Source organism: Oryzias latipes, chromosome 12, assembly GCF_053564925.1.
Source record: "Oryzias latipes strain Hd-rR chromosome 12, Olatipes_Hd-rR_3.1".
Classification (NCBI taxonomy): Eukaryota; Metazoa; Chordata; class Actinopteri; order Beloniformes; family Adrianichthyidae; genus Oryzias; species Oryzias latipes.
The window spans coordinates 33,928,003-34,072,181 of record NC_136248.1 but is presented as its reverse complement, the minus strand read 5'-3'; positions in this window follow the sequence as shown (position 1 = coordinate 34,072,181).

The window sequence follows — 144,179 nt, the reverse complement described above, 5'->3', positions numbered from 1 at the left end:
TCCTCCAGGATCACTACCAAAAGAGGCTGGAGAAACTTTTACAGGATCTCCCCGGTGATTTAACCCGAGATTGGAGGGAAGCCTTCATCGTGGCGACACGATGGGCTTGCAGAAATCTACCTCGGATCACGCAGGATGTTCTCGATCAGGCAGAGGCCCTGATCATCACCTGCAGATCAGACTCGGAGCGGCGAAGTCCAGCGGCTACGACACCACCCCCCGGCAGGGTCTGATAGCCGCCGGGGGCCGCGCACATCAGGAGGAAGAAAAAAGAGGACCCGTCAACCTGAGCGGGTCTCCATGAGCATTCAAGCTGAATGTTACGAGGCCACAAACCGATCAGTTGGAACTATGACGGACATGAGACCAGCTTGGCCTCCAGATGCAGTTCCAGCAGCCGCTGCCGAGAAGCAGCGTGGACCGCGAACGGCGACCCGCCGCAACCCCTTCGTGGCGCGTGAGGAATTTCTCCCTCAGATTGTGGGGATAACTTCACCCTCTGCTCCCAGACCGGCAGCACGGGCGCCACCTTCCCGAATTTCAGCACTGGACAGCTCCCAGGAGGAGGAAAGCTCCGATAGAGAGGAGAACCGCGGCGGGGAGGTTCTTCACGAGGAGGAGGAGGAGGAGTTCGATAATGAATACGACAGCGAGGAAGATGGGGATGAGGCGGACACGGACGCTGACCCCCCAGCTTCAGGTAGTTCGGGGCTGGATCATATTGTAAGGCCTGGAGGGTTGAAAGATGGGGTAAACAACAAAAAATTGAATGAGGGTATTGAAGGGCTAGAGGAATGATCTGGGGAGAGCGCACGCACACCACCAAAGAGGACCCAAATTCTTGGCCACAATGACAATTTATTCCGATGGAAAAAACATATGAATGGCCAAAAAGTTCCAGTTAAAAGACACTTAAAACAAGCATAAAATGCGTCTAAAAATTCTAGGCACGGATTAAAACAGTAAAACACGATAAAAATCCCAGGAACAGTTAAAAAGGATAAAAGAGACCTAAAAGTCCAAAGAACAGTTAAAACTGCTTTAAAAATGCAGCTCAAAGGGGGGAATCACTGATCCCAAACCAGGAGACGTCTCTCTTCCCCCGACGCTGTTCCGAGGATCCATCCAGTCATACACACAAAGACCTGGGGGGCGGGCTCCGTTCCGCCTCTGGGGTTTGTGACCGGCACTCCTCCGCGTCACCTCCAGCTGGCTCTCCTGGACACGCTGCAATCTGTGGAAACAGGCAAGCGGCAGCACGAAAAGCAATTCCTGATGCAGGCTGCCACTAGCCCTCCCACCTATTTCCACCAGTCTGCTGAAGCCCGTTCGGCTACTTACACACAGGCAGGGTCCCTGCCCTGCCCTTGCGTGTCGATCGCTCTGCAGACTGATGGTCCCAGCGCCCAGCGCTCTCAGAGTGTGTGTCCCGATCACAGCGAGTCTTCCCGACGTCTGGCGGTCCCGACGTCTGGCGGTCCCGGCGTCCCACTCGCGCCCCGCGTGCATGCGCCTGCTGTCGGTGTGCGACTGCCTTTGGCTTTCCTCCTCAGGACTTTTATAAGTCCCTCCTGATGAGGAGCAGGTGCGGTGGATCGGCGCGCTATGTTACAAGGGGGGTGTGTCCATAGAAAGCATGCAACAAACAGGTAGCACCACAAACATGCAAAAGAAAAACACCCTACAACATGCAATCCCCCCACATCATCACAATATTTCGGACAGCCCGGGTGTGACAGAATGCCAGGAGGACAGCGCATCTCCAGCTTCAGCGGAGGAACGCTGTATTACAGGGCTGGAGCTAGCAGGTGACGGTGCTGAGCCACCAGTAGCCCGTGTTGACTTACCTGCCCCAGAGCGGCAGGTTTTCAAGGTAAAGCGTCACCCTGAAACAAACAGAGAATTGATTGACTGGTTTCTGGAAGTGGAGAAAAGGTGTCTTATTGTTGGTGACTCAAATTTATCCAGAATCCCTGAATATTCCATCCCAGATCTACAGATTGAGAGGTGTCCAGGTGCTAATTTTCGCCACATGCAGGCTTTATTTGAGATAGCCCACGTTCCGTGGGATTTGGTGGTTCAGAATGTGGTCATTGCAGCCGGCATTAACGCCAAAGGTCAGAACATTAAAGAAACTGCAGTTAAACAGCTCCAGCGGGCTCTGAAGATGGCTAAACACAGATTTCCATCTGCTGTCATCTGGGTTCCCTTGGTTAATTTTTCTGGTAACTTATCTGCAATGGAGCAGAACAACATGAAACTACTAAATCAGCATATTAAAAAAAATATGAGACACATCCCCCTGCTGGAGGACTCACATTTTGCAACAGAAAAAGATGCAATTCACTGGACCGAGGACACGGCCAGAGCAATGTTGGAACATTGGAGGTATTTTTTAAAGTGGAATACCCACTAAGTCCATTCAGGGTAGAGTGTGTAAGGGGACAGCCCTTTATGGCCCCACAATATCATGGTTTTGACTGAAAAGTGATGCCCTGACAGAACAACAAGGTGACCTCCTCAAAAACGGTTTAACTTTTATTTCCATAGATAACTTTTTAAAAAAAATACAGACCCAAAACACAAGACTGTATTAATCATGTTTCCTGTTCTTTGTGGGATTAACATTTGGTGGGACAAACCGAAACTTTTGTTAGCACAAGAAAGTGACAACATAAATATAATATTGCTCATAATGGATAGGTGCATAACCCACTGGTGGAGCATTTTCTCATGACCCAGGGTTTTTCTTTATGGTGAACAGTGTGAGAGATTTTGTTATCATTGTTACTGTTATTATGGCTATTGTTCTTATTACTGTTTTATCTTTCTCTTTCGGCTTTTCCCATCAGGGGTCGCCACAGCGAATCATCGTCCTCCACCTCACTCTATCATGGACATCTTCTACCCTAACACCAGCCAACTTCATGTCCTCTGTTAAGACATCCATATATCTCCTCTTTGGCCGTCCTCTTGCCCTCCTGCCAGGCAGCTCCATCTCCAACATCCTTCTACCAATATATCCACTATCCCTCCTCTGAACATGTCCAAACCATCTCAGTCTGGCTTCTCTGACTTTGTCCCTAACACAGGCAACATGAGCCGTCCCTCTGATGTACTCGTTCCTTATCCTGTCTAACCTGGTCACTCCTAAGGAGAACCTCAACATCTTCATCTCCGCTACCTCCATCTCAGCCTCTTGTCTCTGTCTCACTGCTACCGTCTCTAACCCATAGAGCAGAGCAGGTCTCACCACTGTCTTGTACACCTTTCGTTTGAGTCTTGCTGACACTCTTCTGTCACACAACACTCCTGACACTTTCCTCCAACCGCTCCAACCTGCCTGCACTCGCCTCTTCACCTCTTTTCCACACTCCCCATCACACTGAACTGTTGACCCCAAGTACTTAAACTCCTGCACCTTCTTCACCTCAGTCCCCTGTAACCTAACGCTTCTACCTTGATCCCTTTCGTTCAGACACATGTATTCTGTCTTACTATGACTGACCTTCATGCCTCTTCTTTCCAGAGCAAACCTCCACCTCTCTAGCTGTTCCTCCACCTGCTCTCTACTCTCACTGCAAATTACAATGTCATCCGCAAACATCATTGTCCAGGGAGATTCCTGTCTTACCTCGTCTGTCAGCCTGTCCATCAGCATAGCAAACAAAAAAGGACTCAAAGCTGATCCTTGGTGTAGTCCCACCTCCACCTTGAACTCCTCTGTCTGACCTACAGCACATCTCACCACCGTCATACTTCTCTCATACATGTCCTGAACTACTCTGACATACTTCTCTGCCACTCCAGACAATCTCATACAGTACCACAGCTCCTCCCTCGGCACCCTGTCATACGCCTTCTCTAAATCTACGAACACACAATGCAGCTCCTTCTGACCATCTCTGTACTTTTCCATCAACATTCTCAAAGCAAAAATGGCATCAGTGGTGCTCTTACGGGGCATGAAACCATACTGCTGCTCACAAATCTCCACCTTCTTCCTAAGCCTGGCTTCCACTACTCTTTCCCACAGCTTCATTGTGTGCCTCATCAACTTTATTCCTCTATAGTTGCTGCAGTTCTGCGTGTCACCCTTGTTCTTAAAGATCGGAACCAGAACGCTTCTCCTCCATTCCTCGGGCATCTTCTCACTCTCTAAAATCCTATTGAACAACCTCGTTAGAAATTCCACTGCTGTCTCTCCTAAGCACTTCCATACCTCCACAGGTACGTCATCAGGACCAACGGCCTTTCCGCTCTTCATCCTTTTCAGAGCCTTCCTAACCTCATCCTTTCCAATCTCTGCTACTTCCTGCTCCACAACAACCACATCTTCCTCCCTTCTTTCCCTGTCATTTTCCACGTTCATCAGCTCCTCAAAATACTCCTTCCATCTTTTCTGTACACTCTCTTGGGTTGTTAGCACCTTTCCATCTCTGTCCTTAATCACCCTTATCTGTTGCACGTCCTTCCCATCTCTGTCTCTCTGTCTGGCTAGCCTGTACAAGTCCTTCTCTCCTTCCTTTGTGTCTAACCTGTCATATAGCTCATCGTAAGCTTTCTGTTTGGCCTTTGCCACCTCTCTCTTCACTTTACGCTGCGCTTCCTTGTACTCCTGTCTACCTTCCTCAGTCCTTTCTACATCCCACTTCTTTTTAGCCAACCTCTTCCTCTGGACGCATTCCTGTACTTCCTCATTCCACCACCAAGTCTCTTTACCGTCTTTCCTCTTTCCAGATGACACACCAAGCACCTTCCTACCTGTTTCCCTGATAACCTCTGCTGTAGTTTCCCAGTCCTCTGGAAGCTCATCCTGACCACCCAGGACCTGTCTCAACTTCTGCCTAAATTCCTCACAAGTTTCTTCATTCTGTAGCTTCCACCACTTGGTCTTCTTTTCTGTTTTCCCTCTCTTCTTCTTCCTGACCTCCAGAGTCATCTTACACACCACCATGCGGTGCTGTCTGGCTACACTCTCTCCTACCACCACTTTGCAGTCACTAACCTCTCTCAAATGACCTCGTCTACATAGGATGTAGTCCACCTGAGTACTCCTACCTCCACTTCTGTATGTCACTCTATGTTCCTCTCTCTTCTGGAAGTAAGTGTTGACTACAGCCATTTCCATCCTCTTCGCAAAGTCCACCGCCATCTGTCCTTCCAGATTCCTTTCCTTCACACCAAACCTGCCCATCACCTCCTCATCACCTCTGTTGCCCTCACCAACATGCCCATTAAAGTCTGCTCCAATAACAACTCTCTCTCCTCTGGGGATACTCTCTATGACCTCATCCAACTCACTCCAGAATCTCTCCTTCACTTCTAACTCACAGCCAACCTGTGGCGCATACCCACTGACTACATTCACCATCACCCCTTCAATTTCCAACTTTAGGCTCATCATCCTGTCTGAGACTCTTTTCACCTCTATAACCCTGTTTACAAACTCCCCCTTCAGAATCACTCCTACCCCGTTTCTCTTCCTATCAACACCATGATAGAACAGTTTGTATCCTCCTCCAATAGTACGTGCCTTGCTGCCCTTCCACCTTGTCTCCTGCACACACAGTACATCTACCTTCCTTCTCTCCATCATGTCTGCCAGCTCTCTGCCTTTCCCTGTCATTGTGCCAACGTTAAGAGTCCCTATTCTCAAACCTATGTTCCTGCCTTTTCCCTTCTCTCTCTGGTCACGGACCCTTCTGCCTCCCCTCTTTCTTCGACCAACAGTAGTCAAATTTCCACCGACACCCTGTAGGTTAACAGCATCGGTGGCGGTCGTTGTTAACCCGGGCCTCGACCGATCCGGTATGTCTAAAGTGGTGTGGATGATTCGCATAGTTATTTTGGCAATTTTTACGCCGGATGCCCTTCCTGACGCAACCCTCTCTATTTATCCGGGCTTGGGACCGGCACAGAGGCAACTGGCTTGCAACCCCTGTGGCTAGATTTTATTACTGTTTTATGATGATTATTATTATTACTTTAACCCTACCCCTGGTCCTGTTTCTAACCCTAACCTTTAGTTTAATCTGAACCCTAATCCCAACCCTTAATCAGTTATTAGATATTTAAATAATCTTAAACATAAAGCAATAACATGGTTGGAAGGAAAAGGTTTTGTTTCACGTGTCTTTTTGCCTGGTTAGCAGTATGCATGCAGGGGAGGGGCTTAGAACGCACAGGGCCCATGGCTCAGGACACGCAGGGCCCATGAGGCCGACGCGTGCTCCTTGGTAAGACAGTGTGAATAAAACAGCCACCTTTTGTCTCTCACTTCACTTTTACGCCTGTCCAGCCAAGTTGTAGCTGTTGTGGTGTGCATAGAGCCTGATGAAGGCAGAATTTGCCGAAACGCGTAGCGAGCACACTTTATTCTAATTTTGTATTGTTTATTTATTTATTTTTTTACATTTTTGTGAATAAAAACACTCATTTAAGTGGTTGTCCCGCTTTTTTCTTTTTTTCTTTTTTCAAAGTTTGCAAGTTTTTCTATTTTTGATTACATTCTTGCCTGGTGGAAAAACCGTAACACCTGCCATGCACTTCTACGACGGAGAGGAGGATGGAGGTGCTTGGACCACGGTGCGCTACGGGAGGAGACACTACAGAAATCCCCGTGCGCTCAGCTTTAATTACCGGGGCCGACCGGACCATAGGATGGACCGTGCATTTCCCGTCTCCGGCTGGAAGAGGGCGCCAAGGTTCCCAAATTTTGGCTGGAGTAGGGCTTCACCTTCAAATCCTAACTGGCCTGCGCCTCCTATGTACGACGGGTCCCGGCCTTATTTTCCACAGCCCCGCTCTTATGCAGCAGCGGTCCGGGGCTCACCTACCAGACGAGCGACAAGATTTGGACCCCCAGCAGATGTTAGGCAGGACCTCCGGCGACCTGCAGATGAAAGACGTGGACAGCTTATCCGCAAATTACATGCTGTAATTAAGATGGTGCATCACTTACAAAACGTGACCATCACGCCGGACAGACCAGAACCTCTGATGATCGCTCGCATAGTGGACTCATTAACCTCACTGATTAAACCCGCTGATCCCACGGATGATGTGTTAGACCTCATTGAGGGCAACGCAAAAAACTGGGGACAGAACACACTGCAGATCCTCCAGGATCACTACCAAAAGAGGCTGGAGAAACTTTTACAGGATCTCCCCGGTGATTTAACCCGAGATTGGAGGGAAGCCTTCATCGTGGCGACACGATGGGCTTGCAGAAATCTACCTCGGATCACGCAGGATGTTCTCGATCAGGCAGAGGCCCTGATCATCACCTGCAGATCAGACTCGGAGCGGCGAAGTCCAGCGGCTACGACACCACCCCCGGCAGGGTCTGATAGCCGCCGGGGGCCGCGCACATCAGGAGGAAGAAAAAAGAGGACCCGTCAACCTGAGCGGGTCTCCATGAGCATTCAAGCTGAATGTTACGAGGCCACAAACCGATCAGTTGGAACTATGACGGACATGAGACCAGCTTGGCCTCCAGATGCAGTTCCAGCAGCCGCTGCCGAGAAGCAGCGTGGACCGCGAACGGCGACCCGCCGCAACCCCTTCGTGGCGCGTGAGGAATTTCTCCCTCAGATTGTGGGGATAACTTCACCCTCTGCTCCCACACCGGCAGCACGGGCGCCACCTTCCCGAATTTCAGCACTGGACAGCTCCCAGGAGGAGGAAAGCTCCGATAGAGAGGAGAACCGCGGCGGGGAGGTTCTTCACGAGGAGGAGGAGGAGGAGGAGGAGTTCGATAATGAATACGACAGCGAGGAAGATGGGGATGAGGCGGACACGGACGCTGACCCCCCAGCTTCAGGTAGTTCGGGGCTGGATCATATTGTAAGGCCTGGAGGGTTGAAAGATGGGGTAAACAACAAAAAATTGAATGAGGGTATTGAAGGGCTAGAGGAATGATCTGGGGAGAGCGCACGCACACCACCAAATTGGACCCAAATTCTTGGCCACAATGACAATTTATTCCGATGGAAAAAAACATATGAATGGCCAAAAAGTTCCAGTTAAAAGACACTTAAAACAAGCATAAAATGCGTCTAAAAATTCTAGGCACGGATTAAAACAGTAAAACACGATAAAAATCCCAGGAACAGTTAAAAAGGATAAAAGAGACCTAAAAGTCCAAAGAACAGTTAAAACTGGTTTAAAAATGCAGCTCAAAGGGGGGAATCACTGATCCCAAACCAGGAGACGTCTCTCTTCCCCCGACGCTGTTCCGAGGATCCCTCCAGTCATACACACAAAGACCTGGGGGGCGGGCTCCGTTCCGCCTCTGGGGTTTGTGACCGGCACTCCTCCGCGTCACCTCCAGCTGGCTCTCCTGGACACGCTGGAATCTGTGGAAACAGGCAAGCGGCAGCACGAAAAGCAATTCCTGATGCAGGCTGCCACTAGCCCTCCCACCTATTTCCACCAGTCTGCTGAAGCCCGTTCGGCTACTTACACACAGGCAGGGTCCCTGCCCTGCCCTTGCGTGTCGATCGCTCTGCAGACTGATGGTCCCAGCGCCCAGCGCTCTCAGAGTGTGTGTCCCGATCACAGCGAGTCTTCCCGACGTCTGGCGGTCCCGACGTCTGGCGGTCCCGGCGTCCCACTCGCGCCCCGCGTGCATGCGCCTGCTGTCGGTGTGCGACTGCCTTTGGCTTTCCTCCTCAGGACTTTTATAAGTCCCTCCTGATGAGGAGCAGGTGTGGTGGATCGGCGCGCTATGTTACAAGGGGGGTGTGTCCATAGAAAGCATGCAACAAACAGGTAGCACCACAAACATGCAAAAGAAAAACACCCTACAACATGCAATCCCCCCACATCATCACAATATTTCGGACAGCCCGGGTGTGACAGAATGCCAGGAGGACAGCGCATCTCCAGCTTCAGCGGAGGAACGCTGTATTACAGGGCTGGAGCTAGCAGGTGACGGTGCTGAGCCACCAGTAGCCCGTGTTGACTTACCTGCCCCAGAGCGGCAGGTTTTCAAGGTAAAGCGTCACCCTGAAACAAACAGAGAATTGATTGACTGGTTTCTGGAAGTGGAGAAAAGGTGTCTTATTGTTGGTGACTCAAATTTATCCAGAATCCCTGAATATTCCATCCCAGATCTACAGATTGAGAGGTGTCCAGGTGCTAATTTTCGCCACATGCAGGCTTTATTTGAGATAGCCCACGTTCCGTGGGATTTGGTGGTTCAGAATGTGGTCATTGCAGCCGGCATTAACGCCAAAGGTCAGAACATTAAAGAAACTGCAGTTAAACAGCTCCAGCGGGCTCTGAAGATGGCTAAACACAGATTTCCATCTGCTGTCATCTGGGTTCCCTTGGTTAATTTTTCTGGTAACTTATCTGCAATGGAGCAGAACAACATGAAACTACTAAATCAGCATATTAAAAAAAAATATGAGACACATCCCCCTGCTGGAGGACTCGCATTTTGCAACAGAAAAAGATGCAATTCACTGGACCGAGGACACGGCCAGAGCAATGTTGGAACATTGGAGGTATTTTTTAAAGTGGAATACCCACTAAGTCCATTCAGGGTAGAGTGTGTAAGGGGACAGCCCTTTATGGCCCCACAATATCATGGTTTTGACTGAAAAGTGATGCCCTGACAGAACAACAAGGTGACCTCCTCAAAAACGGTTTAACTTTTATTTCCATAGATAACTTTTTAAAAAAAATACAGACCCAAAACACAAGACTGTATTGATCATGTTTCCTGTTCTTTGTGGGATTAACATTTGGTGGGACAAACCGAAACTTTTGTTAGCACAAGAAAGTGACAACATAAATATAATATTGCTCATAATGGATAGGTGCATAACCCACTGGTGGAGCATTTTCTCATGACCCAGGGTTTTTCTTTATGGTGAACAGTGTGAGAGATTTTGTTATCATTGTTACTGTTATTATGGCTATTGTTCTTATGGTTCTTATTACTGTTTTATGATGATTATTATTATTACTTTAACCCTACCCCTGGTCCTGTTTCTAACCCTAACCTTTAGTTTAATCTGAACCCTAATCCCAACCCTTAATCAGTTATTAGAAATTTAAATAATCTTAAACATAAAGCAATAACATGGTTGGAAGGAAAAGGTTTTGTTTCACGTGTCTTTTTGCCTGGTTAGCAGTATGCATGCAGGGGAGGGGCTTAGAACGCACAGGGCCCATGGCTCAGGACACGCAGGGCCCATGAGGCCGACGCGTGCTCCTTGGTAAGACAGTGTGAATAAAACAGCCACCTTTTGTCTCTCACTTCACTTTTACGCCTGTCCAGCCAAGTTGTAGCTGTTGTGGTGTGCATAGAGCCTGATGAAGGCAGAATTTGCCGAAACGCGTAGCGAGCACACTTTATTCTAATTTTGTATTGTTTATTTATTTTATTTTTTTACATTTTTGTGAATAAAAACACTCATTTAAGTGGTTGTCCCGCTTTTTTCTTTTTTTCTTTTTTCAAAGTTTGCAAGTTTTTCTATTTTTGATTACATTCTTGCCTGGTGGAAAAACCGTAACACCTGCCATGCACTTCTACGACGGAGAGGAGGATGGAGGTGCTTGGACCACGGTGCGCTACGGGAGGAGACACTACAGAAATCCCCGTGCGCTCAGCTTTAATTACCGGGGCCGACCGGACCATAGGATGGACCGTGCATTTCCCGTCTCCGGCTGGAAGAGGGCGCCAAGGTTCCCAAATTTTGGCTGGAGTAGGGCTTCACCTTCAAATCCTAACTGGCCTGCGCCTCTTATGTACGACGGGTCCCGGCCTTATTTTCCACAGCCCCGCTCTTATGCAGCAGCGGTCCGGGGCTCACCTACCAGACGAGCGACAAGATTTGGACCCCCAGCAGATGTTAGGCAGGACCTCCGGCGACCTGCAGATGAAAGACTTGGACAGCTTATCCGCAAATTACATGCTGTAATTAAGATGGTGCATCACTTACAAAAGGTGACCATCACGCCGGACAGACCAGAACCTCTGATGATCGCTCGCATAGTGGACTCATTAACCTCACTGATTAAACCCGCTGATCCCACGGATGATGTGTTAGACCTCATTGAGGGCAACGCAAAAAACTGGGGACAGAACACACTGCAGATCCTCCAGGATCACTACCAAAAGAGGCTGGAGAAACTTTTACAGGATCTCCCCGGTGATTTAACCCGAGATTGGAGGGAAGCCTTCATCGTGGCGACACGATGGGCTTGCAGAAATCTACCTCGGATCACGCAGGATGTTCTCGATCAGGCAGAGGCCCTGATCATCACCTGCAGATCAGACTCGGAGCGGCGAAGTCCAGCGGCTACGACACCACCCCCCGGCAGGGTCTGATAGCCGCCGGGGGCCGCGCACATCAGGAGGAAGAAAAAAGAGGACCCGTCAACCTGAGCGGGTCTCCATGAGCATTCAAGCTGAATGTTACGAGGCCACAAACCGATCAGTTGGAACTATGACGGACATGAGACCAGCTTGGCCTCCAGATGCAGTTCCAGCAGCCGCTGCCGAGAAGCAGCGTGGACCGCGAACGGCGACCCGCCGCAACCCCTTCGTGGCGCGTGAGGAATTTCTCCCTCAGATTGTGGGGATAACTTCACCCTCTGCTCCCAGACCGGCAGCACGGGCGCCACCTTCCCGAATTTCAGCACTGGACAGCTCCCAGGAGGAGGAAAGCTCCGATAGAGAGGAGAACCGCGGCGGGGAGGTTCTTCACGAGGAGGAGGAGGAGGAGGAGTTCGATAATGAATACGACAGCGAGGAAGATGGGGATGAGGCGGACACGGACGCTGACCCCCCAGCTTCAGGTAGTTCGGGGCTGGATCATATTGTAAGGCCTGGAGGGTTGAAAGATGGGGTAAACAACAAAAAATTGAATGAGGGTATTGAAGGGCTAGAGGAATGATCTGGGGAGAGCGCACGCACACCACCAAAGAGGACCTAAATTCTTGGCCACAATGACAATTTATTCCGATGGAAAAAAACATATGAATGGCCAAAAAGTTCCAGTTAAAAGACACTTAAAACAAGCATAAAATGCGTCTTAAAATTCTAGGCACGGATTAAAACAGTAAAACACGATAAAAATCCCAGGAACAGTTAAAAAGGATAAAAGAGACCTAAAAGTCCAAAGAACAGTTAAAACTGGTTTAAAAATGCAGCTCAAAGGGGGGAATCACTGATCCCAAACCAGGAGACGTCTCTCTTCCCCCGACGCTGTTCCGAGGATCCCTCCAGTCATACACACAAAGACCTGGGGGGCGGGCTCCGTTCCGCCTCTGGGGTTTGTGACCGGCACTCCTCCGCGTCACCTCCAGCTGGCTCTCCTGGACACGCTGGAATCTGTGGAAACAGGCAAGCGGCAGCACGAAAAGCAATTCCTGATGCAGGCTGCCACTAGCCCTCCCACCTATTTCCACCAGTCTGCTGAAGCCCGTTCGGCTACTTACACACAGGCAGGGTCCCTGCCCTGCCCTTGCGTGTCGATCGCTCTGCAGACTGATGGTCCCAGCGCCCAGCGCTCTCAGAGTGTGTGTCCCGATCACAGCGAGTCTTCCCGACGTCTGGCGGTCCCGGCGTCCCACTCGCGCCCCGCGTGCATGCGCCTGCTGTCGGTGTGCGACTGCCTTTGGCTTTCCTCCTCAGGACTTTTATAAGTCCCTCCTGATGAGGAGCAGGTGCGGTGGATCGGCGCGCTATGTTACAAGGGGGGTGTGTCCATAGAAAGCATGCAACAAACAGGTAGCACCACAAACATGCAAAAGAAAAACACCCTACAACATGCAATCCCCCCACATCATCACAATATTTCGGACAGCCCGGGTGTGACAGAATGCCAGGAGGACAGCGCATCTCCAGCTTCAGCGGAGGAACGCTGTATTACAGGGCTGGAGCTAGCAGGTGACGGTGCTGAGCCACCAGTAGCCCGTGTTGACTTACCTGCCCCAGAGCGGCAGGTTTTCAAGGTAAAGCGTCACCCTGAAACAAACACAGAATTGATTGACTGGTTTCTGGAAGTGGAGAAAAGGTGTCTTATTGTTGGTGACTCAAATTTATCCAGAATCCCTGAATATTCCATCCCAGATCTACAGATTGAGAGTTATCCAGGTGCTAATTTTCGCCACATGCAGGCTTTATTTGAGATAGCCCACGTTCCGTGGGATTTGGTGGTTCAGAATGTGGTCATTGCAGCCGGCATTAACGCCAAAGGTCAGAACATTAAAGAAACTGCAGTTAAACAGCTCCAGCGGGCTCTGAAGATGGCTAAACACAGATTTCCATCTGCTGCCATCTGGGTTCCCTTGGTTAATTTTTCTGGTAACTTATCTGCAATGGAGCAGAACAACATGAAACTACTAAATCAGCATATTAAAAAAAAAAAAAATGAGACACATCCCCCTGCTGGAGGACTCGCATTTTGCAACAGAAAAAGATGCAATTCACTGGACCGAGGACACGGCCAGAGCAATGTTGGAACATTGGAGGTATTTTTTAAAGTGGAATACCCACTAAGTCCATTCAGGGTAGAGTGTGTAAGGGGACAGCCCTTTATGGCCCCACAATATCATGGTTTTGACTGAAAAGTGATGCCCTGACAGAACAACAAGGTGACCTCCTCAAAAACGGTTTAACTTTTATTTCCATAGATAACTTTTTAAAAAAATACAGACCCAAAACACAAGACTGTATTAATCATGTTTCCTGTTCTTTGTGGGATTAACATTTGGTGGGACAAACCGAAACTTTTGTTAGCACAAGAAAGTGACAACATAAATATAATATTGCTCATAATGGATAGGTGCATAACCCACTGGTGGAGCATTTTCTCATGACCCAGGGTTTTTCTTTATGGTGAACAGTGTGAGAGATTTTGTTATCATTGTTACTGTTATTATGGCTATTGTTCTTATGGTTCTTATTACTGTTTTATGATGATTATTATTATTACTTTAACCCTACCCCTGGTCCTGTTTCTAACCCTAACCTTTAGTTTAATCTGAACCCTAATCCCAACCCTTAATCAGTTATTAGAAATTTAAATAATCTTAAACATAAAGCAATAACATGGTTGGAAGGAAAAGGTTTTGTTTCACGTGTCTTTTTGCCTGGTTAGCAGTATGCATGCAGGGGAGGGGCTTAGAACGCACAGGGCCCATGGCTCAGGACACGCAGGGCCCATGAGGCCGACGCGTGCTCCTTGGTAAGACAGTGTGAATAAAACAGCCACCTTTTGTCTCTCACTTCACTTTTACGCCTGTCCAGCCAAGTTGTAGCTGTTGTGGTGTGCATAGAGCCTGATGAAGGCAGAATTTGCCGAAACGCGTAGCGAGCACACTTTATTCTAATTTTGTATTGTTTATTTATTTATTTTTTTTACATTTTTGTGAATAAAAACACTCATTTAAGTGGTTGTCCCGCTTTTTTCTTTTTTCAAAGTTTGCAAGTTTTTCTATTTTTGATTACATTCTTGCCTGGTGGAAAAACCGTAACACCTGCCATGCACTTCTACGACGGAGAGGAGGATGGAGGTGCTTGGACCACGGTGCGCTACGGGAGGAGACACTACAGAAATCCCCGTGCGCTCAGCTTTAATTACCGGGGCCGACCGGACCATAGGATGGACCGTGCATTTCCCGTCTCCGGCTGGAAGAGGGCGCCAAGGTTCCCAAATTTTGGCTGGAGTAGGGCTTCACCTTCAAATCCTAACTGGCCTGCGCCTCCTATGTACGACGGGTCCCGGCCTTATTTTCCACAGCCCCGCTCTTATGCAGCAGCGGTCCGGGGCTCACCTACCAGACGAGCGACAAGATTTGGACCCCCAGCAGATATTAGGCAGGACCTCCGGCGACCTGCAGATGAAAGACTTGGACAGCTTATCCGCAAATTACATGCTGTAATTAAGATGGTGCATCACTTACAAAACGTGACCATCACGCCGGACAGACCAGAACCTCTGATGATCGCTCGCATAGTGGACTCATTAACCTCACTGATTAAACCCGCTGATCCCACGGATGATGTGTTAGACCTCATTGAGGGCAACGCAAAAAACTGGGGACAGAACACACTGCAGATCCTCCAGGATCACTACCAAAAGAGGCTGGAGAAACTTTTACAGGATCTCCCCGGTGATTTAACCCGAGATTGGAGGGAAGCCTTCATCGTGGCGACACGATGGGCTTGCAGAAATCTACCTCGGATCACGCAGGATGTTCTCGATCAGGCAGAGGCCCTGATCATCACCTGCAGATCAGACTCGGAGCGGCGAAGTCCAGCGGCTACGACACCACCCCCGGCAGGGTCTGATAGCCGCCGGGGGCCGCGCACATCAGGAGGAAGAAAAAAGAGGACCCGTCAACCTGAGCGGGTCTCCATGAGCATTCAAGCTGAATGTTACGAGGCCACAAACCGATCAGTTGGAACTATGACGGACATGAGACCAGCTTGGCCTCCAGATGCAGTTCCAGCAGCCGAGAAGCAGCGTGGACCGTGAACGGCGACCCGCCGCAACCCCTTCGTGGCGCGTGAGGAATTTCTCCCTCAGACTGTGGGGATAACTTCACCCTCTGCTCCCAGACCGGCAGCACGGGCGCCACCTTCCCGAATTTCAGCACTGGACAGCTCCCAGGAGGAGGAAAGCTCCGATAGAGAGGAGAACCGCGGCGGGGAGGTTCTTCACGAGGAGGAGGAGGAGGAGGAGTTCGATAATGAATACGACAGCGAGGAAGATGGGGATGAGGCGGACACGGACGCTGACCCCCCAGCTTCAGGTAGTTCGGGGCTGGATCATATTGTAAGGCCTGGAGGGTTGAAAGATGGGGTAAACAACAAAAAATTGAATGAGGGTATTGAAGGGCTAGAGGAATGATCTGGGGAGAGCGCACGCACACCACCAAAGAGGACCCAAATTCTTGGCCACAATGACAATTTATTCCGATGGAAAAAACATATGAATGGCCAAAAAGTTCCAGTTAAAAGACACTTAAAACAAGCATAAAATGCGTCTAAAAATTCTAGGCACGGATTAAAACAGTAAAACACGATAAAAATCCCAGGAACAGTTGAAAAAGGATAAAAGAGACCTAAAAGTCCAAAGAACAGTTAAAACTGCTTTAAAAATGCAGCTCAAAGGGGGGAATCACTGATCCCAAACCAGGAGACGTCTCTCTTCCCCCGACGCTGTTCCGAGGATCCCTCCAGTCATACACACAAAGACCTGGGGGGCGGGCTCCGTTCCGCCTCTGGGGTTTGTGACCGGCACTCCTCCGCGTCACCTCCAGCTGGCTCTCCTGGACACGCTGGAATCTGTGGAAACAGGCAAGCGGCAGCACGAAAAGCAATTCCTGATGCAGGCTGCCACTAGCCCTCCCACCTATTTCCACCAGTCTGCTGAAGCCCGTTCGGCTACTTACACACAGGCAGGGTCCCTGCCCTGCCCTTGCGTGTCGATCGCTCTGCAGACTGATGGTCCCAGCGCCCAGCGCTCTCAGAGTGTGTGTCCCGATCACAGCGAGTCTTCCCGACGTCTGGCGGTCCCGACGTCTGGCGGTCCCGACGTCCCACTCGCGCCCCGCGTGCATGCGCCTGCTGTCGGTGTGCGACTGCCTTTGGCTTTCCTCCTCAGGACTTTTATAAGTCCCTCCTGATGAGGAGCAGGTGCGGTGGATCGGCGCGCTATGTTACAAGGGGGGTGTGTCCATAGAAAGCATGCAACAAACAGGTAGCACCACAAACATGCAAAAGAAAAACACCCTACAACATGCAATCCCCCCACATCATCACAATATTTCGGACAGCCCGGGTGTGACAGAATGCCAGGAGGACAGCGCATCTCCAGCTTCAGCGGAGGAACGCTGTATTACAGGGCTGGAGCTAGCAGGTGACGGTGCTGAGCCACCAGTAGCCCGTGTTGACTTACCTGCCCCAGAGCGGCAGGTTTTCAAGGTAAAGCGTCACCCCGAAACAAACAGAGAATTGATTGACTGGTTTCTGGAAGTGGAGAAAAGGTGTCTTATTGTTGGTGACTCAAATTTATCCAGAATCCCTGAATATTCCATCCCAGATCTACAGATTGAGAGGTGTCCAGGTGCTAATTTTCGCCACATGCAGGCTTTATTTGAGATAGCCCACGTTCCGTGGGATTTGGTGGTTCAGAATGTGGTCATTGCAGCCGGCATTAACGCCAAAGGTCAGAACATTAAAGAAACTGCAGTTAAACAGCTCCAGCGGGCTCTGAAGATGGCTAAACACAGATTTCCATCTGCTGTCATCTGGGTTCCCTTGGTTAATTTTTCTGGTAACTTATCTGCAATGGAGCAGAACAACATGAAACTACTAAATCAGCATATTAAAAAAAAAAATGAGACACATCCCCCTGCTGGAGGACTCGCATTTTGCAACAGAAAAAGATGCAATTCACTGGACCGAGGACACGGCCAGAGCAATGTTGGAACATTGGAGGTATTTTTTAAAGTGGAATACCCACTAAGTCCATTCAGGGTAGAGTGTGTAAGGGGACAGCCCTTTATGGCCCCACAATATCATGGTTTTGACTGAAAAGTGATGCCCTGACAGAACAACAAGGTGACCTCCTCAAAAACGGTTTAACTTTTATTTCCATAGATAACTTTTTAAAAATATACAGACCCAAAACACAAGACTGTATTAATCATGTTTCCTGTTCTTTGTGGGATTAACATTTGGTGGGACAAACCGAAACTTTTGTTAGCACAAGAAAGTGACAACATAAATATAATATTGCTCATAATGGATAGGTGCATAGCCCACTGGTGGAGCATTTTCTCATGACCCAGGGTTTTTCTTTATGGTGAACAGTGTGAGAGATTTTGTTATCATTGTTACTGTTATTATGGCTATTGTTCTTATGGTTCTTATTACTGTTTTATGATGATTATTATTATTACTTTAACCCTACCCCTGGTCCTGTTTCTAACCCTAACCTTTAGTTTAATCTGAACCCTAATCCCAACCCTTAATCAGTTATTAGAAATTTAAATAATCTTAAACATAAAGCAATAACATGGTTGGAAGGAAAAGGTTTTGTTTCACGTGTCTTTTTGCCTGGTTAGCAGTATGCATGCAGGGGAGGGGCTTAGAACGCACAGGGCCCATGGCTCAGGACACGCAGGGCCCATGAGGCCGACGCGTGCTCCTTGGTAAGACAGTGTGAATAAAACAGCCACCTTTTGTCTCTCACTTCACTTTTACGCCTGTCCAGCCAAGTTGTAGCTGTTGTGGTGTGCATAGAGCCTGATGAAGGCAGAATTTGCCGAAACGCGTAGCGAGCACACTTTATTCTAATTTTGTATTGTTTATTTATTTATTTTTTTACATTTTTGTGAATAAAAACACTCATTTAAGTGGTTGTCCCGCTTTTTTCTTTTTTTCTTTTTTCAAAGTTTGCAAGTTTTTCTATTTTTGATTACATTCTTGCCTGGTGGAAAAACCGTAACACCTGCCATGCACTTCTACGACGGAGAGGAGGATGGAGGTGCTTGGACCACGGCGCGCTACGGGAGGAGACACTACAGAAATCCCCGTGAGCTCAGCTTTAATTACCGGGGCCGACCGGACCATAGGATGGACCGTGCATTTCCCGTCTCCGGCTGGAAGAGGGCGCCAAGGTTCCCAAATTTTGGCTGGAGTAGGGCTTCACCTTCAAATCCTAACTGGCCTGCGCCTCCTATGTACGACGGGTCCCGGCCTTATTTTCCACAGCCCCGCTCTTATGCAGCAGCGGTCCGGGGCTCACCTACCAGACGAGCGACAAGATTTGGACCCCCAGCAGATGTTAGGCAGGACCTCCGGCGACCTGCAGATGAAAGACTTGGACAGCTTATCCGCAAATTACATGCTGTAATTAAGATGGTGCATCACTTACAAAACGTGACCATCACGCCGGACAGACCAGAACCTCTGATGATCGCTCGCATAGTGGACTCATTAACCTCACTGATTAAACCCGCTGATCCCACGGATGATGTGTTAGACCTCATTGAGGGCAACGCAAAAAACTGGGGACAGAACACACTGCAGATCCTCCAGGATCACTACCAAAAGAGGCTGGAGAAACTTTTACAGGATCTCCCCGGTGATTTAACCCGAGATTGGAGGGAAGCCTTCATCGTGGCGACACGATGGGCTTGCAGAAATCTACCTCGGATCACGCAGGATGTTCTCGATCAGGCAGAGGCCCTGATCATCACCTGCAGATCAGACTCGGAGCGGCGAAGTCCAGCGGCTACGACACCACCCCCGGCAGGGTCTGATAGCCGCCGGGGGCCGCGCACATCAGGAGGAAGAAAAAAGAGGACCCGTCAACCTGAGCGGGTCTCCATGAGCATTCAAGCTGAATGTTACGAGGCCACAAACCGATCAGTTGGAACTATGACGGACATGAGACCAGCTTGGCCTCCAGATGCAGTTCCAGCAGCCGCTGCCGAGAAGCAGCGTGGACCGCGAACGGCGACCCGCCGCAACCCCTTCGTGGCGCGTGAGGAATTTCTCCCTCAGATTGTGGGGATAACTTCACCCTCTGCTCCCAGACCGGCAGCACGGGCGCCACCTTCCCGAATTTCAGCACTGGACAGCTCCCAGGAGGAGGAAAGCTCCGATAGAGAGGAGAACCGCGGCGGGGAGGTTCTTCACGAGGAGGAGGAGGAGGAGTTCGATAATGAATACGACAGCGAGGAAGATGGGGATGAGGCGGACACGGACGCTGACCCCCCAGCTTCAGGTAGTTCGGGGCTGGATCATATTGTAAGGCCTGGAGGGTTGAAAGATGGGGTAAACAACAAAAAATTGAATGAGGGTATTGAAGGGCTAGAGGAATGATCTGGGGAGAGCGCACGCACACCACCAAAGAGGACCCAAATTCTTGGCCACAATGACAATTTATTCCGATGGAAAAAACATATGAATGGCCAAAAAGTTCCAGTTAAAAGACACTTAAAACAAGCATAAAATGCGTCTAAAAATTCTAGGCACGGATTAAAACAGTAAAACACGATAAAAATCCCAGGAACAGTTGAAAAAGGATAAAAGAGACCTAAAAGTCCAAAGAACAGTTAAAACTGGTTTAAAAATGCAGCTCAAAGGGGGGAATCACTGATCCCAAACCAGGAGACGTCTCTCTTCCCCCGACGCTGTTCCGAGGATCCCTCCAGTCATACACACAAAGACCTGGGGGGCGGGCTCCGTTCCGCCTCTGGGGTTTGTGACCGGCACTCCTCCGCGTCACCTCCAGCTGGCTCTCCTGGACACGCTGGAATCTGTGGAAACAGGCAAGCGGCAGCACGAAAAGCAATTCCTGATGCAGGCTGCCACTAGCCCTCCCACCTATTTCCACCAGTCTGCTGAAGCCCGTTCGGCTACTTACACACAGGCAGGGTCCCTGCCCTGCCCTTGCGTGTCGATCGCTCTGCAGACTGATGGTCCCAGCGCCCAGCGCTCTCAGAGTGTGTGTCCCGATCACAGCGAGTCTTCCCGACGTCTGGCGGTCCCGACGTCTGGCGGTCCCGGCGTCCCACTCGCGCCCCGCGTGCATGCGCCTGCTGTCGGTGTGCGACTGCCTTTGGCTTTCCTCCTCAGGACTTTTATAAGTCCCTCCTGATGAGGAGCAGGTGCGGTGGATCGGCGCGCTATGTTACAAGGGGGGTGTGTCCATAGAAAGCATGCAACAAACAGGTAGCACCACAAACATGCAAAAGAAAAACACCCTACAACATGCAATCCCCCCACATCATCACAATATTTCGGACAGCCCGGGTGTGACAGAATGCCAGGAGGACAGCGCATCTCCAGCTTCAGCGGAGGAACGCTGTATTACAGGGCTGGAGCTAGCAGGTGACGGTGCTGAGCCACCAGTAGCCCGTGTTGACTTACCTGCCCCAGAGCGGCAGGTTTTCAAGGTAAAGCGTCACCCTGAAACAAACACAGAATTGATTGACTGGTTTCTGGAAGTGGAGAAAAGGTGTCTTATTGTTGGTGACTCAAATTTATCCAGAATCCCTGAATATTCCATCCCAGATCTACAGATTGAGAGTTATCCAGGTGCTAATTTTCGCCACATGCAGGCTTTATTTGAGATAGCCCACGTTCCGTGGGATTTGGTGGTTCAGAATGTGGTCATTGCAGCCGGCATTAACGCCAAAGGTCAGAACATTAAAGAAACTGCAGTTAAACAGCTCCAGCGGGCTCTGAAGATGGCTAAACACATATTTCCATCTGCTGTCATCTGGGTTCCCTTGGTTAATTTTTCTGGTAACTTATTTGCAATGGAGCAGAACAACATGAAACTACTAAATCAGCATATTAAAAAAAAAAATATGAGACACATCCCCCTGCTGGAGGACTCGCATTTTGCAACAGAAAAAGATGCAATTCACTGGACCGAGGACACGGCCAGAGCAATGTTGGAACATTGGAGGTATTTTTTAAAGTGGAATACCCACTAAGTCCATTCAGGGTAGAGTGTGTAAGGGGACAGCCCTTTATGGCCCCACAATATCATGGTTTTGACTGAAAAGTGATGCCCTGACAGAACAACAAGGTGACCTCCTCAAAAACGGTTTAACTTTTATTTCCATAGATAACTTTTTAAAAAAATACAGACCCAAAACACAAGACTGTATTAATCATGTTTCCTGTTCTTTGCGGGATTAACATTTGGTGGGACAAACCGAAACTTTTGTTAGCACAAGAAAGTGACAACATAAATATAATATTGCTCATAATGGATAGGTGCATAACCCACTGGTGGAGCATTTTCTCATGACCCAGGGTTTTTCTTTATGGTGAACAGTGTGAGAGATTTTGTTATCATTGTTACTGTTATTATGGCTATTGTTCTTATGGTTCTTATTACTGTTTTATGATGGTTATTATTATTACTTTAACCCTACCCCTGGTCCTGTTTCTAACCCTAACCTTTAGTTTAATCTGAACCCTAATCCCAACCCTTAATCAGTTATTAGAAATTTAAATAATCTTAAACATAAAGCAATAACATGGTTGGAAGGAAAAGGTTTTGTTTCACGTGTCTTTTTGCCTGGTTAGCAGTATGCATGCAGGGGAGGGGCTTAGAACGCACAGGGCCCATGGCTCAGGACACGCAGGGCCCATGAGGCCGACGCGTGCTCCTTGGTAAGACAGTGTGAATAAAACAGCCACCTTTTGTCTCTCACTTCACTTTTACGCCTGTCCAGCCAAGTTGTAGCTGTTGTGGTGTGCATAGAGCCTGATGAAGGCAGAATTTGCCGAAACGCGTAGCGAGCACACTTTATTCTAATTTTGTATCGTTTATTTATTTATTTTTTTACATTTTTGTGAATAAAAACACTCATTTAAGTGGTTGTCCCGCTTTTTTCTTTTTTTCTTTTTTCAAAGTTTGCAAGTTTTTCTATTTTTGATTACATTCTTGCCTGGTGGAAAACCGTAACACCTGCCATGCACTTCTACGACGGAGAGGAGGATGGAGGTGCTTGGACCACGGCGCGCTACGGGAGGAGACACTACAGAAATCCCCGTGCGCTCAGCTTTAATTACCGGGGCCGACCGGACCATAGGATGGACCGTGCATTTCCCGTCTCCGGCTGGAAGAGGGCGCCAAGGTTCCCAAATTTTGGCTGGAGTAGGGCTTCACCTTCAAATCCTAACTGGCCTGCGCCTCCTATGTACGACGGGTCCCGGCCTTATTTTCCACAGCCCCGCTCTTATGCAGCAGCGGTCCGGGGCTCACCTACCAGACGAGCGACAAGATTTGGACCCCCAGCAGATGTTAGGCAGGACCTCCGGCGACCTGCAGATGAAAGACTTGGACAGCTTATCCGCAAATTACATGCTGTAATTAAGATGGTGCATCACTTACAAAACGTGACCATCACGCCGGACAGACCAGAACCTCTGATGATCGCTCGCATAGTGGACTCATTAACCTCACTGATTAAACCCGCTGATCCCACGGATGATGTGTTAGACCTCATTGAGGGCAACGCAAAAAACTGGGGACAGAACACACTGCAGATCCTCCAGGATCACTACCAAAAGAGGCTGGAGAAACTTTTACAGGATCTCCCCGGTGATTTAACCCGAGATTGGAGGGAAGCCTTCATCGTGGCGACACGATGGGCTTGCAGAAATCTACCTCGGATCACGCAGGATGTTCTCGATCAGGCAGAGGCCCTGATCATCACCTGCAGATCAGACTCGGAGCGGCAAAGTCCAGCGGCTACGACACCACCCCCCGGCAGGGTCTGATAGCCGCCGGGGGCCGCGCACATCAGGAGGAAGAAAAAAGAGGACCCGTCAACCTGAGCGGGTCTCCATGAGCATTCAAGCTGAATGTTACGAGGCCACAAACCGATCAGTTGGAACTATGACGGACATGAGACCAGCTTGGCCTCCAGATGCAGTTCCAGCAGCCGCTGCCGAGAAGCAGCGTGGACCGCGAACGGCGACCCGCCGCAACCCCTTCGTGGCGCGTGAGGAATTTCTCCCTCAGATTGTGGGGATAACTTCACCCTCTGCTCCCAGACCGGCAGCACGGGCGCCACCTTCCCGAATTTCAGCACTGGACAGCTCCCAGGAGGAGGAAAGCTCCGATAGAGAGGAGAACCGCGGCGGGGAGGTTCTTCACGAGGAGGAGGAGGAGGAGGAGTTCGATAATGAATACGACAGCGAGGAAGATGGGGATGAGGCGGACACGGACGCTGACCCCCCAGCTTCAGGTAGTTCGGGGCTGGATCATATTGTAAGGCCTGGAGGGTTGAAAGATGGGGTAAACAACAAAAAATTGAATGAGGGTATTGAAGGGCTAGAGGAATGATCTGGGGAGAGCGCACGCACACCACCAAAGAGGACCCAAATTCTTGGCCACAATGACAATTTATTCCGATGGAAAAAACATATGAATGGCCAAAAAGTTCCAGTTAAAAGACACTTAAAACAAGCATAAAATGCGTCTAAAAATTCTAGGCACGGATTAAAACAGTAAAACACAATAAAAATCCCAGGAACAGTTAAAAAGGATAAAAGAGACCTAAAAGTCCAAAGAACAGTTAAAACTGGTTTAAAAATGCAGCTCAAAGGGGGGAATCACTGATCCCAAACCAGGAGACGTCTCTCTTCCCCCGACGCTGTTCCGAGGATCCCTCCAGTCATACACACAAAGACCTGGGGGGCGGGCTCCGTTCCGCCTCTGGGGTTTGTGACCGGCACTCCTCCGCGTCACCTCCAGCTGGCTCTCCTGGACACGCTGGAATCTGTGGAAACAGGCAAGCGGCAGCACGAAAAGCAATTCCTGATGCAGGCTGCCACTAGCCCTCCCACCTATTTCCACCAGTCTGCTGAAGCCCGTTCGGCTACTTACACACAGGCAGGGTCCCTGCCCTGCCCTTGCGTGTCGATTGCTCTGCAGACTGATGGTCCCAGCGCCCAGCGCTCTCAGAGTGTGTGTCCCGATCACAGCGAGTCTTACCGACGTCTGGCGGTCCCGACGTCTGGCGGTCCCGGCGTCCCACTCGCGCCCCGCGTGCATGCGCCTGCTGTCGGTGTGCGACTGCCTTTGGCTTTCCTCCTCAGGACTTTTATAAGTCCCTCCTGATGAGGAGCAGGTGCGGTGGATCGGCGCGCTATGTTACAAGGGGGGTGTGTCCATAGAAAGCATGCAACAAACAGGTAGCACCACAAACATGCAAAAGAAAAACACCCTACAACATGCAATCCCCCCACATCATCACAATATTTCGGACAGCCCGGGTGTGACAGAATGCCAGGAGGACAGCGCATCTCCAGCTTCAGCGGAGGAACGCTGTATTACAGGGCTGGAGCTAGCAGGTGACGGTGCTGAGCCACCAGTAGCCCGTGTTGACTTACCTGCCCCAGAGCGGCAGGTTTTCAAGGTAAAGCGTCACCCTGAAGCAAACACAGAATTGATTGACTGGTTTCTGGAAGTGGAGAAAAGGTGTCTTATTGTTGGTGACTCAAATTTATCCAGAATCCCTGAATATTCCATCCCAGATCTACAGATTGAGAGTTATCCAGGTGCTAATTTTCGCCACATGCAGGCTTTATTTGAGATAGCCCACGTTCCGTGTGATTTGGTGGTTCAGAATGTGGTCATTGCAGCCGGCATTAACGCCAAAGGTCAGAACATTAAAGAAACTGCAGTTAAACAGCTCCAGCGGGCTCTGAAGATGGCTAAACACAGATTTCCATCTGCTGTCATCTGGGTTCCCTTGGTTAATTTTTCTGGTAACTTATCTGCAATGGAGCAGAACAACATGAAACTACTAAATCAGCATATTAAAAAAAAAATATGAGACACATCCCCCTGCTGGAGGACTCGCATTTTGCAACAGAAAAAGATGCAATTCACTGGACCGAGGACACGGCCAGAGCAATGTTGGAACATTGGAGGTATTTTTTAAAGTGGAATACCCACTAAGTCCATTCAGGGTAGAGTGTGTAAGGGGACAGCCCTTTATGGCCCCACAATATCATGGTTTTGACTGAAAAGTGATGCCCTGACAGAACAACAAGGTGACCTCCTCAAAAACGGTTTAACTTTTATTTCCATAGATAACTTTTTAAAAAAATACAGACCCAAAACACAAGACTGTATTGATCATGTTTCCTGTTCTTTGTGGGATTAACATTTGGTGGGACAAACCGAAACTTTTGTTAGCACAAGAAAGTGACAACATAAATATAATATTGCTCATAATGGATAGGTGCATAACCCACTGGTGGAGCATTTTCTCATGACCCAGGGTTTTTCTTTATGGTGAACAGTGTGAGAGATTTTGTTATCATTGTTACTGTTATTATGGCTATTGTTCTTATGGTTCTTATTACTGTTTTATGATGATTATTATTATTACTTTAACCCTACCCCTGGTCCTGTTTCTAACCCTAACCTTTAGTTTAATCTGAACCCTAATCCCAACCCTTAATCAGTTATTAGAAATTTAAATAATCTTAAACATAAAGCAATAACATGGTTGGAAGGAAAAGGTTTTGTTTCACGTGTCTTTTTGCCTGGTTAGCAGTATGCATGCAGGGGAGGGGCTTAGAACGCACAGGGCCCATGGCTCAGGACACGCAGGGCCCATGAGGCCGACGCGTGCTCCTTGGTAAGACAGTGTGAATAAAACAGCCACCTTTTGTCTCTCACTTCACTTTTACGCCTGTCCAGCCAAGTTGTAGCTGTTGTGGTGTGCATAGAGCCTGATGAAGGCAGAATTTGCCGAAACGCGTAGCGAGCACACTTTATTCTAATTTTGTATTGTTTATTTATTTATTTTTTTTACATTTTTGTGAATAAAAACACTCATTTAAGTGGTTGTCCCGCTTTTTTCTTTTTTTTCTTTTTTCAAAGTTTGCAAGTTTTTCTATTTTTGATCACATTCTTGCCTGGTGGAAAAACCGTAACACCTGCCATGCACTTCTACGACGGAGAGGAGGATGGAGGTGCTTGGACCACGGTGCGCTACGGGAGGAGACACTACAGAAATCCCCGTGCGCTCAGCTTTAATTACCGGGGCCGACCGGACCATAGGATGGACCGTGCATTTCCCGTCTCCGGCTGGAAGAGGGCGCCAAGGTTCCCAAATTTTGGCTGGAGTAGGGCTTCACCTTCAAATCCTAACTGGCCTGCGCCTCCTATGTACGACGGGTCCCGGCCTTATTTTCCACAGCCCCGCTCTTATGCAGCAGCGGTCCGGGGCTCACCTACCAGACGAGCGACAAGATTTGGACCCCCAGCAGATGTTAGGCAGGACCTCCGGCGACCTGCAGATGTAAGACTTGGACAGCTTATCCGCAAATTACATGCTGTAATTAAGATGGTGCATCACTTACAAAACGTGACCATCACGCCGGACAGACCAGAACCTCTGATGATCGCTCGCATAGTGGACTCATTAACCTCACTGATTAAACCCGCTGATCCCACGGATGATGTGTTAGACCTCATTGAGGGCAACGCAAAAAACTGGGGACAGAACACACTGCAGATCCTCCAGGATCACTACCAAAAGAGGCTGGAGAAACTTTTACAGGATCTCCCCGGTGATTTAACCCGAGATTGGAGGGAAGCCTTCATCGTGGCGACACGATGGGCTTGCAGAAATCTACCTCGGATCACGCAGGATGTTCTCGATCAGGCAGAGGCCCTGATCATCACCTGCAGATCAGACTCGGAGCGGCGAAGTCCAGCGGCTACGACACCACCCCCGGCAGGGTCTGATAGCCGCCGGGGGCCGCGCACATCAGGAGGAAGAAAAAAGAGGACCCGTCAACCTGAGCGGGTCTCCATGAGCATTCAAGCTGAATGTTACGAGGCCACAAACCGATCAGTTGGAACTATGACGGACATGAGACCAGCTTGGCCTCCAGATGCAGTTCCAGCAGCCGCTGCCGAGAAGCAGCGTGGACCGCGAACGGCGACCCGCCGCAACCCCTTCGTGGCGCGTGAGGAATTTCTCCCTCAGATTGTGGGGATAACTTCACCCTCTGCTCCCAAACCGGCAGCACGGGCGCCACCTTCCCGAATTTCAGCACTGGACAGCTCCCAGGAGGAGGAAAGCTCCGATAGAGAGGAGAACCGCGGCGGGGAGGTTCTTCACGAGGAGGAGGAGGAGGAGGAGTTCGATAATGAATACGACAGCGAGGAAGATGGGGATGAGGCGGACACGGACGCTGACCCCCCCAGCTTCAGGTAGTTCGGGGCTGGATCATATTGTAAGGCCTGGAGGGTTGAAAGATGGGGTAAACAACAAAAAATTGAATGAGGGTATTGAAGGGCTAGAGGAATGATCTGGGGAGAGCGCACGCACACCACCAAAGAGGACCCAAATTCTTGGCCACAATGACAATTTATTCCGATGGAAAAAACATATGAATGGCCAAAAAGTTCCAGTTAAAAGACACTTAAAACAAGCATAAAATGCGTCTAAAAATTCTAGGCACGGATTAAAACAGTAAAACACGATAAAAATCCCAGGAACAGTTAAAAAGGATAAAAGAGACCTAAAAGTCCAAAGAACAGTTAAAACTGGTTTAAAAATGCAGCTCAAAGGGGGGAATCACTGATCCCAAACCAGGAGACGTCTCTCTTCCCCCGACGCTGTTCCGAGGATCCCTCCAGTCATACACACAAAGACCTGGGGGGCGGGCTCCGTTCCGCCTCTGGGGTTTGTGACCGGCACTCCTCCGCGTCACCTCCAGCTGGCTCTCCTGGACACGCTGGAATCTGTGGAAACAGGCAAGCGGCAGCACGAAAAGCAATTCCTGATGCAGGCTGCCACTAGCCCTCCCACCTATTTCCACCAGTCTGCTGAAGCCCGTTCGGCTACTTACACACAGGCAGGGTCCCTGCCCTGCCCTTGCGTGTCGATCGCTCTGCAGACTGATGGTCCCAGCGCCCAGCGCTCTCAGAGTGTGTGTCCCGATCACAGCGAGTCTTCCCGACGTCTGGCGGTCCCGACGTCTGGCGGTCCCGGCGTCCCACTCGCGCCCCGCGTGCATGCGCCTGCTGTCGGTGTGCGACTGCCTTTGGCTTTCCTCCTCAGGACTTTTATAAGTCCCTCCTGATGAGGAGCAGGTGCGGTGGATCGGCGCGCTATGTTACAAGGGGGGTGTGTCCATAGAAAGCATGCAACAAACAGGTAGCACCACAAACATGCAAAAGAAAAACACCCTACAACATGCAATCCCCCCACATCATCACAATATTTCGGACAGCCCGGGTGTGACAGAATGCCAGGAGGACAGCGCATCTCCAGCTTCAGCGGAGGAACGCTGTATTACAGGGCTGGAGCTAGCAGGTGACGGTGCTGAGCCACCAGTAGCCCGTGTTGACTTACCTGCCCCAGAGCGGCAGGTTTTCAAGGTAAAGCGTCACCCTGAAACAAACAGAGAATTGATTGACTGGTTTCTGGAAGTGGAGAAAAGGTGTCTTATTGTTGGTGACTCAAATTTATCCAGAATCCCTGCATATTCCATCCCAGATCTACAGATTGAGAGTTATCCAGGTGCTAATTTTCGCCACATGCAGGCTTTATTTGAGATAGCCCACGTTCCGTGGGATTTGGTGGTTCAGAATGTGGTCATTGCAGCCGGCATTAACGCCAAAGGTCAGAACATTAAAGAAACTGCAGTTAAACAGCTCCAGCGGGCTCTGAAGATGGCTAAACACAGATTTCCATCTGCTGTCATCTGGGTTCCCTTGGTTAATTTTTCTGGTAACTTATCTGCAATGGAGCAGAACAACATGAAACTACTAAATCAGCATATTAAAAAAAAAAAATGAGACACATCCCCCTGCTGGAGGACTCGCATTTTGCAACAGAAAAAGATGCAATTCACTGGACCGAGGACACGGCCAGAGCAATGTTGGAACATTGGAGGTATTTTTTAAAGTGGAATACCCACTAAGTCCATTCAGGGTAGAGTGTGTAAGGGGACAGCCCTTTATGGCCCCACAATATCATGGTTTTGACTGAAAAGTGATGCCCTGACAGAACAACAAGGTGACCTCCTCAAAAACGGTTTAACTTTTATTTCCATAGATAACTTTTTAAAAAAAATACAGACCCAAAACACAAGACTGTATTAATCATGTTTCCTGTTCTTTGTGGGATTAACATTTGGTGGGACAAACCGAAACTTTTGTTAGCACAAGAAAGTGACAACATAAATATAATATTGCTCATAATGGATAGGTGCATAGCCCACTGGTGGAGCATTTTCTCATGACCCAGGGTTTTTCTTTATGGTGAACAGTGTGAGAGATTTTGTTATCATTGTTACTGTTATTATGGCTATTGTTCTTATGGTTCTTATTACTGTTTTATGATGATTATTATTATTACTTTAACCCTACCCCTGGTCCTGTTTCTAACCCTAACCTTTAGTTTAATCTGAACCCTAATCCCAACCCTTAATCAGTTATTAGAAATTTAAATAATCTTAAACATAAAGCAATAACATGGTTGGAAGGAAAAGGTTTTGTTTCACGTGTCTTTTTGCCTGGTTAGCAGTATGCATGCAGGGGAGGGGCTTAGAACGCACAGGGCCCATGGCTCAGGACACGCAGGGCCCATGAGGCCGACGCGTGCTCCTTGGTAAGACAGTGTGAATAAAACAGCCACCTTTTGTCTCTCACTTCACTTTTACGCCTGTCCAGTCAAGTTGTAGCTGTTGTGGTGTGCATAGAGCCTGATGAAGGCAGAATTTGCCGAAACGCGTAGCGAGCACACTTTATTCTAATTTTGTATCGTTTATTTATTTATTTTTTTACGTTTTTGTGAATAAAAACACTCATTTAAGTGGTTGTCCCGCTTTTTTCTTTTTTTCTTTTTTCAAAGTTTGCAAGTTTTTCTATTTTTGATCACATTCTTGCCTGGTGGAAAACCGTAACACCTGCCATGCACTTCTACGACGGAGAGGAAGATGGAGGTGCTTGGACCACGGTGCGCTACGGGAGGAGACACTACAGAAATCCCCGTGCGCTCAGCTTTAATTACCGGGGCCGACAGGACCATAGGATGGACCGTGCATTTCCCGTCTCCGGCTGGAAGAGGGCGCCAAGGTTCCCAAATTTTGGCTGGAGTAGGGCTTCACCTTCAAATCCTAACTGGCCTGCGCCTCCTATGTACGACGGGTCCCGGCCTTATTTTCCACAGCCCCGCTCTTATGCAGCAGCGGTCCGGGGCTCACCTACCAGACGAGCGACAAGATTTGGACCCCCAGCAGATGTTAGGCAGGACCTCCGGCGACCTGCAGATGAAAGACTTGGACAGCTTATCCGCAAATTACATGCTGTAATTAAGATGGTGCATCACTTACAAAACGTGACCATCACGCCGGACAGACCAGAACCTCTGATGATCGCTCGCATAGTGGACTCATTAACCTCACTGATTAAACCCGCTGATCCCACGGATGATGTGTTAGACCTCATTGAGGGCAACGCAAAAAACTGGGGACAGAACACACTGCAGATCCTCCAGGATCACTACCAAAAGAGGCTGGAGAAACTTTTACAGGATCTCCCCGGTGATTTAACCCGAGATTGGAGGGAAGCCTTCATCGTGGCGACACGATGGGCTTGCAGAAATCTACCTCGGATCACGCAGGATGTTCTCGATCAGGCAGAGGCCCTGATCATCACCTGCAGATCAGACTCGGAGCGGCGAAGTCCAGCGGCTACGACACCACCCCCGGCAGGGTCTGATAGCCGCCGGGGGCCGCGCACATCAGGAGGAAGAAAAAAGAGGACCCGTCAACCTGAGCGGGTCTCCATGAGCATTCAAGCTGAATGTTACGAGGCCACAAACCGATCAGTTGGAACTATGACGGACATGAGACCAGCTTGGCCTCCAGATGCAGTTCCAGCAGCCGCTCCCGAGAAGCAGCGTGGACCGCGAACGGCGACCCGCCGCAACCCCTTCGTGGCACGTGAGGAATTTCTCCCTCAGATTGTGGGGATAACTTCCCCCTCTGCTCCCAGACCGGCAGCACGGGCGCCACCTTCCCGAATTTCAGCACTGGACAGCTCCCAGGAGGAGGAAAGCTCCGATAGAGAGGAGAACCGCGGCGGGGAGGTTCTTCACGAGGAGGAGGAGGAGTTCGATAATGAATACGTCAGCGAGGAAGATGGGGATGAGGCGGACACGGACGCTGACCCCCAGCTTCAGGTAGTTCGGGGCTGGATCATATTTCGGACAGCCCGGGTGTGACAGAATGCCAGGAGGACAGCGCATCTCCAGCTTCAGCGGAGGAACGCTGTATTACAGGGCTGGAGCTAGCAGGTGACGGTGCTGAGCCACCAGTAGCCCGTGTTGACTTACCTGCCCCAGAGCGGCAGGTTTTCAAGGTAAAGCGTCACCCTGAAACAAACAGAAAATTGATTGACTGGTTTCTGGAAGTGGAGAAAAGGTGTCTTATTGTTGGTGACTCAAGTTTATCCAGAATCCCTGAATATTCCATCCCAGATCTACAGATTGAGAGTTATCCAGGTGCTAATTTTCGCCACATGCAGGCTTTATTTGAGATAGCCCACGTTCCGTGGGATTTGGTGGTTCAGAATGTGGTCATTGCAGCCGGCATTAACGCCAAAGGTCAGAACATTAAAGAAACTGCAGTTAAACAGCTCCAGCGGGCTCTGAAGATGGCTAAACACAGATTTCCATCTGCTGTCATCTGGGTTCCCTTGGTTAATTTTTCTGGTAACTTATCTGCAATGGAGCAGAACAACATGAAACTACTAAATCAGCATATTAAAAAAAAAATATGAGACACATCCCCCTGCTGGAGGACTCGCATTTTGCAACAGAAAAAGATGCAATTCACTGGACCGAGGACACGGCCAGAGCAATGTTGGAACATTGGAGGTATTTTTTAAAGTGGAATACCCACTAAGTCCATTCAGGGTAGAGTGTGTAAGGGGACAGCCCTTTATGGCCCCACAATATCATGGTTTTGACTGAAAAGTGATGCCCTGACAGAACAACAAGGTGACCTCCTCAAAAACGGTTTAACTTTTATTTCCATAGATAACTTTTTAAAAAAATACAGACCCAAAACACAAGACTGTATTAATCATGTTTCCTGTTCTTTGCGGGATTAACATTTGGTGGGACAAACCGAAACTTTTGTTAGCACAAGAAAGTGACAACATAAATATAATATTGCTCATAATGGATAGGTGCATAACCCACTGGTGGAGCATTTTCTCATGACCCAGGGTTTTTCTTTATGGTGAACAGTGTGAGAGATTTTGTTATCATTGTTACTGTTATTATGGCTATTGTTCTTATGGTTCTTATTACTGTTTTATGATGATTATTATTATTACTTTAACCCTACCCCTGGTCCTGTTTCTAACCCTAACCTTTAGTTTAATCTGAACCCTAATCCCAACCCTTAATCAGTTATTAGAAATTTAAATAATCTTAAACATAAAGCAATAACATGGTTGGAAGGAAAAGGTTTTGTTTCACGTGTCTTTTTGCCTGGTTAGCAGTATGCATGCAGGGGAGGGGCTTAGAACGCACAGGGCCCATGGCTCAGGACACGCAGGGCCCATGAGGCCGACGCGTGCTCCTTGGTAAGACAGTGTGAATAAAACAGCCACCTTTTGTCTCTCACTTCGCTTTTACGCCTGTCCAGCCAAGTTGTAGCTGTTGTGGTGTGCATAGAGCCTGATGAAGGCAGAATTTGCCGAAACGCGTAGCGAGCACACTTTATTCTAATTTTGTATTGTTTATTTATTTATTTTTTTACATTTTTGTGAATAAAAACACTCATTTAAGTGGTTGTCCCGCTTTTTTCTTTTTTTCTTTTTTCAAAGTTTGCAAGTTTTTCTATTTTTGATTACATTCTTGCCTGGTGGAAAAACCGTAACACCTGCCATGCACTTCTACGACGGAGAGGAGGATGGAGGTGCTTGGACCACGGTGCGCTACGGGAGGAGACACTACAGAAATCCCCGTGCGCTCAGCTTTAATTACCGGGGCCGACCGGACCATAGGATGGACCGTGCATTTCCCGTCTCCGGCTGGAAGAGGGCGCCAAGGTTCCCAAATTTTGGCTGGAGTAGGGCTTCACCTTCAAATCCTAACTGGCCTGCGCCTCCTATGTACGACGGGTCCCGGCCTTATTTTCCACAGCCCCGCTCTTATGCAGCAGCGGTCCGGGGCTCACCTACCAGACGAGCGACAAGATTTGGACCCCCAGCAGATGTTAGGCAGGACCTCCGGCGACCTGCAGATGAAAGACTTGGACAGCTTATCCGCAAATTACATGCTGTAATTAAGATGGTGCATCACTTACAAAACGTGACCATCACGCCGGACAGACCAGAACCTCTGATGATCGCTCGCATAGTGGACTCATTAACCTCACTGATTAAACCCGCTGATCCCACGGATGATGTGTTAGACCTCATTGAGGGCAACGCAAAAAACTGGGGACAGAACACACTGCAGATCCTCCAGGATCACTACCAAAAGAGGCTGGACAAACTTTTACAGGATCTCCCCGGTGATTTAACCCGAGATTGGAGGGAAGCCTTCATCGTGGCGACACGATGGGCTTGCAGAAATCTACCTCGGATCACGCAGGATGTCCTCGATCAGGCAGAGGCCCTGATCATCACCTGCAGATCAGACTCGGAGCGGCGAAGTCCAGCGGCTAGGACACCACCCCCGGCAGGGTCTGATAGCCGCCGGGGGCCGCGCACATCAGGAGGAAGAAAAAAGAGGACCCGTCAACCTGAGCGGGTCTCCATGAGCATTCAAGCTGAATGTTACGAGGCCACAAACCGATCAGTTGGAACTATGACGGACATGAGACCAGCTTGGCCTCCAGATGCAGTTCCAGCAGCCGCTGCCGAGAAGCAGCGTGGACCGCGAACGGCGACCCGCCGCCACCCCTTCGTGGCGCGTGAGGAATTTCTCCCTCAGATTGTGGGGATAACTTCACCCTCTGCTCCCAGACCGGCAGCACGGGCGCCACCTTCCCGAATTTCAGCACTGGACAGCTCCCAGGAGGAGGAAAGCTCCGATAGAGAGGAGAACCGCGGCGGGGAGGTTCTTCACGAGGAGGAGGAGGAGGAGGAGTTCGATAATGAATACGACAGCGAGGAAGATGGGGATGAGGCGGACACGGACGCTGACCCCCCAGCTTCAGGTAGTTCGGGGCTGGATCATATTGTAAGGCCTGGAGGGTTGAAAGATGGGGTAAACAACAAAAAATTGAATGAGGGTATTGAAGGGCTAGAGGAATGATCTGGGGAGAGCGGACGCACACCACCAAAGAGGACCCAAATTCTTGGCCACAATGACAATTTATTCCGATGGAAAAAACATATGAATGGCCAAAAAGTTCCAGTTAAAAGACACTTAAAACAAGCATAAAATGCGTCTAAAAATTCTAGGCACGGATTAAAACAGTAAAACACGATAAAAATCCCAGGAACAGTTAAAAAGGATAAAAGAGACCTAAAAGTCCAAAGAACAGTTAAAACTGGTTTAAAAATGCAGCTCAAAGGGGGGAATCACTGATCCCAAACCAGGAGACGTCTCTCTTCCCCCGACGCTGTTCCGAGGATCCCTCCAGTCATACACACAAAGACCTGGGGGGCGGGCTCCGTTCCGCCTCTGGGGTTTGTGACCGGCACTCCTCCGCGTCACCTCCAGCTGGCTCTCCTGGACACGCTGGAATCTGTGGAAACAGGCAAGCGGCAGCACGAAAAGCAATTCCTGATGCAGGCTGCCACTAGCCCTCCCACCTATTTCCACCAGTCTGCTGAAGCCCGTTCGGCTACTTACACACAGGCAGGGTCCCTGCCCTGCCCTTGCGTGTCGATCGCTCTGCAGACTGATGGTCCCAGCGCCCAGCGCTCTCAGAGTGTGTGTCCCGATCACAGCGAGTCTTCCCGACGTCTGGCGGTCCCGGCGTCCCACTCGCGCCCCGCGTGCATGCGCCTGCTGTCGGTGTGCGACTGCCTTTGGCTTTCCTCCTCAGGACTTTTATAAGTCCCTCCTGATGAGGAGCAGGTGCGGTGGATCGGCGCGCTATGTTACAAGGGGGGTGTGTCCATAGAAAGCATGCAACAAACAGGTAGCACCACAAACATGCAAAAGAAAAACACCCTACAACATGCAATCCCCCCACATCATCACAATATTTCGGACAGCCCGGGTGTGACAGAATGCCAGGAGGACAGCGCATCTCCAGCTTCAGCGGAGGAACGCTGTATTACAGGGCTGGAGCTAGCAGGTGACGGTGCTGAGCCACCAGTAGCCCGTGTTGACTTACCTGCCCCAGAGCGGCAGGTTTTCAAGGTAAAGCGTCACCCTGAAACAAACACAGAATTGATTGACTGGTTTCTGGAAGTGGAGAAAAGGTGTCTTATTGTTGGTGACTCAAATTTATCCAGAATCCCTGAATATTCCATCCCAGATCTACAGATTGAGAGTTATCCAGGTGCTAATTTTCGCCACATGCAGGCTTTATTTGAGATAGCCCACATTCCGTGGGATTTGGTGGTTCAGAATGTGGTCATTGCAGCCGGCATTAACGCCAAAGGTCAGAACATTAAAGAAACTGCAGTTAAACAGCTCCAGCGGGCTCTGAAGATGGCTAAACACAGATTTCCATCTGCTGTCATCTGGGTTCCCTTGGTTAATTTTTCTGGTAACTTATCTGCAATGGAGCAGAACAACATGAAACTACTAAATCAGCATATTAAAAAAAAATATGAGACACATCCCCCTGCTGGAAGACTCGCATTTTGCAACAGAAAAAGATGCAATTCACTGGACCGAGGACACGGCCAGAGCAATGTTGGAACATTGGAGGTATTTTTTAAAGTGGAATACCCACTAAGTCCATTCAGGGTAGAGTGTGTAAGGGGACAGCCCTTTATGGCCCCACAATATCATGGTTTTGACTGAAAAGTGATGCCCTGACAGAACAACAAGGTGACCTCCTCAAAAACGGTTTAACTTTTATTTCCATAGATAACTTTTTAAAAAAATACAGACCCAAAACACAAGACTGTATTAATCATGTTTCCTGTTCTTTGCGGGATTAACATTTGGTGGGACAAACCGAAACTTTTGTTAGCACAAGAAAGTGACAACATAAATATAATATTGCTCATAATGGATAGGTGCATAACCCACTGGTGGAGCATTTTCTCATGACCCAGGGTTTTTCTTTATGGTAAACAGTGTGAGAGATTTTGTTATCATTGTTACTGTTATTATGGCTATTATTCTTATGGTTCTTATTACTGTTTTATGATGATTATTATTATTACTTTAATCCTACCCCTTGTCCTGTTTCCAACCCTAACCTTTAGTTTAATCTGAACCCTAATCCCAACCCTTAATCAGTTATTAGAAATTTAAATAATCTTAAACATAAAGCAATAACATGGTTGGAAGGAAAAGGTTTTGTTTCACGTGTCTTTTTGCCTGGTTAGCAGTATGCATGCAGGGGAGGGGCTTAGAACGCACAGGGCCCATGGCTCAGGACACGCAGGGCCCATGAGGCCGACGCGTGCTCCTTGGTAAGACAGTGTGAATAAAACAGCCACCTTTTGTCTCTCACTTCACTTTTACGCCTGTCCAGCCAAGTTGTAGCTGTTGTGGTGTGCATAGAGCCTGATGAAGGCAGAATTTGCCGAAACGCGTAGCGAGCACACTTTATTCTAATTTTGTATTGTTTATTTATTTATTTTTTTACATTTTTGTGAATAAAAACACTCATTTAAGTGGTTGTCCCTGTTGACAAATGGTATGACTCAGGAGATACCACTTGGACAGGTATGACTGTTTTGTAACTGTATCTGTTATTAGTGACCTGAAGGAGGCGCTGTTTTACTCTGGATGTTGGAGCAAGCTTTCTGTTCGGTCCTGTTAATAAAAGTCAAGCCGGTGAATGGCTAAAGAGAGACGTGGCTGCCCGTCGTAATTTCTTCATAATTATTCCGCTGCAGGTAGGCAAAAGGTGTAAGCCTACACTGAGGAACTAAACCTGCTAACAGGTTATGGGCCCAGAGACCGCAAGGAGCATTCTGAGAGTCTGACGACGGACACGTGCTATCGCAAGACGTCTGTTTGCTAACGCAAAGCAGGAATTAGCTGGGAGCTATCGCTAGCTTAGCTACGGACATAAAATGACGAACAGAACCAAGATTAAGTGGCCCACATTCGACGGGAGAGCAGAGGAGTATGAGCTCTGGGAAGAAAGGATGTTATGCTGCATGCACAGTGCAGGACTGAAGCAGACAATCCTGAATGAGCCTGCCGGTCCTCTGTCAGTGGAAGAACAAGCACGTGACAACAAGCTGAACGCTGATGCATATTGCGCGCTGGCGCCATTACTGGATAACACCAGCTTGGGACTGATATTCAGAGACACTAAAGACAAAGGCAGAGAGAGTCTCAAAGTGTTAAGAGAACACTACATCGGCAAAGGTAGGCCCCGGATTGTCTCCCTGTACATAACATTGACCTCACTGAAGAAAGCAGACACAGAGACTGTTACAGAGTATGTCATCAGAGCAGAGCAAATCATTACAGCGCTCAAGAGTGCAGGTGAAGCACCGAGTGAGGGACTGATGATGGCAATGATTATGAGGGGACTTCCAGAAAAATACAAGCCATTCACGCTGATGGTTACACATAGCTCTGCAGACATGAAGCTGGGAGAGTTCAAAGCCAAATTAAGGAACTTTGAGGCCTCTGAAGACATAGACCCCGTAGCAGATGAGACGGGAGAGAGAGTGCTGAAAGCCCGAGCGGCTCCAAAGAAAAAGAGCGGACCTTCAACGGACCTGGTTTGCTGGAGATGTGGAGAAAAGGGGCACAGAAAAGATGATTGCTCAAAGAAAGCTTGGTGTAGTTCATGCAAGAGCACAAGTCACACAGATAAAGCGTGCAGAAAGAAAGAACGTGGACGTGGCTCTCGGTGCGCTCGTGCTCAAGATGACTGCTGCGACAGCAGAAGCCATAAAGTGGATTGCAGGTGGGACGACACCAGGGGAGCTGCAGAAAAAGAAGACTTCACGTTTAAGACGGAGACGAAAGATGCCAGCAGAGCTGCACAGCAGATCCAGATAAAAGGCCTGGTCGTGGACACAGGTGCATCGTCCCACATTATTAACGACAGGAGCCGGTTCAAGAGTTTCGACAGCACCTTCAAGCCAGAGAGACACAGCATGGAGCTTGCAGACGGAAAGCGTACTTTTGGGTTGGCACAAGGCAGAGGGGATGCACAGGTATGTCTCCTGGACAGTAAAGGGCGCCGCTGTACAGTAACGTTGAAGAACGCCCTCTACATCCCCTCATTCCCACAAGAACTCTTCTCTGTGAAGTGTGCAACTGCTAATGGTGCCAAGGTACACTTTGATGAAGGTAAAGATGTTCTTGAGGTGCCTGATGGCACCAAATTTACCATTCATGTGTTTAAAAGGATGTACTACTTACAGACAGATTTTGGTGAAAATGATGTTTGTAATGTCAGTTATGATATCCAAACCTGGCACGAGATCATGGGTCACTGCAACTACGAAGACATACTGCGATTGCAGGATGTAACAGTCGGCATGCACATTAAAGGTGCAAAACGTAAGCCTGATAAAGAATGTGATGTATGCATAAAAGGAAAGTTCACCCGAACGAGAAACAGAAATCCAACTGACAAAGTTAAGACACAACTTGAACTTGTGAACACAGATCTAGCTGGTCCAGTAAACAATGAATCAATAGATGGTTTCAAGTATATGCAGTCTTTTACAGATGTGTATACAGGGGCTGTTTTTGTTTACTTCCTGAAAGCAAAAAGTGATGCAACTCAAGCCACTGAGAAGTTTCTGGCTGATGTAGCACCTTATGGTACTGTGAAATGCATTCGGTCAGACAATGGGACTGAGTTCACCAGTAAAGAGTTCCAGACGCTACTGAGGAAGAACAAAATCAGACATGAGATGTCCTGCCCATATTCCCCACACCAGAATGGGGTAGCAGAGAGGGAAGGGCGCACCCTTTTTGAGATGGCTCGGTGTAAGCTTATTGACAGTAATCTGCCTAAGAGCCTTTGGCATTATGCCATTCAGGAGGCAGCTTACACCAGGAATCGATGCTTTAATAAGCACACGGGTACTACCCCCTATACAGCTCTGACAGGTAAAAGGTGTGATCTGGCAAAGATGCATAAGTTTGGATCAGTGTGTTATGCCTACCAACAAGATAGGGGTAAACTAGACTCCAAGTGTGAAAAAGGGCTCTTCGTAGGACATGATAAAGGCAGTCCAGCTTTTCTGGTCTACTATCCCAGTACAGGGAAAGTACAAAAGCACAGACTGGTGAAATTCATCACAAAGACAACCTGTGAGAACGAGACCCAGACTCAGGAGCTAGATGTTGACTCCTTAGGAGACTGTGAGGAGAGAGAGGCACTGCAGCCCAGTTGCCCCATCACAGATGAACAGACAGATGATCTACAGTCACCAGAAAATGACGCAGAAGAACACCCTAGAGTGATGACACAGGTTTCGAGCAGTAGGAAATACCCCACCAGAGAACGTAAACCCCCGGGGTATCTGAAAGATTATATTCAGGGAGATGCCAAGGAGGAAGACAGTATGCTCACTAGCATAGACTACTGCTACCGAACAGTTTGTGGTGTGCCACTAACCTTTAAAGAAGCTATGTCATCGACAGAATCAGGAAAGTGGAAGAGAGCTATGGATGAAGAGATCAAATCCTTAGAGGATAATCAGACTTTTACCCTGACTACATTGCCAGAAGGCAGAAAGACAGTGGGAGGTAGGTGGGTGTACTCCATTAAGGAGAACAATGATGGACATGAACAATACAAGGCCAGATTTGTGGCTAAAGGATATAGTCAGAGGGCCGGGATTGATTTTGACGAGACATTCTCACCTACAGCTAATCTGACCAGTGTACGTGTTGTGATGCAGAAGGCAGCCCAAGACAACCTAACATTACACCAGATGGATGTCAAAACAGCTTATCTGCATGCACCCATCGATCGAGACATTTACATGGAGCAACCTGAAGGTTACGAAAAAGGGGAAGGAAACCTGGTGTGTAAGCTAAAAAAATCCATCTATGGTCTGAAACAGTCGGGGCGCAATTGGAATGAGATGCTTCACACATGTCTGACAGATAACAATTTTACTCAGAACCCAGCAGACCACTGTGTCTATACAAAAGAGTCGAAACAGGGAGAAAAGGTAATAATCGTCATCTGGGTGGATGATCTTATACTTGCAGCCAGTAACATCAAAAGTCTAAACCAGGTGAAGGCGTTACTTTCCACCAGGTTTAAGATGAAGGATCTTGGTCAATTAAAACACTTTCTAGGCATAGACTTCAGCCAATCTGATGGCTGTGTAAAAATGTCTCAAGAGAGGTATGTTGAAAAGATCCTGAAGCGCTTTGACATGCAGGAGTGTAGAACAAGGGAGACTCCATGTGACCAAAAGCTAAATTATTCGGAGGACGCACCTAAAATGGCAGATGTTAAAACATACAGAGAGGCTGTTGGCAGCCTTATCTATCTGGCCACCTGCACAAGACCTGATTTATGTTTTGTGGTAAGCAAACTCTCACAACATTTTGCTGATCCCACAGATGAGCATCGGGTTACAGTCAAACACGTTTTGCGTTACCTCAGAGGGACTGCTAACAAACAACTTTGTTTCCGAAAAAGCAGTGAGGGCCTGGGTCTTCAGGCATATAGCGACGCAGACTGGGGGGCAGACACCAGTGATAGGCGGAGTACGACCGGTTACTGCGTAACTATGAGCAAAGACAGCTCATTGATCTCGTGGAAGACCAAAAAGCAACCAACAGTAGCCCTATCTACTTGTGAAGCCGAGTACATGGCTCTCGCCCTAACAATACAGGAGTGTATCTATTTGGAACAGCTGCTGAAAGGCATGGATACACATGAGTATTTGAAATCTGTGGTTTATGAAGACAACCAGGGGACCATTGCACTTGTCAGAAACCCAGTGAACAGACAAAGATGCAAACACGTGGACATAAAATATCACTTTATCAGGTCCACCATAAGAGATGGGAAGATATCACTTGTCTACTGCCCCACAGAAGACATGGTCGCAGATGTTATGACTAAACCTGTCACTAAACTGAAGTTGATGAGGTTTTCACAGATCATGTTTGGTGAATAAGTGTTTTGACATTTAAGTGATTTGATTTGTTTATTTTTGTTTTGACAATGTTAATGTACAGTATACAAGTCATTCATAAGTGGGAGTGTTGACAAATGGTATGACTCAGGAGATACCACTTGGACAGGTATGACTGTTTTGTAACTGTATCTGTTATTAGTGACCTGAAGGAGGCGCTGTTTTACTCTGGATGTTGGAGCAAGCTTTCTGTTCGGTCCTGTTAATAAAAGTCAAGCCGGTGAATGGCTAAAGAGAGACGTGGCTGCCCGTCGTAATTTCTTCATAATTATTCCGCTGCAGGTAGGCAAAAGGTGTAAGCCTACACTGAGGAACTAAACCTGCTAACAGTCCCGCTTTTTTCTTTTTTTCTTTTTTCAAAGTTTGCAAGTTTTTCTATTTTTGATCACATTCTTGCCTGGTGGAAAAACCGTAACACCTGCCATGCACTTCTACGACGGAGAGGAGGATGGAGGTGCTTGGACCACGGTGCGCTACGGGAGGAGACACTACAGAAATCCCCGTGCGCTCAGCTTTAATTACCGGGGCCGACCGGACCATAGGATGGACCGTGCATTTCCCGTCTCCGGCTGGAAGAGGGCGCCAAGGTTCCCAAATTTTGGCTGGAGTAGGGCTTCACCTTCAAATCCTAACTGGCCTGCGCCTCCTATGTACGACGGGTCCCGGCCTTATTTTCCACAGCCCCGCTCTTATGCAGCAGCGGTCCGGGGCTCACCTACCAGACGAGCGACAAGATTTGGACCCCCAGCAGATGTTAGGCAGGACCTCCGGCGACCTGCAGATGAAAAACTTGGACAGCTTATCCGCAAATTACATGCTGTAATTAAGATGGTGCATCACTTACAAAACGTGACCATCACGCCGGACAGACCAGAACCTCTGATGATCGCTCGCATAGTGGACTCATTAACCTCACTGATTAAACCCGCTGATCCCACGGATGATGTGTAAGACCTCATTGAGGGCAACGCAAAAAACTGGGGACAGAACACACTGCAGATCCTCCAGGATCACTACCAAAAGAGGCTGGAGAAACTTTTACAGGATCTCCCCGGTGATTTAACCCGAGATTGGAGGGAAGCCTTCATCGTGGCGACACGATGGGCTTGCAGAAATCTACCTCGGATCACGCAGGATGTTCTCGATCAGGCAGAGGCCCTGATCATCACCTGCAGATCAGACTCGGAGCGGCAAAGTCCAGCGGCTACGACACCACCCCCGGCAGGGTGTGATAGCCGCCGGGGGCCGCGCACATCAGGAGGAAGAAAAAAGAGGACCCGTCAACCTGAGCGGGTCTCCATGAGCATTCAAGCTGAATGTTACGAGGCCACAAACCGATCAGTTGGAACTATGACGGACATGAGACCAGCTTGGCCTCCAGATGCAGTTCCAGCAGCCGCTGCCGAGAAGCAGCGTGGACCGCGAACGGCGACCCGCCGCAACCCCTTCGTGGCGCGTGAGGAATTTCTCCCTCAGATTGTGGGGATAACTTCACCCTCTGCTCCCACACCGGCAGCACGGGCGCCACCTTCCCGAATTTCAGCACTGGACAGCTCCCAGGAGGAGGAAAGCTCCGATAGAGAGGAGAACCGCGGCGGGGAGGTTCTTCACGAGGAGGAGGAGGAGTTCGATAATGAATACGACAGCGAAGAAGATGGGGATGAGGCGGACACGGACGCTGACCCCCCAGCTTCAGGTAGTTCGGGGCTGGATCATATTTCGGACAGCCCGGGTGTGACAGAATGCCAGGAGGACAGCGCATCTCCAGCTTCAGCGGAGGAACGCTGTATTACAGGGCTGGAGCTAGCAGGTGACGGTGCTGAGCCACCAGTAGCCCGTGTTGACTTACCTGCCCCAGAGCGGCAGGTTTTCAAGGTAAAGCGTCACCCTGAAACAAACACAGAATTGATTGACTGGTTTCTGGAAGTGGAGAAAAGGTGTCTTATTGTTGGTGACTCAAATTTATCCAGAATCCCTGAATATTCCATCCCAGATCTACAGTTTGAGAGTTATCCAGGTGCTAATTTTCGCCACATGCAGGCTTTATTTGAGATAGCCCACGTTCCGTGGGATTTGGTGGTTCAGAATGTGGTCATTGCAGCCGGCATTAACGCCAAAGGTCAGAACATTAAAGAAACTGCAGTTAAACAGCTCCAGCGGGCTCTGAAGATGGCTAAACACAGATTTCCATCTGCTGTCATCTGGGTTCCCTTGGTTAATTTTTCTGGTAACTTATCTGCAATGGAGCAGAACAACATGAAACTACTAAATCAGCATATTAAAAAAAAATATGAGACACATCCCCCTGCTGGAGGACTCGCATTTTGCAACAGAAAAAGATGCAATTCACTGGACCGAGGACACGGCCAGAGCAATGTTGGAACATTGGAGGTATTTTTTAAAGTGGAATACCCACTAAGTCCATTCAGGGTAGAGTGTGTAAGGGGACAGCCCTTTATGGCCCCACAATATCATGGTTTTGACTGAAAAGTGATGCCCTGACAGAACAACAAGGTGACCTCCTCAAAAACGGTTTAACTTTTATTTCCATAGATAACTTTTTAAAAAAATACAGACCCAAAACACAAGACTGTATTAATCATGTTTCCTGTTCTTTGTGGGATTAACATTTGGTGGGACAAACCGAAACTTTTGTTAGCACAAGAAAGTGACAACATAAATATAATATTGCTCATAATGGATAGGTGCATAACCCACTGGTGGAGCATTTTCTCATGACCCAGGGTTTTTCTTTATGGTGAACAGTGTGAGAGATTTTGTTATCATTGTTACTGTTATTATGGCTATTGTTCTTATGGTTCTTATTACTGTTTTATGATGATTATTATTATTACTTTAACCCTACCCCTGGTCCTGTTTCTAACCCTAACCTTTAGTTTAATCTGAACCCTAATCCCAACCCTTAATCAGTTATTAGAAATTTAAATAATCTTAAACATAAAGCAATAACATGGTTGGAAGGAAAAGGTTTTGTTTCACGTGTCTTTTTGCCTGGTTAGCAGTATGCATGCAGGGGAGGGGCTTAGAACGCACAGGGCCCATGGCTCAGGACACGCAGGGCCCATGAGGCCGACGCGTGCTCCTTGGTAAGACAGTGTGAATAAAACAGCCACCTTTTGTCTCTCACTTCACTTTTACGCCTGTCCAGCCAAGTTGTAGCTGTTGTGGTGTGCATAGAGCCTGATGAAGGCAGAATTTGCCGAAACGCGTAGCGAGCACACTTTATTCTAATTTTGTATTGTTTATTTATTTATTTTTTTTACATTTTTGTGAATAAAAACACTCATTTAAGTGGTTGTCCCGCTTTTTTCTTTTTTTCTTTTTTCAAAGTTTGCAAGTTTTTCTATTTTTGATTACATTATTGCCTGGTGGAAAAACCGTAACACCTGCCATGCACTTCTACGACGGAGAGGAGGATGGAGGTGCTTGGACCACGGTGCGCTACGGGAGGAGACACTACAGAAATCCCCGTGCGCTCAGCTTTAATTACCGGGGCCGACCGGACCATAGGATGGACCGTGCATTTCCCGTCTCCGGCTGGAAGAGGGCGCCAAGGTTCCCAAATTTTGGCTGGAGTAGGGCTTCACCTTCAAATCCTAACTGGCCTGCGCCTCCTATGTACGACGGGTCCCGGCCTTATTTTCCACAGCCCCGCTCTTATGCAGCAGCGGTCCGGGGCTCACCTACCAGACGAGCGACAAGATTTGGACCCCCAGCAGATGTTAGGCAGGACCTCCGGGGACCTGCAGATGAAAGACTTGGACAGCTTATCCGCAAATTACATGCTGTAATTAAGATGGTGCATCACTTACAAAACGTGACCATCACGCCGGACAGACCAGAACCTCTGATGATCGCTCGCATAGTGGACTCATTAACCTCATTGATTAAACCCGCTGATCCCACGGATGATGTGTTAGACCTCATTGAGGGCAACGCAAAAAACTGGGGACAGAACACACTGCAGATCCTCCAGGATCACTACCAAAAGAGGCTGGAGAAACTTTTACAGGATCTCCCCGGTGATTTAACCCGAGATTGGAGGGAAGCCTTCATCGTGGCGACACGATGGGCTTGCAGAAATCTACCTCGGATCACACAGGATGTTCTCGATCAGGCAGAGGCCCTGATCATCACCTGCAGATCAGACTCGGAGCGGCGAAGTCCAGCGGCTAGGACACCACCCCCGGCAGGGTCTGATAGCCGCCGGGGGCCGCGCACATCAGGAGGAAGAAAAAAGAGGACCCGTCAACCTGAGCGGGTCTCCATGAGCATTCAAGCTGAATGTTACGAGGCCACAAACCGATCAGTTGGAACTATGACGGACATGAGACCAGCTTGGCCTCCAGATGCAGTTCCAGCAGCCGCTGCCGAGAAGCAGCGTGGACCGCGAACGGCGACCCGCCGCAACCCCTTCGTGGCGCGTGAGGAATTTCTCCCTCAGATTGTGGGGATAACTTCACCCTCTGCTCCCAGACCGGCAGCACGGGCGCCACCTTCCCGAATTTCAGCACTGGACAGCTCCCAGGAGGAGGAAAGCTCCGATAGAGAGGAGAACCGCGGCGGGGAGGTTCTTCACGAGGAGGAGGAGGAGGAGGAGGAGTTCGATAATGAATACGACAGCGAGGAAGATGGGGATGAGGCGGACACGGACGCTGACCCCCCAGCTTCAGGTAGTTCGGGGCTGGATCATATTGTAAGGCCTGGAGGGTTGAAAGATGGGGTAAACAACAAAAAATTGAATGAGGGTATTGAAGGGCTAGAGGAATGATCTGGGGAGAGCGCACGCACACCACCAAAGAGGACCCAAATTCTTGGCCACAATGACAATTTATTCCGATGGAAAAAACATATGAATGGCCAAAAAGTTCCAGTTAAAAGACACTTAAAACAAGCATAAAATGCGTCTAAAAATTCTAGGCACGGATTAAAACAGTAAAACACGATAAAAATCCCAGGAACAGTTGAAAAAGGATAAAAGAGACCTAAAAGTCCAAAGAACAGTTAAAACTGGTTTAAAAATGCAGCTCAAAGGGGGGAATCACTGATCCCAAACCAGGAGACGTCTCTCTTCCCCCGACGCTGTTCCGAGGATCCCTCCAGTCATACACACAAAGACCTGGGGGGCGGGCTCCGTTCCGCCTCTGGGGTTTGTGACCGGCACTCCTCCGCGTCACCTCCAGCTGGCTCTCCTGGACACGCTGGAATCTGTGGAAACAGGCAAGCGGCAGCACGAAAAGCAATTCCTGATGCAGGCTGCCACTAGCCCTCCCACCTATTTCCACCAGTCTGCTGAAGCCCGTTCGGCTACTTACACACAGGCAGGGTCCCTGCCCTGCCCTTGCGTGTCGATCGCTCTGCAGACTGATGGTCCCAGCGCCCAGCGCTCTCAGAGTGTGTGTCCCGATCACAGCGAGTCTTCCCGACGTCTGGCGGTCCCGGCGTCCCACTCGCGCCCCGCGTGCATGCGCCTGCTGTCGGTGTGCGACTGCCTTTGGCTTTCCTCCTCAGGACTTTTATAAGTCCCTCCTGATGAGGAGCAGGTGCGGTGGATCGGCGCGCTATGTTACAAGGGGGGTGTGTCCATAGAAAGCATGCAACAAACAGGTAGCACCACAAACATGCAAAAGAAAAACACCCTACAACATGCAATCCCCCCACATCATCACAATATTTCGGACAGCCCGGGTGTGACAGAATGCCAGGAGGACAGCGCATCTCCAGCTTCAGCGGAGGAACGCTGTATTACAGGGCTGGAGCTAGCAGGTGACGGTGCTGAGCCACCAGTAGCCCGTGTTGACTTACCTGCCCCAGAGCGGCAGGTTTTCAAGGTAAAGCGTCACCCTGAAACAAACACAGAATTGATTGACTGGTTTCTGGAAGTGGAGAAAAGGTGTCTTATTGTTGGTGACTCAAATTTATCCAGAATCCCTGAATATTCCATCCCAGATCTACAGATTGAGAGGTGTCCAGGTGCTAATTTTCGCCACATGCAGGCTTTATTTGAGATAGCCCACGTTCCGTGGGATTTGGTGGTTCAGAATGTGGTCATTGCAGCCGGCATTAACGCCAAAGGTCAGAACATTAAAGAAACTGCAGTTAAACAGCTCCAGCGGGCTCTGAAGATGGCTAAACACAGATTTCCATCTGCTGTCATCTGGGTTCCCTTGGTTAATTTTTCTGGTAACTTATCTGCAATGGAGCAGAACAACATGAAACTACTTAATCAGCATATTAAAAAAAAATATGAGACACATCCCCCTGCTGGAGGACTCGCATTTTGCAACAGAAAAAGATGCAATTCACTGGACCGAGGACACGGCCAGAGCAATGTTGGAACATTGGAGGTATTTTTTAAAGTGGAATACCCACTAAGTCCATTCAGGGTAGAGTGTGTAAGGGGACAGCCCTTTATGGCCCCACAATATCATGGTTTTGACTGAAAAGTGATGCCCTGACAGAACAACAAGGTGACCTCCTCAAAAACGGTTTAACTTTTATTTCCATAGATAACTTTTTAAAAAAATACAGACCCAAAACACAAGACTGTATTAATCATGTTTCCTGTTCTTTGTGGGATTAACATTTGGTGGGACAAACCGAAACTTTTGTTAGCACAAGAAAGTGACAACATAAATATAATATTGCTCATAATGGATAGGTGCATAACCCACTGGTGGAGCATTTTCTCATGACCCAGGGTTTTTCTTTATGGTGAACAGTGTGAGAGATTTTGTTATCATTGTTACTGTTATTATGGCTATTGTTCTTATGGTTCTTATTACTGTTTTATGATGATTATTATTATTACTTTAACCCTACCCCTGGTCCTGTTTCTAACCCTAACCTTTAGTTTAATCTGAACCCTAATCCCAACCCTTAATCAGTTATTAGAAATTTAAATAATCTTAAACATAAAGCAATAACATGGTTGGAAGGAAAAGGTTTTGTTTCACGTGTCTTTTTGCCTGGTTAGCAGTATGCATGCAGGGGAGGGGCTTAGAACGCACAGGGCCCATGGCTCAGGACACGCAGGGCCCATGAGGCCGACGCGTGCTCCTTGGTAAGACAGTGTGAATAAAACAGCCACCTTTTGTCTCTCACTTCACTTTTACGCCTGTCCAGCCAAGTTGTAGCTGTTGTGGTGTGCATAGAGCCTGATGAAGGCAGAATTTGCCGAAACGCGTAGCGAGCACACTTTATTCTAATTTTGTATTGTTTATTTATTTATTTTTTTACATTTTTGTGAATAAAAACACTCATTCAAGTGGTTGTCCCGCTTTTTTCTTTTTTCAAAGTTTGCAAGTTTTTCTATTTTTGATTACATTCTTGCCTGGTGGAAAAACCGTAACACCTGCCATGCACTTCTACGACGGAGAGGAAGATGGAGGTGCTTGGACCACGGTGCGCTACGGGAGGAGACACTACAGAAATCCCCGTGCGCTCAGCTTTAATTACCGGGGCCGACCGGACCATAGGATGGACCGTGCATTTCCCGTCTCCGGCTGGAAGAGGGCGCCAAGGTTCCCAAATTTTGGCTGGAGTAGGGCTTCACCTTCAAATCCTAACTGGCCTGCGCCTCCTATGTACGACGGGTCCCGGCCTTATTTTCCACAGCCCCGCTCTTATGCAGCAGCGGTCCGGGGCTCACCTACCAGACGAGCGACAAGATTTGGACCCCCAGCAGATGTTAGGCAGGACCTCCGGCGACCTGCAGATGAAAGACTTGGACAGCTTATCCGCAAATTACATGCTGTAATTAAGATGGTGCATCACTTACAAAACGTGACCATCACGCCGGACAGACCAGAACCTCTGATGATCGCTCGCATAGTGGACTCATTAACCTCACTGATTAAACCCGCTGATCCCACGGATGATGTGTTAGACCTCATTGAGGGCAACGCAAAAAACTGGGGACAGAACACACTGCAGATCCTCCAGGATCACTACCAAAAGAGGCTGGAGAAACTTTTACAGGATCTCCCCGGTGATTTAACCCGAGATTGGAGGGAAGCCTTCATCGTGGCGACACGATGGGCTTGCAGAAATCTACCTCGGATCACGCAGGATGTTCTCGATCAGGCAGAGGCCCTGATCATCACCTGCAGATCAGACTCGGAGCGGCGAAGTCCAGCGGCTAGGACACAACCCCCGGCAGGGTCTGATAGCCGCCGGGGGCCGCGCACATCAGGAGGAAGAAAAAAGAGGACCCGTCAACCTGAGCGGGTCTCCATGAGCATTCAAGCTGAATGTTACGAGGCCACAAACCGATCAGTTGGAACTATGACGGACATGAGACCAGCTTGGCCTCCAGATGCAGTTCCAGCAGCCGCTGCCGAGAAGCAGCGTGGACCGCGAACGGCGACCCGCCGCAACCCCTTCGTGGCGCGTGAGGAATTTCTCCCTCAGACTGTGGGGATAACTTCACCCTCTGCTCCCAGACCGGCAGCACGGGCGCCACCTTCCCGAATTTCAGCACTGGACAGCTCCCAGGAGGAGGAAAGCTCCGATAGAGAGGAGAACCGCGGCGGGGAGGTTCTTCACGAGGAGGAGGAGGAGGAGTTCGATAATGAATACGACAGCGAGGAAGATGGGGATGAGGCGGACACGGACGCTGACCCCCCAGCTTCAGGTAGTTCGGGGCTGGATCATATTGTAAGGCCTGGAGGGTTGAAAGATGGGGTAAACAACAAAAAATTGAATGAGGGTATTGAAGGGCTAGAGGAATGATCTGGGGAGAGCGCACGCACACCACCAAAGAGGACCCAAATTCTTGGCCACAATGACAATTTATTCCGATGGAAAAAACATATGAATGGCCAAAAAGTTCCAGTTAAAAGACACTTAAAACAAGCATAAAATGCGTCTAAAAATTCTAGGCACGGATTAAAACAGTAAAACACGATAAAAATCCCAGGAACAGTTGAAAAAGGATAAAAGAGACCTAAAAGTCCAAAGAACAGTTAAAACTGCTTTAAAAATGCAGCTCAAAGGGGGGAATCACTGATCCCAAACCAGGAGACGTCTCTCTTCCCCCGACGCTGTTCCGAGGATCCCTCCAGTCATACACACAAAGACCTGGGGGGCGGGCTCCGTTCCGCCTCTGGGGTTTGTGACCGGCACTCCTCCGCGTCACCTCCAGCTGGCTCTCCTGGACACGCTGGAATCTGTGGAAACAGGCAAGCGGCAGCACGAAAAGCAATTCCTGATGCAGGCTGCCACTAGCCCTCCCACCTATTTCCACCAGTCTGCTGAAGCCCGTTCGGCTACTTACACACAGGCAGGGTCCCTGCCCTGCCCTTGCGTGTCGATCGCTCTGCAGACTGATGGTCCCAGCGCCCAGCGCTCTCAGAGTGTGTGTCCCGATCACAGCGAGTCTTCCCGACGTCTGGCGGTCCCGACGTCCGGCGGTCCCGGCGTCCCACTCGCGCCCCGCGTGCATGCGCCTGCTGTCGGTGTGCAACTGCCTTTGGCTTTCCTCCTCAGGACTTTTATAAGTCCCTCCTGATGAGGAGCAGGTGCGGTGGATCGGCGCGCTATGTTACAAGGGGGGTGTGTCCATAGAAAGCATGCAACAAACAGGTAGCACCACAAACATGCAAAAGAAAAACACCCTACAACATGCAATCCCCCCACATCATCACAATATTTCGGACAGCCCGGGTGTGACAGAATGCCAGGAGGACAGCGCATCTCCAGCTTCAGCGGAGGAACGCTGTATTACAGGGCTGGAGCTAGCAGGTGACGGTGCTGAGCCACCAGTAGCCCGTGTTGACTTACCTGCCCCAGAGCGGCAGGTTTTCAAGGTAAAGCGTCACCCTGAAACAAACACAGAATTGATTGACTGGTTTCTGGAAGTGGAGAAAAGGTGTCTTATTGTTGGTGACTCAAATTTATCCAGAATCCCTGAATATTCCATCACAGATCTACAGATTGAGAGTTATCCAGGTGCTAATTTTCGCCACATGCAGGCTTTATTTGAGATAGCCCACGTTCCGTGGGATTTGGTGGTTCAGAATGTGGTCATTGCAGCCGGCATTAACGCCAAAGGTCAGAACATTAAAGAAACTGCAGTTAAACAGCTCCAGCGGGCTCTGAAGATGGCTAAACACAGATTTCCATCTGCTGTCATTTGGGTTCCCTTGGTTAATTTTTCTGGTAACTTATCTGCAATGGAGCAGAACAACATGAAACTACTAAATCAGCATATTAAAAAAAAACATGAGACACATCCCCCTGCTGGAGGACTCGCATTTTGCAACAGAAAAAGATGCAATTCACTGGACCGAGGACACGGCCAGAGCAATGTTGGAACATTGGAGGTATTTTTTAAAGTGGAATACCCACTAAGTCCATTCAGGGTAGAGTGTGTAAGGGGACAGCCCTTTATGGCCCCACAATATCATGGTTTTGACTGAAAAGTGATGCCCTGACAGAACAACAAGGTGACCTCCTCAAAAACGGTTTCACTTTTATTTCCATAGATAACTTTTTAAAAAAATACAGACCCAAAACACAAGACTGTATTAATCATGTTTCCTGTTCTTTGTGGGATTAACATTTGGTGGGACAAACCGAAACTTTTGTTAGCACAAGAAAGTGACAACATAAATATAATATTGCTCATAATGGATAGGTGCATAACCCACTGGTGGAGCATTTTCTCATGACCCAGGGTTTTTCTTTATGGTGAACAGTGTGAGAGATTTTGTTATCATTGTTACTGTTATTATGGCTATTGTTCTTATGGTTCTTATTACTGTTTTATGATGATTATTATTATTACTTTAACCCTACCCCTGGTCCTGTTTCTAACCCTAACCTTTAGTTTAATCTGAACCCTAATCCCAACCCTTAATCAGTTATTAGAAATTTAAATAATCTTAAACATAAAGCAATAACATGGTTGGAAGGAAAAGGTTTTGTTTCACGTGTCTTTTTGCCTGGTTAGCAGTATGCATGCAGGGGAGGGGCTTAGAACGCACAGGGCCCATGGCTCAGGACACGCAGGGCCCATGAGGCCGACGCGTGCTCCTTGGTAAGACAGTGTGAATAAAACAGCCACCTTTTGTCTCTCACTTCACTTTTACGCCTGTCCAGCCAAGTTGTAGCTGTTGTGGTGTGCATAGAGCCTGATGAAGGCAGAATTTGCCGAAACGCGTAGCGAGCACACTTTATTCTAATTTTGTATTGTTTATTTTTTTTTTTTTACATTTTTGTGAATAAAAACACTCATTTAAGTGGTTGTCCCGCTTTTTTCTTTTTTCAAAGTTTGCAAGTTTTTCTATTTTTGATTACATTCTTGCCTGGTGGAAAAACCGTAACACCTGCCATGCACTTCTACGACGGAGAGGAGGATGGAGGTGCTTGGACCACGGTGCGCTACGGGAGGAGACACTACAGAAATCCCCGTGCGCTCAGCTTTAATTACCGGGGCCGACCGGACCATAGGATGGACCGTGCATTTCCCGTCTCCGGCTGGAAGAGGGCGCCAAGGTTCCCAAATTTTGGCTGGAGTAGGGCTTCACCTTCAAATCCTAACTGGCCTGCGCCTCCTATGTACGACGGGTCCCGGCCTTATTTTCCACAGCCCCGCTCTTATGCAGCAGCGGTCCGGGGCTCACCTACCAGACGAGCGACAAGATTTGGACCCCCAGCAGATGTTAGGCAGGACCTCCGGCGACCTGCAGATGAAAGACTTGGACAGCTTATCCGCAAATTACATGCTGTAATTAAGATGGTGCATCACTTACAAAACGTGACCATCACGCCGGACAGACCAGAACCTCTGATGATCGCTCGCATAGTGGACTCATTAACCTCACTGATTAAACCCGCTGATCCCACGGATGATGTGTTAGACCTCATTGAGGGCAACGCAAAAAACTGGGGACAGAACACACTGCAGATCCTCCAGGATCACTACCAAAAGAGGCTGGAGAAACTTTTACAGGATCTCCCCGGTGATTTAACCCAAGATTGGAGGGAAGCCTTCATCGTGGCGACACGATGGGCTTGCAGAAATCTACCTCGGATCACGCAGGATGTTCTCGATCAGGCAGAGGCCCTGATCATCACCTGCAGATCAGACTCGGAGCGGCGAAGTCCAGCGGCTACGACACCACCCCCCGGCAGGGTCTGATAGCCGCCGGGGGCCGCGCACATCAGGAGGAAGAAAAAAGAGGACCCGTCAACCTGAGCGGGTCTCCATGAGCATTCAAGCTGAATGTTACGAGGCCACAAACCGATCAGTTGGAACTATGACGGACATGACACCAGCTTGGCCTCCAGATGCAGTTCCAGCAGCCGCTGCCGAGAAGCAGCGTGGACCGCGAACGGCGACCCGCCGCCACCCCTTCGTGGCGCGTGAGGAATTTCTCCCTCAGATTGTGGGGATAACTTCACCCTCTGCTCCCAGACCGGCAGCACGGGCGCCACCTTCCCGAATTTCAGCACTGGACAGCTCCCAGGAGGAGGAAAGCTCCGATAGAGAGGAGAACCGCGGCGGGGAGGTTCTTCACGAGGAGGAGGAGGAGGAGTTCGATAATGAATACGACAGCGAGGAAGATGGGGATGAGGCGGACACGGACGCTGACCCCCCAGCTTCAGGTAGTTCGGGGCTGGATCATATTGTAAGGCCTGGAGGGTTGAAAGATGGGGTAAACAACAAAAAATTGAATGAGGGTATTGAAGGGCTAGAGGAATGATCTGGGGAGAGCGCACGCACACCACCAAAGAGGACCCAAATTCTTGGCCACAATGACAATTTATTCCGATGGAAAAAACATATGAATGGCCAAAAAGTTCCAGTTAAAAGACACTTAAAACAAGCATAAAATGCGTCTAAAAATTCTAGGCACGGATTAAAACAGTAAAACACGATAAAAATCCCAGGAACAGTTAAAAAGGATAAAAGAGACCTAAAAGTCCAAAGAACAGTTAAAACTGCTTTAAAAATGCAGCTCAAAGGGGGGAATCACTGATCCCAAACCAGGAGACGTCTCTCTTCCCCCGACGCTGTTCCGAGGATCCCTCCAGTCATACACACAAAGACCTGGGGGGCGGGCTCCGTTCCGCCTCTGGGGTTTGTGACCGGCACTCCTCCGCGTCACCTCCAGCTGGCTCTCCTGGACACGCTGGAATCTGTGGAAACAGGCAAGCGGCAGCACGAAAAGCAATTCCTGATGCAGGCTGCCACTAGCCCTCCCACCTATTTCCACCAGTCTGCTGAAGCCCGTTCGGCTACTTACACACAGGCAGGGTCCCTGCCCTGCCCTTGCGTGTCGATCGCTCTGCAGACTGATGGTCCCAGCGCCCAGCGCTCTCAGAGTGTGTGTCCCGATCACAGCGAGTCTTCCCGACGTCTGGCGGTCCCGGCGTCTGGCGGTCCCGGCGTCCCACTCGCGCCCCGCGTGCATGCGCCTGCTGTCGGTGTGCGACTGCCTTTGGCTTTCCTCCTCAGGACTTTTATAAGTCCCTCCTGATGAGGAGCAGGTGCGGTGGATCGGCGCGCTATGTTACAAGGGGGGTGTGTCCATAGAAAGCATGCAACAAACAGGTAGCACCACAAACATGCAAAAGAAAAACACCCTACAACATGCAATCCCCCCACATCATCACAATATTTCGGACAGCCCGGGTGTGACAGAATGCCAGGAGGACAGCGCATCTCCAGCTTCAGCGGAGGAACGCTGTATTACAGGGCTGGAGCTAGCAGGTGACGGTGCTGAGCCACCAGTAGCCCGTGTTGACTTACCTGCCCCAGAGCGGCAGGTTTTCAAGGTAAAGCGTCACCCTGAAACAAACAGAGAATTGATTGACTGGTTTCTGGAAGTGGAGAAAAGGTGTCTTATTGTTGGTGACTCAAATTTATCCAGAATCCCTGAATATTCCATCCCAGATCTACAGATTGAGAGTTATCCAGGTGCTAATTTTCGCCACATGCAGGCTTTATTTGAGATAGCCCACGTTCCGTGGGATTTGGTGGTTCAGAATGTGGTCATTGCAGCCGGCATTAACGCCAAAGGTCAGAACATTAAAGAAACTGCAGTTAAACAGCTCCAGCGGGCTCTGAAGATGGCTAAACACAGATTTCCATCTGCTGTCATCTGGGTTCCCTTGGTTAATTTTTCTGGTAACTTATCTGCAATGGAGCAGAACAACATGAAACTACTAAATCAGCATATTAAAAAAGAAATATGAGACACATCCCCCTGCTGGAGGACTCGCATTTTGCAACAGAAAAAGATGCAATTCACTGGACCGAGGACACGGCCAGAGCAATGTTGGAACATTGGAGGTATTTTTTAAAGTGGAATACCCACTAAGTCCATTCAGGGTAGAGTGTGTAAGGGGACAGCCCTTTATGGCCCCACAATATCATGGTTTTGACTGAAAAGTGATGCCCTGACAGAACAACAAGGTGACCTCCTCAAAAACGGTTTAACTTTTATTTCCATAGATAACTTTTTAAAAAAATACAGACCCAAAACACAAGACTGTATTAATCATGTTTCCTGTTCTTTGCGGGATTAACATTTGGTGGGACAAACCGAAACTTTTGTTAGCACAAGAAAGTGACAACATAAATATAATATTGCTCATAATGGATAGGTGCATAACCCACTGGTGGAGCATTTTCTCATGACCCAGGGTTTTTCTTTATGGTGAACAGTGTGAGAGATTTTGTTATCATTGTTACTGTTATTATGGCTATTGTTCTTATGGTTCTTATTACTGTTTTATGATGATTATTATTATTACTTTAACCCTACCCCTGGTCCTGTTTCTAACCCTAACCTTTAGTTTAATCTGAACCCTAATCCCAACCCTTAATCAGTTATTAGACATTTAAATAATCTTAAACATAAAGCAATAACATGGTTGGAAGGAAAAGGTTTTGTTTCACGTGTCTTTTTGCCTGGTTAGCAGTATGCATGCAGGGGAGGGGCTTAGAACGCACAGGGCCCATGGCTCAGGACACGCAGGGCCCATGAGGCCGACGCGTGCTCCTTGGTAAGACAGTGTGAATAAAACAGCCACCTTTTGTCTCTCACTTCACTTTTACGCCTGTCCAGCCAAGTTGTAGCTGTTGTGGTGTGCATAGAGCCTGATGAAGGCAGAATTTGCCGAAACGCGTAGCGAGCACACTTTATTCTAATTTTGTATTGTTTATTTATTTTTTTTTTTACATTTTTGTGAATAAAAACACTCATTTAAGTGGTTGTCCCGCTTTTTTCTTTTTTCAAAGTTTGCAAGTTTTTCTATTTTTGATTACATTCTTGCCTGGTGGAAAAACCGTAACACCTGCCATGCACTTCTACGACGGAGAGGAGGATGGAGGTGCTTGGACCACGGTGCGCTACGGGAGGAGACACTACAGAAATCCCCGTGCGCTCAGCTTTAATTACCGGGGCCGACCGGACCATAGGATGGACCGTGCATTTCCCGTCTCCGGCTGGAAGAGGGCGCCAAGGTTCCCAAATTTTGGCTGGAGTAGGGCTTCACCTTCAAATCCTAACTGGCCTGCGCCTCCTATGTACGACGGGTCCCGGCCTTATTTTCCACAGCCCCGCTCTTATGCAGCAGCGGTCCGGGGCTCACCTACCAGACGAGCGACAAGATTTGGACCCCCAGCAGATGTTAGGCAGGACCTCCGGCGACCTGCAGATGAAAGACTTGGACAGCTTATCCGCAAATTACATGCTGTAATTAAGATGGTGCATCACTTACAAAACGTGACCATCACGCCGGACAGACCAGAACCTCTGATGATCGCTCGCATAGTGGACTCATTAACCTCACTGATTAAACCCGCTGATCCCACGGATGATGTGTTAGACCTCATTGAGGGCAACGCAAAAAACTGGGGACAGAACACACTGCAGATCCTCCAGGATCACTACCAAAAGAGGCTGGAGAAACTTTTACAGGATCTCCCCGGTGATTTAACCCGAGATTGGAGGGAAGCCTTCATCGTGGCGACACGATGGGCTTGCAGAAATCTACCTCGGATCACGCAGGATGTTCTCGATCAGGCAGAGGCCCTGATCATCACCTGCAGATCAGACTCGGAGCGGCGAAGTCCAGCAGCTACGACACCACCCCCCGGCAGGGTCTGATAGCCGCCGGGGGCCGCGCACATCAGGAGGAAGAAAAAAGAGGACCCGTCAACCTGAGCGGGTCTCCATGAGCATTCAAGCTGAATGTTACGAGGCCACAAACCGATCAGTTGGAACTATGACGGACATGAGACCAGCTTGGCCTCCAGATGCAGTTCCAGCAGCCGCTGCCGAGAAGCAGCGTGGACCGCGAACGGCGACCCGCCGCAACCCCTTCGTGGCGCGTGAGGAATTTTTCCCTCAGATTGTGGGGATAACTTCACCCTCTGCTCCCAGACCGGCAGCACGGGCGCCACCTTCCCGAATTTCAGCACTGGACAGCTCCCAGGAGGAGGAAAGCTCCGATAGAGAGGAGAACCGCGGCGGGGAGGTTCTTCACGAGGAGGAGGAGGAGGAGGAGGAGTTCGATAATGAATACGACAGCGAGGAAGATGGGGATGAGGCGGACACGGACGCTGACCCCCCAGCTTCAGGTAGTTCGGGGCTGGATCATATTGTAAGGCCTGGAGGGTTGAAAGATGGGGTAAACAACAAAAAATTGAATGAGGGTATTGAAGGGCTAGAGGAATGATCTGGGGAGAGCGCACGCACACCACCAAAGAGGACCCAAATTCTTGGCCACAATGACAATTTATTCCGATGGAAAAAACATATGAATGGCCAAAAAGTTCCAGTTAAAAGACACTTAAAACAAGCATAAAATGCGTCTAAAAATTCTAGGCACGGATTAAAACAGTAAAACACGATAAAAATCCCAGGAACAGTTGAAAAAGGATAAAAGAGACCTAAAAGTCCAAAGAACAGTTAAAACTGGTTTAAAAATGCAGCTCAAAGGGGGGAATCACTGATCCCAAACCAGGAGACGTCTCTCTTCCCCCGACGCTGTTCCGAGGATCCCTCCAGTCATACACACAAAGACCAGGGGGGCGGGCTCCGTTCCGCCTCTGGGGTTTGTGACCGGCACTCCTCCGCGTCACCTCCAGCTGGCTCTCCTGGACACGCTGGAATCTGTGGAAACAGGCAAGCGGCAGCACGAAAAGCAATTCCTGATGCAGGCTGCCACTAGCCCTCCCACCTATTTCCACCAGTCTGCTGAAGCCCGTTCGGCTACTTACACACAGGCAGGGTCCCTGCCCTGCCCTTGCGTGTCGATCGCTCTGCAGACTGATGGTCCCAGCGCCCAGCGCTCTCAGAGTGTGTGTCCCGATCACAGCGAGTCTTCCCGACGTCTGGCGGTCCCGGCGTCCCACTCGCGCCCCGCGTGCATGCGCCTGCTGTCGGTGTGCGACTGCCTTTGGCTTTCCTCCTCAGGACTTTTATAAGTCCCTCCTGATGAGGAGCAGGTGCGGTGGATCGGCGCGCTATGTTACAAGGGGGGTGTGTCCATAGAAAGCATGCAACAAACAGGTAGCACCACAAACATGCAAAAGAAAAACACCCTACAACATGCAATCCCCCCACATCATCACAATATTTCGGACAGCCCGGGTGTGACAGAATGCCAGGAGGACAGCGCATCTCCAGCTTCAGCGGAGGAACGCTGTATTACAGGGCTGGAGCTAGCAGGTGACGGTGCTGAGCCACCAGTAGCCCGTGTTGACTTACCTGCCCCAGAGCGGCAGGTTTTCAAGGTAAAGCGTCACCCTGAAACAAACAGAGAATTGATTGACTGGTTTCTGGAAGTGGAGAAAAGGTGTCTTATTGTTGGTGACTCAAATTTATCCAGAATCCCTGAATATTCCATCCCAGATCTACAGATTGAGAGTTATCCAGGTGCTAATTTTCGCCACATGCAGGCTTTATTTGAGATAGCCCACGTTCCGTGGGATTTGGTGGTTCAGAATGTGGTCATTGCAGCCGGCATTAACGCCAAAGGTCAGAACATTAAAGAAACTGCAGTTAAACAGCTCCAGCGGGCTCTGAAGATGGCTAAACACAGATTTCCATCTGCTGTCATCTGGGTTCCCTTGGTTAATTTTTCTGGTAACTTATCTGCAATGGAGCAGAACAACATGAAACTACTAAATCAGCATATTAAAAAAAAAATATGAGACACATCCCCCTGCTGGAGGACTCGCATTTTGCAACAGAAAAAGATGCAATTCACTGGACCGAGGACACGGCCAGAGCAATGTTGGAACATTGGAGGTATTTTTTAAAGTGGAATACCCACTAAGTCCATTCAGGGTAGAGTGTGTAAGGGGACAGCCCTTTATGGCCCCACAATATCATGGTTTTGACTGAAAAGTGATGCCCTGACAGAACAACAAGGTGACCTCCTCAAAAACGGTTTAACTTTTATTTCCATAGATAACTTTTTAAAAAATACAGACCCAAAACACAAGACTGTATTAATCATGTTTCCTGTTCTTTGCGGGATTAACATTTGGTGGGACAAACCGAAACTTTTGTTAGCACAAGAAAGTGACAACATAAATATAATATTGCTCATAATGGATAGGTGCATAACCCACTGGTGGAGCATTTTCTCATGACCCAGGGTTTTTCTTTATGGTGAACAGTGTGAGAGATTTTGTTATCATTGTTACTGTTATTATGGCTATTGTTCTTATGGTTCTTATTACTGTTTTATGATGATTATTATTATTACTTTAACCCTACCCCTGGTCCTGTTTCTAACCCTAACCTTTAGTTTAATCTGAACCCTAATCCCAACCCTTAATCAGTTATTAGAAATTTAAATAATCTTAAACATAAAGCAATAACATGGTTGGAAGGAAAAGGTTTTGTTTCACGTGTCTTTTTGCCTGGTTAGCAGTATGCATGCAGGGGAGGGGCTTAGAACGCACAGGGCCCATGGCTCAGGACACGCAGGGCCCATGAGGCCGACGCGTGCTCCTTGGTAAGACAGTGTGAATAAAACAGCCACCTTTTGTCTCTCACTTCACTTTTACGCCTGTCCAGCCAAGTTGTAGCTGTTGTGGTGTGCATAGAGCCTGATGAAGGCAGAATTTGCCGAAACGCGTAGCGAGCACACTTTATTCTAATTTTGTATTGTTTATTTATTTATTTTTTTACATTTTTGTGAATAAAAACACTCATTTAAGTGGTTGTCCCGCTTTTTTCTTTTTTTCTTTTTTCAAAGTTTGCAAGTTTTTCTATTTTTGATTACATTCTTGCCTGGTGGAAAAACCGTAACACCTGCCATGCACTTCTACGACGGGGAGGAGGATGGAGGTGCTTGGACCACGGTGCGCTACGGGAGGAGACACTACAGAAATCCCAGTGCGCTCAGCTTTAATTACCGGGGCCGACCGGACCATAGGATGGACCGTGCATTTCCCGTCTCCGGCTGGAAGAGGGCGCCAAGGTTCCCAAATTTTGGCTGGAGTAGGGCTTCACCTTCAAATCCTAACTGGCCTGCGCCTCCTATGTACGACGGGTCCCGGCCTTATTTTCCACAGCCCCGCTCTTATGCAGCAGCGGTCCGGGGCTCACCTACCAGACGAGCGACAAGATTTGGACCCCCAGCAGATGTTAGGCAGGACCTCCGGCGACCTGCAGATGAAAGACTTGGACAGCTTATCCGCAAATTACATGCTGTAATTAAGATGGTGCATCACTTACAAAACGTGACCATCACGCCGGACAGACCAGAACCTCTGATGATCGCTCGCATAGTGGACTCATTAACCTCACTGATTAAACCCGCTGATCCCACGGATGATGTGTTAGACCTCATTGAGGGCAACGCAAAAAACTGGGGACAGAACACACTGCAGATCCTCCAGGATCACTACCAAAAGAGGCTGGAGAAACTTTTACAGGATCTCCCCGGTGATTTAACCCGAGATTGGAGGGAAGCCTTCATCGTGGCGACACGATGGGCTTGCAGAAATCTACCTCGGATCACGCAGGATGTTCTCGATCAGGCAGAGGCCCTGATCATCACCTGCAGATCAGACTCGGAGCGGCGAAGTCCAGCGGCTACGACACCACCCCCCGGCAGGGTCTGATAGCCGCCGGGGGCCGCGCACATCAGGAGGAAGAAAAAAGAGGACCCGTCAACCTGAGCGGGTCTCCATGAGCATTCAAGCTGAATGTTACGAGGCCACAAACCGATCAGTTGGAACTATGACGGACATGAGACCAGCTTGGCCTCCAGATGCAGTTCCAGCAGCCGCTGCCGAGAAGCAGCGTGGACCGCGAACGGCGACCCGCCGCCACCCCTTCGTGGCGCGTGAGGAATTTCTCCCTCAGATTGTGGGGATAACTTCACCCTCTGCTCCCAGACCGGCAGCACGGGCGCCACCTTCCCGAATTTCAGCACTGGACAGCTCCCAGGAGGAGGAAAGCTCCGATAGAGAGGAGAACCGCGGCGGGGAGGTTCTTCACGAGGAGGAGGAGGAGGAGTTCGATAATGAATACGACAGCGAGGAAGATGGGGATGAGGCGGACACGGACGCTGACCCCCCAGCTTCAGGTAGTTCGGGGCTGGATCATATTGTAAGGCCTGGAGGGTTGAAAGATGGGGTAAACAACAAAAAATTGAATGAGGGTATTGAAGGGCTAGAGGAATGATCTGGGGAGAGCGCACGCACACCACCAAAGAGGACCCAAATTCTTGGCCACAATGACAATTTATTCCGATGGAAAAAACATATGAATGGCCAAAAAGTTCCAGTTAAAAGACACTTAAAACAAGCATAAAATGCGTCTAAAAATTCTAGGCACGGATTAAAACAGTAAAACACGATAAAAATCCCAGGAACAGTTAAAAAGGATAAAAGAGACCTAAAAGTCCAAAGAACAGTTAAAACTGGTTTAAAAATGCAGCTCAAAGGGGGGAATCACTGATCCCAAACCAGGAGACGTCTCTCTTCCCCCGACGCTGTTCCGAGGATCCCTCCAGTCATACACACAAAGACCTGGGGGGCGGGCTCCGTTCCGCCTCTGGGGTTTGTGACCGGCACTCCTCCGCGTCACCTCCAGCTGGCTCTCCTGGACACGCTGGAATCTGTGGAAACAGGCAAGCGGCAGCACGAAAAGCAATTCCTGATGCAGGCTGCCACTAGCCCTCCCACCTATTTCCACCAGTCTGCTGAAGCCCGTTCGGCTACTTACACACAGGCAGGGTCCCTGCCCTGCCCTTGCGTGTCGATCGCTCTGCAGACTGATGGTCCCAGCGCCCAGCGCTCTCAGAGTGTGTGTCCCGATCACAGCGAGTCTTCCCGACGTCTGGCGGTCCCGACGTCTGGCGGTCCCGGCGTCCCACTCGCGCCCCGCGTGCATGCGCCTGCTGTCGGTGTGCGACTGCCTTTGGCTTTCCTCCTCAGGACTTTTATAAGTCCCTCCTGATGAGGAGCAGGTGCGGTGGATCGGCGCGCTATGTTACAAGGGGGGTGTGTCCATAGAAAGCATGCAACAAACAGGTAGCACCACAAACATGCAAAAGAAAAACACCCTACAACATGCAATCCCCCCACATCATCACAATATTTCGGACAGCCCGGGTGTGACAGAATGCCAGGAGGACAGCGCATCTCCAGCTTCAGCGGAGGAACGCTGTATTACAGGGCTGGAGCTAGCAGGTGACGGTGCTGAGCCACCAGTAGCCCGTGTTGACTTACCTGCCCCAGAGCGGCAGGTTTTCAAGGTAAAGCGTCACCCTGAAACAAACAGAGAATTGATTGACTGGTTTCTGGAAGTGGAGAAAAGGTGTCTTATTGTTGGTGACTCAAATTTATCCAGAATCCCTGAATATTCCATCCCAGATCTACAGATTGAGAGTTATCCAGGTGCTAATTTTCGCCACATGCAGGCTTTATTTGAGATAGCCCACGTTCCGTGGGATTTGGTGGTTCAGAATGTGGTCATTGCAGCCGGCATTAACGCCAAAGGTCAGAACATTAAAGAAACTGCAGTTAAACAGCTCCAGCGGGCTCTGAAGATGGCTAAACACAGATTTCCATCTGCTGTCATCTGGGTTCCCTTGGTTAATTTTTCTGGTAACTTATCTGCAATGGAGCAGAACAACATGAAACTACTAAATCAGCATATTAAAAAAGAAATATGAGACACATCCCCCTGCTGGAGGACTCGCATTTTGCAACAGAAAAAGATGCAATTCACTGGACCGAGGACACGGCCAGAGCAATGTTGGAACATTGGAGGTATTTTTTAAAGTGGAATACCCACTAAGTCCATTCAGGGTAGAGTGTGTAAGGGGACAGCCCTTTATGGCCCCACAATATCATGGTTTTGACTGAAAAGTGATGCCCTGACAGAACAACAAGGTGACCTCCTCAAAAACGGTTTAACTTTTATTTCCATAGATAACTTTTTAAAAAAATACAGACCCAAAACACAAGACTGTATTAATCATGTTTCCTGTTCTTTGCGGGATTAACATTTGGTGGGACAAACCGAAACTTTTGTTAGCACAAGAAAGTGACAACATAAATATAATATTGCTCATAATGGATAGGTGCATAACCCACTGGTGGAGCATTTTCTCATGACCCAGGGTTTTTCTTTATGGTGAACAGTGTGAGAGATTTTGTTATCATTGTTACTGTTATTATGGCTATTGTTCTTATGGTTCTTATTACTGTTTTATGATGATTATTATTATTACTTTAACCCTACCCCTGGTCCTGTTTCTAACCCTAACCTTTAGTTTAATCTGAACCCTAATCCCAACCCTTACTCAGTTATTAGAAATTTAAATAATCTTAAACATAAAGCAATAACATGGTTGGAAGGAAAAGGTTTTGTTTCACGTGTCTTTTTGCCTGGTTAGCAGTATGCATGCAGGGGAGGGGCTTAGAACGCACAGGGCCCATGGCTCAGGACACGCAGGGCCCATGAGGCCGACGCGTGCTCCTTGGTAAGACAGTGTGAATAAAACAGCCACCTTTTGTCTCTCACTTCACTTTTACGCCTGTCCAGCCAAGTTGTAGCAGTTGTGGTGTGCATAGAGCCTGATGAAGGCAGAATTTGCCGAAACGCGTAGCGAGCACACTTTATTCTAATTTTGTATTGTTTATTTATTTATTTTTTTACATTTTTGTGAATAAAAACACTCATTTAAGTGGTTGTCCCGCTTTTTTCTTTTTTTCTTTTTTCAAAGTTTGCAAGTTTTTCTATTTTTGATTACATTCTTGCCTGGTGGAAAAACCGTAACACCTGCCATGCACTTCTACGACGGAGAGGAGGATGGAGGTGCTTGGACCACGGCGCGCTACGGGAGGAGACACTACAGAAATCCCCGTGCGCTCAGCTTTAATTACCGGGGCCGACCGGACCATAGGATGGACCGTGCATTTCCCGTCTCCGGCTGGAAGAGGGCGCCAAGGTTCCCAAATTTTGGCTGGAGTAGGGCTTCACCTTCAAATCCTAACTGGCCTGCGCCTCCTATGTACGACGGGTCCCGGCCTTATTTTCCACAGCCCCGCTCTTATGCAGCAGCGGTCCGGGGCTCACCTACCAGACGAGCGACAAGATTTGGACCCCCAGCAGATGTTAGGCAGGACCTCCGGCGACCTGCAGATGAAAGACTTGGACAGCTTATCCGCAAATTACATGCTGTAATTAAGATGGTGCATCACTTACAAAACGTGACCATCACGCCGGACAGACCAGAACCTCTGATGATCGCTCGCATAGTGGACTCATTAACCTCACTGATTAAACCCGCTGATCCCACGGATGATGTGTTAGACCTCATTGAGGGCAACGCAAAAAACTGGGGACAGAACACACTGCAGATCCTCCAGGATCACTACCAAAAGAGGCTGGAGAAACTTTTACAGGATCTCCCCGGTGATTTAACCCGAGATTGGAGGGAAGCCTTCATCGTGGCGACACGATGGGCTTGCAGAAATCTACCTCGGATCACGCAGGATGTTCTCGATCAGGCAGAGGCCCTGATCATCACCTGCAGATCAGACTCGGAGCGGCGAAGTCCAGCGGCTACGACACCACCCCCCGGCAGGGTCTGATAGCCGCCGGGGGCCGCGCACATCAGGAGGAAGAAAAAAGAGGACCCGTCAACCTGAGCGGGTCTCCATGAGCATTCAAGCTGAATGTTACGAGGCCACAAACCGATCAGTTGGAACTATGACGGACATGAGACCAGCTTGGCCTCCAGATGCAGTTCCAGCAGCCGCTGCCGAGAAGCAGCGTGGACCGCGAACGGCGACCCGCCGCCACCCCTTCGTGGCGCGTGAGGAATTTCTCCCTCAGATTGTGGGGATAACTTCACCCTCTGCTCCCAGACCGGCAGCACGGGCGCCACCTTCCCGAATTTCAGCACTGGACAGCTCCCAGGAGGAGGAAAGCTCCGATAGAGAGGAGAACCGCGGCGGGGAGGTTCTTCACGAGGAGGAGGAGGAGGAGGAGTTCGATAATGAATACGACAGCGAGGAAGATGGGGATGAGGCGGACACGGACGCTGACCCCCCAGCTTCAGGTAGTTCGGGGCTGGATCATATTGTAAGGCCTGGAGGGTTGAAAGATGGGGTAAACAACAAAAAATTGAATGAGGGTATTGAAGGGCTAGAGGAATGATCTGGGGAGAGCGCACGCACACCACCAAAGAGGACCCAAATTCTTGGCCACAATGACAATTTATTCCGATGGAAAAAAACATATGAATGGCCAAAAAGTTCCAGTTAAAAGACACTTAAAACAAGCATAAAATGCGTCTAAAAATTCTAGGCACGGATTAAAACAGTAAAACACGATAAAAATCCCAGGAACAGTTGAAAAAGGATAAAAGAGACCTAAAAGTCCAAAGAACAGTTAAAACTGCTTTAAAAATGCAGCTCAAAGGGGGGAATCACTGATCCCAAACCAGGAGACGTCTCTCTTCCCCCGACGCTGTTCCGAGGATCCCTCCAGTCATACACACAAAGACCTGGGGGGCGGGCTCCGTTCCGCCTCTGGGGTTTGTGACCGGCACTCCTCCGCGTCACCTCCAGCTGGCTCTCCTGGACACGCTGGAATCTGTGGAAACAGGCAAGCGGCAGCACGAAAAGCAATTCCTGATGCAGGCTGCCACTAGCCCTCCCACCTATTTCCACCAGTCTGCTGAAGCCCGTTCGGCTACTTACACACAGGCAGGGTCCCTGCCCTGCCCTTGCGTGTCGATCGCTCTGCAGACTGATGGTCCCAGCGCCCAGCGCTCTCAGAGTGTGTGTCCCGATCACAGCGAGTCTTCCCGACGTCTGGCGGTCCCGGCGTCCCACTCGCGCCCCGCGTGCATGCGCCTGCTGTCGGTGTGCGACTGCCTTTGGCTTTCCTCCTCAGGACTTTTATAAGTCCCTCCTGATGAGGAGCAGGTGCGGTGGATCGGCGCGCTATGTTACAAGGGGGGTGTGTCCATAGAAAGCATGCAACAAACAGGTAGCACCACAAACATGCAAAAGAAAAACACCCTACAACATGCAATCCCCCCACATCATCACAATATTTCGGACAGCCCGGGTGTGACAGAATGCCAGGAGGACAGCGCATCTCCAGCTTCAGCGGAGGAACGCTGTATTACAGGGCTGGAGCTAGCAGGTGACGGTGCTGAGCCACCAGTAGCCCGTGTTGACTTACCTGCCCCAGAGCGGCAGGTTTTCAAGGTAAAGCGTCACCCTGAAACAAACAGAGAATTGATTGACTGGTTTCTGGAAGTGGAGAAAAGGTGTCTTATTGTTGGTGACTCAAATTTATCCAGAATCCCTGAATATTCCATCCCAGATCTACAGATTGAGAGGTGTCCAGGTGCTAATTTTCGCCACATGCAGGCTTTATTTGAGATAGCCCACGTTCCGTGGGATTTGGTGGTTCAGAATGTGGTCATTGCAGCCGGCATTAACGCCAAAGGTCAGAACATTAAAGAAACTGCAGTTAAACAGCTCCAGCGGGCTCTGAAGATGGCTAAACACAGATTTCCATCTGCTGTCATCTGGGTTCCCTTGGTTAATTTTTCTGGTAACTTATCTGCAATGGAGCAGAACAACATGAAACTACTAAATCAGCATATTAAAAAAAAAATATGAGACACATCCCCCTGCTGGAGGACTCGCATTTTGCAACAGAAAAAGATGCAATTCACTGGACCGAGGACACGGCCAGAGCAATGTTGGAACATTGGAGGTATTTTTTAAAGTGGAATACCCACTAAGTCCATTCAGGGTAGAGTGTGTAAGGGGACAGCCCTTTATGGCCCCACAATATCATGGTTTTGACTGAAAAGTGATGCCCTGACAGAACAACAAGGTGACCTCCTCAAAAACAGTTTAACTTTTATTTCCATAGATAACTTTTTAAAAAAATACAGACCCAAAACACAAGACTGTATTAATCATGTTTCCTGTTCTTTGCGGGATTAACATTTGGTGGGACAAACCGAAACTTTTGTTAGCACAAGAAAGTGACAACATAAATATAATATTGCTCATAATGGATAGGTGTATAACCCACTGGTGGAGCATTTTCTCATGACCCAGGGTTTTTCTTTATGGTGAACAGTGTGAGAGATTTTGTTATCATTGTTACTGTTATTATGGCTATTGTTCTTATGGTTCTTATTACTGTTTTATGATGATTATTATTATTACTTTAACCCTACCCCTGGTCCTGTTTCTAACCCTAACCTTTAGTTTAATCTGAACCCTAATCCCAACCCTTAATCAGTTATTAGAAATTTAAATAATCTTAAACATAAAGCAATAACATGGTTGGAAGGAAAAGGTTTTGTTTCACGTGTCTTTTTGCCTGGTTAGCAGTATGCATGCAGGGGAGGGGCTTAGAACGCACAGGGCCCATGGCTCAGGACACGCAGGGCCCATGAGGCCGACGCGTGCTCCTTGGTAAGACAGTGTGAATAAAACAGCCACCTTTTGTCTCTCACTTCACTTTTACGCCTGTCCAGCCAAGTTGTAGCTGTTGTGGTGTGCATAGAGCCTGATGAAGGCAGAATTTGCCGAAACGCGTAGCGAGCACACTTTATTCTAATTTTGTATTGTTTATTTATTTATTTTTTTACATTTTTGTGAATAAAAACACTCATTTAAGTGGTTGTCCCGCTTTTTTCTTTTTTTCTTTTTTCAAAGTTTGCAAGTTTTTCTATTTTTGATTACATTCTTGCCTGGTGGAAAAACCGTAACACCTGCCATGCACTTCTACGACGGAGAGGAGGATGGAGGTGCTTGGACCACGGTGCGCTACGGGAGGAGACACTACAGAAATCCCCGTGCGCTCAGCTTTAATTACCGGGGCCGACCGGACCATAGGATGGACCGTGCATTTCCCGTCTCCGGCTGGAAGAGGGCGCCAAGGTTCCCAAATTTTGGCTGGAGTAGGGCTTCACCTTCAAATCCTAACTGGCCTGCGCCTCCTATGTACGACGGGTCCCGGCCTTATTTTCCACAGCCCCGCTCTTATGCAGCAGCGGTCCGGGGCTCACCTACCAGACGAGCGACAAGATTTGGACCCCCAGCAGATGTTAGGCAGGACCTCCGGCGACCTGCAGATGAAAGACTTGGACAGCTTATCCGCAAATTACATGCTGTAATTAAGATGGTGCATCACTTACAAAACGTGACCATCACGCCGGACAGACCAGAACCTCTGATGATCGCTCGCATAGTGGACTCATTAACCTCACTGATTAAACCCGCTGATCCCACGGATGATGTGTTAGACCTCATTGAGGGCAACGCAAAAAACTGGGGACAGAACACACTGCAGATCCTCCAGGATCACTACCAAAAGAGGCTGGAGAAACTTTTACAGGATCTCCCCGGTGATTTAACCCGAGATTGGAGGGAAGCCTTCATCGTGGCGACACGATGGGCTTGCAGAAATCTACCTCGGATCACGCAGGATGTTCTCGATCAGGCAGAGGCCCTGATCATCACCTGCAGATCAGACTCGGAGCGGCGAAGTCCAGCGGCTACGACACCACCCCCCGGCAGGGTCTGATAGCCGCCGGGGGCCGCGCACATCAGGAGGAAGAAAAAAGAGGACCCGTCAACCTGAGCGGGTCTCCATGAGCATTCAAGCTGAATGTTACGAGGCCACAAACCGATCAGTTGGAACTATGACGGACATGAGACCAGCTTGGCCTCCAGATGCAGTTCCAGCAGCCGCTGCCGAGAAGCAGCGTGGACCGCGAACGGCGACCCGCCGCAACCCCTTCGTGGCGCGTGAGGAATTTCTCCCTCAGATTGTGGGGATAACTTCACCCTCTGCTCCCAGACCGGCAGCACGGGCGCCACCTTCCCGAATTTCAGCACTGGACAGCTCCCAGGAGGAGGAAAGCTCCGATAGAGAGGAGAACCGCGGCGGGGAGGTTCTTCACGAGGAGGAGGAGGAGGAGGAGTTCGATAATGAATACGACAGCGAGGAAGATGGGGATGAGGCGGACACGGACGCTGACCCCCCAGCTTCAGGTAGTTCGGGGCTGGATCATATTGTAAGGCCTGGAGGGTTGAAAGATGGGGTAAACAACAAAAAATTGAATGAGGGTATTGAAGGGCTAGAGGAATGATCTGGGGAGAGCGCACGCACACCACCAAAGAGGACCCAAATTCTTGGCCACAATGACAATTTATTCCGATGGAAAAAAACATATGAATGGCCAAAAAGTTCCAGTTAAAAGACACTTAAAACAAGCATAAAATGCGTCTAAAAATTCTAGGCACGGATTAAAACAGTAAAACACGATAAAAATCCCAGGAACAGTTGAAAAAGGATAAAAGAGACCTAAAAGTCCAAAGAACAGTTAAAACTGGTTTAAAAATGCAGCTCAAAGGGGGGAATCACTGATCCCAAACCAGGAGACGTCTCTCTTCCCCCGACGCTGTTCCGAGGATCCCTCCAGTCATACACACAAAGACCTGGGGGGCGGGCTCCGTTCCGCCTCTGGGGTTTGTGACCGGCACTCCTCCGCGTCACCTCCAGCTGGCTCTCCTGGACACGCTGGAATCTGTGGAAACAGGCAAGCGGCAGCACGAAAAGCAATTCCTGATGCAGGCTGCCACTAGCCCTCCCACCTATTTCCACCAGTCTGCTGAAGCCCGTTCGGCTACTTACACACAGGCAGGGTCCCTGCCCTGCCCTTGCGTGTCGATCGCTCTGCAGACTGATGGTCCCAGCGCCCAGCGCTCTCAGAGTGTGTGTCCCGATCACAGCGAGTCTTCCCGACGTCTGGCGGTCCCGGCGTCCCACTCGCGCCCCGCGTGCATGCGCCTGCTGTCGGTGTGCGACTGCCTTTGGCTTTCCTCCTCAGGACTTTTATAAGTCCCTCCTGATGAGGAGCAGGTGCGGTGGATCGGCGCGCTATGTTACAAGGGGGGTGTGTCCATAGAAAGCATGCAACAAACAGGTAGCACCACAAACATGCAAAAGAAAAACACCCTACAACATGCAATCCCCCCACATCATCACAATATTTCGGACAGCCCGGGTGTGACAGAATGCCAGGAGGACAGCGCATCTCCAGCTTCAGCGGAGGAACGCTGTATTACAGGGCTGGAGCTAGCAGGTGACGGTGCTGAGCCACCAGTAGCCCGTGTTGACTTACCTGCCCCAGAGCGGCAGGTTTTCAAGGTAAAGCGTCACCCTGAAACAAACACAGAATTGATTGACTGGTTTCTGGAAGTGGAGAAAAGGTGTCTTATTGTTGGTGACTCAAATTTATCCAGAATCCCTGAATATTCCATCCCAGATCTACAGATTGAGAGTTATCCAGGTGCTAATTTTCGCCACATGCAGGCTTTATTTGAGATAGCCCACGTTCCGTGGGATTTGGTGGTTCAGAATGTGGTCATTGCAGCCGGCATTAACGCCAAAGGTCAGAACATTAAAGAAACTGCAGTTAAACAGCTCCAGCGGGCTCTGAAGATGGCTAAACACAGATTTCCATCTGCTGTCATCTGGGTTCCCTTGGTTAATTTTTCTGGTAACTTATCTGCAATGGAGCAGAACAACATGAAACTACTAAATCAGCATATTAAAAAAAAAAATATGAGACACATCCCCCTGCTGGAGGACTCGCATTTTGCAACAGAAAAAGATGCAATTCACTGGACCGAGGACACGGCCAGAGCAATGTTGGAACATTGGAGGTATTTTTTAAAGTGGAATACCCACTAAGTCCATTCAGGGTAGAGTGTGTAAGGGGACAGCCCTTTATGGCCCCACAATATCATGGTTTTGACTGAAAAGTGATGCCCTGACAGAACAACAAGGTGACCTCCTCAAAAACGGTTTAACTTTTATTTCCATAGATAACTTTTTAAAAAAATCAGACCCAAAACACAAGACTGTATTAATCATGTTTCCTGTTCTTTGCGGGATTAACATTTGGTGGGACAAACCGAAACTTTTGTTAGCACAAGAAAGTGACAACATAAATATAATATTGCTCATAATGGATAGGTGCATAACTCACTGGTGGAGCATTTTCTCATGACCCAGGGTTTTTCTTTATGGTGAACAGTGTGAGAGATTTTGTTATCATTGTTACTGTTATTATGGCTATTGTTCTTATGGTTCTTATTACTGTTTTATGATGATTATTATTATTACTTTAACCCTACCCCTGGTCCTGTTTCTAACCCTAACCTTTAGTTTAATCTGAACCCTAATCCCAACCCTTAATCAGTTATTAGAAATTTAAATAATCTTAAACATAAAGCAATAACATGGTTGGAAGGAAAAGGTTTTGTTTCACGTGTCTTTTTGCCTGGTTAGCAGTATGCATGCAGGGGAGGGGCTTAGAACGCACAGGGCCCATGGCTCAGGACACGCAGGGCCCATGAGGCCGACGCGTGCTCCTCGGTAAGACAGTGTGAATAAAACAGCCACCTTTTGTCTCTCACTTCACTTTTACGCCTGTCCAGCCAAGTTGTAGCTGTTGTGGTGTGCATAGAGCCTGATGAAGGCAGAATTTGCCGAAACGCGTAGCGAGCACACTTTATTCTAATTTTGTATTGTTTATTTATTTATTTTTTTACATTTTTGTGAATAAAAACACTCATTTAAGTGGTTGTCCCGCTTTTTTCTTTTTTTCTTTTTTCAAAGTTTGCAAGTTTTTCTATTTTTGATTACATTCTTGCCTGGTGGAAAAACCGTAACACCTGCCATGCACTTCTACGACGGAGAGGAGGATGGAGGTGCTTGGACCACGGTGCGCTACGGGAGGAGACACTACAGAAATCCCCGTGCGCTCAGCTTTAATTACCGGGGCCGACCGGACCATAGGATGGACCGTGCATTTCCCGTCTCCGGCTGGAAGAGGGCGCCAAGGTTCCCAAATTTTGGCTGGAGTAGGGCTTCACCTTCAAATCCTAACTGGCCTGCGCCTCCTATGTACGACGGGTCCCGGCCTTATTTTCCACAGCCCCGCTCTTATGCAGCAGCGGTCCGGGGCTCACCTACCAGACGAGCGACAAGATTTGGACCCCCAGCAGATGTTAGGCAGGACCTCCGGCGACCTGCAGATGAAAGACTTGGACAGCTTATCCGCAAATTACATGCTGTAATTAAGATGGTGCATCACTTACAAAACGTGACCATCACGCCGGACAGACCAGAACCTCTGATGATCGCTCGCATAGTGGACTCATTAACCTCACTGATTAAACCCGCTGATCCCACGGATGATGTGTTAGACCTCATTGAGGGCAACGCAAAAAACTGGGGACAGAACACACTGCAGATCCTCCAGGATCACTACCAAAAGAGGCTGGAGAAACTTTTACAGGATCTCCCCGGTGATTTAACCCGAGATTGGAGGGAAGCCTTCATCGTGGCGACACGATGGGCTTGCAGAAATCTACCTCGGATCACGCAGGATGTTCTCGATCAGGCAGAGGCCCTGATCATCACCTGCAGATCAGACTCGGAGCGGCGAAGTCCAGCGGCTACGACACCATGCACCCCCCGGCAGGGTCTGATAGCCGCCGGGGGCCGCGCACATCAGGAGGAAGAAAAAAGAGGACCCGTCAACCTGAGCGGGTCTCCATGAGCATTCAAGCTGAATGTTACGAGGCCACAAACCGATCAGTTGGAACTATGACGGACATGAGACCAGTTTGGCCTCCAGATGCAGTTCCAGCAGCCGCTGCCGAGAAGCAGCGTGGACCGCGAACGGCGACCCGCCGCCACCCCTTCGTGGCGCGTGAGGAATTTCTCCCTCAGATTGTGGGGATAACTTCACCCTCTGCTCCCAGACCGGCAGCACGGGCGCCACCTTCCCGAATTTCAGCACTGGACAGCTCCCAGGAGGAGGAAAGCTCCGATAGAGAGGAGAACCGCGGCGGGGAGGTTCTTCACGAGGAGGAGGAGGAGGAGTTCGATAATGAATACGACAGCGAGGAAGATGGGGATGAGGCGGACACGGACGCTGACCCCCCAGCTTCAGGTAGTTCGGGGCTGGATCATATTTCGGACAGCCCGGGTGTGACAGAATGCCAGGAGGACAGCGCATCTCCAGCTTCAGCGGAGGAACGCTGTATTACAGGGCTGGAGCTAGCAGGTGACGGTGCTGAACCACCAGTAGCCCGTGTTGACTTACCTGCCCCAGAGCGGCAGGTTTTCAAGGTAAAGCGTCACCCTGAAACAAACACAGAATTGATTGACTGGTTTCTGGAAGTGGAGAAAAGGTGTCTTATTGTTGGTGACTCAAATTTATCCAGAATCCCTGAATATTCCATCCCAGATCTACAGATTGAGAGTTATCCAGGTGCTAATTTTCGCCACATGCAGGCTTTATTTGAGATAGCCCACGTTCCGTGGGATTTGGTGGTTCAGAATGTGGTCATTGCAGCCGGCATTAACGCCAAAGGTCAGAACATTAAAGAAACTGCAGTTAAACAGCTCCAGCGGGCTCTGAAGATGGCTAAACACAGATTTCCATCTGCTGTCATCTGGGTTCCCTTGGTTAATTTTTCTGGTAACTTATCTGCAATGGAGCAGAACAACATGAAACTACTAAATCAGCATATTAAAAAAAAATATGAGACACATCCCCCTGCTGGAGGACTCGCATTTTGCAACAGAAAAAGATGCAATTCACTGGACCGAAGACACGGCCAGAGCAATGTTGGAACATTGGAGGTATTTTTTAAAGTGGAATACCCACTAAGTCCATTCAGGGTAGAGTGTGTAAGGGGACAGCCCTTTATGGCCCCACAATATCATGGTTTTGACTGAAAAGTGATGCCCTGACAGAACAACAAGGTGACCTCCTCAAAAACGGTTTCACTTTTATTTCCATAAATAACTTTTTAAAAAAATACAGACCCAAAACACAAGACTGTATTGATCATGTTTCCTGTTCTTTGTGGGATTAACATTTGGTGGGACAAACCGAAACTTTTGTTAGCACAAGAAAGTGACAACATAAATATAATATTGCTCATAATGGATAGGTGCATAACCCACTGGTGGAGCATTTTCTCATGACCCAGGGTTTTTCTTTATGGTGAACAGTGTGAGAGATTTTGTTATCATTGTTAGTGTTATTATGGCTATTGTTCTTATGGTTCTTATTACTGTTTTATGATGATTATTATTATTACTTTAACCCTACCCCTGGTCCTGTTTCTAACCCTAACCTTTAGTTTAATCTGAACCCTAATCCCAACCCTTAATCAGTTATTAGAAATTTAAATAATCTTAAACATAAAGCAATAACATTGGAAGGAAAAGGTTTTGTTTCACGTGTCTTTTTGCCTGGTTAGCAGTATGCATGCAGGGGAGGGGCTTAGAACGCACAGGGCCCATGGCTCAGGACACGCAGGGCCCATGAGGCCGACGCGTGCTCCTTGGTAAGACAGTGTGAATAAAACAGCCACCTTTTGTCTCTCACTTCACTTTTACGCCTGTCCAGCCAAGTTGTAGCTGTTGTGGTGTGCATAGAGCCTGATGAAGGCAGAATTTGCCGAAACGCGTAGCGAGCACACTTTATTCTAATTTTGTATTGTTTATTTATTTATTTTTTTACATTTTTGTGAATAAAAACACTCATTTAAGTGGTTGTCCCGCTTTTTTCTTTTTTCAAAGTTTGCAAGTTTTTCTATTTTTGATTACATTCTTGCCTGGTGGAAAAACCGTAACACCTGCCATGCACTTCTACGACGGAGAGGAGGATGGAGGTGCTTGGACCACGGTGCGCTACGGGAGGAGACACTACAGAAATCCCCGTGCGCTCAGCTTTAATTACCGGGGCCGACCGGACCATAGGATGGACCGTGCATTTCCCGTCTCCGGCTGGAAGAGGGCGCCAAGGTTCCCAAATTTTGGCTGGAGTAGGGCTTCACCTTCAAATCCTAACTGGCCTGCGCCTCCTATGTACGACGGGTCCCGGCCTTATTTTCCACAGCCCCGCTCTTATGCAGCAGCGGTCCGGGGCTCACCTACCAGACGAGCGACAAGATTTGGACCCCCAGCAGATGTTAGGCAGGACCTCCGGCGACCTGCAGATGAAAGACTTGGACAGCTTATCCGCAAATTACATGCTGTAATTAAGATGGTGCATCACTTACAAAACGTGACCATCACGCCGGACAGACCAGAACCTCTGATGATCGCTCGCATAGTGGACTCATTAACCTCACTGATTAAACCCGCTGATCCCACGGATGATGTGTTAGACCTCATTGAGGGCAACGCAAAAAACTGGGGACAGAACACACTGCAGATCCTCCAGGATCACTACCAAAAGAGGCTGGAGAAACTTTTACAGGATCTCCCCGGTGATTTAACCCGAGATTGGAGGGAAGCCTTCATCGTGGCGACACGATGGGCTTGCAGAAATCTACCTCGGATCACGCAGGATGTTCTCGATCAGGCAGAGGCCCTGATCATCACCTGCAGATCAGACTCGGAGCGGCGAAGTCCAGCGGCTACGACACCATGCACCCCCCGGCAGGGTCTGATAGCCGCCGGGGGCCGCGCACATCAGGAGGAAGAAAAAAGAGGACCCGTCAACCTGAGCGGGTCTCCATGAGCATTCAAGCTGAATGTTACGAGGCCACAAACCGATCAGTTGGAACTATGACGGACATGAGACCAGCTTGGCCTCCAGATGCAGTTCCAGCAGCCGCTGCCGAGAAGCAGCGTGGACCGCGAACGGCGACCCGCCGCAACCCCTTCGTGGCGCGTGAGGAATTTCTCCCTCAGATTGTGGGGATAACTTCACCCTCTGCTCCCAGACCGGCAGCACGGGCGCCACCTTCCCGAATTTCAGCACTGGACAGCTCCCAGGAGGAGGAAAGCTCCGATAGAGAGGAGAACCGCGGCGGGGAGGTTCTTCACGAGGAGGAGGAGGAGGAGGAGTTCGATAATGAATACGACAGCGAGGAAGATGGGGATGAGGCGGACACGGACGCTGACCCCCCAGCTTCAGGTAGTTCGGGGCTGGATCATATTGTAAGGCCTGGAGGGTTGAAAGATGGGGTAAACAACAAAAAATTGAATGAGGGTATTGAAGGGCTAGAGGAATGATCTGGGGAGAGCGCACGCACACCACCAAAGAGGACCCAAATTCTTGGCCACAATGACAATTTATTCCGATGGAAAAAACATATGAATGGCCAAAAAGGAGTTCGATAATGAATACGACAGCGAGGAAGATGGGGATGAGGCGGACACGGACGCTGACCCCCCAGCTTCAGGTAGTTCGGGGCTGGATCATATTGTAAGGCCTGGAGGGTTGAAAGATGGGGTAAACAACAAAAAATTGAATGAGGGTATTGAAGGGCTAGAGGAATGATCTGGGGAGAGCGCACGCACACCACCAAAGAGGACCCAAATTCTTGGCCACAATGACAATTTATTCCGATGGAAAAAACATATGAATGGCCAAAAAGTTCCAGTTAAAAGACACTTAAAACAAGCATAAAATGCGTCTAAAAATTCTAGGCACGGATTAAAACAGTAAAACACGATAAAAATCCCAGGAACAGTTGAAAAAGGATAAAAGAGACCTAAAAGTCCAAAGAACAGTTAAAACTGGTTTAAAAATGCAGCTCAAAGGGGGGAATCACTGATCCCAAACCAGGAGACGTCTCTCTTCCCCCGACGCTGTTCCGAGGATCCCTCCAGTCATACACACAAAGACCTGGGGGGCGGGCTCCGTTCCGCCTCTGGGGTTTGTGACCGGCACTCCTCCGCGTCACCTCCAGCTGGCTCTCCTGGACACGCTGGAATCTGTGGAAACAGGCAAGCGGCAGCACGAAAAGCAATTCCTGATGCAGGCTGCCACTAGCCCTCCCACCTATTTCCACCAGTCTGCTGAAGCCCGTTCGGCTACTTACACACAGGCAGGGTCCCTGCCCTGCCCTTGCGTGTCGATCGCTCTGCAGACTGATGGTCCCAGCGCCCAGCGCTCTCAGAGTGTGTGTCCCGATCACAGCGAGTCTTCCCGACGTCTGGCGGTCCCGACGTCTGGCGGTCCCGGCGTCCCACTCGCGCCCCGCGTGCATGCGCCTGCTGTCGGTGTGCGACTGCCTTTGGCTTTCCTCCTCAGGACTTTTATAAGTCCCTCCTGATGAGGAGCAGGTGCGGTGGATCGGCGCGCTATGTTACAAGGGGGGTGTGTCCATAGAAAGCATGCAACAAACAGGTAGCACCACAAACATGCAAAAGAAAAACACCCTACAACATGCAATCCCCCCACATCATCACAATATTTCGGACAGCCCGGGTGTGACAGAATGCCAGGAGGACAGCGCATCTCCAGCTTCAGCGGAGGAACGCTGTATTACAGGGCTGGAGCTAGCAGGTGACGGTGCTGAGCCACCAGTAGCCCGTGTTGACTTACCTGCCCCAGAGCGGCAGGTTTTCAAGGTAAAGCGTCACCCTGAAACAAACAGAGAATTGATTGACTGGTTTCTGGAAGTGGAGAAAAGGTGTCTTATTGTTGGTGACTCAAATTTATCCAGAATCCCTGAATATTCCATCCCAGATCTACAGATTGAGAGTTATCCAGGTGCTAATTTTCGCCACATGCAGGCTTTATTTGAGATAGCCCACGTTCCGTGGGATTTGGTGGTTCAGAATGTGGTCATTGCAGCCGGCATTAACGCCAAAGGTCAGAACATTAAAGAAACTGCAGTTAAACAGCTCCAGCGGGCTCTGAAGATGGCTAAACACAGATTTCCATCTGCTGTCATCTGGGTTCCCTTGGTTAATTTTTCTGGTAACTTATCTGCAATGGAGCAGAACAACATGAAAGCGTTTAATATGCTGTAAATCAGCATATTAAAAAAAAAATATGAGACACATCCCCCTGCTGGAGGACTCGCATTTTGCAACAGAAAAAGATGCAATTCACTGGACCGAGGACACGGCCAGAGCAATGTTGGAACATTGGAGGTATTTTTTAAAGTGGAATACCCACTAAGTCCATTCAGGGTAGAGTGTGTAAGGGGACAGCCCTTTATGGCCCCACAATATCATGGTTTTGACTGAAAAGTGATGCCCTGACAGAACAACAAGGTGACCTCCTCAAAAACGGTTTAACTTTTATTTCCATAGATAACTTTTTAAAAAAATACAGACCCAAAACACAAGACTGTATTGATCATGTTTCCTGTTCTTTGTGGGATTAACATTTGGTGGGACAAACCGAAACTTTTGTTAGCACAAGAAAGTGACAACATAAATATAATATTGCTCATAATGGATAGGTGCATAACCCACTGGTGGAGCATTTTCTCATGACCCAGGGTTTTTCTTTATGGTGAACAGTGTGAGAGATTTTGTTATCATTGTTACTGTTATTATGGCTATTGTTCTTATGGTTCTTATTACTGTTTTATGATGATTATTATTATTACTTTAACCCTACCCCTGGTCCTGTTTCTAACCCTAACCTTTAGTTTAATCTGAACCCTAATCCCAACCCTTAATCAGTTATTAGACATTTAAATAATCTTAAACATAAAGCAATAACATGGTTGGAAGGAAAAGGTTTTGTTTCACGTGTCTTTTTGCCTGGTTAGCAGTATGCATGCAGGGGAGGGGCTTAGAACGCACAGGGCCCATGGCTCAGGACACGCAGGGCCCATGAGGCCGACGCGTGCTCCTTGGTAAGACAGTGTGAATAAAACAGCCACCTTTTGTCTCTCACTTCACTTTTACGCCTGTCCAGCCAAGTTGTAGCTGTTGTGGTGTGCATAGAGCCTGATGAAGGCAGAATTTGCCGAAACGCGTAGCGAGCACACTTTATTCTAATTTTGTATTGTTTATTTATTTATTTTTTTACATTTTTGTGAATAAAAACACTCATTTAAGTGGTTGTCCCGCTTTTTTCTTTTTTCAAAGTTTGCAAGTTTTTCTATTTTTGATTACATTCTTGCCTGGTGGAAAAACCGTAACACCTGCCATGCACTTCTACGACGGAGAGGAGGATGGAGGTGCTTGGACCACGGTGCGCTACGGGAGGAGACACTACAGAAATCCCCGTGCGCTCAGCTTTAATTACCGGGGCCGACCGGACCATAGGATGGACCGTGCATTTCCCGTCTCCGGCTGGAAGAGGGCGCCAAGGTTCCCAAATTTTGGCTGGAGTAGGGCTTCACCTTCAAATCCTAACTGGCCTGCGCCTCCTATGTACGACGGGTCCCGGCCTTATTTTCCACAGCCCCGCTCTTATGCAGCAGCGGTCCGGGGCTCACCTACCAGACGAGCGACAAGATTTGGACCCCCAGCAGATGTTAGGCAGGACCTCCGGCGACCTGCAGATGAAAGACTTGGACAGCTTATCCGCAAATTACATGCTGTAATTAAGATGGTGCATCACTTACAAAACGTGACCATCACGCCGGACAGACCAGAACCTCTGATGATCGCTCGCATAGTGGACTCATTAACCTCACTGATTAAACCCGCTGATCCCACGGATGATGTGTTAGACCTCATTGAGGGCAACGCAAAAAACTGGGGACAGAACACACTGCAGATCCTCCAGGATCACTACCAAAAGAGGCTGGAGAAACTTTTACAGGATCTCCCCGGTGATTTAACCCGAGATTGGAGGGAAGCCTTCATCGTGGCGACACGATGGGCTTGCAGAAATCTACCTCGGATCACGCAGGATGTTCTCGATCAGGCAGAGGCCCTGATCATCACCTGCAGATCAGACTCGGAGCGGCGAAGTCCAGCGGCTACGACACCACCCCCCGGCAGGGTCTGATAGCCGCCGGGGGCCGCGCACATCAGGAGGAAGAAAAAAGAGGACCCGTCAACCTGAGCGGGTCTCCATGAGCATTCAAGCTGAATGTTACGAGGCCACAAACCGATCAGTTGGAACTATGACGGACATGAGACCAGCTTGGCCTCCAGATGCAGTTCCAGCAGCCGCTGCCGAGAAGCAGCGTGGACCGCGAACGGCGACCCGCCGCAACCCCTTCGTGGCGCGTGAGGAATTTCTCCCTCAGATTGTGGGGATAACTTCACCCTCTGCTCCCAGACCGGCAGCACGGGCGCCACCTTCCCGAATTTCAGCACTGGACAGCTCCCAGGAGGAGGAAAGCTCCGATAGAGAGGAGAACCGCGGCGGGGAGGTTCTTCACGAGGAGGAGGAGGAGGAGGAGTTCGATAATGAATACGACAGCGAGGAAGATGGGGATGAGGCGGACACGGACGCTGACCCCCCAGCTTCAGGTAGTTCGGGGCTGGATCATATTGTAAGGCCTGGAGGGTTGAAAGATGGGGTAAACAACAAAAAATTGAATGAGGGTATTGAAGGGCTAGAGGAATGATCTGGGGAGAGCGCACGCACACCACCAAAGAGGACCCAAATTCTTGGCCACAATGACAATTTATTCCGATGGAAAAAACATATGAATGGCCAAAAAGTTCCAGTTAAAAGACACTTAAAACAAGCATAAAATGCGTCTAAAAATTCTAGGCACGGATTAAAACAGTAAAACACGATAAAAATCCCAGGAACAGTTGAAAAAGGATAAAAGAGACCTAAAAGTCCAAAGAACAGTTAAAACTGCTTTAAAAATGCCGCTCAAAGGGGGGAATCACTGATCCCAAACCAGGAGACGTCTCTCTTCCCCCGACGCTGTTCCGAGGATCCCTCCAGTCATACACACAAAGACCTGGGGGGCGGGCTCCGTTCCGCCTCTGGGGTTTGTGACCGGCACTCCTCCGCGTCACCTCCAGCTGGCTCTCCTGGACACGCTGGAATCTGTGGAAACAGGCAAGCGGCAGCACGAAAAGCAATTCCTGATGCAGGCTGCCACTAGCCCTCCCACCTATTTCCACCAGTCTGCTGAAGCCCGTTCGGCTACTTACACACAGGCAGGGTCCCTGCCCTGCCCTTGCGTGTCGATCGCTCTGCAGACTGATGGTCCCAGCGCCCAGCGCTCTCAGAGTGTGTGTCCCGATCACAGCGAGTCTTCCCGACGTCTGGCGGTCCCGACGTCTGGCGGTCCCGGCGTCCCACTCGCGCCCCGCGTGCATGCGCCTGCTGTCGGTGTGCGACTGCCTTTGGCTTTCCTCCTCAGGACTTTTATAAGTCCCTCCTGATGAGGAGCAGGTGCGGTGGATCGGCGCGCTATGTTACAAGGGGGGTGTGTCCATAGAAAGCATGCAACAAACAGGTAGCACCACAAACATGCAAAAGAAAAACACCCTACAACATGCAATCCCCCCACATCATCACAATATTTCGGACAGCCCGGGTGTGACAGAATGCCAGGAGGACAGCGCATCTCCAGCTTCAGCGGAGGAACGCTGTATTACAGGGCTGGAGCTAGCAGGTGACGGTGCTGAGCCACCAGTAGCCCGTGTTGACTTACCTGCCCCAGAGCGGCAGGTTTTCAAGGCAAAGCGTCACCCTGAAACAAACAGAGAATTGATTGACTGGTTTCTGGAAGTGGAGAAAAGGTGTCTTATTGTTGGTGACTCAAATTTATCCAGAATCCCTGAATATTCCATCCCAGATCTACAGATTGAGAGTTATCCAGGTGCTAATTTTCGCCACATGCAGGCTTTATTTGAGATAGCCCACGTTCCGTGGGATTTGGTGGTTCAGAATGTGGTCATTGCAGCCGGCATTAACGCCAAAGGTCAGAACATTAAAGAAACTGCAGTTAAACAGCTCCAGCGGGCTCTGAAGATGGCTAAACACAGATTTCCATCTGCTGTCATCTGGGTTCCCTTGGTTAATTTTTCTGGTAACTTATCTGCAATGGAGCAGAACAACATGAAACTACTAAATCAGCATATTAAAAAAAAAATATGAGACACATCCCCCTGCTGGAGGACTCGCATTTTGCAACAGAAAAAGATGCAATTCACTGGACCGAGGACACGGCCAGAGCAATGTTGGAACATTGGAGGTATTTTTTAAAGTGGAATACCCACTAAGTCCATTCAGGGTAGAGTGTGTAAGGGGACAGCCCTTTATGGCCCCACAATATCATGGTTTTGACTGAAAAGTGATGCCCTGACAGAACAACAAGGTGACCTCCTCAAAAACGGTTTAACTTTTATTTCCATAGATAACTTTTTAAAAAAATACAGACCCAAAACACAAGACTGTATTAATCATGTTTCCTGTTCTTTGTGGGATTAACATTTGGTGGGACAAACCGAAACTTTTGTTAGCACAAGAAAGTGACAACATAAAAATAATATTGCTCATAATGGATAGGTGCATAACCCACTGGTGGAGCATTTTCTCATGACCCAGGGTTTTTCTTTATGGTGAACAGTGTGAGAGATTTTGTTATCATTGTTACTGTTATTATGGCTATTGTTCTTATGGTTCTTATTACTGTTTTATGATGATTATTATTATTACTTTAACCCTACCCCTGGTCCTGTTTCTAACCCTAACCTTTAGTTTAATCTGAACCCTAATCCCAACCCTTAATCAGTTATTAGAAATTTAAATAATCTTAAACATAAAGCAATAACATGGTTGGAAGGAAAAGGTTTTGTTTCACGTGTCTTTTTGCCTGGTTAGCAGTATGCATGCAGGGGAGGGGCTTAGAACGCACAGGGCCCATGGCTCAGGACACGCAGGGCCCATGAGGCCGACGCGTGCTCCTTGGTAAGACAGTGTGAAGAAAACAGCCACCTTTTGTCTCTCACTTCACTTTTACGCCTGTCCAGCCAAGTTGTAGCTGTTGTGGTGTGCATAGAGCCTGATGAAGGCAGAATTTGCCGAAACGCGTAGCGAGCACACTTTATTCTAATTTTGTATTGTTTATTTATTTTTTTTTTTACATTTTTGTGAATAAAAACACTCATTTAAGTGGTTGTCCCGCTTTTTTCTTTTTTTCTTTTTTCAAAGTTTGCAAGTTTTTCTATTTTTGATTACATTCTTGCCTGGTGGAAAAACCGTAACACCTGCCATGCACTTCTACGACGGAGAGGAGGATGGAGGTGCTTGGACCACGGTGCGCTACGGGAGGAGACACTACAGAAATCCCCGTGCGCTCAGCTTTAATTACCGGGGCCGACCGGACCATAGGATGGACCGTGCATTTCCCGTCTCCGGCTGGAAGAGGGCGCCAAGGTTCCCAAATTTTGGCTGGAGTAGGGCTTCACCTTCAAATCCTAACTGGCCTGCGCCTCCTATGTACGACGGGTCCCGGCCTTATTTTCCACAGCCCCGCTCTTATGCAGCAGCGGTCCGGGGCTCACCTACCAGACGAGCGACAAGATTTGGACCCCCAGCAGATGTTAGGCAGGACCTCCGGCGACCTGCAGATGAAAGACTTGGACAGCTTATCCGCAAATTACATGCTGTAATTAAGATGGTGCATCACTTACAAAACGTGACCATCACGCCGGACAGACCAGAACCTCTGATGATCGCTCGCATAGTGGACTCATTAACCTCACTGATTAAACCCGCTGATCCCACGGATGATGTGTTAGACCTCATTGAGGGCAACGCAAAAAACTGGGGACAGAACACACTGCAGATCCTCCAGGATCACTACCAAAAGAGGCTGGACAAACTTTTACAGGATCTCCCCGGTGATTTAACCCGAGATTGGAGGGAAGCCTTCATCGTGGCGACACGATGGGCTTGCAGAAATCTACCTCGGATCACGCAGGATGTTCTCGATCAGGCAGAGGCCCTGATCATCACCTGCAGATCAGACTCGGAGCGGCGAAGTCCAGCGGCTACGACACCACCCCCCGGCAGGGTCTGATAGCCGCCGGGGGCCGCGCACATCAGGAGGAAGAAAAAAGAGGACCCGTCAACCTGAGCGGGTCTCCATGAGCATTCAAGCTGAATGTTACGAGGCCACAAACCGATCAGTTGGAACTATGACGGACATGACACCAGCTTGGCCTCCAGATGCAGTTCCAGCAGCCGCTGCCGAGAAGCAGCGTGGACCGCGAACGGCGACCCGCCGCAACCCCTTCGTGGCGCGTGAGGAATTTCTCCCTCAGATTGTGGGGATAACTTCACCCTCTGCTCCCAGACCGGCAGCACGGGCGCCACCTTCCCGAATTTCAGCACTGGACAGCTCCCAGGAGGAGGAAAGCTCCGATAGAGAGGAGAACCGCGGCGGGGAGGTTCTTCACGAGGAGGAGGAGGAGGAGGAGTTCGATAATGAATACGACAGCGAGGAAGATGGGGATGAGGCGGACACGGACGCTGACCCCCCAGCTTCAGGTAGTTCGGGGCTGGATCATATTGTAAGGCCTGGAGGGTTGAAAGATGGGGTAAACAACAAAAAATTGAATGAGGGTATTGAAGGGCTAGAGGAATGATCTGGGGAGAGCGCACGCACACCACCAAAGAGGACCCAAATTCTTGGCCACAATGACAATTTATTCCGATGGAAAAAACATATGAATGGCCAAAAAGTTCCAGTTAAAAGACACTTAAAACAAGCATAAAATGCGTCTAAAAATTCTAGGCACGGATTAAAACAGTAAAACACGATAAAAATCCCAGGAACAGTTGAAAATGGATAAAAGAGACCTAAAAATCCAAAGAACAGTTAAAACTGGTTTAAAAATGCAGCTCAAAGGGGGGAATCACTGATCCCAAACCAGGAGACGTCTCTCTTCCCCCGACGCTGTTCCGAGGATCCCTCCAGTCATACACACAAAGACCTGGGGGGCGGGCTCCGTTCCGCCTCTGGGGTTTGTGACCGGCACTCCTCCGCGTCACCTCCAGCTGGCTCTCCTGGACACGCTGGAATCTGTGGAAACAGGCAAGCGGCAGCACGAAAAGCAATTCCTGATGCAGGCTGCCACTAGCCCTCCCACCTATTTCCACCAGTCTGCTGAAGCCCGTTCGGCTACTTACACACAGGCAGGGTCCCTGCCCTGCCCTTGCGTGTCGATCGCTCTGCAGACTGATGGTCCCAGCGCCCAGCGCTCTCAGAGTGTGTGTCCCGATCACAGCGAGTCTTCCCGACGTCTGGCGGTCCCGACGTCTGGCGGTCCCGGCGTCCCACTCGCGCCCCGCGTGCATGCGCCTGCTGTCGGTGTGCGACTGCCTTTGGCTTTCCTCCTCAGGACTTTTATAAGTCCCTCCTGATGAGGAGCAGGTGCGGTGGATCGGCGCGCTATGTTACAAGGGGGGTGTGTCCATAGAAAGCATGCAACAAACAGGTAGCACCACAAACATGCAAAAGAAAAACACCCTACAACATGCAATCCCCCCACATCATCACAATATTTCGGACAGCCCGGGTGTGACAGAATGCCAGGAGGACAGCGCATCTCCAGCTTCAGCGGAGGAACGCTGTATTACAGGGCTGGAGCTAGCAGGTGACGGTGCTGAGCCACCAGTAGCCCGTGTTGACTTACCTGCCCCAGAGCGGCAGGTTTTCAAGGTAAAGCGTCACCCTGAAACAAACACAGAATTGATTGACTGGTTTCTGGAAGTGGAGAAAAGGTGTCTTATTGTTGGTGACTCAAATTTATCCAGAATCCCTGAATATTCCATCCCAGATCTACAGATTGAGAGTTATCCAGGTGCTAATTTTCGCCACATGCAGGCTTTATTTGAGATAGCCCACGTTCCGTGGGATTTGGTGGTTCAGAATGTGGTCATTGCAGCCGGCATTAACGCCAAAGGTCAGAACATTAAAGAAACTGCAGTTAAACAGCTCCAGCGGGCTCTGAAGATGGCTAAACACAGATTTCCATCTGCTGTCATCTGGGTTCCCTTGGTTAATTTTTCTGGTAACTTATCTGCAATGGAGCAGAACAACATGAAAGCGTTTAATATGCTGTAAATCAGCATATTAAAAAAAAAAAAATATGAGACACATCCCCCTGCTGGAGGACTCGCATTTTGCAACAGAAAAAGATGCAATTCACTGGACCGAGGCCACGGCCAGAGCAATGTTGGAACATTGGAGGTATTTTTTAAAGTGGAATACCCACTAAGTCCATTCAGGGTAGAGTGTGTAAGGGGACAGCCCTTTATGGCCCCACAATATCATGGTTTTGACTGAAAAGTGATGCCCTGACAGAACAACAAGGTGACCTCCTCAAAAACGGTTTAACTTTTATTTCCATAGATAACTTTTTAAAAAAATACAGACCCAAAACACAAGACTGTATTAATCATGTTTCCTGTTCTTTGCGGGATTAACATTTGGTGGGACAAACCGAAACTTTTGTTAGCACAAGAAAGTGACAACATAAATATAATATTGCTCATAATGGATAGGTGCATAACCCACTGGTGGAGCATTTTCTCATGACCCAGGGTTTTTCTTTATGGTGAACAGTGTGAGAGATTTTGTTATCATTGTTACTGTTATTATGGCTATTGTTCTTATGGTTCTTATTACAGTTTTATGATGATTATTATTATTACTTTAACCCTACCCCTGGTCCTGTTTCTAACCCTAACCTTTAGTTTAATCTGAACCCTAATCCCAACCCTTAATCAGTTATTAGAAATTTAAATAATCTTAAACATAAAGCAATAACATGGAAGGAAAAGGTTTTGTTTCAGGTGTCTTTTTGCCTGGTTAGCAGTATGCATGCAGGGGAGGGGCTTAGAACGCACAGGGCCCATGGCTCAGGACACGCAGGGCCCATGAGGCCGACGCGTGCTCCTTGGTAAGACAGTGTGAATAAAACAGCCACCTTTTGTCTCTCACTTCACTTTTACGCCTGTCCAGCCAAGTTGTAGCTGTTGTGGTGTGCATAGAGCCTGATGAAGGCAGAATTTGCCGAAACGCGTAGCGAGCACACTTTATTCTAATTTTGTATTGTTTATTTATTTATTTTTTTACATTTTTGTGAATAAAAACACTCATTTAAGTGGTTGTCCCGCTTTTTTCTTTTTTTCTTTTTTCAAAGTTTGCAAGTTTTTCTATTTTTGATTACATTCTTGCCTGGTGGAAAAACCGTAACACCTGCCATGCACTTCTACGACGGAGAGGAGGATGGAGGTGCTTGGACCACGGTGCGCTACGGGAGGAGACACTACAGAAATCCCCGTGCGCTCAGCTTTAATTACCGGGGCCGACCGGACCATAGGATGGACCGTGCATTTCCCGTCTCCGGCTGGAAGAGGGCGCCAAGGTTCCCAAATTTTGGCTGGAGTAGGGCTTCACCTTCAAATCCTAACTGGCCTGCGCCTCCTATGTACGACGGGTCCCGGCCTTATTTTCCACAGCCCCGCTCTTATGCAGCAGCGGTCCGGGGCTCACCTACCAGACGAGCGACAAGATTTGGACCCCCAGCAGATGTTAGGCAGGACCTCCGGCGACCTGCAGATGAAAGACTTGGACAGCTTATCCGCAAATTACATGCTGTAATTAAGATGGTGCATCACTTACAAAACGTGACCATCACGCCGGACAGACCAGAACCTCTGATGATCGCTCGCATAGTGGACTCATTAACCTCACTGATTAAACCCGCTGATCCCACGGATGATGTGTTAGACCTCATTGAGGGCAACGCAAAAAACTGGGGACAGAACACACTGCAGATCCTCCAGGATCACTACCAAAAGAGGCTGGAGAAACTTTTACAGGATCTCCCCGGTGATTTAACCCGAGATTGGAGGGAAGCCTTCATCGTGGCGACACGATGGGCTTGCAGAAATCTACCTCGGATCACGCAGGATGTTCTCGATCAGGCAGAGGCCCTGATCATCACCTGCAGATCAGACTCGGAGCGGCGAAGTCCAGCGGCTACGACACCACCCCCCGGCAGGGTCTGATAGCCGCCGGGGGCCGCGCACATCAGGAGGAAGAAAAAAGAGGACCCGTCAACCTGAGCGGGTCTCCATGAGCATTCAAGCTGAATGTTACGAGGCCACAAACCGATCAGTTGGAACTATGACGGACATGAGACCAGCTTGGCCTCCAGATGCAGTTCCAGCAGCCGCTGCCGAGAAGCAGCGTGGACCGCGAACGGCGACCCGCCGCAACCCCTTCGTGGCGCGTGAGGAATTTCTCCCTCAGATTGTGGGGATAACTTCACCCTCTGCTCCCAGACCGGCAGCACGGGCGCCACCTTCCCGAATTTCAGCACTGGACAGCTCCCAGGAGGAGGAAAGCTCCGATAGAGAGGAGAACCGCGGCGGGGAGGTTCTTCACGAGGAGGAGGAGGAGGAGGAGTTCGATAATGAATACGACAGCGAGGAAGATGGGGATGAGGCGGACACGGACGCTGACCCCCCAGCTTCAGGTAGTTCGGGGCTGGATCATATTGTAAGGCCTGGAGGGTTGAAAGATGGGGTAAACAACAAAAAATTGAATGAGGGTATTGAAGGGCTAGAGGAATGATCTGGGGAGAGCGCACGCACACCACCAAAGAGGACCCAAATTCTTGGCCACAATGACAATTTATTCCGATGGAAAAAACATATGAATGGCCAAAAAGTTCCAGTTAAAAGACACTTAAAACAAGCATAAAATGCGTCTAAAAATTCTAGGCACGGATTAAAACAGTAAAACACGATAAAAATCCCAGGAACAGTTGAAAAAGGATAAAAGAGACCTAAAAGTCCAAAGAACAGTTAAAACTGCTTTAAAAATGCCGCTCAAAGGGGGGAATCACTGATCCCAAACCAGGAGACGTCTCTCTTCCCCCGACGCTGTTCCGAGGATCCCTCCAGTCATACACACAAAGACCTGGGGGGCGGGCTCCGTTCCGCCTCTGGGGTTTGTGACCGGCACTCCTCCGCGTCACCTCCAGCTGGCTCTCCTGGACACGCTGGAATCTGTGGAAACAGGCAAGCGGCAGCACGAAAAGCAATTCCTGATGCAGGCTGCCACTAGCCCTCCCACCTATTTCCACCAGTCTGCTGAAGCCCGTTCGGCTACTTACACACAGGCAGGGTCCCTGCCCTGCCCTTGCGTGTCGATCGCTCTGCAGACTGATGGTCCCAGCGCCCAGCGCTCTCAGAGTGTGTGTCCCGATCACAGCGAGTCTTCCCGACGTCTGGCGGTCCCGACGTCTGGCGGTCCCGGCGTCCCACTCGCGCCCCGCGTGCATGCGCCTGCTGTCGGTGTGCGACTGCCTTTGGCTTTCCTCCTCAGGACTTTTATAAGTCCCTCCTGATGAGGAGCAGGTGCGGTGGATCGGCGCGCTATGTTACAAGGGGGGTGTGTCCATAGAAAGCATGCAACAAACAGGTAGCACCACAAACATGCAAAAGAAAAACACCCTACAACATGCAATCCCCCCACATCATCACAATATTTCGGACAGCCCGGGTGTGACAGAATGCCAGGAGGACAGCGCATCTCCAGCTTCAGCGGAGGAACGCTGTATTACAGGGCTGGAGCTAGCAGGTGACGGTGCTGAGCCACCAGTAGCCCGTGTTGACTTACCTGCCCCAGAGCGGCAGGTTTTCAAGGCAAAGCGTCACCCTGAAACAAACAGAGAATTGATTGACTGGTTTCTGGAAGTGGAGAAAAGGTGTCTTATTGTTGGTGACTCAAATTTATCCAGAATCCCTGAATATTCCATCCCAGATCTACAGATTGAGAGTTATCCAGGTGCTAATTTTCGCCACATGCAGGCTTTATTTGAGATAGCCCACGTTCCGTGGGATTTGGTGGTTCAGAATGTGGTCATTGCAGCCGGCATTAACGCCAAAGGTCAGAACATTAAAGAAACTGCAGTTAAACAGCTCCAGCGGGCTCTGAAGATGGCTAAACACAGATTTCCATCTGCTGTCATCTGGGTTCCCTTGGTTAATTTTTCTGGTAACTTATCTGCAATGGAGCAGAACAACATGAAACTACTAAATCAGCATATTAAAAAAAAAATATGAGACACATCCCCCTGCTGGAGGACTCGCATTTTGCAACAGAAAAAGATGCAATTCACTGGACCGAGGACACGGCCAGAGCAATGTTGGAACATTGGAGGTATTTTTTAAAGTGGAATACCCACTAAGTCCATTCAGGGTAGAGTGTGTAAGGGGACAGCCCTTTATGGCCCCACAATATCATGGTTTTGACTGAAAAGTGATGCCCTGACAGAACAACAAGGTGACCTCCTCAAAAACGGTTTAACTTTTATTTCCATAGATAACTTTTTAAAAAAATACAGACCCAAAACACAAGACTGTATTAATCATGTTTCCTGTTCTTTGTGGGATTAACATTTGGTGGGACAAACCGAAACTTTTGTTAGCACAAGAAAGTGACAACATAAATATAATATTGCTCATAATGGATAGGTGCATAACCCACTGGTGGAGCATTTTCTCATGACCCAGGGTTTTTCTTTATGGTGAACAGTGTGAGAGATTTTGTTATCATTGTTACTGTTATTATGGCTATTGTTCTTATGGTTCTTATTACAGTTTTATGATGATTATTATTATTACTTTAACCCTACCCCTGGTCCTGTTTCTAACCCCCTTTAGTTTAATCTGAACCCTAATCCCAACCCTTAATCAGTTATTAGAAATTTAAATAATCTTAAACATAAAGCAATAACATGGAAGGAAAAGGTTTTGTTTCAGGTGTCTTTTTGCCTGGTTAGCAGTATGCATGCAGGGGAGGGGCTTAGAACGCACAGGGCCCATGGCTCAGGACACGCAGGGCCCATGAGGCCGACGCGTGCTCCTTGGTAAGACAGTGTGAATAAAACAGCCACCTTTTGTCTCTCACTTCACTTTTACGCCTGTCCAGCCAAGTTGTAGCTGTTGTGGTGTGCATAGAGCCTGATGAAGGCAGAATTTGCCGAAACGCGTAGCGAGCACACTTTATTCTAATTTTGTATTGTTTATTTATTTTTTTTTTTACATTTTTGTGAATAAAAACACTCATTTAAGTGGTTGTCCCGCTTTTTTCTTTTTTTCTTTTTTCAAAGTTTGCAAGTTTTTCTATTTTTGATTACATTCTTGCCTGGTGGAAAAACCGTAACACCTGCCATGCACTTCTACGACGGAGAGGAGGATGGAGGTGCTTGGACCACGGTGCGCTACGGGAGGAGACACTACAGAAATCCCCGTGCGCTCAGCTTTAATTACCGGGGCCGACCGGACCATAGGATGGACCGTGCATTTCCCGTCTCCGGCTGGAAGAGGGCGCCAAGGTTCCCAAATTTTGGCTGGAGTAGGGCTTCACCTTCAAATCCTAACTGGCCTGCGCCTCCTATGTACGACGGGTCCCGGCCTTATTTTCCACAGCCCCGCTCTTATGCAGCAGCGGTCCGGGGCTCACCTACCAGACGAGCGACAAGATTTGGACCCCCAGCAGATGTTAGGCAGGACCTCCGGCGACCTGCAGATGAAAGACTTGGACAGCTTATCCGCAAATTACATGCTGTAATTAAGATGGTGCATCACTTACAAAACATGACCATCACGCCGGACAGACCAGAACCTCTGATGATCGCTCGCATAGTGGACTCATTAACCTCACTGATTAAACCCGCTGATCCCACGGATGATGTGTTAGACCTCATTGAGGGCAACGCAAAAAACTGGGGACAGAACACACTGCAGATCCTCCAGGATCACTACCAAAAGAGGCTGGACAAACTTTTACAGGATCTCCCCGGTGATTTAACCCGAGATTGGAGGGAAGCCTTCATCGTGGCGACACGATGGGCTTGCAGAAATCTACCTCGGATCACGCAGGATGTTCTCGATCAGGCAGAGGCCCTGATCATCACCTGCAGATCAGACTCGGAGCGGCGAAGTCCAGCGGCTACGACACCACCCCCCGGCAGGGTCTGATAGCCGCCGGGGGCCGCGCACATCAGGAGGAAGAAAAAAGAGGACCCGTCAACCTGAGCGGGTCTCCATGAGCATTCAAGCTGAATGTTACGAGGCCACAAACCGATCAGTTGGAACTATGACGGACATGAGACCAGCTTGGCCTCCAGATGCAGTTCCAGCAGCCGCTGCCGAGAAGCAGCGTGGACCGCGAACGGCGACCCGCCGCAACCCCTTCGTGGCGCGTGAGGAATTTCTCCCTCAGATTGTGGGGATAACTTCACCCTCTGCTCCCAGACCGGCAGCACGGGCGCCACCTTCCCGAATTTCAGCACTGGACAGCTCCCAGGAGGAGGAAAGCTCCGATAGAGAGGAGAACCGCGGCGGGGAGGTTCTTCACGAGGAGGAGGAGGAGGAGGAGTTCGATAATGAATACGACAGCGAGGAAGATGGGGATGAGGCGGACACGGACGCTGACCCCCCAGCTTCAGGTAGTTCGGGGCTGGATCATATTGTAAGGCCTGGAGGGTTGAAAGATGGGGTAAACAACAAAAAATTGAATGAGGGTATTGAAGGGCTAGAGGAATGATCTGGGGAGAGCGCACGCACACCACCAAAGAGGACCCAAATTCTTGGCCACAATGACAATTTATTCCGATGGAAAAAAACATATGAATGGCCAAAAAGTTCCAGTTAAAAGACACTTAAAACAAGCATAAAATGCGTCTAAAAATTCTAGGCACGGATTAAAACAGTAAAACACGATAAAAATCCCAGGAACAGTTAAAAAGGATAAAAGAGACCTAAAAGTCCAAAGAACAGTTAAAACTGGTTTAAAAATGCAGCTCAAAGGGGGGAATCACTGATCCCAAACCAGGAGACGTCTCTCTTCCCCCGACGCTGTTCCGAGGATCCCTCCAGTCATACACACAAAGACCTGGGGGGCGGGCTCCGTTCCGCCTCTGGGGTTTGTGACCGGCACTCCTCCGCGTCACCTCCAGCTGGCTCTCCTGGACACGCTGGAATCTGTGGAAACAGGCAAGCGGCAGCACGAAAAGCAATTCCTGATGCAGGCTGCCACTAGCCCTCCCACCTATTTCCACCAGTCTGCTGAAGCCCGTTCGGCTACTTACACACAGGCAGGGTCCCTGCCCTGCCCTTGCGTGTCGATCGCTCTGCAGACTGATGGTCCCAGCGCCCAGCGCTCTCAGAGTGTGTGTCCCGATCACAGCGAGTCTTCCCGACGTCTGGCGGTCCCGGCGTCCCACTCGCGCCCCGCGTGCATGCGCCTGCTGTCGGTGTGCGACTGCCTTTGGCTTTCCTCCTCAGGACTTTTATAAGTCCCTCCTGATGAGGAGCAGGTGCGGTGGATCGGCGCGCTATGTTACAAGGGGGGTGTGTCCATAGAAAGCATGCAACAAACAGGTAGCACCACAAACATGCAAAAGAAAAACACCCTACAACATGCAATCCCCCCACATCATCACAATATTTCGGACAGCCCGGGTGTGACAGAATGCCAGGAGGACAGCGCATCTCCAGCTTCAGCGGAGGAACGCTGTATTACAGGGCTGGAGCTAGCAGGTGACGGTGCTGAGCCACCAGTAGCCCGTGTTGACTTACCTGCCCCAGAGCGGCAGGTTTTCAAGGTAAAGCGTCACCCTGAAACAAACAGAAAATTGATTGACTGGTTTCTGGAAGTGGAGAAAAGGTGTCTTATTGTTGGTGACTCAAATTTATCCAGAATCCCTGAATATTCCATCCCAGATCTACAGATTGAGAGTTATCCAGGTGCTAATTTTCGCCACATGCAGGCTTTATTTGAGATAGCCCACGTTCCGTGGGATTTGGTGGTTCAGAATGTGGTCATTGCAGCCGGCATTAACGCCAAAGGTCAGAACATTAAAGAAACTGCAGTTAAACAGCTCCAGCGGGCTCTGAAGATGGCTAAACACAGATTTCCATCTGCTGTCATCTGGGTTCCCTTGGTTAATTTTTCTGGTAACTTATCTGCAATGGAGCAGAACAACATGAAACTACTAAATCAGCATATTAAAAAAAAAATATGAGACACATCCCCCTGCTGGAGGACTCGCATTTTGCAACAGAAAAAGATGCAATTCACTGGACCGAGGACACGGCCAGAGCAATGTTGGAACATTGGAGGTATTTTTTAAAGTGGAATACCCACTAAGTCCATTCAGGGTAGAGTGTGTAAGGGGACAGCCCTTTATGGCCCCACAATATCATGGTTTTGACTGAAAAGTGATGCCCTGACAGAACAACAAGGTGACCTCCTCTAAAACGGTTTAACTTTTATTTCCATAGATAACTTTTTAAAAAAATACAGACCCAAAACACAAGACTGTATTAATCATGTTTCCTGTTCTTTGCGGGATTAACATTTGGTGGGACAAACCGAATCTTTTGTTAGCACAAGAAAGTGACAACATAAATATAATATTGCTCATAATGGATAGGTGCATAACCCACTGGTGGAGCATTTTCTCATGACCCAGGGTTTTTCTTTATGGTGAACAGTGTGAGAGATTTTGTTATCATTGTTACTGTTATTATGGCTATTGTTCTTATGGTTCTTATTACTGTTTCATGATGATTATTATTATTACTTTAACCCTACCCCTGGTCCTGTTTCTAACCCTAACCTTTAGTTTAATCTGAACCCTAATCCCAACCCTTAATCAGTTATTAGACATTTAAATAATCTTAAACATAAAGCAATAACATGGTTGGAAGGAAAAGGTTTTGTTTCACGTGTCTTTTTGCCTGGTTAGCAGTATGCATGCAGGGGAGGGGCTTAGAACGCACAGGGCCCATGGCTCAGGACACGCAGGGCCCATGAGGCCGACGCGTGCTCCTTGGTAAGACAGTGTGAATAAAACAGCCACCTTTTGTCTCTCACTTCACTTTTACGCCTGTCCAGCCAAGTTGTAGCTGTTGTGGTGTGCATAGAGCCTGATGAAGGCAGAATTTGCCGAAACGCGTAGCGAGCACACTTTATTCTAATTTTGTATTGTTTATTTATTTATTTTTTTACATTTTTGTGAATAAAAACACTCATTTAAGTGGTTGTCCCGCTTTTTTCTTTTTTTCTTTTTTCAAAGTTTGCAAGTTTTTCTATTTTTGATTACATTCTTGCCTGGTGGAAAAACCGTAACACCTGCCATGCACTTCTACGACGGAGAGGAGGATGGAGGTGCTTGGACCACGGCGCGCTACGGGAGGAGACACTACAGAAATCCCCGTGCGCTCAGCTTTAATTTTCGGGGCCAACCGGACCATAGGATGGACCGTGCATTTCCCGTCTCCGGCTGGAAGAGGGCGCCAAGGTTCCCAAATTTTGGCTGGAGTAGGGCTTCACCTTCAAATCCTAACTGGCCTGCGCCTCCTATGTACGACGGGTCCCGGCCTTATTTTCCACAGCCCCGCTCTTATGCAGCAGCGGTCCGGGGCTCACCTACCAGACGAGCGACAAGATTTGGACCCCCAGCAGATGTTAGGCAGGACCTCCGGTTACCTGCAGATGAAAGACTTGGACAGCTTATCCGCAAATTACATGCTGTAATTAAGATGGTGCATCACTTACAAAACGTGACCATCACGCCGGACAGACCAGAACCTCTGATGATCGCTCGCATAGTGGACTCATTAACCTCACTGATTAAACCCGCTGATCCCACGGATGATGTGTTAGACCTCATTGAGGGCAACGCAAAAAACTGGGGACAGAACACACTGCAGATCCTCCAGGATCACTACCAAAAGAGGCTGGAGAAACTTTTACAGGATCTCCCCGGTGATTTAACCCGAGATTGGAGGGAAGCCTTCATCGTGGCGACACGATGGGCTTGCAGAAATCTACCTCGGATCACGCAGGATGTTCTCGATCAGGCAGAGGCCCTGATCATCACCTGCAGATCAGACTCGGAGCGGCGAAGTCCAGCGGCTAGGACACCACCCCCGGCAGGGTCTGATAGCCGCCGGGGGCCGCGCACATCAGGAGGAAGAAAAAAGAGGACCCGTCAACCTGAGCGGGTCTCCATGAGCATTCAAGCTGAATGTTACGAGGCCACAAACCGATCAGTTGGAACTATGACGGACATGAGACCAGCTTGGCCTCCAGATGCAGTTCCAGCAGCCGCTGCCGAGAAGCAGCGTGGACCGCGAACGGCGACCCGCCGCAACCCCTTCGTGGCGCGTGAGGAATTTCTCCCTCAGATTGTGGGGATAACTTCACCCTCTGCTCCCAGACCGGCAGCACGGGCGCCACCTTCCCGAATTTCAGCACTGGACAGCTCCCAGGAGGAGGAAAGCTCCGATAGAGAGGAGAACCGCGGCGGGGAGGTTCTTCACGAGGAGGAGGAGGAGGAGGAGTTCGATAATGAATACGACAGCGAGGAAGATGGGGATGAGGCGGACACGGACGCTGACCCCCCAGCTTCAGGTAGTTCGGGGCTGGATCATATTGTAAGGCCTGGAGGGTTGAAAGATGGGGTAAACAACAAAAAATTGAATGAGGGTATTGAAGGGCTAGAGGAATGATCTGGGGAGAGCGCACGCACACCACCAAAGAGGACCCAAATTCTTGGCCACAATGACAATTTATTCCGATGGAAAAAAACATATGAATGGCCAAAAAGTTCCAGTTAAAAGACACTTAAAACAAGCATAAAATGCGTCTAAAAATTCTAGGCACGGATTAAAACAGTAAAACACGATAAAAATCCCAGGAACAGTTGAAAAAGGATAAAAGAGACCTAAAAGTCCAAAGAACAGTTAAAACTGCTTTAAAAATGCAGCTCAAAGGGGGGAATCACTGATCCCAAACCAGGAGACGTCTCTCTTCCCCCGACGCTGTTCCGAGGATCCCTCCAGTCATACACACAAAGACCTGGGGGGCGGGCTCCGTTCCGCCTCTGGGGTTTGTGACCGGCACTCCTCCGCGTCACCTCCAGCTGGCTCTCCTGGACACGCTGGAATCTGTGGAAACAGGCAAGCGGCAGCACGAAAAGCAATTCCTGATGCAGGCTGCCACTAGCCCTCCCACCTATTTCCACCAGTCTGCTGAAGCCCGTTCGGCTACTTACACACAGGCAGGGTCCCTGCCCTGCCCTTGCGTGTCGATCGCTCTGCAGACTGATGGTCCCAGCGCCCAGCGCTCTCAGAGTGTGTGTCCCGATCACAGCGAGTCTTCCCGACGTCTGGCGGTCCCGACGTCTGGCGGTCCCGGCGTCCCACTCGCACCCCGCGTGCATGCGCCTGCTGTCGGTGTGCGACTGCCTTTGGCTTTCCTCCTCAGGACTTTTATAAGTCCCTCCTGATGAGGAGCAGGTGCGGTGGATCGGCGCGCTATGTTACAAGGGGGGTGTGTCCATAGAAAGCATGCAACAAACAGGTAGCACCACAAACATGCAAAAGAAAAACACCCTACAACATGCAATCCCCCCACATCATCACAATATTTCGGACAGCCCGGGTGTGACAGAATGCCAGGAGGACAGCGCATCTCCAGCTTCAGCGGAGGAACGCTGTATTACAGGGCTGGAGCTAGCAGGTGACGGTGCTGAGCCACCAGTAGCCCGTGTTGACTTACCTGCCCCAGAGCGGCAGGTTTTCAAGGTAAAGCGTCACCCTGAAACAAACAGAGAATTGATTGACTGGTTTCTGGAAGTGGAGAAAAGGTGTCTTATTGTTGGTGACTCAAATTTATCCAGAATCCCTGAATATTCCATCCCAGATCTACAGATTGAGAGGTGTCCAGGTGCTAATTTTCGCCACATGCAGGCTTTATTTGAGATAGCCCACGTTCCGTGGGATTTGGTGGTTCAGAATGTGGTCATTGCAGCCGGCATTAACGCCAAAGGTCAGAACATTAAAGAAACTGCAGTTAAACAGCTCCAGCGGGCTCTGAAGATGGCTAAACACAGATTTCCATCTGCTGTCATCTGGGTTCCCTTGGTTAATTTTTCTGGTAACTTATCTGCAATGGAGCAGAACAACATGAAACTACTAAATCAGCATATTAAAAAAAAAATATGAGACGCATCCCCCTGCTGGAGGACTCGCATTTTGCAACAGAAAAAGATGCAATTCACTGGACCGAGGACACGGCCAGAGCAATGTTGGAACATTGGAGGTATTTTTTAAAGTGGAATACCCACTAAGTATATACCACCAGATGCTAATGGTAACTCGGCACTGGGACTCCTGCATAGCACGATTAGCAGCAACCAAGACAAATATCCTGAGGCTGTGCACATCATTGCCGGGGACTTTAACCATGCTGAATTAAAATCTGTGTTCCCGATGTTCCATCAGCATGTGAAATGCGCCACCAGAGGGGAAAAAACATTAGACAAAGTTTACTCCAACATAAAACATGGCTACAGAGCTATACAGCTCCCACACCTGGGCCAGTCAGACCACATTTCCCTGCTCCTAGCCCCTGCATATACCCCCCTCAGGAAACGGGCTCCCACCAAAAGAAAGACTATTAAAACTTGGCCCGAAGGTGCCTCCCACCAGCTGCAGGACTGCTTTGAAAGAACAAATTGGGAGATTTTCGACCACCCAGACCTGGAGGAGCACACAGCAGCAGTCCTGTGCTATATCAACCATTGCACAGACACTGTTACTGTGGAAAAGCACATCCGAGTGTATCCAAACCAAAAACCCTGGATGACCAGAGAGGTCCAGCGACTGCTGCGGGAGAGGAACACAGCCTTCAGGTCCGGTGACAGGAACCTGTACAGCTCTGCCAGAGCAAACCTGAAGAGAGGCATCCGACAGGCCAAAATAGACTACAAGCAAAAAATGGAAGACAACCTCAAAACAAACAACACACGGCAGGTTTGGCAAGGGATCCAACATCTAACCAACTACAGACCAAACCTTGCTGCTGTTGATGGGAACCCTTCACTGGCAGAGGAGCTTAACCTCTTCTTTGCCCGCTTCGAGGTGGAGCCACCAGAGACAGCTGCATTACAGGCATCAGCGAACAACGGCCCCTCCCTCAGGGTAGAGGAACATGAGGTGAGGCGCACGCTGAGGTCTGTGAACCCGAGGAAGGCTGTCGGACCTGATGGCATCACTGGACAGGTGCTGAAGGACTGTGCAGACCAGCTGGCGGGGGTCTTTACTAAGATCTTCAATCGTTCCTTACATCAGTCCATTGTCCCACCCTGCCTCAAATCCTCAACTATTGTCCCTCTGCCCAAAACATCCACAATCACAGGCCTCAAGGACTATAGACCCGTCGCCTTGACCCCGATCATCACAAAATGCCTTGAGAAACTGGTACGCAACCACATTACCTCATGCCTTCCATCAACACTTGACAGCTACCAGTTTGCATACAGGGCGAACAGGTCCACAGAAGATGCCATCACCACCACTCTCCACACTGCTTTGCCCCATCTGGAGCAACCGGGGAACTACGTGAGGCTGCTGTTTGTGGATTTCAGTTCCGCCTTTAACACCATCCTCCCTCACAGACTTGTTTCCAAACTGGAGGCCCTCGGACTCCCCACCTCCACATGCCTCTGGATTTTGGACTTCTTGACAGCCCGCCCCCAGAGGGTTAGAGTAGGGTCCCACACGTCGACAGCTCTCACCCTCAGTACCGGCTCCCCACAGGGTTGTGTGCTGAGCCCCCTGCTCTACACCCTCTACACACAAGACTGCACCTCCACCCACCCCAGCAATACCATCATTAAGTTTGCAGACGACACCACAGTAGTGGGGCTCATCTCTGGGAATGATGAGTCCGCTTACCGGGACGAGGTGGAGCGGCTCTGTGTCTGGTGTGAAAAAAACAATCTAATCCTCAACACAACAAAAACCAAGGAAATGGTGGTGGACTACAGGAGGAAAAAAACTGTCATTCAGCCACTGTCTATTGGTGGGGATTGTGTGGAGAGGGTGGCTGCTTTCAAGCTCCTGGGCGTCACCATTGAGCAGGACCTGACCTGGAGCGCCAACACCACTGCTCTGGTGAAGAAGGCCCAGCAGAGACTGTACTTTGTCAGGCTTTTAAAGAAAAACAAACTGAGTGAGAAACTGCTGGTGTCCTTCTACCGCTGCTCAATAGAGAGCATTTTAACGTACTGTGTCTGTGCCTGGTTTGCCAGTTGCACAGCTGCGGCTAGGACAGCTCTCCAGAGAGTCGCCACGAGAGCCCAGAAGATCATCGGCTGCCCTCTCCCATCCCTGGAAGAACTGTACAGTTCCCGCTGCCTAAAAAAGGCTCAAAACATTCTGCTGGATCCATCACACCCCGGTCATTCCCAGTTTGAACTGCTGCCTTCAGGCAGGAGATACAGAACAATTAAAACAAGGACAAACAGATTAAAAAACAGCTTCTATCCGAGAGCCACCGTGGCCTTAAACGCTGCTAAGTAAAGTTTATTTATTAGGGAAGTGTGCAATAACCGGAGAAGGTGTAACCTCCTTTTATATTTTGTTGTATATTTTTTAACATATCTTTTTCTTATATTGTCTTATTTCACAGTTTTTAGTTTTCTACTCTTACTTGACTTTTTATTCCACCGGAAAAAAATTGCACTGTAATTTCGTTGTACATGTACAATGACAAATAAAGATATTTCATTTCATATTTCATTTCAAGTCCATTCAGGGTAGAGTGTGTAAGGGGACAGCCCTTTATGGCCCCACAATATCATGGTTTTGACTGAAAAGTGATGCCCTGACAGAACAACAAGGTGACCTCCTCAAAAACGGTTTAACTTTTATTTCCATAGATAACTTTTTAAAAAAATACAGACCCAAAACACAAGACTGTATTAATCATGTTTCCTGTTCTTTGTGGGATTAACATTTGGTGGGACAAACCGAAACTTTTGTTAGCACAAGAAAGTGACAACATAAATATAATATTGCTCATAATGGATAGGTGCATAACCCACTGGTGGAGCATTTTCTCATGACCCAGGGTTTTTCTTTATGGTGAACAGTGTGAGAGATTTTGTTATCATTGTTACTGTTATTATGGCTATTGTTCTTATGGTTCTTATTACTGTTTTATGATGATTATTATTATTACTTTAACCGTACCCCTGGTCCTGTTTCTAACCCTAACCTTTAGTTTAATCTGAACCCTAATCCCAACCCTTAATCAGTTATTAGAAATTTAAATAATCTTAAACATAAAGCAATAACATGGTTGGAAGGAAAAGGTTTTGTTTCACGTGTCTTTTTGCCTGGTTAGCAGTATGCATGCAGGGGAGGGGCTTAGAACGCACAGGGCCCATGGCTCAGGACACGCAGGGCCCATGAGGCCGACGCGTGCTCCTTGGTAAGACAGTGTGAATAAAACAGCCACCTTTTGTCTCTCACTTCACTTTTACGCCTGTGCAGCCAAGTTGTAGCTGTTGTGGTGTGCATAGAGCCTGATGAAGGCAGAATTTGCCGAAACGCGTAGCGAGCACACTTTATTCTAATTTTGTATTGTTTTTTTATTTATTTTTTTACATTTTTGTGAATAAAAAAACTCATTTAAGTGGTTGTCCCGCTTTTCTCTTTTTTTCTTTTTTTCTTTTTTCAAAGTTTGCAAGTTTTTCTATTTTTGATCACATTCTTGCCTGGTGGAAAACCGTAACACCTGCCATGCACTTCTACGACGGAGAGGAAGATGGAGGTGCTTGGACCACGGTGCGCTACGGGAGGAGACACTACAGAAATCCCCGTGCGCTCAGCTTTAATTACCGGGGCCGACCGGACCATAGGATGGACCGTGCATTTCCCGTCTCCGGCTGGAAGAGGGCGCCAAGGTTCCCAAATTTTGGCTGGAGTAGGGCTTCACCTTCAAATCCTAACTGGCCTGCGCCTCCTATGTACGACGGGTCCCGGCCTTATTTTCCACAGCCCCGCTCTTATGCAGCAGCGGTCCGGGGCTCACCTACCAGACGAGCGACAAGATTTGGACCCCCAGCAGATGTTAGGCAGGACCTCCGGCGACCTGCAGATGAAAGACTTGGACAGCTTATCCGCAAATTACATGCTGTAATTAAGATGGTGCATCACTTACAAAACGTGACCATCACGCCGGACAGACCAGAACCTCTGATGATCGCTCGCATAGTGGACTCATTAACCTCACTGATTAAACCCGCTGATCCCACGGATGATGTGTTAGACTTCATTGAGGGCAACGCAAAAAACTGGGGACAGAACACACTGCAGATCCTCCAGGATCACTACCAAAAGAGGCTGGAGAAACTTTTACAGGATCTCCCCGGTGATTTAACCCGAGATTGGAGGGAAGCCTTCATTGTGGCGACACGATGGGCTTGCAGAAATCTACCTCGGATCACGCAGGATGTTCTCGATCAGGCAGAGGCCCTGATCATCACCTGCAGATCAGAGTCGGAGCGGCAAAGTCCAGCGGCTACGACACCACCCCCGGCAGGGTGTGATAGCCGCCGGGGGCCGCGCACATCAGGAGGAAGAAAAAAGAGGACCCGTCAACCTGAGCGGGTCTCCATGAGCATTCAAGCTGAATGTTACGAGGCCACAAACCGATCAGTTGGAACTATGACGGACATGAGACCAGCTTGGCCTCCAGATGCAGTTCCAGCAGCCGCTCCCGAGAAGCAGCGTGGACCGCGAACGGCGACCCGCCGCAACCCCTTCGTGGCGCGTGAGGAATTTCTCCCTCAGATTGTGGGGATAACTTCACCCTCTGCTCCCAGACCGGCAGCACGGGCGCCACCTTCCCGAATTTCAGCACTGGACAGCTCCCAGGAGGAGGAAAGCTCCGATAGAGAGGAGAACCGCGGCGGGGAGGTTCTTCACGAGGAGGAGGAGGAGTTCGATAATGAATACGACAGCGAGGAAGATGGGGATGAGGCGGACACGGACGCTGACCCCCCAGCTTCAGGTAGTTCGGGGCTGGATCATATTTCGGACAGCCCGGGTGTGACAGAATGCCAGGAGGACAGCGCATCTCCAGCTTCAGCGGAGGAACGCTGTATTACAGGGCTGGAGCTAGCAGGTGACGGTGCTGAGCCACCAGTAGCCCGTGTTGACTTACCTGCCCCAGAGCGGCAGGTTTTCAAGGTAAAGCGTCACCCTGAAACAAACAGAAAATTGATTGACTGGTTTCTGGAAGTGGAGAAAAGGTGTCTTATTGTTGGTGACTCAAATTTATCCAGAATCCCTGAATATTCCATCCCAGATCTACAGATTGAGAGTTATCCAGGTGCTAATTTTCGCCACATGCAGGCTTTATTTGAGATAGCCCACGTTCCGTGTGATTTGGTGGTTCAGAATGTGGTCATTGCAGCCGGCATTAACGCCAAAGGTCAGAACATTAAAGAAACTGCAGTTAAACAGCTCCAGCGGGCTCTGAAGATGGCTAAACACAGATTTCCATCTGCTGTCATCTGGGTTCCCTTGGTTAATTTTTCTGGTAACTTATCTGCAATGGAGCAGAACAACATGAAACTACTAAATCAGCATATTAAAAAAAAAAAATATGAGACACATCCCCCTGCTGGAGGACTCGCATTTTGCAACAGAAAAAGATGCAATTCACTGGACCGAGGACACGGCCAGAGCAATGTTGGAACATTGGAGGTATTTTTTAAAGTGGAATACCCACTAAGTCCATTCAGGGTAGAGTGTGTAAGGGGACAGCCCTTTATGGCCCCACAATATCATGGTTTTGACTGAAAAGTGATGCCCTGACAGAACAACAAGGTGACCTCCTCAAAAACGGCTTAACTTTTATTTCCATAGATAACTTTTAAAAAAAATCAGACCCAAAACACAAGACTGTATTAATCATGTTTCCTGTTCTTTGTGGGATTAACATTTGGTGGGACAAACCGAAACTTTTGTTAGCACAAGAAAGTGACAACATAAATATAATATTGCTCATAATGGATAGGTGCATAACCCACTGGTGGAGCATTTTCTCATGACCCAGGGTTTTTCTTTATGGTGAACAGTGTGAAAGATTTTGTTATCATTGTTACTGTTATTATGGCTATTGTTCTTATGGTTCTTATTACAGTTTTATGATGATTATTATTATTACTTTAACCCTACCCCTGGTCCTGTTTCTAACCCTAACCTTTAGTTTAATCTGAACCTTAATCCCAACCCTTAATCAGTTATTAGAAATTTAAATAATCTTAAACATAAAGCAATAACATGGTTGGAAGGAAAAGGTTTTGTTTCACGTGTCTTTTTGCCTGGTTAGCAGTATGCATGCAGGGGAGGGGCTTAGAACGCACAGGGCCCATGGCTCAGGACACGCAGGGCCCATGAGGCCGACGCGTGCTCCTTGGTAAGACAGTGTGAATAAAACAGCCACCTTTTGTCTCTCACTTCACTTTTACGCCTGTCCAGCCAAGTTGTAGCTGTTGTGGTGTGCATAGAGCCTGATGAAGGCAGAATTTGCCGAAACGCGTAGCGAGCACACTTTATTCTAATTTTGTATTGTTTATTTATTTATTTTTTTACATTTTTGTGAATAAAAACACTCATTTAAGTGGTTGTCCCGCTTTTTTCTTTTTTTCTTTTTTCAAAGTTTGCAAGTTTTTCTATTTTTGATTACATTCTTGCCTGGTGGAAAAACCGTAACACCTGCCATGCACTTCTACGACGGAGAGGAGGATGGAGGTGCTTGGACCACGGTGCGCTACGGGAGGAGACACTACAGAAATCCCCGTGCGCTCAGCTTTAATTACCGGGGCCGACCGGACCATAGGATGGACCGTGCATTTCCCGTCTCCGGCTGGAAGAGGGCGCCAAGGTTCCCAAATTTTGGCTGGAGTAGGGCTTCACCTTCAAATCCTAACTGGCCTGCGCCTCCTATGTACGACGGGTCCCGGCCTTATTTTCCACAGCCCCGCTCTTATGCAGCAGCGGTCCGGGGCTCACCTACCAGACGAGCGACAAGATTTGGACCCCCAGCAGATGTTAGGCAGGACCTCCGGCGACCTGCAGATGAAAGACTTGGACAGCTTATCCGCAAATTACATGCTGTAATTAAGATGGTGCATCACTTACAAAACGTGACCATCACGCCGGACAGACCAGAACCTCTGATGATCGCTCGCATAGTGGACTCATTAACCTCACTGATTAAACCCGCTGATCCCACGGATGATGTGTTAGACCTCATTGAGGGCAACGCAAAAAACTGGGGACAGAACACACTGCAGATCCTCCAGGATCACTACCAAAAGAGGCTGGAGAAACTTTTACAGGATCTCCCCGGTGATTTAACCCGAGATTGGAGGGAAGCCTTCATCGTGGCGACACGATGGGCTTGCAGAAATCTACCTCGGATCACGCAGGATGTTCTCGATCAGGCAGAGGCCCTGATCATCACCTGCAGATCAGACTCGGAGCGGCGAAGTCCAGCGGCTACGACACCACCCCCCGGCAGGGTCTGATAGCCGCCGGGGGCCGCGCACATCAGGAGGAAGAAAAAAGAGGACCCGTCAACCTGAGCGGGTCTCCATGAGCATTCAAGCTGAATGTTACGAGGCCACAAACCGATCAGTTGGAACTATGACGGACATGAGACCAGCTTGGCCTCCAGATGCAGTTCCAGCAGCCGCTGCCGAGAAGCAGCGTGGACCGCGAACGGCGACCCGCCGCAACCCCTTCGTGGCGCGTGAGGAATTTCTCCCTCAGATTGTGGGGATAACTTCACCCTCTGCTCCCAGACCGGCAGCACGGGCGCCACCTTCCCGAATTTCAGCACTGGACAGCTCCCAGGAGGAGGAAAGCTCCGATAGAGAGGAGAACCGCGGCGGGGAGGTTCTTCACGAGGAGGAGGAGGAGGAGGAGTTCGATAATGAATACGACAGCGAGGAAGATGGGGATGAGGCGGACACGGACGCTGACCCCCCAGCTTCAGGTAGTTCGGGGCTGGATCATATTGTAAGGCCTGGAGGGTTGAAAGATGGGGTAAACAACAAAAAATTGAATGAGGGTATTGAAGGGCTAGAGGAATGATCTGGGGAGAGCGCACGCACACCACCAAAGAGGACCCAAATTCTTGGCCACAATGACAATTTATTCCGATGGAAAAAAACATATGAATGGCCAAAAAGTTCCAGTTAAAAGACACTTAAAACAAGCATAAAATGCGTCTAAAAATTCTAGGCACGGATTAAAACAGTAAAACACGATAAAAATCCCAGGAACAGTTAAAAAGGATAAAAGAGACCTAAAAGTCCAAAGAACAGTTAAAACTGGTTTAAAAATGCAGCTCAAAGGGGGGAATCACTGATCCCAAACCAGGAGACGTCTCTCTTCCCCCGACGCTGTTCCGAGGATCCCTCCAGTCATACACACAAAGACCTGGGGGGCGGGCTCCGTTCCGCCTCTGGGGTTTGTGACCGGCACTCCTCCGCGTCACCTCCAGCTGGCTCTCCTGGACACGCTGGAATCTGTGGAAACAGGCAAGCGGCAGCACGAAAAGCAATTCCTGATGCAGGCTGCCACAAGCCCTCCCACCTATTTCCACCAGTCTGCTGAAGCCCGTTCGGCTACTTACACACAGGCAGGGTCCCTGCCCTGCCCTTGCGTGTCGATCGCTCTGCAGACTGATGGTCCCAGCGCCCAGCGCTCTCAGAGTGTGTGTCCCGATCACAGCGAGTCTTCCCGACGTCTGGCGGTCCCGGCGTCCCACTCGCGCCCCGCGTGCATGCGCCTGCTGTCGGTGTGCGACTGCCTTTGGCTTTCCTCCTCAGGACTTTTATAAGTCCCTCCTGATGAGGAGCAGGTGCGGTGGATCGGCGCGCTATGTTACAAGGGGGGTGTGTCCATAGAAAGCATGCAACAAACAGGTAGCACCACAAACATGCAAAAGAAAAACACCCTACAACATGCAATCCCCCCACATCATCACAATATTTCGGACAGCCCGGGTGTGACAGAATGCCAGGAGGACAGCGCATCTCCAGCTTCAGCGGAGGAACGCTGTATTACAGGGCTGGAGCTAGCAGGTGACGGTGCTGAGCCACCAGTAGCCCGTGTTGACTTACCTGCCCCAGAGCGGCAGGTTTTCAAGGTAAAGCGTCACCCTGAAACAAACAGAGAATTGATTGACTGGTTTCTGGAAGTGGAGAAAAGGTGTCTTATTGTTGGTGACTCAAATTTATCCAGAATCCCTGAATATTCCATCCCAGATCTACAGATTGAGAGTTATCCAGGTGCTAATTTTCGCCACATGCAGGCTTTATTTGAGATAGCCCACGTTCCGTGGGATTTGGTGGTTCAGAATGTGGTCATTGCAGCCGGCATTAACGCCAAAGGTCAGAACATTAAAGAAACTGCAGTTAAACAGCTCCAGCGGGCTCTGAAGATGGCTAAACACAGATTTCCATCTGCTGTCATCTGGGTTCCCTTGGTTAATTTTTCTGGTAACTTATCTGCAATGGAGCAGAACAACATGAAACTACTAAATCAGCATATTAAAAAAGAAATATGAGACACATCCCCCTGCTGGAGGACTCGCATTTTGCAACAGAAAAAGATGCAATTCACTGGACCGAGGACACGGCCAGAGCAATGTTGGAACATTGGAGGTATTTTTTAAAGTGGAATACCCACTAAGTCCATTCAGGGTAGAGTGTGTAAGGGGACAGCCCTTTATGGCCCCACAATATCATGGTTTTGACTGAAAAGTGATGCCCTGACAGAACAACAAGGTGACCTCCTCAAAAACGGTTTAACTTTTATTTCCATAGATATCTTTTTAAAAAAATACAGACCCAAAACACAAGACTGTATTAATCATGTTTCCTGTTCTTTGTGGGATTAACATTTGGTGGGACAAACCGAAACTTTTGTTAGCACAAGAAAGTGACAACATAAATATAATATTGCTCATAATGGATAGGTGCATAACCCACTGGTGGAGCATTTTCTCATGACCCAGGGTTTTTCTTTATGGTGAACAGTGTGAGAGATTTTGTTATCATTGTTACTGTTATTATGGCTATTGTTCTTATGGTTCTTATTACTGTTTTATGATGATTATTATTATTACTTTAACCCTACCCCTGGTCCTGTTTCTAACCCTAACCTTTAGTTTGATCTGAACCCTAATCCCAACCCTTAATCAGTTATTAGACATTTAAATAATCTTAAACATAAAGCAATAACATGGTTGGAAGGAAAAGGTTTTGTTTCACGTGTCTTTTTGCCTGGTTAGCAGTATGCATGCAGGGGAGGGGCTTAGAACGCACAGGGCCCATGGCTCAGGACACGCAGGGCCCATGAGGCCGACGCGTGCTCCTTGGTAAGACAGTGTGAATAAAACAGCCACCTTTTGTCTCTCACTTCACTTTTACGCCTGTCCAGCCAAGTTGTAGCTGTTGTGGTGTGCATAGAGCCTGATGAAGGCAGAATTTGCCGAAACGCGTAGCGAGCACACTTTATTCTAATTTTGTATTGTTTATTTATTTATTTTTTTACATTTTTGTGAATAAAAACACTCATTTAAGTGGTTGTCCCGCTTTTTTCTTTTTTTCTTTTTTCAAAGTTTGCAAGTTTTTCTATTTTTGATTACATTCTTGCCTGGTGGAAAAACCGTAACACCTGCCATGCACTTCTACGACGGAGAGGAGGATGGAGGTGCTTGGACCACGGTGCGCTACGGGAGGAGACACTACAGAAATCCCCGTGCGCTCAGCTTTAATTACCGGGGCCGACCGGACCATAGGATGGACCGTGCATTTCCCGTCTCCGGCTGGAAGAGGGCGCCAAGGTTCCCAAATTTTGGCTGGAGTAGGGCTTCACCTTCAAATCCTAACTGGCCTGCGCCTCCTATGTACGACGGGTCCCGGCCTTATTTTCCACAGCCCCGCTCTTATGCAGCAGCGGTCCGGGGCTCACCTACCAGACGAGCGACAAGATTTGGACCCCCAGCAGATGTTAGGCAGGACCTCCGGCGACCTGCAGATGAAAGACTTGGACAGCTTATCCGCAAATTACATGCTGTAATTAAGATGGTGCATCACTTACAAAACGTGACCATCACGCCGGACAGACCAGAACCTCTGATGATCGCTCGCATAGTGGACTCATTAACCTCACTGATTAAACCCGCTGATCCCACGGATGATGTGTTAGACCTCATTGAGGGCAACGCAAAAAACTGGGGACAGAACACACTGCAGATCCTCCAGGATCACTACCAAAAGAGGCTGGAGAAACTTTTACAGGATCTCCCCGGTGATTTAACCCGAGATTGGAGGGAAGCCTTCATCGTGGCGACACGATGGGCTTGCAGAAATCTACCTCGGATCACGCAGGATGTTCTCGATCAGGCAGAGGCCCTGATCATCACCTGCAGATCAGACTCGGAGCGGCGAAGTCCAGCGGCTACGACACCACCCCCCGGCAGGGTCTGATAGCCGCCGGGGGCCGCGCACATCAGGAGGAAGAAAAAAGAGGACCCGTCAACCTGAGCGGGTCTCCATGAGCATTCAAGCTGAATGTTACGAGGCCACAAACCGATCAGTTGGAACTATGACGGACATGAGACCAGCTTGGCCTCCAGATGCAGTTCCAGCAGCCGCTGCCGAGAAGCAGCGTGGACCGCGAACGGCGACCCGCCGCAACCCCTTCGTGGCGCGTGAGGAATTTCTCCCTCAGATTGTGGGGATAACTTCACCCTCTGCTCCCAGACCGGCAGCACGGGCGCCACCTTCCCGAATTTCAGCACTGGACAGCTCCCAGGAGGAGGAAAGCTCCGATAGAGAGGAGAACCGCGGCGGGGAGGTTCTTCACGAGGAGGAGGAGGAGTTCGATAATGAATACGACAGCGAGGAAGATGGGGATGAGGCGGACACGGACGCTGACCCCCCCAGCTTCAGGTAGTTCGGGGCTGGATCATATTTCGGACAGCCCGGGTGTGACAGAATGCCAGGAGGACAGCGCATCTCCAGCTTCAGCGGAGGAACACTGTATTACAGGGCTGGAGCTAGCAGGTGACGGTGCTGAGCCACCAGTAGCCCGTGTTGACTTACCTGCCCCAGAGCGGCAGGTTTTCAAGGTAAAGCGTCACCCTGAAACAAACAGAAAATTGATTGACTGGTTTCTGGAAGTGGAGAAAAGGTGTCTTATTGTTGGTGACTCAAATTTATCCAGAATCCCTGAATATTCCATCCCAGATCTACAGATTGAGAGTTATCCAGGTGCTAATTTTCGCCACATGCAGGCTTTATTTGAGATAGCCCACGTTCCGTGGGATTTGGTGGTTCAGAATGTGGTCATTGCAGCCGGCATTAACGCCAAAGGTCAGAACATTAAAGAAACTGCAGTTAAACAGCTCCAGCGGGCTCTGAAGATGGCTAAACACAGATTTCCATCTGTTGTCATCTGGGTTCCCTTGGTTAATTTTTCTGGTAACTTATCTGCAATGGAGCAGAACAACATGAAACTACTAAATCAGCATATTAAAAAAAATATGAGACACATCCCCCTGCTGGAGGACTCGCATTTTGCAACAGAAAAAGATGCAATTCACTGGACCGAGGACACGGCCAGAGCAATGTTGGAACATTGGAGGTATTTTTTAAAGTGGAATACCCACTAAGTCCATTCAGGGTAGAGTGTGTAAGGGGACAGCCCTTTATGGCCCCACAATATCATGGTTTTGACTGAAAAGTGATGCCCTGACAGAACAACAAGGTGACCTCCTCAAAAACGGTTTAACTTTTATTTCCATAGATAACTTTTTAAAAAAATCAGACCCAAAACACAAGACTGTATTAATCATGTTTCCTGTTCTTTGCGGGATTAACATTTGGTGGGACAAACCGAAACTTTTGTTAGCACAAGAAAGTGACACCATAAATATAATATTGCTCATAATGGATAGGTGCATAACCCACTGGTGGAGCATTTTCTCATGACCCAGGGTTTTTCTTTATGGTGAACAGTGTGAGAGATTTTGTTATCATTGTTACTGTTATTATGGCTATTGTTCTTATGGTTCTTATTACTGTTTTATGATGATTATTATTATTACTTTAACCCTACCCCTGGTCCTGTTTCTAACCCTAACTTTTAGTTTAATTTGAACCCTAATCCCAACCCTTAATCAGTTATTAGACATTTAAATAATCTTAAACATAAAGCAATAACATGGTTGGAAGGAAAAGGTTTTGTTTCACGTGTCTTTTTGCCTGGTTAGCAGTATGCATGCAGGGGAGGGGCTTAGAACGCACAGGGCCCATGGCTCAGGACACGCAGGGCCCATGAGGCCGACGCGTGCTCCTTGGTAAGACAGTGTGAATAAAACAGCCACCTTTTGTCTCTCACTTCACTTTTACGCCTGTCCAGCCAAGTTGTAGCTGTTGTGGTGTGCATAGAGCCTGATGAAGGCAGAATTTGCCGAAACGCGTAGCGAGCACACTTTATTCCAATTTTGTATTGTTTATTTATTTATTTTTTTACATTTTTGTGAATAAAAACACTCATTTAAGTGGTTGTCCCGCTTTTTTCTTTTTTTCTTTTTTCAAAGTTTGCAAGTTTTTCTATTTTTGATTACATTCTTGCCTGGTGGAAAAACCGTAACACCTGCCATGCACTTCTACGACGGAGAGGAGGATGGAGGTGCTTGGACCACGGTGCGCTACGGGAGGAGACACTACAGAAATCCCCGTGCGCTCAGCTTTAATTACCGGGGCCGACCGGACCATAGGATGGACCGTGCATTTCCCGTCTCCGGCTGGAAGAGGGCGCCAAGGTTCCCAAATTTTGGCTGGAGTAGGGCTTCACCTTCAAATCCTAACTGGCCTGCGCCTCCTATGTACGACGGGTCCCGGCCTTATTTTCCACAGCCCCGCTCTTATGCAGCAGCGGTCCGGGGTTCACCTACCAGACGAGCGACAAGATTTGGACCCCCAGCAGATGTTAGGCAGGACCTCCGGCGACCTGCAGATGAAAGACTTGGACAGCTTATCCGCAAATTACATGCTGTAATTAAGATGGTGCATCACTTACAAAACGTGACCATCACGCCGGACAGACCAGAACCTCTGATGATCGCTCGCATAGTGGACTCATTAACCTCACTGATTAAACCCGCTGATCCCACGGATGATGTGTTAGACCTCATTGAGGGCAACGCAAAAAACTGGGGACAGAACACACTGCAGATCCTCCAGGATCACTACCAAAAGAGGCTGGAGAAACTTTTACAGGATCTCCCCGGTGATTTAACCCGAGATTGGAGGGAAGCCTTCATCGTGGCGACACGATGGGCTTGCAGAAATCTACCTCGGATCACGCAGGATGTCCTCGATCAGGCAGAGGCCCTGATCATCACCTGCAGATCAGACTCGGAGCGGCGAAGTCCAGCGGCTAGGACACCACCCCCGGCAGGGTCTGATAGCCGCCGGGGGCCGCGCACATCAGGAGGAAGAAAAAAGAGGACCCGTCAACCTGAGCGGGTCTCCATGAGCATTCAAGCTGAATGTTACGAGGCCACAAACCGATCAGTTGGAACTATGACGGACATGAGACCAGCTTGGCCTCCAGATGCAGTTCCAGCAGCCGCTGCCGAGAAGCAGCGTGGACCGCGAACGGCGACCCGCCGCAACCCCTTCGTGGCGCGTGAGGAATTTCTCCCTCAGATTGTGGGGATAACTTCACCCTCTGCTCCCAGACCGGCAGCACGGGCGCCACCTTCCCGAATTTCAGCACTGGACAGCTCCCAGGAGGAGGAAAGCTCCGATAGAGAGGAGAACCGCGGCGGGGAGGTTCTTCACGAGGAGGAGGAGTTCGATAATGAATACGACAGCGAGGAAGATGGGGATGAGGCGGACACGGACGCTGACCCCCCAGCTTCAGGTAGTTCGGGGCTGGATCATATTGTAAGGCCTGGAGGGTTGAAAGATGGGGTAAACAACAAAAAATTGAATGAGGGTATTGAAGGGCTAGAGGAATGATCTGGGGAGAGCGCACGCACACCACCAAAGAGGACCCAAATTCTTGGCCACAATGACAATTTATTCCGATGGAAAAAACATATGAATGGCCAAAAAGTTCCAGTTAAAAGACACTTAAAACAAGCATAAAATGCGTCTAAAAATTCTAGGCACGGATTAAAACAGTTATTATTATTATTATTATTTACCAAGGCTGTGTCCCACCAAGGTGGGGTAGCCTAGACAAGGCACACAATGTTAGCTCCCTCTGTCTCTTCCCCAAACCCTCCTCCTTCAGTGCGTGAGTGCGTGTGTGCGTATGTGCGTGCGACTGGTCTGAGATCTGGTCTAAGCCACACCACACTGCACCAGGGTCAGCTGCACAGCCCAGTGTGGGCACCTCCACTGCAGGGCCTCAGCCAAGGCTGGTTTCCCCTTGCCGCTTCATCCCAAGACCAGACCTCTACCACACCCATCCATTCATCCATACACAAACTCTCTCCACCCATCCCTGTCCTGAGCAGCCTCTCTCCCCTGCACCACAGTCATCCCTCTTGCATTCAACGCTCTTTTTACACCCTCTGTCCATCCCATTCGCGGTCTTCCTCTCATTCTCACTCCACTCACATCAGATTCATATACCTTTTTCACCAATCGCTCCCTTTCCATTCTTTCAACATGTCCAAACCATCCCAGTGCCTTTTGCTCTGCTCTTTCAGCCAACTCTCGCGTCACACCAGTTCTCTCTCGGATAACTTCATTTCTCATACGATCCATACGCGTCACACCACACATACTCCTCAAACATCTCATCTCAAGTACATTCAGCTTCCTCTTTTCCGCCACTTTCAGACTCCATGTTTCAGCCCCATATAACGCTGCAGGCACCACCACACCCTCATACAATCTCCTTTTTGCATCCTTTCCCAGTGATCTACATTCAAACACTCTCTTCATTCCCCCCCATATCTTTCGTACTTCATTCATTCTAAACTCTACCTCTCCCCCCATTCCACCATCCACACAGACACACGACCCTAAATACTGAAAACACTCTACCTCTTCCAACAACTCCCCATTTAATGCCACATTCAATCTGCGTTCACCCTTTAACCTCGTACACCTCATCACCTTACTCTTTTCCACATTCACTCTCAACTTCCTTCTGTCGCACACCCTTCCAAACTCCTCAACCAGACGTCCCAAGTTCTCTTCTGAGTCAGCCACTAGTGCAGTATCATCTGCAAACAGCAACTGATTCACACTCCATTCACTGCCGTCAGTATTTATCATGCTCACACCCGTACCCGACACCCTTTCATTCACCTCTTTTACCACACCATCCATATACACGTTAAACAACCACGGAGACATCACGCATCCCTGACGCAGACCAACCCTCACAGGAAACCACTCACTCATGCTATTTCCCACTCTCACACACGCTCTACTGTGTCTATAGAAACTCTTCACACCTTCCAACAATCTACCATCAATACCATACATACTCAACACCACCCACAACGCCTCTCTATCAATCCTATCATACGCCTTCTCTAAATCCATGAATGCCCAAAACACCTCCCTCCCCTTAGCCAAAAACTTTTTACACACCTGTCTCACAACAAACACCTGATCCACACACCCTCTACCTCTCCTGAAACCACACTGCTCTTCACCAATCATACACTCAGTTCCCTCCACTACCCTATTAATCAGCACTCTCCCATATACTTTGCCTACAACACTCAACAGACTAATACCCCTAAAACTACCACATTCATACTTATCACCCTTACCCTTGTACAGGGGAACCACACACGCACTCATCCAATCAAGCGGCACCTGCCCATTTGCAAAACACACATTCAACAATCTCACTAACCACTCAATCACGATCGCTCCACCACACTTCAGGCATTCCCCAGCACACCCATCCACACCTGCAGCCTTTCCTACTTTCAACTTTCCCACAGCTTGCTCAACTTCCTCTCCTGTAATCAACGTTTCATTCAACTCTCCCAATACATTCAGTCTACTTTCCCTTCCATCCATCCCAATCACAGCATCCCGATCTTCCTCCACATTCAGCAGCCTCTCGAAATACTCTGCCCATCTTTTTCTTACTGCATTCCCCTCATTCAACATCCTTCCATCCTCTGTTTTCACTTTCTCCTCCCTCCCCGACACTCCCTTTCGCACCCTCTTCACCTCCTTCCAAAACATTTTCTTGTTTTCTCGAAAATTATCAGTCAACTGTCTGCCCCACCTTTCGTCCGCAGCCGCTCTTGCCTCACGCACAGCTCTCTTAGCCTCCCTTTTCTTCTCCTTATAACACTCATATGACTCCCTGTCCTTTCTCTGTAGCCATACTTCGTACGCACATCTCTTCTCAGCTACAGCCAACCTTACATCCTCGCACCACCATTCACTTCCCTTTCTTAGACCACCCCCAACACGTCTCACACCACACACTTCCTCTGCACTTCCAACCACTGCACTTTTGAACTGTTGCCATTCTTCCTCCACTCCAACAACCATTTGCTCCTTCACCATATTCCACTTGCCACCTAATTCCTTCTGATACTCACACATTTTCTCTCTGTTCTTCAAAACACTCACTCTCAGAACTTTTCTTGCCTCCCCACTCTTTCTCGATCTCACCCATGGCATACCCACACGCAACCTTCCTTCCACCAAATAGTGATCAGACATACCTCCACACTCTCCCCTCCTCACACTTACATCTAGCAATCTACTACATGCAACCTTTGAAACCACCACATAATCCATCAGTGCTTTGTCAATCACTCTTCCACCACTCTGCCTCACCCACGTATACTTATGGATCTCTTTCTTTCTGAACCATGTATTCCCAATCACCATCTCTCTTTCAGTGCACATTCCTATCAGTCTCTCACCATTATCATTCTTTCCAGGAACACCATGCCCGCCAACAACACCCTCAATTTTCTCATCACCCACTCTAGCATTCAGATCTCCCATCAGCACTACATTCACATTTGCTCCAAATCCTTGCAAGCACTCATCCAAGTCGTTCCAGAAGGTCACTCTCTCCTCTTCATTCCTCTCACTGCCAGGACCATATGCACTCACGAACACCCACAGCTCCTTCCGAAATTTCGCTTTCACCCATATCAGTCTTGGTGAAACCTCCTTCCATTCAACCACACATCGTCTCACCTCACAGCTCACCAGCAAAGCCACACCTTCTCTTGCTCTCCCGCTCTCTACACCAGACATTCTCCCACTCACACTTCCAAACACACACTCACCCTTCCCTTTCATCTTTGTCTCACTCAGTGCTAACACGCTCATTCCCCTCCTTTCAAACATCCTTCCAATCAGATCTCTTTTGCTTCCGTCTGTACTACACCCCCGCACATTCAACGACCCAATCTTAAGGGTTTGGGGAGGTAATCTCCCCTTCCCAACTCTACCCTGTCCGTATTTAGGAATGTAGTTACAGGGGAGAGGATTCCCAGTCCTCTCGCTCCGTCCCTTTTAGTCGCCTTTTACGACACGCAGGGAATACGTTGGTAGTATTCTTTATGACCCCCCCTAACCACAGGGCGATCACGGATTAAAACAGTAAAACACGATAAAAATCCCAGGAACAGTTGAAAAAGGATAAAAGAGACCTAAAAGTCCAAAGAACAGTTAAAACTGCTTTAAAAATGCAGCTCAAAGGGGGGAATCACTGATCCCAAACCAGGAGACGTCTCTCTTCCCCCGACGCTGTTCCGAGGATCCCTCCAGTCACGCACACAAAGACCTGGGGGGCGGGCTCCGTTCCGCCTCTGGGGTTTGTGACCGGCACTCCTCCGCGTCACCTCCAGCTGGCTCTCCTGGACACGCTGGAATCTGTGGAAACAGGCAAGCGGCAGCACGAAAAGCAATTCCTGATGCAGGCTGCCACTAGCCCTCCCACCTATTTCCACCAGTCTGCTGAAGCCCGTTCGGCTACTTACACACAGGCAGGGTCCCTGCCCTGCCCTTGCGTGTCGATCGCTCTGCAGACTGATGGTCCCAGCGCCCAGCGCTCTCAGAGTGTGTGTCCCGATCACAGCGAGTCTTCCCGACGTCTGGCGGTCCCGGCGTCCCACTCGCGCCCCGCGTGCATGCGCCTGCTGTCGGTGTGCGACTGCCTTTGGCTTTCCTCCTCAGGACTTTTATAAGTCCCTCCTGATGAGGAGCAGGTGTGGTGGATCGGCGCGCTATGTTACAAGGGGGGTGTGTCCATAGAAAGCATGCAACAAACAGGTAGCACCACAAACATGCAAAAGAAAAACACCCTACAACATGCAATCCCCCCACATCATCACAATATTTCGGACAGCCCGGGTGTGACAGAATGCCAGGAGGACAGCGCATCTCCAGCTTCAGCGGAGGAACGCTGTATTACAGGGCTGGAGCTAGCAGGTGACGGTGCTGAGCCACCAGTAGCCCGTGTTGACTTACCTGCCCCAGAGCGGCAGGTTTTCAAGGTAAAGCGTCACCCTGAAACAAACAGAGAATTGATTGACTGGTTTCTGGAAGTGGAGAAAAGGTGTCTTATTGTTGGTGACTCAAATTTATCCAGAATCCCTGAATATTCCATCACAGATCTACAGATTGAGAGTTATCCAGGTGCTAATTTTCGCCACATGCAGGCTTTATTTGAGATAGCCCACGTTCCGTGGGATTTGGTGGTTCAGAATGTGGTCATTGCAGCCGGCATTAACGCCAAAGGTCAGAACATTAAAGAAACTGCAGTTAAACAGCTCCAGCGGGCTCTGAAGATGGCTAAACACAGATTTCCATCTGCTGTCATCTGGGTTCCCTTGGTTAATTTTTCTGGTAACTTATCTGCAATGGAGCAGAACAACATGAAACTACTAAATCAGCATATTAAAAAAGAAATATGAGACACATCCCCCTGCTGGAGGACTCGCATTTTGCAACAGAAAAAGATGCAATTCACTGGACCGAGGACACGGCCAGAGCAATGTTGGAACATTGGAGGTATTTTTTAAAGTGGAATACCCACTAAGTCCATTCAGGGTAGAGTGTGTAAGGGGACAGCCCTTTATGGCCCCACAATATCATGGTTTTGACTGAAAAGTGATGCCCTGACAGAACAACAAGGTGACCTCCTCAAAAACGGTTTAACTTTTATTTCCATAGATAACTTTTTAAAAAAATACAGACCCAAAACACAAGACTGTATTGATCATGTTTCCTGTTCTTTGTGGGATTAACATTTGGTGGGACAAACCGAAACTTTTGTTAGCACAAGAAAGTGACAACATAAATATAATATTGCTCATAATGGATAGGTGCATAACCCACTGGTGGAGCATTTTCTCATGACCCAGGGTTTTTCTTTATGGTGAACAGTGTGAGAGATTTTGTTATCATTGTTACTGTTATTATGGCTATTGTTCTTATGGTTCTTATTACTGTTTTATGATGATTATTATTATTACTTTAACCCTACCCCTGGTCCTGTTTCTAACCCTAACCTTTAGTTTAATCTGAACCCTAATCCCAACCCTTAATCAGTTATTAGAAATTGAAATAATCTTAAACATAAAGCAATAACATGGTTGGAAGGAAAAGGTTTTGTTTCACGTGTCTTTTTGCCTGGTTAGCAGTATGCATGCAGGGGAGGGGCTTAGAACGCACAGGGCCCATGGCTCAGGACACGCAGGGCCCATGAGGCCGACGCGTGCTCCTTGGTAAGACAGTGTGAATAAAACAGCCACCTTTTGTCTCTCACTTCACTTTTACGCCTGTCCAGCCAAGTTGTAGATGTTGTGGTGTGCATAGAGCCTGATGAAGGCAGAATTTGCCGAAACGCGTAGCGAGCACACTTTATTCTAATTTTGTATTGTTTATTTATTTATTTTTTTACATTTTTGTGAATAAAAACACTCATTTAAGTGGTTGTCCCGCTTTTTTCTTTTTTTCTTTTTTCAAAGTTTGCAAGTTTTTCTATTTTTGATTACATTCTTGCCTGGTGGAAATAATAATAATAATAATAATAATACATTTTATTTATAAGGCGCCTTTCTGGGCACTCAAGGTCGCCCCACAGCATGTATACAGTATAAAATACAATAAACACTTAAAACAACAACAACAATTTAAATAAATACAAAATTAAATAAAAAATATAAAAACGTGAAAAGGTTAATGTTAAAGTGAATAGGCCATTTGGAAAAGATGAGTTTTTAGCTTTGATTTGAAATGTGGGAGTGTGTCAGTGTTGCGGAGGTCAGGGGGGAGTGAGTTCCAAAGCTGGGGAGCAGAGCAACTGAATGCCCGGCTCCCCATGGTGACAAGACGGGCAGAAGGGACAGAAAACTGGATAGAAGAAGAGGAGCGGAGGGAGCGAGCAGGTATGGAAACATGAAGGAGGTCAGAGAGATATGGAGGTGCAAGGTTGTGAAAGGCTTTGAATGTGTAGAGCAAGATTTTGTATTGAATGCGGAATGGGATGGGTAGCCAGTGAAGCTGTTGAAGAATAGGTGTGATATGGTTGATGGGAGTGCGTGTGATGATGCGTGTGATGATACGAGCTGCTGAATTCTGAACCATTATGGAGGGTTTTTTGTGGGAGACCAAATAGAAGAGAGTTACAATAGTCCAGGCGGGAAGTAACAAGACTATGTACCAGTACAGCAGTGGAGAAAACCGTAACACCTGCCATGCACTTCTACGACGGAGAGGAGGATGGAGGTGCTTGGACCACGGTGCGCTACGGGAGGAGACACTACAGAAATCCCCGTGCGCTCAGCTTTAATTACCGGGGCCGACCGGACCATAGGATGGACCGTGCATTTCCCGTCTCCGGCTGGAAGAGGGCGCCAAGGTTCCCAAATTTTGGCTGGAGTAGGGCTTCACCTTCAAATCCTAACTGGCCTGCGCCTCCTATGTACGACGGGTCCCGGCCTTATTTTCCACAGCCCCGCTCTTATGCAGCAGCGGTCCGGGGTTCACCTACCAGACGAGCGACAAGATTTGGACCCCCAGCAGATGTTAGGCAGGACCTCCGGCGACCTGCAGATGAAAGACTTGGACAGCTTATCCGCAAATTACATGCTGTAATTAAGATGGTGCATCACTTACAAAACGTGACCATCACGCCGGACAGACCAGAACCTCTGATGATCGCTCGCATAGTGGACTCATTAACCTCACTGATTAAACCCGCTGATCCCACGGATGATGTGTTAGACCTCATTGAGGGCAACGCAAAAAACTGGGGACAGAACACACTGCAGATCCTCCAGGATCACTACCAAAAGAGGCTGGAGAAACTTTTACAGGATCTCCCCGGTGATTTAACCCGAGATTGGAGGGAAGCCTTCATCGTGGCGACACGATGGGCTTGCAGAAATCTACCTCGGATCACGCAGGATGTTCTCGATCAGGCAGAGGCCCTGATCATCACCTGCAGATCAGACTCGGAGCGGCGAAGTCCAGCGGCTACGACACCACCCCCCGGCAGGGTCTGATAGCCGCCGGGGGCCGCGCACATCAGGAGGAAGAAAAAAGAGGACCCGTCAACCTGAGCGGGTCTCCATGAGCATTCAAGCTGAATGTTACGAGGCCACAAACCGATCAGTTGGAACTATGACGGACATGAGACCAGCTTGGCCTCCAGATGCAGTTCCAGCAGCCGCTGCCGAGAAGCAGCGTGGACCGCGAACGGCGACCCGCCGCAACCCCTTCGTGGCGCGTGAGGAATTTCTCCCTCAGATTGTGGGGATAACTTCACCCTCTGCTCCCAGACCGGCAGCACGGGCGCCACCTTCCCGAATTTCAGCACTGGACAGCTCCCAGGAGGAGGAAAGCTCCGATAGAGAGGAGAACCGCGGCGGGGAGGTTCTTCACGAGGAGGAGGAGGAGGAGTTCGATAATGAATACGACAGCGAAGAAGATGGGGATGAGGCGGACACGGACGCTGACCCCCCAGCTTCAGGTAGTTCGGGGCTGGATCATATTGTAAGGCCTGGAGGGTTGAAAGATGGGGTAAACAACAAAAAATTGAATGAGGGTATTGAAGGGCTAGAGGAATGATCTGGGGAGAGCGCACGCACACCACCAAAGAGGACCCAAATTCTTGGCCACAATGACAATTTATTCCGATGGAAAAAACATATGAATGGCCAAAAAGTTCCAGTTAAAAGACACTTAAAACAAGCATAAAATGCGTCTAAAAATTCTAGGCACGGATTAAAACAGTAAAACACGATAAAAATCCCAGGAACAGTTGAAAAAGGATAAAAGAGACCTAAAAGTCCAAAGAACAGTTAAAACTGCTTTAAAAATGCAGCTCAAAGGGGGGAATCACTGATCCCAAACCAGGAGACGTCTCTCTTCCCCCGACGCTGTTCCGAGGATCCCTCCAGTCATACACACAAAGACCTGGGGGGCGGGCTCCGTTCCGCCTCTGGGGTTTGTGACCGGCACTCCTCCGCGTCACCTCCAGCTGGCTCTCCTGGACACGCTGGAATCTGTGGAAACAGGCAAGCGGCAGCACGAAAAGCAATTCCTGATGCAGGCTGCCACTAGCCCTCCCACCTATTTCCACCAGTCTGCTGAAGCCCGTTCGGCTACTTACACACAGGCAGGGTCCCTGCCCTGCCCTTGCGTGTCGATCGCTCTGCAGACTGATGGTCCCAGCGCCCAGCGCTCTCAGAGTGTGTGTCCCGATCACAGCGAGTCTTCCCGACGTCTGGCGGTCCCGACGTCTGGCGGTCCCGGCGTCCCACTCGCGCCCCGCGTGCATGCGCCTGCTGTCGGTGTGCGACTGCCTTTGGCTTTCCTCCTCAGGACTTTTATAAGTCCCTCCTGATGAGGAGCAGGTGCGGTGGATCGGCGCGCTATGTTACAAGGGGGGTGTGTCCATAGAAAGCATGCAACAAACAGGTAGCACCACAAACATGCAAAAGAAAAACACCCTACAACATGCAATCCCCCCACATCATCACAATATTTCGGACAGCCCGGGTGTGACAGAATGCCAGGAGGACAGCGCATCTCCAGCTTCAGCGGAGGAACGCTGTATTACAGGGCTGGAGCTAGCAGGTGACGGTGCTGAGCCACCAGTAGCCCGTGTTGACTTACCTGCCCCAGAGCGGCAGGTTTTCAAGGTAAAGCGTCACCCTGAAACAAACACAGAATTGATTGACTGGTTTCTGGAAGTGGAGAAAAGGTGTCTTATTGTTGGTGACTCAAATTTATCCAGAATCCCTGAATATTCCATCCCAGATCTACAGATTGAGAGTTATCCAGGTGCTAATTTTCGCCACATGCAGGCTTTATTTGAGATAGCCCACGTTCCGTGGGATTTGGTGGTTCAGAATGTGGTCATTGCAGCCGGCATTAACGCCAAAGGTCAGAACATTAAAGAAACTGCAGTTAAACAGCTCCAGCGGGCTCTGAAGATGGCTAAACACAGATTTCCATCTGCTGTCATCTGGGTTCCCTTGGTTAATTTTTCTGGTAACTTATCTGCAATGGAGCAGAACAACATGAAACTACTAAATCAGCATATTAAAAAAAAAAAAATGAGACACATCCCCCTGCTGGAGGACTCGCATTTTGCAACAGAAAAAGATGCAATTCACTGGACCGAGGACACGGCCAGAGCAATGTTGGAACATTGGAGGTATTTTTTAAAGTGGAATACCCACTAAGTCCATTCAGGGTAGAGTGTGTAAGGGGACAGCCCTTTATGGCCCCACAATATCATGGTTTTGACTGAAAAGTGATGCCCTGACAGAACAACAAGGTGACCTCCTCAAAAACGGTTTAACTTTTATTTCCATAGATAACTTTTTAAAAAAATACAGACCCAAAACACAAGACTGTATTAATCATGTTTCCTGTTCTTTGTGGGATTAACATTTGGTGGGACAAACCGAAACTTTTGTTAGCACAAGAAAGTGACAACATAAATATAATATTGCTCATAATGGATAGGTGCATAACCCACTGGTGGAGCATTTTCTCATGACCCAGGGTTTTTTCTTTATGGTGAACAGTGTGAGAGATTTTGTTATCATTGTTACTGTTATTATGGCTATTGTTCTTATGGTTCTTATTACTGTTTTATGATGATTATTATTATTACTTTAACCCTACCCCTGGTCCTGTTTCTAACCCTAACCTTTAGTTTAATCTGAACCCTAATCCCAACCCTTAATCAGTTATTAGAAATTTAAATAATCTTAAACATAAAGCAATAACATGGTTGGAAGGAAAAGGTTTTGTTTCACGTGTCTTTTTGCCTGGTTAGCAGTATGCATGCAGGGGAGGGGCTTAGAACGCACAGGGCCCATGGCTCAGGACACGCAGGGCCCATGAGGCCGACGCGTGCTCCTTGGTAAGACAGTGTGAATAAAACAGCCACCTTTTGTCTCTCACTTCACTTTTACGCCTGTCCAGCCAAGTTGTAGCTGTTGTGGTGTGCATAGAGCCTGATGAAGGCAGAATTTGCCGAAACGCGTAGCGAGCACACTTTATTCTAATTTTGTATTGTTTATTTATTTTTTTTTTTTTTTACATTTTTGTGAATAAAAACACTCATTTAAGTGGTTGTCCCGCTTTTTTCTTTTTTTCTTTTTTCAAAGTTTGCAAGTTTTTCTATTTTTGATTACATTCTTGCCTGGTGGAAAAACCGTAACACCTGCCATGCACTTCTACGACGGAGAGGAGGATGGAGGTGCTTGGACCACGGTGCGCTACGGGAGGAGACACTACAGAAATCCCCGTGCGCTCAGCTTTAATTACCGGGGCCGACCGGACCATAGGATGGACCGTGCATTTCCCGTCTCCGGCTGGAAGAGGGCGCCAAGGTTCCCAAATTTTGGCTGGAGTAGGGCTTCACCTTCAAATCCTAACTGGCCTGCGCCTCCTATGTACGACGGGTCCCGGCCTTATTTTCCACAGCCCCGCTCTTATGCAGCAGCGGTCCGGGGCTCACCTACCAGACGAGCGACAAGATTTGGACCCCCAGCAGATGTTAGGCAGGACCTCCGGCGACCTGCAGATGAAAGACTTGGACAGCTTATCCGCAAATTACATGCTGTAATTAAGATGGTGCATCACTTACAAAACGTGACCATCACGCCGGACAGACCAGAACCTCTGATGATCGCTCGCATAGTGGACTCATTAACCTCACTGATTAAACCCGCTGATCCCACGGATGATGTGTTAGACCTCATTGAGGGCAACGCAAAAAACTGGGGACAGAACACACTGCAGATCCTCCAGGATCACTACCAAAAGAGGCTGGAGAAACTTTTACAGGATCTCCCCGGTGATTTAACCCGAGATTGGAGGGAAGCCTTCATCGTGGCGACACGATGGGCTTGCAGAAATCTACCTCGGATCACGCAGGATGTTCTCGATCAGGCAGAGGCCCTGATCATCACCTGCAGATCAGACTCGGAGCGGCGAAGTCCAGCGGCTACGACACCACCCCCCGGCAGGGTCTGATAGCCGCCGGGGGCCGCGCACATCAGGAGGAAGAAAAAAGAGGACCCGTCAACCTGAGCGGGTCTCCATGAGCATTCAAGCTGAATGTTACGAGGCCACAAACCGATCAGTTGGAACTATGACGGACATGAGACCAGCTTGGCCTCCAGATGCAGTTCCAGCAGCCGCTGCCGAGAAGCAGCGTGGACCGCGAACGGCGACCCGCCGCAACCCCTTCGTGGCGCGTGAGGAATTTCTCCCTCAGATTGTGGGGATAACTTCACCCTCTGCTCCCAGACCGGCAGCACGGGCGCCACCTTCCCGAATTTCAGCACTGGACAGCTCCCAGGAGGAGGAAAGCTCCGATAGAGAGGAGAACCGCGGCGGGGAGGTTCTTCACGAGGAGGAGGAGGAGGAGGAGTTCGATAATGAATACGACAGCGAGGAAGATGGGGATGAGGCGGACACGGACGCTGACCCCCCAGCTTCAGGTAGTTCGGGGCTGGATCATATTGTAAGGCCTGGAGGGTTGAAAGATGGGGTAAACAACAAAAAATTGAATGAGGGTATTGAAGGGCTAGAGGAATGATCTGGGGAGAGCGCACGCACACCACCAAAGAGGACCCAAATTCTTGGCCACAATGACAATTTATTACGATGGAAAAAACATATGAATGGCCAAAAAGTTCCAGTTAAAAGACACTTAAAACAAGCATAAAATGCGTCTAAAAATTCTAGGCACGGATTAAAACAGTAAAACACGATAAAAATCCCAGGAACAGTTGAAAAAGGATAAAAGAGACCTAAAAGTCCAAAGAACAGTTAAAACTGGTTTAAAAATGCAGCTCAAAGGGGGGAATCACTGATCCCAAACCAGGAGACGTCTCTCTTCCCCCGACGCTGTTCCGAGGATCCCTCCAGTCACGCACACAAAGACCTGGGGGGCGGGCTCCGTTCCGCCTCTGGGGTTTGTGACCGGCACTCCTCCGCGTCACCTCCAGCTGGCTCTCCTGGACACGCTGGAATCTGTGGAAACAGGCAAGCGGCAGCACGAAAAGCAATTCCTGATGCAGGCTGCCACTAGCCCTCCCACCTATTTCCACCAGTCTGCTGAAGCCCGTTCGGCTACTTACACACAGGCAGGGTCCCTGCCCTGCCCTTGCGTGTCGATCGCTCTGCAGACTGATGGTCCCAGCGCCCAGCGCTCTCAGAGTGTGTGTCCCGATCACAGCGAGTCTTCCCGACGTCTGGCGGTCCCGACGTCTGGCGGTCCCGGCGTCCCACTCGCGCCCCGCGTGCATGCGCCTGCTGTCGGTGTGCGACTGCCTTTGGCTTTCCTCCTCAGGACTTTTATAAGTCCCTCCTGATGAGGAGCAGGTGCGGTGGATCGGCGCGCTATGTTACAAGGGGGGTGTGTCCATAGAAAGCATGCAACAAACAGGTAGCACCACAAACATGCAAAAGAAAAACACCCTACAACATGCAATCCCCCCACATCATCACAATATTTCGGACAGCCCGGGTGTGACAGAATGCCAGGAGGACAGCGCATCTCCAGCTTCAGCGGAGGAACGCTGTATTACAGGGCTGGAGCTAGCAGGTGACGGTGCTGAGCCACCAGTAGCCCGTGTTGACTTACCTGCCCCAGAGCGGCAGGTTTTCAAGGTAAAGCGTCACCCTGAAACAAACACAGAATTGATTGACTGGTTTCTGGAAGTGGAGAAAAGGTGTCTTATTGTTGGTGACTCAAATTTATCCAGAATCCCTGAATATTCCATCCCAGATCTACAGATTGAGAGTTATCCAGGTGCTAATTTTCGCCACATGCAGGCTTTATTTGAGATAGCCCACGTTCCGTGGGATTTGGTGGTTCAGAATGTGGTCATTGCAGCCGGCATTAACGCCAAAGGTCAGAACATTAAAGAAACTGCAGTTAAACAGCTCCAGCGGGCTCTGAAGATGGCTAAACACAGATTTCCATCTGCTGTCATCTGGGTTCCCTTGGTTAATTTTTCTGGTAACTTATCTGCAATGGAGCAGAACAACATGAAACTACTAAATCAGCATATTAAAAAAAAAATATGAGACACATCCCCCTGCTGGAGGACTCGCATTTTGCAACAGAAAAAGATGCAATTCACTGGACCGAGGACACGGCCAGAGCAATGTTGGAACATTGGAGGTATTTTTTAAAGTGGAATACCCACTAAGTCCATTCAGGGTAGAGTGTGTAAGGGGACAGCCCTTTATGGCCCCACAATATCATGGTTTTGACTGAAAAGTGATGCCCTGACAGAACAACAAGGTGACCTCCTCAAAAACGGTTTAACTTTTATTTCCATAGATAACTTTTTAAAAAAATACAGACCCAAAACACAAGACTGTATTGATCATGTTTCCTGTTCTTTGTGGGATTAACATTTGGTGGGACAAACCGAAACTTTTGTTAGCACAAGAAAGTGACAACATAAATATAATATTGCTCATAATGGATAGGTGCATAACCCACTGGTGGAGCATTTTCTCATGACCCAGGGTTTTTCTTTATGGTGAACAGTGTGAGAGATTTTGTTATCATTGTTACTGTTATTATGGCTATTGTTCTTATGGTTCTTATTACTGTTTTATGATGATTATTATTATTACTTTAACCCTACCCCTGGTCCTGTTTCTAACCCTAACCTTTAGTTTAATCTGAACCCTAATCCCAACCCTTAATCAGTTATTAGAAATTTAAATAATCTTAAACATAAAGCAATAACATGGTTGGAAGGAAAAGGTTTTGTTTCACGTGTCTTTTTGCCTGGTTAGCAGTATGCATGCAGGGGAGGGGCTTAGAACGCACAGGGCCCATGGCCCAGGACACGCAGGGCCCATGAGGCCGACGCGTGCTCCTTGGTAAGACAGTGTGAATAAAACAGCCACCTTTTGTCTCTCACTTCACTTTTACGCCTGTCCAGCCAAGTTGTAGCTGTTGTGGTGTGCATAGAGCCTGATGAAGGCAGAATTTGCCGAAACGCGTAGCGAGCACACTTTATTCTAATTTTGTATTGTTTATTTATTTATTTTTTTACATTTTTGTGAATAAAAACACTCATTTAAGTGGTTGTCCCGCTTTTTTCTTTTTTTCTTTTTTCAAAGTTTGCAAGTTTTTCTATTTTTGATTACATTTTTGCCTGGTGGAAAAACCGTAACACCTGCCATGCACTTCTACGACGGAGAGGAGGATGGAGGTGCTTGGACCACGGTGCGCTACGGGAGGAGACACTACAGAAATCCCCGTGCGCTCAGCTTTAATTACCGGGGCCGACCGGACCATAGGATGGACCGTGCATTTCCCGTCTCCGGCTGGAAGAGGGCGCCAAGGTTCCCAAATTTTGGCTGGAGTAGGGCTTCACCTTCAAATCCTAACTGGCCTGCGCCTCCTATGTACGACGGGTCCCGGCCTTATTTTCCACAGCCCCGCTCTTATGCAGCAGCGGTCCGGGGCTCACCTACCAGACGAGCGACAAGATTTGGACCCCCAGCAGATGTTAGGCAGGACCTCCGGCGACCTGCAGATGAAAGACTTGGACAGCTTATCCGCAAATTACATGCTGTAATTAAGATGGTGCATCACTTACAAAACGTGACCATCACGCCGGACAGACCAGAACCTCTGATGATCGCTCGCATAGTGGACTCATTAACCTCACTGATTAAACCCGCTGATCCCACGGATGATGTGTTAGACCTCATTGAGGGCAACGCAAAAAACTGGGGACAGAACACACTGCAGATCCTCCAGGATCACTACCAAAAGAGGCTGGAGAAACTTTTACAGGATCTCCCCGGTGATTTAACCCGAGATTGGAGGGAAGCCTTCATCGTGGCGACACGATGGGCTTGCAGAAATCTACCTCGGATCACGCAGGATGTTCTCGATCAGGCAGAGGCCCTGATCATCACCTGCAGATCAGACTCGGAGCGGCGAAGTCCAGCGGCTACGACACCACCCCCCGGCAGGGTCTGATAGCCGCCGGGGGCCGCGCACATCAGGAGGAAGAAAAAAGAGGACCCGTCAACCTGAGCGGGTCTCCATGAGCATTCAAGCTGAATGTTACGAGGCCACAAACCGATCAGTTGGAACTATGACGGACATGAGACCAGCTTGGCCTCCAGATGCAGTTCCAGCAGCCGCTGCCGAGAAGCAGCGTGGACCGCGAACGGCGACCCGCCGCAACCCCTTCGTGGCGCGTGAGGAATTTCTCCCTCAGATTGTGGGGATAACTTCACCCTCTGCTCCCAGACCGGCAGCACGGGCGCCACCTTCCCGAATTTCAGCACTGGACAGCTCCCAGGAGGAGGAAAGCTCCGATAGAGAGGAGAACCGCGGCGGGGAGGTTCTTCACGAGGAGGAGGAGGAGTTCGATAATGAATACGACAGCGAGGAAGATGGGGATGAGGCGGACACGGACGCTGACCCCCCAGCTTCAGGTAGTTCGGGGCTGGATCATATTGTAAGGCCTGGAGGGTTGAAAGATGGGGTAAACAACAAAAAATTGAATGAGGGTATTGAAGGGCTAGAGGAATGATCTGGGGAGAGCGCACGCACACCACCAAAGAGGACCCAAATTCTTGGCCACAATGACAATTTATTCCGATGGAAAAAACATATGAATGGCCAAAAAGTTCCAGTTAAAAGACACTTAAAACAAGCATAAAATGCGTCTAAAAATTCTAGGCACGGATTAAAACAGTAAAACACGATAAAAATCCCAGGAACAGTTGAAAAAGGATAAAAGAGACCTAAAAGTCCAAAGAACAGTTAAAACTGGTTTAAAAATGCAGCTCAAAGGGGGGAATCACTGATCCCAAACCAGGAGACGTCTCTCTTCCCCCGACGCTGTTCCGAGGATCCCTCCAGTCATACACACAAAGACCTGGGGGGCGGGCTCCGTTCCGCCTCTGGGGTTTGTGACCGGCACTCCTCCGCGTCACCTCCAGCTGGCTCTCCTGGACACGCTGGAATCTGTGGAAACAGGCAAGCGGCAGCACGAAAAGCAATTCCTGATGCAGGCTGCCACTAGCCCTCCCACCTATTTCCACCAGTCTGCTGAAGCCCGTTCGGCTACTTACACACAGGCAGGGTCCCTGCCCTGCCCTTGCGTGTCGATCGCTCTGCAGACTGATGGTCCCAGCGCCCAGCGCTCTCAGAGTGTGTGTCCCGATCACAGCGAGTCTTCCCGACGTCTGGCGGTCCCGACGTCTGGCGGTCCCGGCGTCCCACTCGCGCCCCGCGTGCATGCGCCTGCTGTCGGTGTGCGACTGCCTTTGGCTTTCCTCCTCAGGACTTTTATAAGTCCCTCCTGATGAGGAGCAGGTGCGGTGGATCGGCGCGCTATGTTACAAGGGGGGTGTGTCCATAGAAAGCATGCAACAAACAGGTAGCACCACAAACATGCAAAAGAAAAACACCCTACAACATGCAATCCCCCCACATCATCACAATATTTCGGACAGCCCGGGTGTGACAGAATGCCAGGAGGACAGCGCATCTCCAGCTTCAGCGGAGGAACGCTGTATTACAGGGCTGGAGCTAGCAGGTGACGGTGCTGAGCCACCAGTAGCCCGTGTTGACTTACCTGCCCCAGAGCGGCAGGTTTTCAAGGTAAAGCGTCACCCTGAAACAAACACAGAATTGATTGACTGGTTTCTGGAAGTGGAGAAAAGGTGTCTTATTGTTGGTGACTCAAATTTATCCAGAATCCCTGAATATTCCATCCCAGATCTACAGATTGAGAGGTGTCCAGGTGCTAATTTTCGCCACATGCAGGCTTTATTTGAGATAGCCCACGTTCCGTGGGATTTGGTGGTTCAGAATGTGGTCATTGCAGCCGGCATTAACGCCAAAGGTCAGAACATTAAAGAAACTGCAGTTAAACAGCTCCAGCGGGCTCTGAAGATGGCTAAACACAGATTTCCATCTGCTGTCATCTGGGTTCCCTTGGTTAATTTTTCTGGTAACTTATCTGCAATGGAGCAGAACAACATGAAAGCGTTTAATATGCTGTAAATCAGCATATTAAAAAAAAAATATGAGACACATCCCCCTGCTGGAGGACTCGCATTTTGCAACAGAAAAAGATGCAATTCACTGGACCGAGGACACGGCCAGAGCAATGTTGGAACATTGGAGGTATTTTTTAAAGTGGAATACCCACTAAGTCCATTCAGGGTAGAGTGTGTAAGGGGACAGCCCTTTATGGCCCCACAATATCATGGTTTTGACTGAAAAGTGATGCCCTGACAGAACAACAAGGTGACCTCCTCAAAAACGGTTTAACTTTTATTTCCATAGATAACTTTTTAAAAAAAATACAGACCCAAAACACAAGACTGTATTAATCATGTTTCCTGTTCTTTGTGGGATTAACATTTGGTGGGACAAACCGAAACTTTTGTTAGCACAAGAAAGTGACAACATAAATATAATATTGCTCATAATGGATAGGTGCATAACCCACTGGTGGAGCATTTTCTCATGACCCAGGGTTTTTCTTTATGGTGAACAGTGTGAGAGATTTTGTTATCATTGTTACTGTTATTATGGCTATTGTTCTTATGGTTCTTATTACTGTTTTATGATGATTATTATTATTACTTTAACCCTACCCCTGGTCCTGTTTCTAACCCTAACCTTTAGTTTAATCTGAACCCTAATCCCAACCCTTAATCAGTTATTAGAAATTTAAATAATCTTAAACATAAAGCAATAACATGGTTGGAAGGAAAAGGTTTTGTTTCACGTGTCTTTTTGCCTGGTTAGCAGTATGCATGCAGGGGAGGGGCTTAGAACGCACAGGGCCCATGGCTCAGGACACGCAGGGCCCATGAGGCCGACGCGTGCTCCTTGGTAAGACAGTGTGAATAAAACAGCCACCTTTTGTCTCTCACTTCACTTTTACGCCTGTCCAGCCAAGTTGTAGCTGTTGTGGTGTGCATAGAGCCTGATGAAGGCAGAATTTGCCGAAACGCGTAGCGAGCACACTTTATTCTAATTTTGTATTGTTTATTTATTTATTTTTTTTTTTTTACATTTTTGTGAATAAAAACACTCATTTAAGTGGTTGTCCCGCTTTTTTCTTTTTTTCTTTTTTCAAAGTTTGCAAGTTTTTCTATTTTTGATTACATTCTTGCCTGGTGGAAAAACCGTAACACCTGCCATGCACTTCTACGACGGAGAGGAGGATGGAGGTGCTTGGACCACGGCGCGCTACGGGAGGAGACACTACAGAAATCCCCGTGCGCTCAGCTTTAATTACCGGGGCCGACCGGACCATAGGATGGACCGTGCATTTCCCGTCTCCGGCTGGAAGAGGGCGCCAAGGTTCCCAAATTTTGGCTGGAGTAGGGCTTCACCTTCAAATCCTAACTGGCCTGCGCCTCCTATGTACGACGGGTCCCGGCCTTATTTTCCACAGCCCCGCTCTTATGCAGCAGCGGTCCGGGGCTCACCTACCAGACGAGCGACAAGATTTGGACCCCCAGCAGATGTTAGGCAGGACCTCCGGCGACCTGCAGATGAAAGACTTGGACAGCTTATCCGCAAATTACATGCTGTAATTAAGATGGTGCATCACTTACAAAACGTGACCATCACGCCGGACAGACCAGAACCTCTGATGATCGCTCGCATAGTGGACTCATTAACCTCACTGATTAAACCCGCTGATCCTACGGATGATGTGTTAGACCTCATTGAGGGCAACGCAAAAAACTGGGGACAGAACACACTGCAGATCCTCCAGGATCACTACCAAAAGAGGCTGGAGAAACTTTTACAGGATCTCCCCGGTGATTTAACCCGAGATTGGAGGGAAGCCTTCATCGTGGCGACACGATGGGCTTGCAGAAATCTACCTCGGATCACGCAGGATGTTCTCGATCAGGCAGAGGCCCTGATCATCACCTGCAGATCAGACTCGGAGCGGCGAAGTCCAGCGGCTACGACACCACCCCCCGGCAGGGTCTGATAGCCGCCGGGGGCCGCGCACATCAGGAGGAAGAAAAAAGAGGACCCGTCAACCTGAGCGGGTCTCCATGAGCATTCAAGCTGAATGTTACGAGGCCACAAACCGATCAGTTGGAACTATGACGGACATGAGACCAGCTTGGCCTCCAGATGCAGTTCCAGCAGCCGCTGCCGAGAAGCAGCGTGGACCGCGAACGGCGACCCGCCGCAACCCCTTCGTGGCGCGTGAGGAATTTCTCCCTCAGATTGTGGGGATAACTTCACCCTCTGCTCCCAGACCGGCAGCACGGGCGCCACCTTCCCGAATTTCAGCACTGGACAGCTCCCAGGAGGAGGAAAGCTCCGATAGAGAGGAGAACCGCGGCGGGGAGGTTCTTCACGAGGAGGAGGAGGAGGAGGAGTTCGATAATGAATACGACAGCGAGGAAGATGGGGATGAGGCGGACACGGACGCTGACCCCCCAGCTTCAGGTAGTTCGGGGCTGGATCATATTGTAAGGCCTGGAGGGTTGAAAGATGGGGTAAACAACAAAAAATTGAATGAGGGTATTGAAGGGCTAGAGGAATGATCTGGGGAGAGCGCACGCACACCACCAAAGAGGACCCAAATTCTTGGCCACAATGACAATTTATTACGATGGAAAAAACATATGAATGGCCAAAAAGTTCCAGTTAAAAGACACTTAAAACAAGCATAAAATGCGTCTAAAAATTCTAGGCACGGATTAAAACAGTAAAACACGATAAAAATCCCAGGAACAGTTGAAAAAGGATAAAAGAGACCTAAAAGTCCAAAGAACAGTTAAAACTGGTTTAAAAATGCAGCTCAAAGGGGGGAATCACTGATCCCAAACCAGGAGACGTCTCTCTTCCCCCGACGCTGTTCCGAGGATCCCTCCAGTCATACACACAAAGACCTGGGGGGCGGGCTCCGTTCCGCCTCTGGGGTTTGTGACCGGCACTCCTCCGCGTCACCTCCAGCTGGCTCTCCTGGACACGCTGGAATCTGTGGAAACAGGCAAGCGGCAGCACGAAAAGCAATTCCTGATGCAGGCTGCCACTAGCCCTCCCACCTATTTCCACCAGTCTGCTGAAGCCCGTTCGGCTACTTACACACAGGCAGGGTCCCTGCCCTGCCCTTGCGTGTCGATCGCTCTGCAGACTGATGGTCCCAGCGCCCAGCGCTCTCAGAGTGTGTGTCCCGATCACAGCGAGTCTTCCCGACGTCTGGCGGTCCCGACGTCTGGCGGTCCCGGCGTCCCACTCGCGCCCCGCGTGCATGCGCCTGCTGTCGGTGTGCGACTGCCTTTGGCTTTCCTCCTCAGGACTTTTATAAGTCCCTCCTGATGAGGAGCAGGTGCGGTGGATCGGCGCGCTATGTTACAAGGGGGGTGTGTCCATAGAAAGCATGCAACAAACAGGTAGCACCACAAACATGCAAAAGAAAAACACCCTACAACATGCAATCCCCCCACATCATCACAATATTTCGGACAGCCCGGGTGTGACAGAATGCCAGGAGGACAGCGCATCTCCAGCTTCAGCGGAGGAACGCTGTATTACAGGGCTGGAGCTAGCAGGTGACGGTGCTGAGCCACCAGTAGCCCGTGTTGACTTACCTGCCCCAGAGCGGCAGGTTTTCAAGGTAAAGCGTCACCCTGAAACAAACACAGAATTGATTGACTGGTTTCTGGAAGTGGAGAAAAGGTGTCTTATTGTTGGTGACTCAAATTTATCCAGAATCCCTGAATATTCCATCCCAGATCTACAGATTGAGAGATATCCAGGTGCTAATTTTCGCCACATGCAGGCTTTATTTGAGATAGCCCACGTTCCGTGGGATTTGGTGGTTCAGAATGTGGTCATTGCAGCCGGCATTAACGCCAAAGGTCAGAACATTAAAGAAACTGCAGTTAAACAGCTCCAGCGGGCTCTGAAGATGGCTAAACACAGATTTCCATCTGCTGTCATCTGGGTTCCCTTGGTTAATTTTTCTGGTAACTTATCTGCAATGGAGCAGAACAACATGAAACTACTAAATCAGCATATTAAAAAAAAAAAAAAATGAGACACATCCCCCTGCTGGAGGACTCGCATTTTGCAACAGAAAAAGATGCAATTCACTGGACCGAGGACACGGCCAGAGCAATGTTGGAACATTGGAGGTATTTTTTAAAGTGGAATACCCACTAAGTCCATTCAGGGTAGAGTGTGTAAGGGGACAGCCCTTTATGGCCCCACAATATCATGGTTTTGACTGAAAAGTGATGCCCTGACAGAACAACAAGGTGACCTCCTCAAAAACGGTTTAACTTTTATTTCCATAGATAACTTTTTAAAAAAATACAGACCCAAAACACAAGACTGTATTAATCATGTTTCCTGTTCTTTGCGGGATTAACATTTGGTGGGACAAACCGAAACTTTTGTTAGCACAAGAAAGTGACAACATAAATATAATATTGCTCATAATGGATAGGTGCATAACCCACTGGTGGAGCATTTTCTCATGACCCAGGGTTTTTCTTTATGGTGAACAGTGTGAGAGATTTTGTTATCATTGTTACTGTTATTATGGCTATTGTTCTTATGGTTCTTATTACTGTTTTATGATGATTATTATTATTACTTTAACCCTACCCCTGGTCCTGTTTCTAACCCTAACCTTTAGTTTAATCTGAACCCTAATCCCAACCCTTAATCAGTTATTAGAAATTTAAATAATCTTAAACATAAAGCAATAACATGGTTGGAAGGAAAAGGTTTTGTTTCACGTGTCTTTTTGCCTGGTTAGCAGTATGCATGCAGGGGAGGGGCTTAGAACGCACAGGGCCCATGGCTCAGGACACGCAGGGCCCATGAGGCCGACGCGTGCTCCTTGGTAAGACAGTGTGAATAAAACAGCCACCTTTTGTCTCTCACTTCACTTTTACGCCTGTCCAGCCAAGTTGTAGCTGTTGTGGTGTGCATAGAGCCTGATGAAGGCAGAATTTGCCGAAACGCGTAGCGAGCACACTTTATTCTAATTTTGTATTGTTTATTTATTTATTTTTTTACATTTTTGTGAATAAAAACACTCATTTAAGTGGTTGTCCCGCTTTTTTCTTTTTTTCTTTTTTCAAAGTTTGCAAGTTTTTCTATTTTTGATTACATTCTTGCCTGGTGGAAAAACCGTAACACCTGCCATGCACTTCTACGACGGAGAGGAGGATGGAGGTGCTTGGACCACGGCGCGCTACGGGAGGAGACACTACAGAAATCCCCGTGCGCTCAGCTTTAATTACCGGGGCCGACCGGACCATAGGATGGACCGTGCATTTCCCGTCTCCGGCTGGAAGAGGGCGCCAAGGTTCCCAAATTTTGGCTGGAGTAGGGCTTCACCTTCAAATCCTAACTGGCCTGCGCCTCCTATGTACGACGGGTCCCGGCCTTATTTTCCACAGCCCCGCTCTTATGCAGCAGCGGTCCAGGGCTCACCTATCAGACGAGCGACAAGATTTGGACCCCCAGCAGATGTTAGGCAGGACCTCCGGCGACCTGCAGATGAAAGACTTGGACAGCTTATCCGCAAATTACATGCTGTAATTAAGATGGTGCATCACTTACAAAACGTGACCATCACGCCGGACAGACCAGAACCTCTGATGATCGCTCGCATAGTGGACTCATTAACCTCACTGATTAAACCCGCTGATCCCACGGATGATGTGTTAGACCTCATTGAGGGCAACGCAAAAAACTGGGGACAGAACACACTGCAGATCCTCCAGGATCACTACCAAAAGAGGCTGGAGAAACTTTTACAGGATCTCCCCGGTGATTTAACCCGAGATTGGAGGGAAGCCTTCATCGTGGCGACACGATGGGCTTGCAGAAATCTACCTCGGATCACGCAGGATGTTCTCGATCAGGCAGAGGCCCTGATCATCACCTGCAGATCAGACTCGGAGCGGCGAAGTCCAGCGGCTACGACACCACCCCCCGGCAGGGTCTGATAGCCGCCGGGGGCCGCGCACATCAGGAGGAAGAAAAAAGAGGACCCGTCAACCTGAGCGGGTCTCCATGAGCATTCAAGCTGAATGTTACGAGGCCACAAACCGATCAGTTGGAACTATGACGGACATGACACCAGCTTGGCCTCCAGATGCAGTTCCAGCAGCCGCTGCCGAGAAGCAGCGTGGACCGCGAACGGCGACCCGCCGCAACCCCTTCGTGGCGCGTGAGGAATTTCTCCCTCAGATTGTGGGGATAACTTCACCCTCTGCTCCCAGACCGGCAGCACGGGCGCCACCTTCCCGAATTTCAGCACTGGACAGCTCCCAGGAGGAGGAAAGCTCCGATAGAGAGGAGAACCGCGGCGGGGAGGTTCTTCACGAGGAGGAGGAGGAGGAGGAGTTCGATAATGAATACGACAGCGAGGAAGATGGGGATGAGGCGGACACGGACGCTGACCCCCCAGCTTCAGGTAGTTCGGGGCTGGATCATATTGTAAGGCCTGGAGGGTTGAAAGATGGGGTAAACAACAAAAAATTGAATGAGGGTATTGAAGGGCTAGAGGAATGATCTGGGGAGAACGCACGCACACCACCAAAGAGGACCCAAATTCTTGGCCACAATGACAATTTATTCCGATGGAAAAAACATATGAATGGCCAAAAAGTTCCAGTTAAAAGACACTTAAAACAAGCATAAAATGCGTCTAAAAATTCTAGGCACGGATTAAAACAGTAAAACACGATAAAAATCCCAGGAACAGTTAAAAAGGATAAAAGAGACCTAAAAGTCCAAAGAACAGTTAAAACTGGTTTAAAAATGCAGCTCAAAGGGGGGAATCACTGATCCCAAACCAGGAGACGTCTCTCTTCCCCCGACGCTGTTCCGAGGATCCCTCCAGTCATACACACAAAGACCTGGGGGGCGGGCTCCGTTCCGCCTCTGGGGTTTGTGACCGGCACTCCTCCGCGTCACCTCCAGCTGGCTCTCCTGGACACGCTGGAATCTGTGGAAACAGGCAAGCGGCAGCACGAAAAGCAATTCCTGATGCAGGCTGCCACTAGCCCTCCCACCTATTTCCACCAGTCTGCTGAAGCCCGTTCGGCTACTTACACACAGGCAGGGTCCCTGCCCTGCCCTTGCGTGTCGATCGCTCTGCAGACTGATGGTCCCAGCGCCCAGCGCTCTCAGAGTGTGTGTCCCGATCACAGCGAGTCTTCCCGACGTCTGGCGGTCCCGACGTCTGGCGGTCCCGGCGTCCCACTCGCGCCCCGCGTGCATGCGCCTGCTGTCGGTGTGCGACTGCCTTTGGCTTTCCTCCTCAGGACTTTTATAAGTCCCTCCTGATGAGGAGCAGGTGCGGTGGATCGGCGCGCTATGTTACAAGGGGGGTGTGTCCATAGAAAGCATGCAACAAACAGGTAGCACCACAAACATGCAAAAGAAAAACACCCTACAACATGCAATCCCCCCACATCATCACAATATTTCGGACAGCCCGGGTGTGACAGAATGCCAGGAGGACAGCGCATCTCCAGCTTCAGCGGAGGAACGCTGTATTACAGGGCTGGAGCTAGCAGGTGACGGTGCTGAGCCACCAGTAGCCCGTGTTGACTTACCTGCCCCAGAGCGGCAGGTTTTCAAGGCAAAGCGTCACCCTGAAACAAACAGAGAATTGATTGACTGGTTTCTGGAAGTGGAGAAAAGGTGTCTTATTGTTGGTGACTCAAATTTATCCAGAATCCCTGAATATTCCATCCCAGATCTACAGATTGAGAGGTGTCCAGGTGCTAATTTTCGCCACATGCAGGCTTTATTTGAGATAGCCCACGTTCCGTGGGATTTGGTGGTTCAGAATGTGGTCATTGCAGCCGGCATTAACGCCAAAGGTCAGAACATTAAAGAAACTGCAGTTAAACAGCTCCAGCGGGCTCTGAAGATGGCTAAACACAGATTTCCATCTGCTGTCATCTGGGTTCCCTTGGTTAATTTTTCTGGTAACTTATCTGCAATGGAGCAGAACAACATGAAACTACTAAATCAGCATATTAAAAAAGAAATATGAGACACATCCCCCTGCTGGAGGACTCGCATTTTGCAACAGAAAAAGATGCAATTCACTGGACCGAGGACACGGCCAGAGCAATGTTGGAACATTGGAGGTATTTTTTAAAGTGGAATACCCACTAAGTCCATTCAGGGTAGAGTGTGTAAGGGGACAGCCCTTTATGGCCCCACAATATCATGGTTTTGACTGAAAAGTGATGCCCTGACAGAACAACAAGGTGACCTCCTCAAAAACGGTTTAACTTTTATTTCCATAGATAACTTTTTAAAAAAATACAGACCCAAAACACAAGACTGTATTAATCACGTTTCCTGTTATTTGTGGGATTAACATTTGGTGGGACAAACCGAAACTTTTGTTCGCACAAGAAAGTGACAACATAAATATAATATTGCTCATAATGGATAGGTGCATAACCCACTGGTGGAGCATTTTCTCATGACCCAGGGTTTTTCTTTATGGTGAACAGTGTGAGAGATTTTGTTATCATTGTTACTGTTATTATGGCTATTGTTCTTATGGTTCTTATTACTGTTTTATGATGATTATTATTATTACTTTAACCCTACCCCTGGTCCTGTTTCTAACCCTAACCTTTAGTTTAATCTGAACCCTAATCCCAACCCTTAATCAGTTATTAGAAATTTAAATAATCTTAAACATAAAGCAATAACATGGTTGGAAGGAAAAGGTTTTGTTTCACGTGTCTTTTTGCCTGGTTAGCAGTATGCATGCAGGGGAGGGGCTTAGAACGCACAGGGCCCATGGCTCAGGACACGCAGGGCCCATGAGGCCGACGCGTGCTCCTTGGTAAGACAGTGTGAATAAAACAGCCACCTTTTGTCTCTCACTTCACTTTTACGCCTGTCCAGCCAAGTTGTAGCTGTTGTGGTGTGCATAGAGCCTGATGAAGGCAGAATTTGCCGAAACGCGTAGCGAGCACACTTTATTCTAATTTTGTATTGTTTATTTATTTATTTTTTTACATTTTTGTGAATAAAAACACTCATTTAAGTGGTTGTCCCGCTTTTTTCTTTTTTTCTTTTTTCAAAGTTTGCAAGTTTTTCTATTTTTGATTACATTCTTGCCTGGTGGAAAAACCGTAACACCTGCCATGCACTTCTACGACGGAGAGGAGGATGGAGGTGCTTGGACCACGGTGCGCTACGGGAGGAGACACTACAGAAATCCCCGTGCGCTCAGCTTTAATTACCGGGGCCGACCGGACCATAGGATGGACCGTGCATTTCCCGTCTCCGGCTGGAAGAGGGCGCCAAGGTTCCCAAATTTTGGCTGGAGTAGGGCTTCACCTTCAAATCCTAACTGGCCTGCGCCTCCTATGTACGACGGGTCCCGGCCTTATTTTCCACAGCCCCGCTCTTATGCAGCAGCGGTCCGGGGCTCACCTACCAGACGAGCGACAAGATTTGGACCCCCAGCAGATGTTAGGCAGGACCTCCGGCGACCTGCAGATGAAAGACTTGGACAGCTTATCCGCAAATTACATGCTGTAATTAAGATGGTGCATCACTTACAAAAGGTGACCATCACGCCGGACAGACCAGAACCTCTGATGATCGCTCGCATAGTGGACTCATTAACCTCACTGATTAAACCCGCTGATCCCACGGATGATGTGTTAGACCTCATTGAGGGCAACGCAAAAAACTGGGGACAGAACACACTGCAGATCCTCCAGGATCACTACCAAAAGAGGCTGGAGAAACTTTTACAGGATCTCCCCGGTGATTTAACCCGAGATTGGAGGGAAGCCTTCATCGTGGCGACACGATGGGCTTGCAGAAATCTACCTCGGATCACGCAGGATGTTCTCGATCAGGCAGAGGCCCTGATCATCACCTGCAGATCAGACTCGGAGCGGCGAAGTCCAGCGGCTACGACACCACCCCCCGGCAGGGTCTGATAGCCGCCGGGGGCCGCGCACATCAGGAGGAAGAAAAAAGAGGACCCGTCAACCTGAGCGGGTCTCCATGAGCATTCAAGCTGAATGTTACGAGGCCACAAACCGATCAGTTGGAACTATGACGGACATGAGACCAGCTTGGCCTCCAGATGCAGTTCCAGCAGCCGCTGCCGAGAAGCAGCGTGGACCGCGAACGGCGACCCGCCGCAACCCCTTCGTGGCGCGTGAGGAATTTCTCCCTCAGATTGTGGGGATAACTTCACCCTCTGCTCCCAGACCGGCAGCACGGGCGCCACCTTCCCGAATTTCAGCACTGGACAGCTCCCAGGAGGAGGAAAGCTCCGATAGAGAGGAGAACCGCGGCGGGGAGGTTCTTCACGAGGAGGAGGAGGAGTTCGATAATGAATACGACAGCGAGGAAGATGGGGATGAGGCGGACACGGACGCTGACCCCCCAGCTTCAGGTAGTTCGGGGCTGGATCATATTGTAAGGCCTGGAGGGTTGAAAGATGGGGTAAACAACAAAAAATTGAATGAGGGTATTGAAGGGCTAGAGGAATGATCTGGGGAGAGCGCACGCACACCACCAAAGAGGACCCAAATTCTTGGCCACAATGACAATTTATTCCGATGGAAAAAACATATGAATGGCCAAAAAGTTCCAGTTAAAAGACACTTAAAACAAGCATAAAATGCGTCTAAAAATTCTAGGCACGGATTAAAACAGTAAAACACGATAAAAATCCCAGGAACAGTTAAAAAGGATAAAAGAGACCTAAAAGTCCAAAGAACAGTTAAAACTGGTTTAAAAATGAAGCTCAAAGGGGGGAATCACTGATCCCAAACCAGGAGACGTCTCTCTTCCCCCGACACTGTTCCGAGGATCCCTCCAGTCATACACACAAAGACCTGGGGGGCGGGCTCCGTTCCGCCTCTGGGGTTTGTGACCGGCACTCCTCCGCGTCACCTCCAGCTGGCTCTCCTGGACACGCTGGAATCTGTGGAAACAGGCAAGCGGCAGCACGAAAAGCAATTCCTGATGCAGGCTGCCACTAGCCCTCCCACCTATTTCCACCAGTCTGCTGAAGCCCGTTCGGCTACTTACACACAGGCAGGGTCCCTGCCCTGCCCTTGCGTGTCGATCGCTCTGCAGACTGATGGTCCCAGCGCCCAGCGCTCTCAGAGTGTGTGTCCCGATCACAGCGAGTCTTCCCGACGTCTGGCGGTCCCGGCGTCCCACTCGCGCCCCGCGTGCATGCGCCTGCTGTCGGTGTGCGACTGCCTTTGGCTTTCCTCCTCAGGACTTTTATAAGTCCCTCCTGATGAGGAGCAGGTGCGGTGGATCGGCGCGCTATGTTACAAGGGGGGTGTGTCCATAGAAAGCATGCAACAAACAGGTAGCACCACAAACATGCAAAAGAAAAACACCCTACAACATGCAATCCCCCCACATCATCACAATATTTCGGACAGCCCGGGTGTGACAGAATGCCAGGAGGACAGCGCATCTCCAGCTTCAGCGGAGGAACGCTGTATTACAGGGCTGGAGCTAGCAGGTGACGGTGCTGAGCCACCAGTAGCCCGTGTTGACTTACCTGCCCCAGAGCGGCAGGTTTTCAAGGTAAAGCGTCACCCTGAAACAAACAGAGAATTGATTGACTGGTTTCTGGAAGTGGAGAAAAGGTGTCTTATTGTTGGTGACTCAAATTTATCCAGAATCCCTGAATATTCCATCCCAGATCTACAGATTGAGAGTTATCCAGGTGCTAATTTTCGCCACATGCAGGCTTTATTTGAGATAGCCCACGTTCCGTGGGATTTGGTGGTTCAGAATGTGGTCATTGCAGCCGGCATTAACGCCAAAGGTCAGAACATTAAAGAAACTGCAGTTAAACAGCTCCAGCGGGCTCTGAAGATGGCTAAACACAGATTTCCATCTGCTGTCATCTGGGTTCCCTTGGTTAATTTTTCTGGTAACTTATCTGCAATGGAGCAGAACAACATGAAACTACTAAATCAGCATATTAAAAAAAAAAAAAATGAGACACATCCCCCTGCTGGAGGACTCGCATTTTGCAACAGAAAAAGATGCAATTCACTGGACCGAGGACACGGCCAGAGCAATGTTGGAACATTGGAGGTATTTTTTAAAGTGGAATACCCACTAAGTCCATTCAGGGTAGAGTGTGTAAGGGGACAGCCCTTTATGGCCCCACAATATCATGGTTTTGACTGAAAAGTGATGCCCTGACAGAACAACAAGGTGACCTCCTCAAAAACGGTTTAACTTTTATTTCCATAGATAACTTTTTAAAAAAATACAGACCCAAAACACAAGACTGTATTAATCATGTTTCCTGTTCTTTGTGGGATTAACATTTGGTGGGACAAACCGAAACTTTTGTTAGCACAAGAAAGTGACAACATAAATATAATATTGCTCATAATGGATAGGTGCATAACCCACTGGTGGAGCATTTTCTCATGACCCAGGGTTTTTCTTTATGGTGAACAGTGTGAGAGATTTTGTTATCATTGTTACTGTTATTATGGCTATTGTTCTTATGGTTCTTATTACTGTTTTATGATGATTATTATTATTACTTTAACCCTACCCCTGGTCCTGTTTCTAACCCTAACCTTTAGTTTAATCTGAACCCTAATCCCAACCCTTAATCAGTTA